Raw genomic sequence first — 141,395 nt, forward strand, 5'->3', positions numbered from 1 at the left:
GCCACCACGCCTGGTCTGGAGTTCTTTGTACTTTGTATTCACCTCTTTCATCAATTCTGGAAGTTTCTCAGCTGTTTCCTCTTTAATGCTTTTCTTCAATTCTATTTTCTTTGCCACCCGATTAGACTTTTAATTTTCTTTGGGTCTTATTTATTCAGCAAATATTTGTTGATCATGATTCCAGACACAAGTCTAGGCATTTGGAATATGTAAGCTCCCCATGCGGTTTACATTCTAGATTCTTTTATTTTTCACATTTTTATTTAGAGACAGGGCTTCACTCTGTTGCCCAGGCTGGAGTGAGGTGGCATGATCATAGCTCACTGCAACCTCCAATTCCTGGGCTCAAGCGATCCTCCAACCTCAGCTTCCAGAGTAGCTGGGTCTATAGACATGTGCCACCATGCCTGGCTAATTAAAAAACAAACAAACAAAAAAACACATTTGTTTATACAGATGGGATCTTGCTATGTTGCCCAGGCTGGTCTGTAACTCCTGTGCTCAAGTGATCCTCCCATCTCAGCTTCCCAAAGTGCTGGGATTACAGGTATGAGCCACTGTGCCCAGCCATCATGCCACCTTTTTTGCATAGCCCACACTAAATAAAGATCCTCACCATACCCAGGTTTCTTCTATCCATAATACTTACAGTTTTCAAATGTCTGAGATGTCATGTCTTCTAGATTTTCCTGGAAGAATATTTTCTTTTTCAAAAAAGGTCTTGTTCTGTCACCAAGGCTGGAGTGCAGTGATATGATCATAACTCACTGCAGCCTGCAATTCCTGGGCTCAAGTGATCCTCCTGCCTCAGCCTCTCTAATAGTAGGGACTACAAGTGCACAGCACCATGCCCAGCTAATGGTTTTATTTTTTGTAGAGATGGGGGTCTCACCATGTTGCACAGGCTGGTCTCAAACTCCTGGGCTCAAGTGATCCTCCCACTTCGACCTCTCAAAGCACTGAGATTACAGGCACGAGCCACCGCACCCACCCCTGGGATAATATTTCATTTTTATTTTTTTTTTTTATTTTTATTTTTTTTTTATTTTTATTTTTTTATTTTTTATTTTTATTTTTTTTTTTTTTTTTTATTTTTTTTTTTTTTTGAGGCGGAGTCTCGCTCTGTCGCCCGGACTGGAGTGCAGTGGCCAGATCTCAGCTCACTGCAAGCTCCGCCTCCCGGGTTTACGCCATTCTCCTGCCTCAGCCTCCCGAGTAGCTGGGACTACAGGCGCCCGCCACCTCGCCCGGCTAGTTTTTGTATTTTTAGTAGAGACGGGGTTTCACCGTGTTAGCCAGGATGGTCTCGATCTCCTGACCTCGTGATCCGCCCGTCTCGGCCTCCCAAAGTGCTGGGATTACAGGCTTGAGCCACCGCGCCCGGCCCGGGGGGGGATAATATTTCATAAGAGGGTGCTTTATCTGGGTATTTTTCACTGTGGAACCTCAAGCAGGGTCTGGGCCATCTTGTCATTTTCTTTTTTCTTTTTTTTGGAGACACAGTTTCACTCGGTCGCCCAGGCTGGAGTGCAGTGGCAAGAACTCAGCTCACTGCAACCTCGCCTCCCGAGTTCAAGTAATTCTTCTGCCTCAGCCTCCAGAGTAGCTGGGACTACAGATGCACACCACCACTCCCAGCTAATTTTTGTATTATTAGTAGAGACAGGGTTTCACCATGTTGGCCAGGCTGATCTCAAACTCCTGACCTCAAGTGATCCACCCGCCTCAGCTTCCCAAAGTGCTGGGATTACAGGTGTGAGCCACCGCGCCTGGCCTTTGGTGTTATTATTAACAAATAATAATTTTTCATACTGGTACACGTGAAATCATGGCAACTATCATAATGTACTTTTTTTTGTTTGTTTGTTTTTGGTTTTTTTTTAGACAGGGTCTAACTCTATTGCCCATGCTGGAGTGCAGTGATGAAATCATGGCTCACTGCAGCCTTTAACTCCTGGGCTCAAGCTCTCCTCTCATTTTGGCCTCCCAAAGTACTGGAATTACAGATGTGTGCCACCATACCTGGCTAGATTTTCCTTTCCTTCTTCCATCTCTCTCTCCCTCCCTCCCTCCCTCCCTCCTTCCTTTCCTCCCTCCCTCATTTTCCTTTTCTCTCTTTCTCTCTTCTTTCTCTCCTTCTCTCTTTCTTTTAGACAGGGTCTCACTCTTTTGCCTAGGTTGGACTGCAGTGGTATGATCACGGCTCACTGCAGCCTCAATCTCCTGCACTCAGGTGATCCTCCCATCTCAGCCTCCAAAGTAGCTGGGCACACACCGCAAGCATACACTACCACATCTGGCTCATATTTTTTGAGATGGAGTCTTGCGCCATCACCCAGGCTTGAGTGCAGTGGTGTGATCTCAGCTCACTGCAACCTCTGCCTCCTGGGTTCAAGTGACTGTCGTGCCTCAGCCTCCCAAGTAGCTGGGATTACAGGCACCCGTCACCATGCCCTGCTAATTTTAAAAAATATTTTTATAGAGAGACGAGGTTTCACCATGTTGCCCAGGCTGGTCTCAAACCCCTAAGCTCAAGTGATCTACCTGCCTCGCCCTCCCAAAGTACTGGGATTATAGGCATGAGCCATGGCCCCTGATCCGGCTAATTTTTAATATTTTGTAGAGATGAGGTCTCACCGTGTTGCCCAGACTGGTCTTGAACTCCTGAGTTCAAGCGATCCTCCTGCCTCAGCCTCACAAAGTGCTGGCATTACAGGCATGAGCCACCGTGCCCAGCCTTTTCTTCTTCTTTTTTTAAGTTTCCTTGTTAGTAGGCAAGGATAGACTTTGTTTTTTTTGTTTGTTTGTTGAGATGGAGTCTCGCTGTGTCGCCAAGCTGGAGTGCAGTGGCACGATCTCGAGTTACTGCAACCTCTGCCTCCTGGATTCAAGCAATTCTCCTGCCTCAGCCTCCTGAGTAGCTGGGACTACAGGCGCCTGCCACCATGCCCGGCTAATTTTTGTACTTTTAGTAGAGACGAGGTTTCACCATGTTGGCCAGGATGGCCTTGATCTCTTGACCTTGTGATCTGCCCGCCTCCGCCTCCCAAAGTGCTGGGATTACAGGCGTGAACCACTGCACCCGGCTTCTTTTTCAAAAAGTATCTTATGAGGTGAAGTGCACACAACGTTAATTTAATCATTTTGTAGAGGCACTAGTACATTCACAATGTCATACAGCTACCATCTCTACCATTTCCTTCCTTTTTGTTGTTTTTTACTGTTTCTTGTTCAGGTGAATTCCAAAACATTTTCATCACCCCATAGTCATTACGCAGTTCCTCCCCATTTTCCTTAGCCCTTGGCCTCTGGCAATCGGCAATCTGCCTGTGTCTCCATGGATTCATCTTTGTGGATATTTCACATAAGTGCAATCACACAGTACGTGACTGTTTGTGTCTCTCTGCTTTCACTTAACAGGATGCTTTGGAGGTATATCCACGTTGTAGCAAATGTCAGTGTTTCACTCCTTTTTTGAGATCAAGTCTTGCTCTGTGGCCCAGGCTGGTATGCAGTGGCACGATCTTGGCTCCCTGTAACCTCCGCCTCCTGGGTTCAAGCATTTCTCCTGCCTCAGCCTCCCGAGTGGCTGGGATTACAGATGCTTGCCACCATATCTGGTTAATTGTTTTGTATTTTTAGTAGAGATGGGGTTTCACCATGTTGGCCAGTCTCGAACTCTGACCTCAAGAGATCCACCCACCTCAGCCTCCCAAAGTGCTGGGATTACAGGTGTGAGCCACCGTGCCTGGCCGTTTCATGCCTTTTTATGGCCAACTAACCTTCCATTATATGGACAGACCACATTGGTTTATCCATTTGTCTGTTGATTGGACATTTGTCTTATTTCCACTTTTTGGCTATTGCAAATAATGCTGCTATTAACATGTGTGTACACGATTTTCTGTGGAAATGCTTTAATTTATCTTGAGTATATAATTAGGAGTAAAACTTCTGGGTCATATGGTAACTCTGTGTTTTAACATTTTGGGGCTGCGCATGGTGACTCATGCCTGTAATCCCAGCCCTTTGGGAAGGGTGAGGTGGGAGGATTGCTTGAGCCCAGGAATTTACAACCAGCCTGAGCAACATAGTGAGACCCTCGTCTCTAAAAAAAAGTTAAAAAAAGTCTCTTAAAAAAAAAAAAGTAAAAAAAACATACTTTGAGGAACTGGTGCGGTGGCTCATGCCTGTAATCCCAGCACTTTGGGAGGCCGAGGCGGGTGGATCACTTGAGGTCAGGAGTTCAAGACCAGCCTGGCCAACATGTCAAAACCCTGTCTCTACTAAAAATACAAAAATTAACTGGGTGTGGTGGCGCACATATGTAATCCCAACTACTCAGGAGGCCGAGGCAGGAGAATCACTTGAACCTGGGAGGCAGAGGTTGTGGTGAGCCAAGATTGCACCTCCAGCCTGTTGCCCAGGCTGTTTTGTTTTGTTTAAGATGGAGTCTTAAAAAACAAAAAATATATTTTGAAGAACTGCCAAACTTTTCTGAAGCAGCTGCCCCATTTTACATTCCCACCAGCAATACATGAGTTTCAATTTCTCTACATCCTTGTCAACACTTGCTACTGTCTTTTTAAAAGTTTTAGGCATCCTAGTAGGTGTGAAGTGGTATCTCTTTGTGGTTTTGATTTGCATTTCCCTAATGACTCATGTTGTTACGCATCTTTTCACATGTTATTGATCATTTGTACATCTTCTTTGGAGCAAGATGTTTTCGGATCCTTTGCCCATTTTGATTTTATTTTTTATTTTTAGAGTTGGAGTCTCACTCTGTGATCCGGGCTGAAGTGCAGCCTCATACTCCTGGGCTCAAGTGATCCTTCTGCCTCAGCTTCCCAACTAATTGGGACTACAGGTACATACCACTAGACCTGGGTAATTTATGTATTTATTTATTTTTATTATTTATGTGTTTATTTATTGAGATGTAGTCTTGCTCTCTCGCCTAGGCTGGAGTGCAGTGGCATGATCTTGGCTCATTGCAACCTCCACCTCCCAGGTTCAAGCGATTCTCCTGCCTCAGTCTCCCAAGTAGCTGGGATTACAGGTGCGCGCTACCACGCCTGGCTAATTTTTGTATTTTTAGTAGAGACAGGGGTTTCACCCTGTTGACCAGGCTGGTCTCGAAGTCCTGACCTCAGGTGATCCACCAGCCTCAGCCCTCCAAAGTGCTGGGATTACGGGCAGGAGCTACTGTGCCTGGCTTTTTTTTTTTTTTTTTTTTTTTTAAGAGACAACATTCTTGGTATGCTGCCTAGGCTGGTCTTGAACTCCTGGGTTCAAGTGATCCTCCCGCCTCGGCCTCCCAAAGTGCTGGGATCATAAGCATAAGCCACCTGGCCCAATGTTTGTTTTCTAGTTTGGGTCATTGTACTGCGGTTATGTGGGCTGTTAATGCCAGGGAGAGCTGGGAAAGAATGTATGGGAATGCCACTATTTTTTGCAATTATTCTGTAAGTCTAAAATGATCTCGAAATCAAAGAGTTAAAAAAGAGTTGGGCAAGCGCAATGGCTCATGCCTGTAATCCTAACACTTTGGGAGGCTGAGGTGAGACGGTTATTGGAGCCCAAGAGTTGGAGGTTGCAGTGAGCCATGATGGAGACTTTGCCTTTCAACCTTGGTGACAGAGGAAGGCCCTATCTCTAAAAAAACAAAAACAAAAACAAAACAAAACAAAACAACAACAACAAAAATGGCAGGTGCGGTGGCTCATGCCTATAACATCAGCACTTTGGGAGGCTGAGGCAGGCGGACCACTTGAGGTCAGGAGTTCGAGACCAGCCTGGCCAACATGATGAAACCTGGTCTCTACTAAAAATACAAAAATTAGCCGGGTGTGGTGGTGTATGCCTGTAGTCCCAGCTACTTGGGAGGCTGAGGCACGAGAACCTGGGAGGTAGAAGTTGAATTGAGCTGAGATCATGCCACTGCACTCCAGTCTGGGCAACAGAGTGAAACTCTTGTCTCTACAAGATAATAATAATAATAATAATAATAATAATAATTACACAAAACATATTTTGAGGAACTGACATGGTGGCTCACACCTGTAATCCCAGCACTTTGGGAGGCTGAGGCAGGTAGATCATTTGAGGTCAGGAGTTTGAGACCAACCTGGCCAACATGATGAAACCCCATCTCTACTAAAAATATAAAAATTAGCCAGGTGTGGTGGCATGCACCTGTAATCCCAGCTACTTGGGAGGCTGAGGCACGAGAATTGCTTGAACCTGAGTGGCGGAGGTTGAAGTGAGCAGAGATTATGCTGCTGCACTGCAGCCTGGGTGACAGAGCGAAACTCCATCTTGGGGGGGGAAAAAAAGATCCTCGTTCCATCTTCCAGGGAGGCAACCTCCACTTGAAAGCCTATTTGTTTTTTTTGTTTTTTGAGACAGAGTCTCGCTCTATTGGCAGGCTGGAGTGCAGTGGTGCAATCTCAGCTCACTGCAACCTCCACTTCCTGGATTCAAGCAGTTCTCCTGCCTCAGCCTCCCGAGTAGCTGGGACTACAGGCATGCGCCACCACACCCGGCTAATTTTTGTATTTTTATTAGAGACAGGGTTTCACCGTGTTAGCCTGGATGGTCTCGATCTCTTGACCTCATGATCCACCCGCCTGGGCCTCCCAAAGTGCTGGGATTACAGGGGTGAGCCACAGCGCCTGGCCTTGAAAGCCTATTTGAGGCCGGGCGCGGTGGCTCAAGCCTGTAATCCCAGCACTTTGGGAGGCCGAGACGGGCGGATCACGAGGTCAGGAGATCGAGACCATCCTGGCTAACACGGTGAAACCCCGTCTCTACTAAAAAATACAAAAAAACTAGCCGGGCGAGGTGGCGGGCGCCTGTAGTCCCAGCTACTCGGGAGGTTGAGGCAGGAGAATGGCGTAAACCCGGGAGGCGGAGCTTGCAGTGAGCTGAGATCCGGCCACTGCACTCCAGCCTGGGCGACAGAGCGAGACTCCGTCTCAAGAAAAAAAAAAAAAAAAAAAAAAAAAAAAAAGAAAGCCTATTTGACCACAAAGTTTGCAACACGTTGTGCTGTTGATCTGATCTCCAGAAAGCCTGCTGCAGGAACCAGAATTTGCCCACTGAGGCTGGAAACCTCATCGGACTCATCACAAGTGTGTGAGCGGATCCATTACTGTTTCTGTTGATTTTTTTTGCAGGCCTATTTATCCCTCCAGCAGGTTCAAATGTGAACCCAGGACCTGTCCTCTGCCTGTCCTTGCTAAGGTTCCTCTCCCGGGACAAGGACAGCCCCAGATGTCTTCAGCTCCAGCCTCCCTGAGGTCGTGCCTACCTGGGAAGCAATGAGCTGGCAGAGGGCAGGATCGGGGGCCATCTCCTGGCACCAGGGTGCCCAAGAATTGGGAGAGATCGGGAAGCCCAGGGTCCCCACGGAGAGGAGCAGACGAGACAACTGCAGGGGTCCTGGACCTGTCACAAGCTTTATTGTCCCGAGCACAGACTCGCCACACTTCAACAATTCCACTGTGGGGAGGGGAGGGGTGCAGGAAGAACCTGGGGAGGGGACATGGCTGAGCCACGCCCGGGCGGCCACACCAGGCAGGCTGAGAGGCCCACAGAGGCAGAAGCTCCCAGGGAAACCGCTTCTTGGACACCCATCACCAGGAGCCCACCTCCGGCGGCTCAGCTTCTCCCAGCGCTCGGCTAGGTGGACCTCTGGCTGTTAGTAGACTAATCGGTGCCCCTGCAGATGGGGCAGAGCTGCCTGATTTTGCTAGAAAGAGCTGTATTTGACCCTGGGTTAGGCCACTAAAGCATCGCTTCTAGACAGCTGTTAATAGAACTGCATGCGAGAGCTACCAAAAGCCAACAGGGACTGGGAGGTGGGCCGGGGGGACCGACTCTGACTCCCCGATAGGCTGCATTTGGGCAGGAACGTGAGCGCCACCTACCTGTAGCAGGTGGTACTCACGAGGGCAACCTGGGCCTTTCCTATGAATTGCACACGTGTCCTGTGCGTTTTGGGAAAGCCGGGACGGGGCATCGGGCTTCTCCTTCTGGTCCCCTGATGGGGGAGGCCTCACAGGAAAACACTCCCTGAGCTGCCGGAGGGTGGGGCAGGGCCCCCTGTGCTGATGCCGGGGTGCAAAGCTGTAAGCAACCTGTCAGTCCTCCAGCAGAGAGGTGGAGGCTGCAGGGCCAAGGCTGGCTTTTTCCACCACGCACAGGCCTGGGATAACTTAGCAGGGTTGAGGGGAAGACGGGTGGGGGGCAGTTAGATTTCTCTTACTCCCAGCCCCTGTTAGGAGATGGGGCTGGAGACGCTCTGTGCAGGTGCCTGGCAAGAGCAGGAAGGGATGTTCCATGTGGCACCCACACCCCGAATGCCTGGCTGTGTGTACTTGTGTGTGTATACAGCACCTCTAGGCTGTAGGAACATTTGCAGTATCTGTGGGCACGGTCCTGCCAGGCCTGGGTCTCAGTCCCAGAAACCAAGTATGTGTCTCTGTGTGGCCTGAGCGTGGTTCACAGCAAACGCCGCCACCCACTCAAACACCACCACCCACCCACACGGTCATCTGTGCACACGTGGTCCCTCTGAGTGCATGCGTGCGTGTGTGTGTGTGCACACGTGAACGTGGTATGCACATAAGGACCTGCTTAGATGCATCTGCAGGTGGGTGCAGATGTTTGCAACATCTGGTCAACCCCAGGGGAACCGTATTACTGACCTTTGACCTGCCTAGAGCCTCCACTCTGAGCTGCCTCTGCCCTGGGCTCTGAGTCTGGGTTTGCCCAAGGTCACGGTGGGAGGTGAGGAGAGGGGCTTCCAAACCTTCGTTAACACTGCATCTCTGGCCTTGGTGACATCTTCGGCCAGCAGCTTAGAGGTGTGTGTGTGTTGGTGTTGGTGGGCGGCGGGAGAAAGATCCTGTTCCCCTGCCCTCCGCCCCCGCCAACACCTTCAACCTGGGGGCCTTGCTGGGCAGGCAGGCTGGCTGAGGGGAACTGGTACCACTGTTTGAAGAAAGTTCAGAAGGTGGGGACAAGAAGCCCTGGGGACTGCCTTGGCCTGGAAGTGGCTTCGGAAAAGGGGCCCCCACTTGGCTCTTAAAGACTGGACGTTCCCCCTTGGTGCCTGCATGGACAAACTTAGCCCCACCCTGCTCCCCTCCCCCCCGCTGGCCCCTCTGGGGAGACCGGAGGGAGAACGGCCAGAAAGAGGACAGGGGCGCTAAGATGGTCCTAAGGGCAGCTCCTTCTGGACAGAGGGTCCTGGCCGGATACCCTCTGCCTGCACTGACAAAATCCAGAAGCTGCCGGGTGTCCAGGCCGAAGGTCCCCGGGTCAGGCCAGGGCTGTACCGTTCACACTCTCTGTGGAAGGCTGGGCTTGAGGAAGCGTCCTGGTCTGGCAGGGGATCAGGGTGGGGGATTGTCCGCGGCGGTGAGTACGTTATTGTTACACTGTTTTGTCTCCAAAGTGACAGTCCTGGCTCCTGCCTGGACGAGGTGCTGCTGGGCAGCCGCGCAAGGGGACTCTGGTGTGGACTGGACCACTCCACACGGTATCCCCTCAGGGTCAGTGCTTGTCCTAGAGAGAATAAAGAGCATCATCAGAAAGGGTCTCAGAGAGCCTGGAGGGCCAGGCAGTCAGAGCGGGGGTCAGGGAGGAAAGGAGGTGGGGCTGGGTGGGGGAGGAGGGAACACCAGCATAGAGGGAACTGTGCCCGCCAAGGCCCTGAGGCAGGAAGTGCCTCCCTGCTGTGTGTTTGGGGCTGAGTGAGACAGCAGGTGGGGTGGGAGGTGCTGATGGGAAGCTGAGGGGAAGAAGCAGGTTTTTTGTTTGTGTGTCTGTTTGTTTGTTTTGAGACAGAGTCTTGCTCTGTCACCAGGCTGGAGTGCAGTGGTGTGATCTCAGCTCGCTGCAACCTTCTACTCCCTGGTTCAAGCGATTATCCTGGTTCAAACCACTCTCTTGCTTTGGCCTCCTGAGTAGCTGGGGTAACAGGCATGTGCCACACCCAGCTAATTTTTGTATTTTTAGTAGAGACGGGGTTTCACCATGTTGGCCAGGAGAGTCTTGATCTCCTAACCTCGTGATCCACCCACCTCGGCCTCCCAAATTGCTGGGGTAGGCGTGAGCCACCGCACCCAGCCAGAAGCAGGTTTTACAAAGAGCCCTGAGTGCCTGTGCGGGGCTAGATCAGAGGAAATTAAACTGGAGACTCCAAGTCTCAGTTTTCACATCTTTCTTTCTTTTCTTTTCTTCTTTTTTTTTTTGAGAGACAGAGTCTTGCTCTGTTGCCCAGGCTGGAGTGCAGTGGCACAATCTCGGCTCACCACAACCTCCGCCTCCTGACTCAGCCTCCGAGTAGCTGGGACTACAGGCATGTGCCACCACACCCAGATGATTTTTTTTTTTTTTTTTTGTATTTTTAGTAGAGATGGGGTTTCGCTATGTTGGCCAGGCTGGTCTCGAACTCTTGACCTCAGGTGATTCGCCCGCCTTGGCCTCCCAAAGTGCTGGGATTATAGGCGTGAGCCACTGCGCCCGGCCAGTTTTCACATCTGTGAACTGGGATGACCCCATGTGCCTTGTAGGGTGACCGAGAAAACAAGGCCAGGAGGACAAAATCACACTGACTCCTCCAAGGCTGGCTCTGCCCACACAACCCTGCCTGTGTCTGGAGCTTGGCAGATTCTGTGGCTACGCTGATCCTGTTTCTAGTGAGCACCTGTGCTCCAGGGGTTCTGTTGTCAGAACTAGGTTCTCTCTCTCTTTCTGTGTTTTTCTTAGAGACAGGGTCTCACTTTATTACCAAGGCTGGAGTGCAGTGGCGCAATCCTAGCTCACTACAGCCTCAAACTCTTGGACTTGAGTGATCCTCCTGCCTTAGCCTCCTGAGTAGCTAAGGCTACAGGTGTGCGCCACCACACCCAGTTAATTTTTTTTTTTTTTTTTTTTTTTGAGACGGAGTCTCGCTCTGTCACCCAGGCTGGAGTGCAGTGGCCGGATCTCAGCTCACTGCAAGCTCCGCCTCCCGGGTTCACGCCATTCTCCTGCCTCAGCCTCCCTAGTAGCTGGGATTACAGGCGCCCGCCAGGTCGCCCGGCTAGTTTTTTGTATTTTTAGTAGAGACGGGGTTTCACCATGTTAGCCAGGATGGTCTTGATCTCCTGACCTCGTGATCCGCCCGTCTCGGCCTCCCATAGTGCTGGGATTACAGGCTTGAGCCACCGCGCCCGGCCTACCCAGTTAATTTTTAAAATTATTATTACTATTTTTTGGGACAGAGTTTTGTGCTTGTGGCTCAGGCTGGAGTGCAATGGTGCGATCTCGGCTGACTGCAAGCTCCACCTCCCACATTCAAGCGATTCTCCTGCCTCAGCTTCCCGTGTAGCTGGGATTACAGCTGTGTGCCACCCTACCGGGCTAATTTTGTATTCTCAGTAGAGATGGAGTTTCACCATACTGGCCAGGCTGGTCTCAAACTCCTGACCTCAAGTGATCCACTGGCCTTGGCCTCCCAAAGTGTTGGGATTATAGATGAGAGCCACTGTGCCTGGCCTTTTAATATATATATATATATATATATATATTTTTTTTTTTTTGGTAGAGAGAGGGTCTTGCTATGTTGTCCAGGCTGGTCTCAAACTCCTGGGCTCAAGTGATCCTCCTGGCTTGACCAGCCAAAGTGCTGGGGTTACAGGCGTGGGCCACTGCGCCCAACCTGTAACTTTTTTAAGATGGGAAGAAAACAAAAATCAAAAGAGCAGAGTGAATCCAGAATCAAGTTTGCCTGCAACAGCACCCTCCCTGAGTGACTCTACTGTAAAGCTTCCTGCAGAATGCATCTTTGTCTGTAGTGACGTTTCAAGGATTTTCTCCAGAGAGGTCTGCCTGCACGGGAGGGACCTGGGAGGGCTGAGGCGCCCCTCACCTCTTGTTTCTGGGCTTTGTCCTGCTGGTGGATGCCGTTTGCAGAACCGGAATTGCCAATGATCTGGAAGAGTCAGGGGAGACACTGAGCGAGGCAGCAGTTCCCGATTTGCTCACTAGATGGCGAGGTCTTCCTATGGGACCATCTCAGGCTCCAAATTCCAACCCCTTCAGCCTGGGGCTCCCAGCACCCCCAAAGACCAAGCCTCTAGGGGCAAGGCTGCCCCTTCTTAGTCTAAGCCCCTCAGGGCAAAGCCATGTGCTCCTTGAACTGCGGGTTCCAGAGGGCAGGGCTCCCTCCCCTTTCAGCCAGGGTTCCCGGGACAGAGCTGCCTCCCGCTTCAGACCGGGGCTCCCGGGACAGAGCTGCCTCCCCCTTCAGACCGGGGTTCCTGGGACAGAGCTGCCTCCCCCTTCAAACTGGCATTCCCAGGACAGGGCTGCCTACCTCCTCGGACTAGGGTTTTAAAGATAAGGCTGCCTCCCGCTTCAGACGGGGACTCCGAGGACACAGCCTGGTGGCTTGCCTCCTGGTGGGCCCTGCCGGCCGCGGCTCACCTGGGCCTTGTCAGGGCAGCTCCTCATGGCCTCCATCAGCTTCTCCACCTGCTGAGCCTGGTCCAGTGCGTTCCGCAGGGCATCCTCCGTGCTCATCAGCTGGTGCTGCAGCCGCAGGAGCTCAGGCGCCGAGGACGGGTCGATGAGGGAGTAGCGCCTCTGATCCGACAGGGATTTCTCTTTGTCCTGGAAGCGGCAGGAGAGTGGAAGGGTGCATGAGTGTGTGTGTGTGTGTATGCATGTGCACACACGTGTGTGTGTGTGTTGGTGGGGGTCTCGCCTCTAGGCAGGAAAGTCTTCCAGCCTCACTTTGTCTCTGGGTTCCAAGCCTGGGCATCACCCAGAGGATTCTCAGGGCTCTGTGAGGTGCTCCATTGTCTCCAAGTGGGGAACCCAGGACCCCCTCCCTCTGGTTTTTTTTTTTTTTTTTTTTTTTTTTTTTTTTGAGACAGAGTCTCGCTCTGTCGCCCAGGCTGGAGTGCAGTGGCGCAATCTCGGCTCACTGCAAGCTCCGCCTCCTGGGTTCACGCCATTCTCCTGCCTCAGCCTCCCAAGTAGCTGGGACTACAGGCGCCCACCACCACGCCCAGCTAATTTTTTCATATTTTTAGTAGAGGCGGGGTTTCACGGTGTTAGCCAGGATGGTCTAAGTCTCCTGACCTCGTGATCTGCCCGCCTCGGCCTCCCAAAGTGCTCGTATTACAGGCATGAGCCACCGTGCCCGGCCTTACCTTTAAAAAAAAAAAAAAAAAAAAAGACAGAGACTGGGCATGGTGGCTCACGCCTGTAATCCCAGCACTTTGGGAAGCTGAGGCGGGCAGATCACCTGAGGTCAGGAGTTCAAGACCAGCCTGGCCAACGTGGTGAAACCCCGTTTCTACTAAAAGTACAAAAATTAGCCGGGTGTGGTGGCTCACATCTGTAGTCCCAGCTACTCAGGAGGCTGAGGCAGGAGAATCACTTGAACCCGGGAAGTGGAGGTTGCAGTGGGCCGAGATCATGCCACTGCACTCCAGCCTGGGCGACAGAGTGAGACTCGGTCCCCACCTCTCCCCCCAGCCCCAAGAAAAAGACTGAGTCTCACTCTATTGTGCAGGCTGGAGTGCAATGGTGCAATCACAGCTCATTACAGCCTCCAATTCCTGGGCTCAAGTGATCCTCCCACCTCAGCCTCCCAAGTAGCTGATACTACAGAGCATGCCACCACACTTGGCTAATTTTAAAATTTTTTTTTGTAGAGATGGGGTCTTGTTATGAGGGCCAGGCTGGTCTTGAACTCCTGACCTCAAGCCATCCTCCCAACTTGGCCTCCCAAAGTGGTGGGATTATAGGCATGAGCCACCGTACCTGGCACCCTTCTTCTTACACCGCCCCCACCCAACTGTCTTATAAGGTTCCTCTTCTCCATAGTCACCTCCACCATGGCACCCAGAGCTGTACCTGCCCCAAGGCCTACCAGCCTCTCTCCTGCACAAACTCCATCCTTCAGCACTGCCCAGTCCTGTCTACTCTGACCCTCCAAACTTCCTCTCAACAGAACCTCCCTCCTGAAATCAAGAGGCTTCTACCCACCCACCAAGGTTTCCCAAGTTCTCCCGTGGACACAGTGCAGGGAGGTGACAAGACAAGAGGCTACTCTGGAGGCAGAGGCCGCCAGTTCCCAAGTAAACTTGACCAACCTGTGCCCCGTGGGCACGAGTGTGAGCTCAGCACTGCCCACTCCTACAAGGCTCTGGGGAAGCCCCTGGGGGGATTCAAGACTCCCCAGTCCGTGCCAACCCCAGGGGCTTATCTTCTGTTGAGCCACAGGGACCACAGAGGGCGCAGCCACCAAACCCCTGCTAGCCAGATAGGCCAGGACTTGAAGGCCGGCAGGACTCAGTGATTCCCCACAGCCACAGTCTGGGTGTGTGACCAGAGTGATGCTCTTTATCCCTGAACACTGAGGGCCAAGGGCCTGCTCCCGGATATGCGGGAGCTGAGGCCCTCCCTCCAGCCTGTGAACCATCCCCTTGCCCAGGGCTGGGCCCTGCTCTCCTTCCATCACCTCCGCAAGTGGCTGAGCCCAGTGGCTGGGCAGGAGGGTGGTGGGGGCTTCAGGGCAGCTTTCTCAGACAAGGGCCTGTCCTCCTGGACCCCACGCCCTCCATATTGTGACATTGACCAGGCACAGGCTTGTCCTGAGTGCTCATCACAGGAGGATGGATACGGATGGGATGGTTTATTCTTTTTTTTTTTTTTTTTTTTTTAAGACGAAGTCTCACTCTGTCACCCAGGCTGTAGTACGGTGGTGCAATCTCAGCTCACACCAACCTACGCCTCCTGGGTTCAAGTGATTCTCCTGCCCCAACCTCCCAAGTAGCTGGGATTACAGGCGCACACCACCATGCCTGGCTAATTTTTGTATTTTTAGTAGAGATGGGGTTTCACCACGTTGGCCAAGCTGTCTTGTACTCTTGACCTCAAGTGATCCACCTGCCTCAGCCTCCCAAAGTGCTGGGATTACAGGTGTGAGCCGCCAGGCCTGGCCAAGGGATGGGGATGGTCCTGTCCTATGCTACCAGCATCACCTGCCTACCCCAACCCCAGTCTCTGCAGACTCAGTGAAGTCAGGTTCCTATTCATAACAGAAAAGAAATCTCAGCCGGGCGTGGTGGCTCATGCCTGTAATCCCAGCACTTTGGGAGGCCGAGGCAGGTGGATCACAGGGTCAGGAGTTCGAGACCATCCTGCCTAACATGGTGAAACCCCGTCTCTTCTAAAAATACAAAAAAATTAGCCAGGCATGGTGGCAGGCGCCTGTAGTCCCAGCTACTCAGGAAGCTGAGGCAGGAGAATGGCATGAACCTGGGAGGTGGAACTTACAATGAGCTGAGATTGCGCCACTGCACTCCAGCCTGGGCGACAGAGCGAGACTCCATCTCAAAAAATAAATAAATAAATAAAATAAAATAAAGAAATCTCAGGCTCCCAGAATCCCAGGCCTGCTATAGACTTTCAAGTTCTCATCTCCTTCCTGAGACTGATGTGTGAAGCCTCACTGCAGGACCCTGAGCAAGGAACCACTGGCTTGTGGTTGATTACTCCTTTGCACAGGGAGCTCATTACCTGTATTGACTCATCCTGCCTCTGGATAGGTCAGATACGAAGTTTTCCTTTGCACTGTATCACACGGACTGCCACGTAGGCAGCCATGATGTCTGCAAAAGTGGCTAGCCAGGGTCCCTCCACCTGACTATGGTTCTAGAAGATTTCAAATCCTCACTGTCACTCAGCTGTCCCTGGGGTCATTCCAGGAGGTCTCCAGTCTCTACGGCCTGACAGCAAGGTTATCCCAGCCCCACCTGGACTAGTGCCCCTGCCCTTAGGCCACCCCTAGCCCACTTACCAGCCCGGTCAGCTTTTCACGCAGGCCCCGGATGTCATCCTTGAGTTTCTGCTCCTTGATCCGCCACTCAGCCTTGTGCACCTCGCGGCTCAGGTCCCTCTCCGGCCCCGGGGAGTGACGATTGGCCTCCAGCAGCAACACCCGCAGTTCATTCAGGCTCCTGGGGGTGAGACAGGCACAGAACCACTGCACTCAGCCCCGGCTCCTCCAGCTCCCACACTCTAGCAAGTTGCCAAGTGTCCAGGGGCTGACCAGCTACTATGGCATCTGTGCCACGAGGGGCCACAGTAGACACAATTCAACCAAGCCCAAGAGGGGCCAGGATTTGGGGTTGGAATAGTCCTGAGGACTTGATCTTTCCTAGAATACCGTTTAAAGTTGTTCTGGGGGGAGTGCAAAGCACGGTGGCTCATGTCTGTAATCCCAGTGCTTTGGGAGGCTGAGGTGGGCGGATCATTTGAGTTCAGGAGTTTGAGATAGCCTGGCCAACATGGTGAAACCCCATCTCTACTAAAAATACAAAAATTAGCCAGTCGTGGTGGTGGGAGCCTATAATCTCAGCTACTTGGGCAACTGAGGCAGGAGAATCACTTGAACCTGGGAGGTGGAGGTTGCAGTGAGCCAAGATCGTGCCATTGCACTCCAGCCTGGGCGACAGAGCAAGACTGTCTCAAAAAAATAAATAAACAATAATTTTTTTAAATAAAAGACAATATATTTGTTTAATTAAAACACACACACACACACACACACACACACACACACACAACCCCAAAACATTTACCCCATAAATCTCATGAGGCAAGACATTTTATCTTTGTTTTAAAAATAGAGACAGGGTCTTGCTATGTTTCCCAGGCTCGTCTCAAACTCCTGGCCTCAAGTGATCCTCCCACCTTAGCTTCCCAAAGTGCTGGGATTACAGGTATGAGCCACCATCCCTGGCCAGCAAGACATTTTAAATATCTGATGTCAAATAGGTTTTATTTCCCATGTCACCTCTTAATCAACTGACAGGAGCTACCTGGAGTACTATGATGAGAATGGTCCTGCAGCCACATTTGGGGTCTGCAGGAAATAGTGCAGTGATTGATTGGTAATGCCTGCCATGGGCACAGGCAGGAGCACACACACCCCTGTGCCCCAGCCTTTTCCCTTGCCTGCAACTACTACAGAGGGGAAAACTCCCTTACTAGGTGGCCACAGGTAGAGAACAGAGGAAATCTGCTGGCATGGCTCCCTTCCCCTTCCTCTTCCTTCCTGCTATGATGTATGATGTGATGGCTGGACCTTCAGCAGCCACCTTGCAACCATGAGGCAAGGAGCACTCCTAAAGTGTTGGCACTGAGATCTTAAGCTGCTGAACCAACTGCCAGTCACAGCTACCTCCAGATTTCTTGTTATGTAAGAAAAGGAAATCTCTACTAGTTTAATCTGCTGTTTGATGGATGTGACATCACTGTCAACAAAGCATTCCTAGCTGATCTCCCACCTCCATCCTAAGCACTGCAGGAGTGTAGAGAAGCCCACGGTGGCCTGTATCAATCAAGAAAGGCTTCAAGGAAGAGGTGACAATGTGCTAAGCCTTGAAGAATGGACTGGACTTAGCAAAATAACCAAAAAGAAGGTGTCTCTGGCCGGGCATGGTGGCTCATGCCTGTAATCCCAGCACTTTGGGAGGCTGAGGAGGACAGATCACCTGAGGTCAGGAGTTTGAGACCAGCCTGGCCAACATAGCAAAACCCCGTCTCTACTAAAAATACAAAAATTAGCTGGGTGTGGTAGTGCATGCCTATAATCCCAGCACTTTGGGAGGCCAAGGCGGGCAGATTACTTGAGGTTAGGAGTCAAGACCAGCCTGTCAACATGGTGAAACCCTGTCTCTACTAAACATACAAGCCGGGCGTGGTGGCGCATGCCTGTATGCCTGTAATTCCAGCTACTTGGGAGGCTGGGGCAGGAGAATTGCTTGAACCCAGGAGGCAGAGGTTGCATTGAGCTAAGATCATGCCACTGCACTCCAGTCTCAGTCACAGAGCAAGACTCCATCTCAAAAAAAAAAAAAAAAAAAAGAAGAAGAAGAAGAAGAAAAAAGAAGGTATCCCAGAAGGGAGGAATCTCATAACTGATGATAGCTGAAGGACGGAAGGAAACCGCTGACAGCAGGGAGATGGGCAAGAGTCCAGGCTCTGGGAAAGAGGAAATGTGGCTTCAGATGACAGGGAAAATTCATAGACAACGGATGAAGACCCAAAACTCCAAGAAGTTCTATCGGACTCAGCAGAGGGGCATCCTGCGGCTGAGACAGAGCAGAAAGTTTCCTCAGAGAAGGTGAGACCAGGCTGGGCACCAAGAATAACTTATCCACTTAGGATGGGAGACAGAGGAGGGAAGGCAGCCCTGGAACCCTGGTCAGGGGCCTGGCTGATTTGTTGCTACTGGAAAAGGCACAAGCGGCATCTGCAGAGGGCGGTGTTGTTCTGGAAAATTCGCAGATTGCCTCATCGCATCTGTTTCCCTCCTGGGCAGGGCTAGTTTCTAGAAAGGTGCTAGATTTGTAGCAAATGTAGCTAGAGCAACTCGTACTCTGTGTAGAAGGAAAGGAGATAGCGTTTCTTCTTTTACAAAAGGATGTCTGTGCTTCAAAGAGATTCCTTTAACTTGGGTTGAAGTGCAAATGCTGGGCCCGCGCAGTGGCTCACGCTTGTACTCCCAGCACTTTGGGAGGCAGAGGCAGGCAAATCATTAGAGGTTAGGAGTTGGAGACCAGCCTGGCCAACATAATGAAACCCTGTCCTTACTAAAAATTAGCCAGGCATGGTGGCAGGCGCCTGTAATCCCAGCTACTCGGGAGGCTGAGGCAGGAGAATCGCTTGAACCCAGAAGGTGGAGGTTGCAGTGACCTGAGATCACGCCACTGCACTCCAGCCTGGGTGACAAAGTAAGACTCCGCCTCAAAAGAAAAAAAAAAAGGAAATGCTTACAGGGGCTGGGGGACCCTGTCCAGGAATTGGGAGTAAGAAAAATAATGAAGGGAAAGTGGGGCCTCCCCAGGAGACTCACGGGGCCCACGACCATCAGAAGGGGGCAGGGGCTCCCAACTATGCTGGGGTGACTGCCATGCTGGAAGTCTGCCCTGTGTTGTCAGGTCTTGCCATTTATTATTTTTTTAATTTTATTTATTATTATGTATTTTTTTTCTTTTCTTTTTGAGATGGAGTCTCACTCTGTCACCCAAGCTAGAGTGCAGTGGCGCAATCTCGGCTCACTGCAAGCTCCGCCTCCCGGGTTTACGCCATTCTCCTGCCTCAGCCTCCCGAGTAGCTGGGACTATAGGCGCCCGCCACTATGCCCGGCTAGTTTTTTGCATTTTTAGTAGAGATGGGGTTTCACCGTGTTAGCCAGGATGGTCTCGATCTCCTGACCTTGTGATCCGCCCGCCTCGGCCTCCCAAAGTGCTGGGATTACAGGCATGAGCCACCGCACTCGGCCTTTTATTTACTACTTTTTGAGACAGGGTCTCACTCTGTCGCCCAGTCTGTGGTGTGATCATGGCTCACTGAGCCTCGACCTCCTGGGCCCAAGTAATTCTACTACTGCAGCCTCCTGAGTAGCTGGGACTACTGGCGTGTGCTCCATGCCCAGCTATTTTTCTTTTTTTTTTTGTAGAGATGGGGTCTTGCTATGTTGCCCAGGCTGGTCTTGAACTCCTGAGCTCCAGTGATCCTCCGGTCTCCGCCTCCCAAAGTGCTGGGATTTCAGGTGTGAGCCAACATGCCTGTCCAGATCTTCCCATTTTCTAAGGGAATGTGGAGAAATCTGGATTTTTTGTAACATCTGATTTTTATTTTATTCAATTAACTTTTTTTTTTTTTTTTTTTTGGAGACAGTCTCACTCTGTTGCCCAGGCTGGAGTGCAGTGGCACAGTCTCGACTCACTGCAACCTCCGCCTCCCAGGTTCAAGTGACTCTCCGGCATCAGCCTCCTGAGTAGCTGGGACTACAGGTGTGTACCATTATGCCTGGCTAACTTTTGTATTTTTAGTAGAGATTGGGGTTTCACCATGTTGACCAGGCTGGTCTCAAGCTCCTGAGCTCAAGTGATCTGCCCGCCTTGGCCTCCCAGAGTCCTAGGATTACAGGAGTGAAGCATGGCGCCCAGCCCCATCTTCTGATTTTTAAATGTTAGTCTAATTTCTTAAAGGCTCATAGGGACCACACAAACCATGTCCATAGACTGAATCTAGCTCATTGGATGCTAAAGTGTGGTCTGGGGAAATACCAGTGGATCCCTTAAGACCTTTTCAAGGGATCTATGGCTCAAAACTATTTTCATAATAATAATAAAGCTATTTTCATTACTTCTCTTCAGAGTACGATAGGTTTCTCCTGGGGCTAGTAGACATACTAACCATGATCTGAAAAGGATATTCAAATACTCCTTTCTTTTCTAACTACGTATCTATGTAAGGTCAGATTTTTAGAACATAGTTCAACCAAAAGAGCAAATTGCAAAGATGGAACATGGAAAAAGATGCAAGAATCTAGTTTCTCCTTTTAAGCCCAATATTTAAGGATTTTGCAAAAATTTAAAATAATGCCACTCTTCCCAGCAAATATTTTTTGTTTTGGAAAATAGTTACTTTTTTTTTTTTTTTTTGAGACAGAGTCTCACTCTGTCACCCAGGGTGGAATGCAATGGCACAATCTCGGCTCACTGCAAGCTCCGCCTCCCGGGTTCAAGCGATTCTCCTGACTCAGCCTCCTGAGTAGCTGGGATTACAGGCACACGCCACCATGCCTGGCTAATGTTTTGTATTTTTAGTAGAGACGGGGTTTTGCCATGTTGGGCAGGCTGGTCTTGAATTCCTGACTTCAGGTGATCTGCGCACCTCGACCTCCCAAAGTGCTGGGATTACAGGCATGAGCCACCCCGCCCTGGCCAGAAAATAGTTACTTTTTATCAAAAGCATGCTACTTATGTTACATGCAATTGGGTTATTATTTTATTTTTTGAGACAGGGTCTTACTGCCACCGCCCAGGCTGGAGTGCAGTAGCGAGACCTTGGCTCACTGCAGCCTTGACTTCCCACCTAAGGTGATCCTCCCACCTCAACCTCCTGAGTAGCTGGGATTACAGGTGTGTGCTACCATGCCCAGCTAAATTTTGTATTTTGGGTAGAGACGGGGTTTTACCAGGCTGGTCTCAAACTCCTTGGCTCAAGTGATCCCCCTGCCTCAGCCTTCTAAAGTGCTGGGATTACAGGAGTGAGCCACCATGCCCAGCCTGGCTTCTTATTTTAAGATGGATTCGTATCTTAAAATATTTCAGTCTTAATTCTAATGTGGTAAATATAGAAAAAACAAAAGGTCTTTGGGGATCCTCAATAATTTTTAGGAGTTTAAAGGGGTCCCTGAGACCAAACATTTTGGGAGGCATTAATCTTTTCTTTCTTTCTTTTTTTTAAGAGATAGGGTTTTGCTCTATGGCCCCAGCTGGAGTGCAGCGGTGCGACATAGCTCACTGCAGCCTGGAACTCCTGGGCTCAAGAGCTCATCCTGCCTCAGCTTCCCAAGTAGTTAGGACCATTGGTGCATACCACCAGGCTTGGCAAAAAACAAACAAACAAAAACAAAAGCTTTATTTTTTTGAGATGGAGTCTTGCTCTGTCACCCAGGCTGGAATGCAGTGGCACGATCTCAGCTCACTGCAGCCTCCTCCTCTTGGGTTCAAGGAATTCTCATGCCCCAGCCTCCCAAGTAGCTGGGACTACAGGCACACACCACTACACCCAGCTAATTTATGTATTTTTAGTAGAAACGGGGTTTCACCATTTTGGCCAGCCTGGTCTTAAACCCCTGACCTCAGGTGATCTGGCTGCCACGGCCTCCCAAAGTGCTGGGATTACAGGCATGAGCCACTGCACCCAGCTTAATTTTATTTATTTATTTATTTTTAGAGATGGGGTCTCACTATGTTGCCCAGGCTAGTCTTGAACTCCTGGGCTCAATCCTCCTGCCTCAGGCTCCCAAAGTGCTGGGATTACAGGCATGAGCCACTGTGCCTGGCCCTACTCTTTTCTGCATGCTCTGCTTGGAGAACCGTGTGGAGGCTTTGGAGACTTTGTCGGAGTTTAGAGGAGAACAGGGTGATTGCTGGTGATCAGCCACCTGGCCCACCAGCTCTGCCCCTCTCTGCCCCGAGATAACATGAGCTAATGTCAAGAAGTGGAGCAAAGGCCAGGGACACAGGGAGGACCCAGCCGGCCCCACGGTCGCCTCACCGCTCCTTCCGCAGCAGCTCCTGGCTGATGAGAACCAGTTGGCCCGAGGCATCGTGAGTCTTCCGGGACACGGTCTCCAGCTCCGCCTCCAGGCGCCGCTTCTCCTTCAGGAGGGCGTCCACCTTCTTCTCGCCCGACTTACACTTGCTCTCCAGTGCTGGGGTCAGCCGGCAGGGAAGGGAGGAAGAGGATTGGGAACACATGAGCTTCTGTCCCACCCAAGGGCAAAGCCCTGGGCAGGATGCTGATTCTCCCAGGGGATGAAGGTGACATATGCCACTGCATAGTTTTGAGGGTTTTTTTTTTAGAGATAGGGTCTTGCTCTGTCACCCAGACTGGAGTGCAGTGGCACAATCATAGCTCATTGCAGCCTCCAACTCCTGGGCTCAAGCCATCCTCCTGCCTCAGCCTCCGGAGTAGCTAGGACCACAGGAGTGCACCACCATACCCGGCAGAGTTTTTTGGAGACAAAGTCTCACTCTGTCACCCAGGCTGGAATGCAGTGGTGCAATCTTGGCTCACTACAACCTCCGTCTCCTGGGTTCAAGCAATTCTCCTGCCTCAACCTCCCAAGTAGCTGGGACTACAGCCATGCGCCACCACACCTGGCTAATTTTTGTATATTTATTAGAGATGGGGTTTCGCCATGTTGGCCAGGCTGGTCTTGAACCCCTGAGCTCAAAAAATCCACTGGACTCAGCCTCCCAAAGTGCTGGGATTACAGATGTGAGCCACGATGTCCGGTCAAATTTTTTTTTTTGAGATGGAATCTTGCTGTTGTCGGCCTGGAAGTGCAATGGCACCATCCTGGCTCACTGCAACCTCTGCCTCCCGGGTTCCAGCAATTATCCTGCCTCAGCAGGCACCCACTACCACGCCTGGTTAATTTTTTTTTTTTCTGACGGAGTCTCATTCTGCCACCAGGCTGGCATGCAGTGGCACAATCTCTACTTACTGCAACCCCTACCTCCCAGATTCAAGTGACTCTCCTGCCTCAGCCTCCTGAGTAGCTAGGATTACAGGCATGCGCCACCATGCTCAGCTAATTTTTTTTGTATTTTTAGTAGAGATGGGGTTTCACCATGTTGGCCAGGCTGGTCTCAAACTCCTGACTTAAGTGATCCACCCGCCTCGGCCTCCCAAAGTGTTGGGATTATAGACGTGAGCCACCATGCCCAGGCCCGGCCAAAATTTGTATGTTTTGTAGAAATGAGGCTTCACCATGTTTCATAGGCTGGTCTTCAACCCCTGGCCTCAAGCAATCCTCCCTCCTCGGCCTCCCAAAATGCTGGGATTATAGGCATGAGCACTGCGCATGGCCTCCACTGCATAATTTTAAAAGCACCATTGGTCTGAATTGTCCCTACAAGGCAGGTGGCAAGGGGCCTGAGAGAACAGGTACAATAAACAGATCAGTCCTCATCAAGCACAGCAGCCGCTTGGGCTCCTGGTGTGGGGAGCGGGATCACACGTGTGTTTACGCTGTTGCCTGGATGAGGAAAAGCTTCACCTTCACCATGACCTTGGAGGAGTCTGAGGTCCACTGACCTTTTTTGGGACCAATTCTGCCTTGTACTGGGGGATGGACAGAAGTGAGGGTGGCAACCATTTCCGAGAAGGGGGGCTGTCTCATGCCCACCACCACTGGCGTTCTGGTGAACAAGAAGCAGTGCCACGGCTGGGCGTGGTGGCTCACGCCTGTAATCCCAGCACTTTGGGAGGCCGAGGTGGGCGGATCACGAGGTCAGGAGATCGAGAACATCCTGGCTAACATGGTGAAATCTCGTCTCTACCAAAAACACAAAAAAATTAGCCGGGTGTGTTGGTGGGCGCCTGTAGTCCCAGCTACTCAGGAGGCTGAGACAGGAGAATGGCATGAACCTGGGAGGCGAGCTTGCAGTGAGCCTAGATTGCACACTGCACTCCAGCCTGGGTGACAGAGTGCGACCCTGTCTCAAAAACAAAAACCAAAAAAGAGAGAGAGAGAAACCAGAAAGTCTTCAGGATCAGCAAGAGGGAACCTGGGATAGAATTTCAGGGTGCAGAGAACACAGAGTGGGCTCTGGGGACAGAATCTGGTGGGGAGGCATTATAGGATGGACTGTGTGTGGGCCACTCACTGCTCCCCAGGTACATGTCTGTCTGGTGCAGGTGACCTGGCCCTAGCCCTTTTCTTTCTTTCTCTCTTTCCTTTCTTTCTTTCTTTGTTTTTTGAGGAGTCTCGCTCTGTTGTCCAGGCTGGAGTGCAGTGGTGCCATCTCAGCTCACTGGGAGCTCCACCTCCCGGGTTCAAGCGATTCTCCTGCCTCAGCCTCCCGAGTAGCTGGGATTACAGGTGTGAGCCACCACACCCGACTAATTTTTGTATTTTTAGTAGAGATGGGGTTTCACCATGTTGGCCAGGCTGGTCTTGAACTCCTGACCTCAGGTGATCTGCCCGCCTCAGCCTCCCAAAGTGCTGGGATTACAGGCATGAGCCACCACGCCCGGCCAGCCCTTTTCTTCTCAAAGCAGAGTCGGGGAGGGGACCCTGAGCCAGGCACTGACCCACTCCATGCTTAATTGGCAACTGAAGTGGCACGGCCCCAGTGAAAGCCCCCCGCATCTGCCCTGCGGGAGGGAGACTTACCACTTACTTGGGCCCTGAGCATCTCCATCTGGGAGGTCAAGGCTGTCACCTCTTTGTCCCTCTTGTTCAGCTTGTCCTGCAGGCCTAGGGGAGAGAGGAGAGAGAAGCATCAATGATCCTGGACCAAAGCAGCAGTGGGTAGGGCTGTGGCCCTCCCACTAGAAGCTCTGTGACGGGGTCACACTTGGCCTCCAGGGTCCAAGTTCTTCCTCACTCCAGCCATCTCGCTGGGTAACCCGCCCTGGAGAAGAGGACCTGACACTAGCCGGGCATGGTGGCTCATGCCTGTAATCCCAGCATTTTGGGAGGCTGAGGCCGGCAGATCACCTGAGGTCAGGGGTTCAAGACCAACATGGTAAAACCGCGTCTCTACTAAAAATACAAAAATTAGCTGGGCGTGGTGGCAGGTGCCTTTAATACCAGCTATTAGGGAGGCTGAGGCAGGAGAATCATTTGAATCCGGGAGGCAGAGGCTGTGGTGAGCCGAGATAGTGCCGTTGCACTCCAGCCTGGACAGAGCAAGACTTGGTCTCGAAAAGAAAAAAAAGAAAAAAATAAAGAGGCCAGGCACGGTGGCTCACGTCTGTAATCCCAGCACTTTGGGAGGCTGAGATCACCTGAGGTTGGGATTCAAGACCAGCCTGACCAACGTGGAGAAACCTTATCTCTACTAAAAATACAAAATTAGCCGGGCGTGGTGGCACATGCCTGTAATCCCAGCTACTTGGGAGGCTGGGGCAGGAGAATCGCTTGAACTTGGGAGGCAGAGGTTGCGGTGAGCCGAGATCACACCATTGCACTCCAGCCTGGACAACAAGAGCGAAACTCTGCCTTAAAAAAAAAAAAAAGAAGAAGAGGACCCGACACTATGGTCTTAGATAACCTGTCACAGCCTTAGTCCCCTCAAGTGAAAAACAGGAAGAACAATAACAGTGTCCTAGGTCACCAGTCATGTGTATTCAAGCCTGGGTGCTCCTCACGGCCATAAAGGACAGAATGGATGCCAAGCACCTGGAAACATCTCCACCTTCTGCAAGTTAATTTATAAAGGGAATGCAATACCACTAAAAATACCAACACGATTTTAACTTTTTTCTTTTTTTTGAGACAGGTTCTCATTCTGTTGCTCAGGCTAGAGTGGAGTGATGCAATCACAGCTCACTGTAGCCTCAACCCCCTGGGTTCAAGTGATCCTCCTGCCTCAGCCTCCTGAGTAGCTGGGACCACAGGCATGTGCCACCACATCTGGCTTTTTATTCTTACTTTTTTATTTTTTTATTTATTTATTTATTTATTTATTTATTTTATTTTTTTTTTTTTTGAGGCGGAGTCTCGTTCTGTCGCCCGGTCTGGAGTGCAGTGGCCAGATCTCAGCTCACTGCAAGCTCCGCCTCCCGGGTTTACGCCATTCTCCTGCCTCAGCCTCCCGAGTAGCTGGGACTACAGGCGCCCGCCACCTCGCCCGGCTAGTTTTTGTATTTTTAGTAGAGACGGGGTTTCACCATGTTAGCCAGGATGGTCTCGATCTCCTGACCTCGTGATCCGCCCGTCTCGGCCTCCCAAAGTGCTGGGATTACAGGCTTGAGCCACCGCGCCCGGCCTTACTTTTTTATTTTTTATTTTTTTGGAGACAGAGTCTCACTCTCCACCCAGGCTGGAGTGCAGTGACGCCGTCTCGGCTCACTGCAACCTCCACCACTCAGGTTCAAGAAATTCTCCTGCCTCAGCCTCCTGAGTAGCTGGGATTACAGGCATGCATCACCACACCTGGCTAACTTTTTTTGTGTGTGTATTTTTAGTAAAGACAGGGTTTCACCATGTCCTCCAGGCTGGACATGAACTTTTGACCTCAAGTGATCCGCCCACCTCGGCCTCCCAAAGTGCTGGGATTATAGGCGTGAGTCACCGTGCCCGGCCTAATTGTTTATTTTTTGAAGAGACAAGGTCTCACTATGTTTCCCAGGCTGGGGCTGGTGTTGAACTCCTAGGCTCAAGTGATCCTCCTGCCTCAGCCTCCTGAAGTCCTGGGATTACAGTGTGAGCTACTGCGCCCAGCCTGATTTTAAATTTTGGTGGAACTAGATGTGCCGATTCTAAGTCACTTGTTAAAATGAGCAAGAACACCCAAAAGAATTTGGCAGTTTCTCAAAAATTTAAACATGGAATTACCATATGAGGCCAGGTGCGGTGGCTCATGCCTGTTATCCCAGCACTTTGGGAGGCCGAGGCAGGTGGATTGCTTGAGGCCAGGAGTTCAAGACCAGTCTGGCCAATATGGCGAAACCCATCTCTACTAAAAATACAAAAATTAGCCAGGAGTGGTGGCACGCACCTGTAATCCCAGCTACTCGGGAGACTGAGGCAGGAGAATTGCTTGAACCTGGGAGGCAGAGGTTGCAGTGAGCTGAGATTGCGCCACCGCACTCCAGCCTGGGTGACAGAGTGAGACTCCGTCTCAAGAAAAAAAAGAAATCTCATATGACCTAGCATTCTACTCTCCTAGGTATATACCCCAAAGCACTGAAAACAGGCACTTAACAAATACATGCACACCTATGTTCTTAGCAGCATTGTTCACAATAGCTAAAGGGTAGAAACAACCCAAATGCCCATCAACTGAGGAATGGATCAACAAAATGTGGTATGTCCATACAATGGAATATCATTTGGTCACAAAAAAGAATGAGGTTCTTTTTCGTTTTGTTTTGTTTTGTCATTGTTGTTGGTTTGTTGTTGTTGTTGTTGTTTTGAGATGGAGTTTCGTTCTTGTTGCCGAGGCTGAAGTAGAGTGGCACGATCTCGGCTCACCGCAACCTCCGCCTCCCAGGTTCAAGCGATTCTCCTGCCTCAGCCTCCCTAGTAGCTGGGATTACACGCATGTGCCACCACACCCGGCTAATTTTGTATTTTTAGTAGAGATGGGGTTTCTCCATGTTGGTCAGGCTGGTCTCAAACTCCCGACCCCAGGTAATCCACCCACCTCGGCCTCCCAAAGTGCTGGAATTACAGGTGTGAGTCACCGCGTCTGGCATTGTTGTTGTTTTTTGAGATGGAGTCTCACTCTGTCACCCAGGCAGGAGTGCAGTGGTGCGATTTCGGCTCACTGCAACCTCTGCCTCCCAGGTTCAAGTGATTCTCTCTGCCTCAGCCTCCTGCGTAGCTGGGACTACAGGTGCGCACCACCATGTCCAGATAATTTTTGTATTTTTAGTAGAGACGGGGTTTCACGATGTTGACCGGGCTGGTCTCAAACTCCTGATATGAAATGTTCCAAACAGATAAATCCACAGAGATAGAAAGTAAATTAGTGGTTGTGATGGGCTAGGGAGAGAGAAGGATGGCGAAGCACTGCTAATGGGTGTGGGTTCTCCTTTTGGGGTGATGAGAATGTTTGTTTTTTCTTTATTTCTTTTTCTTTTCTTTTGTAGAGATGGGGTTTCTCAATGTTGTCCAGGCTGGTCTTTAACTCCTGACTTCAAGCAATTCTCCTGCCCGGGCCTCCCAAAGTGCTGGGATTACAGGTGTGAGCCACTGCATCCAGGCCATGAGAATGGTTTGGAAACCAGATAGAAGTGCTGGGTGTAGTACATTGTTGACTGTGCTAAATGCCATTGAAGTGTTTGCTTTAAAATGGCTGATTGTATGCTGTGTTAATTTTTTTTTTTTTGAGACGGAGTCTCGCTCTGTCGCCCAGGCTGGAGTGCAGTGGCCAGATGTCAGCTCACTGCAAGCTCCGCCTCCCGGATTTACGCCATTCTCCTGCCTCAGCCTCCCGAGTAGCTGGGACTACAGGCGCCCGCCACCTCGCCCGGCTAGTTTTTTGTATTTTTCAGTAGAGATGGGGTTTCACCGTGTTAGCCAGGATGGCCTCGATCTCCTGACCTCGTGATCCGCCCGTCTCGGCCTCCCAAAGTGCTGGGATTACAGGCTTGAGCCACTGCGCCTGGCCAATTTTTTTCATTTGTTAATTTTATAACAAACCTGCACATGTCTATTTTATGTTAATTTCAGCTTAATTTTTAAACAATAGCCAAGAGAATTTTGATAAAGCAGAGAAGAACAAGCCATGCCAGAAATTACCACATAGACAAAGCTTGACTAATTAAAACATTATAGAATTGGCACATAAAGAGAATAACAAGTCATTGGAATAGAACAGAAGTCCAGAAATAGAGTCAATTATATAAGTGAATTTAAAGACAATAAGGTTAGTAATTACAATCAATGAGGGTTGGGGGGAGAAAATGACCATTTTCGAAAACAGCGTTGGGATAAGTGGGTATTTCTTTGGGAAAAAATAAAAATGCATCCTTATTTCACACCTTATATAAGGATGAATTATAGATGGATCAGAGATTTCAGCATAGAAAATAGGACAAAAAAGTACCAGAATAAAGCACTGGATACATTTTTAAAACTAAAAAAGAATTGATTTTTTTTTTTTTTTTTTTTTTTTGTGACAGGGTCTCACTCTGTCGCTCAGCATGATCATAGCTCACTGCAGCCTCCACTTCCTGGGCTCAAGTGATCCTCCCGCCTCACCTTCGCAAGTACCTGGGACTATAGCTGCATGCCACCATACCTGGCTAATATTTTTGGGGGGTATTTTTTGTAGAGACAGAGTCTCAATGTTGCCCAGACTGGTCTTGAACTCCTGGGTTCAAGCAATTCTCCTACCTCAGCCTCCCAAAGTGCTGGGATTACAAGTGTGAGCCACCGTACCTGGCCTGATTTTTAAAATATCTGCACAGCCAACACCACCATAACAAAAAAGTCAAAAAGCAAACAACAAAGCGGGGGGGGGGAGTGTTTGCAATGCCATACATAAAGAGCTTCTAAAAATCAGCAAAAAGATCAATAACCCAATCAGAAAAAATGGTCAAAAGACACAAATAGAAATGCAAATAGAAGCCAGGTGTGGTGGCTCATGCCTGTAATCCCAGCACTTTGGGAGGCCGAGGCAGGCAGATCATGAGGTCAAGAGTATGAGACCAGCCTGGCCAACATAGTGAAATTCTGTCTCTACTAAAAAAAAAAAAAAAAAAAAAAAAAAAAAAATTAGCAGGGCATGGTGGCAAGCGCCTGTAGTCCCAGCTACTTGGGAGGCTGAGGCAGGAGAATCACTTGAACCTGGGAGGTGGAGGTTGTGGTGAGCAGAGATCGCATCGCTGCACTCCAGCCTGGGTAACAGAGTGAGACTCCATCTTAAAAAAAAAATGCAAATAGAAATACCTCTTAAGTTCATCCATGTAAAAGAAAGGTGAGTTGAAGTTACATCAGATAGCACCTTTTACGTTTCAGATTGGCAAAGATCACAAAGTCTGATCAAACATTTTGTTGATGGAGTTTGAGGGGAAACAGGCTTTCAACCACAGCTGGTGGGAGTTAAAATTGGTTGAGCCCAATGGAAGTCAAAGTAATTTACTACAGTGGTGTTTGTAATTGACCAAGGCTGGAAACAATCTACCATCTTTGTAATTGACCAAGACTGGAAACAATCTGTGATGGTTACCGGAAACCAGCTAAATACACAATGGTACCTCCACACAATGGAATATTCTGTACCCTGTAAAAGAATGTACTACTGATAAGGAACCGTCTCCAAGATACATTGTTAAGTGGAATAAATCAAGGAGCTGAAAGAATGGAAGGTATGGTACCATTTGTGTTACTTGGTTGCTTGTACCTGCATAAAATATTTTTGGAAAGGGGATATAAAGAAGCTAACACTGCACCTTCAGGGAGGGAAGAATAGAGAACAGAGAATACTTTGCCATATGCCCTTTGAACCATTTGAAGTTTAGACCTGTTTTTAAAGTTTAAACCGGCTGGGCATGGTGGCTCATGCCTGTAATCCCAGCACTTTGGGAGGCCAAGGCGGGCGGATCATGAGGTCAGGAGATCGAGACCACCCTGGTCAACATGGTGAAACCCTGTCTCTACTAAAAATACAAAAATAAGCCGGGCATGGTGGTGCATGCCTGTAATCCCAGCTACTCGGGAGACTGAGACAGGAGAATCTCTTGAACCAGGTAGTTGGAGGTTGCAGTGAGCTGAGATTGCACCACTGCACTCCAGCCTGGCGACAGAGTGAAACTCCATCTAAAATAAATAAATAAATAGATAAAAATAAAGTATAAACTAACTAAATAAATAAAAATAAAGTATAAATCAAACAAATAATAAGATTTGATGATTCATTAAGGTTAATATTCCATTAAATGTTTAAAAAAAACAAAAACAAAAAAGACAGCAACTTGGGAGGCTGATGCAATGCCTATCCGTCTGTAAACTGGCCTCCTCCCTTGCAGGAGTACATAGCTCACTGCACACAGGAGTTGACTCTTACCAAATGGCAGATGATGCAAACCAAAATGTGACCCAGCAGGAAGGCAGAGCCAGCCAGCCTCTTCCCAGAGCCCAGAGTCCCGCCCGGCCCAGCGGCCACTCACCCTCCACAGTTTCCTTCGTCCTGATCGTCTCCTCTGAAATGTCATTCGACTCAATCATCTGCAAAAAGAGCCCCTGTAAGGGGGATGCTTGCCTCTGCCCCTTGGCCCCAGCCCCAGCCAGTACAGCAAGCACACCTGCAGTTTGCACGCCCTACCCCTACAAAGAGGGACCTCAGTGACGGACTCAGGGACTTGCTGCAGTTGCAGAGAGTGCAGACGTCCTCAGTCTGACCTCCCTGACAACAGAGGACCCCCATTCTGCACTCAGCTCCGCTGACGGCTGCTCGTGCAGCTTATACATGAATACCTCCTACCCTTGCTTTGTTGAAAATGTTTATTATATTAAACAGATGGCTCCTGCCCTGCGACGCCTACAGAAATTTGTCCTGGGAATTCGTTTCTCTGTCTCCAAGAGACAAGACTTCTGGACTCAGTTTCTCATCCATCAAACAAACATTGGCTGCTTTGGGTTAGTGTGTGCACAGTGTGCTTGGGGCCGCCTCCTGGAGGGACTTCATTAAATGCTAGCTTCTTTCTCTCTAACATTTCTTTTTAATAATAAACTCAGAGGCCAAAGAAGAAAAGACCGATTAAAAAAAAAATCAGCCTGGCACACATCACTATGACAAAAGTCGAAACACAACCAATAGGCTCCCTGCCACTCTTGGCAGGAGTTTCCAGTCTCCTGCCCAGGCTGGCTGTCCTCTGAGCCAGCCAGAGTCTGGCACTGCAGATCAGGGCAGCACAGAGCTGAGTAGGCAGTCACCTCCATCATCCTGCCCCTCATACTTCTGTTCATACATCCCAAGTCCTATTTGAGTCTCAATTAGTTGTAATGAACTAAGCCCCTTGGATCATAATTTATATATGATGCAGTAATGAGGCACACACTAATTTTTTTTTTTTTTTTTTTTTTTTTTTGAGATGGAGTCTCACCCTGATGTCCAGGCTAGAGTGCAGTGGCTCAATCTCGGCTCACTGCAACCTTCGCTTCCCGGGTTCAAGCAATTCTCCTGCCTCAGCCTCCCGAGTAGCTGGGATTACAGGCGCCCGCCACCACGCCCAGCTAATTTTTGTGTTTTTTAAAAATTTTATTATTATTTTTCGAGAAGGAGTCTCACTCTGTCGCCCAGGCTGTAGTGCAGTGGTGTGATCTCGGCTCACTGCAACTTCTGCCTCCTGGATTCTGAAGTGATTCTCCTGCCTCAGCCTCCTGAGTAGCTGAGACTACAGGCACCCGCCACCTCGCCCGGCTAATTTTTGTATTTTTAGTAGAGACGGGGTTTCACTATGTTGGCCATGTTGGTCTCAAACTCCTGACCTCGTGATCTGCCCGCCTCGGGCTCCCAAAGTGCTGGGATCACAGGCGTGAGCCACCGTGCCCGGCCACTAAAATAATTTTTTAAATTCCCATATTTACTACATGAGACCAAAAATCCAGTTGTCCTTAGACCTAAACCTCTGAACGTGGGGACATATGCATTTAGACTGAAGCCCAGTGTGTATAGAAAATCAACAGATGGGCTTTCCTTTTTTCCAGACGGAGTCTCCCTCTGTTGCCCAGGCCGGAGTGCAGTGGCACGATCTCGGCTCACTGCAACCTCCACCTCCTGGGTTCAAGCCATCCTGGTGCCTCAGCCTCCCGAGTAGCTGGGATTACAGGTGTGAGCCACCGCACCTGGCCAATAGATGGGCTTTCTGAGGTCACTACTACTCCTTGGCCTAAGGGCACCTGTGAGTGAAGGGCAGTGACAGGGGGAGGCGTCCTCAGGTCTCTGTCCCCCCATGCTCTGTGGAATCACAGCAGCCTCAAAGCTCTCTGCTCAGGGAATTCAGTTCCTGAGTTGCAGGCTGTTTCTGCCTGCCCTGAGCAGCTCATCAGGCCATGTGCACATAAGCTAATTTGGGTTTCTTCCTTTCCTTTTGGGTTTCTTCCTTTCCTTTCAGCCCAGGATCCTGGGAGAGCAATTGCTTAAAAAAAAAAAAAAAAAAAAAAAAAAAAAATCCCCCCCTGGGAGAAGGGGCAGGAAGGCTGTTGCAAATGGACCTCAAGGCATGATGCAGAAAGATTTCCTTTTAGACAAAAAGCACCCTGGAATCAGAAGTCCTGAGAACTTACTGCCCACATGCTACATTCTGGGTTTTTTTGTTTGTTTCTTTTCTTTTTTTTGGAGACGGAATCTCGCTTTGTCACCCAGGCTGGAGTGCAGTGGCCGGATCTCAGCTCACTGCAAGCTCCGCCTCCCGGGTTTATGCCATTCTCCTGCCTCAGCCTCCCGAGTAGCTGAGACTACAGGCACCCGCCACCTCGCCCGGCTAGTTTTTTTGTATTTTTTAGTAGAGACGGGGTTTCACTGTGTTAGCCAGGATGGTCTCGATCTCCTGACCTCATGATTCCCCCGTCTTGGCCTCCCAAAGTGCTGGGATTACAGGCTTGAGCCACCGTGCCCAGCTGGAGTGCAGTGGTACAATCATAGCTCACTGCAGCCTCAAACCCCTAGGCTCAAGTAATCCACTTGCCTCAGCCTCCAGTGTAGCTGGGGACTACAGGTACACTACCACTGTACTTGGCTAATTTTTTATTTTTGTAGAGATGAGGTATAACTATGTTTTCCAGGCTGGTCTCCTGGCCTGAAGCAATCCTCCTGCCTCATCCTCTTGAAATGCTGGGATTATAGGTGTGAGCCACCACACCCGGCCCTAAATTCTGGTTTGACTATACATGAAGGTGGCCAGGTGCGGAACCTCCTCCCTGTAATCCCAGCACTTTGGGAGGCAAAGGGGGCAGATGGCTTGAGCCCAGGAGTTCGAGACCAGCCTGGGCAACATGGTGAAACCCCATCTCTACAAAAACTATAAAAATTAGCCGGGTATGGTGGGGCACACCTGTGGTCCCAGTGACTTGGAAGGCTGAAGTGGGAGGCTCACTCAAACCTGGGAGGTTGAGACTGCAGTGAGCCATGATCATGCCACTGCACTGCAGCCTGGGAGACAGAGCAAGACCCTATCTCAAAAACAAAACCAGAAAAAGCCAGGGATGGTGGCTTACGCCTGTAATCCTAGCACTTTGGGAGGCTGAGGAGGGTGGATCACCTGAAGTCAGGAGTTTGAGATCAACCTGGACTACATGGCGAAACCCTGCCTCTACTAAAAATATAAAAATTATCTGGGCGTGGTGGTGCACACCTGTAATCGCAGCTACTTGGGAGGCTGAGACAGGAGAATTGCTTGAACCTGGGAGGCGGAGGTTGCAGTGAGCCGAGATCACACCGTTGCACTCCAGCCTGGGCAACAAGAGTGAAACTCTATCTCAAAAATAAAAATAATGTACGTGAGGGAACTGGAAACTCAACAATCCCTGAGTACAATTTGCATGCAGGCAAGAGTCTGCTGCTAGCCATCCCTCCTACGAATTAATTCCTGTCGTCTTGGGTACCCTCTGTCAGCCCCACAGGCAGTGGGGTTGGAGATCTCTGCCACTGAGAGTGAGAGGCTGGGGATCTGGGAAAGTCTTGGTTTGCTCACCTGTGAAATGCAGCCAGTATCAATCTAAGGGTGTTAAGGTGAAATGGAGTCACACAGGGCCTGCATAAGACGTGGTACCCAGAGCCACTCAAAAGGCCCTTCCTGGCCCTGGTGGAGTGGGCACAGCCCACCTGGGTGCTGACCTCCTCAGAGGGGCTGGGAGGATGGGCTCAGCTGAAGGAAGAAGGGGTAGATGCTTAAGGAATTTCTAGATTTGGAGCAAAATTGACATTGGTGACAGCGACCTCTTTAGGGCCACCCCCTCTAGCCTTCCAGACCCCACTCTGGGAACTCCCACATTCTGGGGAAGTACTTGTTGGCACCGTTGCTAAAGTCTCGTTAGGACTGGCAGAAAGGGGGCTGCCACTGCTTCCCCAGGTGAGCTTCTGAGTTGGAGATGGGGGGATGGGCAGAGTTTCCCTTCAGGTCTGTGCCAGCCCCAGGGCACAGGGTCTGAGGTCCCGGGTCCCAGGAGTCCTGCACCCTAAGACATGTGTGGGTAAATCAAAGCCCGTTCTCTGCACCGAGGTCCCATCTCTCCAGGCCTGCTCTGTGGGGGGGACGCAGCCAGGTCAGCTCAGACCAGCTTCAGTTCTCCCTGGTCACCGGGGCATGCTGCCCCTCTAACAGAGGGCCAAGGAGCTCCTTGGCCAGGTGACCCCTTCCTTGACTGCCCCAGGCATGCTCTCAGGGACAAGGGAAATGGCTTCCTGGGCTATATAACAGAAGTCAGCAAACGCCCAAGCCCTCCCCAGCCCGATCCTCCCGCCCCAGCAGGACAGGCAGGTGCCTACGTGGGTGTGCTGGGAGGAGCACAGGGCCTCCACAGCCTGGAGTCTGTTCTCAGCCACCAGGAGCTTCTCCCGCAATCTCTCGGCCTCCTGTTTGCTCTGGGCTTCTGCCCGCTGCAGCCGCTCATAGTCCAGCATCTTCTTCTCGGCCAGCGAGATCTGCTCCTTGAGGAACTCAATGGCCTGCGCCTGGCCCCGGTACTCCACGTCCAGCTTTTCCAGCTCGTGCACGCGCAGCTCGGCATCCCGGCGCTGGTCCTGGGCCTCCTGCAGCTCCAGCCGGTGCTGGCTGGCTTCCACCTCCAGCTGGGCCCGCCAGTGCCGCTGCAGCCCGGCCAGCTCCTCCTGGGCCTCCTGCAGCTTCTCCCGCAGGGCCTCCTTCTCCTTCACGTGCACGGCGGTCTCCAGGTCATGCTTGGCCTGCAAGTTACCCAGCTCCAGCTGGTGCTCCATCTTGATGCCTTCCATCACCGCCTTCAGCTCCCCGATCTCCTTCTGCTGGGCGCCTGGGCCCGAGTTCAGGGTGGCTTTGAGGTCCTCCAGGGACTTCTGGTGGTCCGAGGCCAGCGAGTCCAGTTTGGATTTCCAGTTGTCCATGAGCCCCATGTTCTCGCTGGTGGCCTGCTGAACCTTGTCCTTCAGGCCTGCCACCTCCTGTGCATACTTCTCATTGGCCGCGCGGAGCTTGTCCACCTCCACCTGGTAGGCCTTCAGGGCCTTCTCGTATTTATCCCGCAGCACCCCACTCTCCCTCTGGTGCTCCTTGCTGGCCGAGAGCAGGCGCTCCCGCAGCCGCAGGGTCTCCGCCGCGTCGGGGTGGTCCGGAGGCGGGGGGCCCGAGTGCAACAGGCACTGCTGGAGCTCCTCGATCTCACCGCGGCGCAGGGTGAGCTCCTCCTCCAGCTGCAGCACCCGGGACTTCTCGGCCACTGTGGTCAGCTGCGGGGAGAGAAGGAGGCAGGGATCAGCGGGTTGGCTGGCTGGAAGGCGAGGAGGGCACAATGGTGGGGGTCGGGGGGCCTCCACTAGAGGACACCAGCCCCAGCAGGTGGTCATGGGAAGGGAAAGGCGCCCACTCCCTCCTGAGTCTGGGCTGGACATAGAGGCCCTGCCCATCACAGCATCCAGAAAGATTCCCCTGGCTGTACCCCAAAGATTCAGAGCCAACTGTCGCCACTCCTCTACCTAGGTGGCTTGCACAAATTGGTGGTTAAAAGAAACCACCTACTTGAGGGTACAGTTTTTTTTTTTTTTTTTTTTTTTGAGTCTTGCTCTGTCACACAGGCTGGAATGCAGTGGTGTGATCTCAGCTCACTGTAACCTCCACTTTCCAGGTTCAAGTGATTCTCCTGCCTCAGCCTCCCGAGTAGCTGGGACTACAGGCACTCACCACCATGCGCCTGGGGAATTATTGTATTTTTTGGTATAGACGGCGTGTCACCCTTTTGCCTACGCTGGTCTCAAACTAGCCTCAAGTGATCCACCTGCCTTGGGCTCCCAAAGTGTTGGGATAATAGGTGTGAGCCACAGCGCCCAACCTTTTTTTTTTTTTTTTTTTTGAGACGGAGTCTTGCTCTGTCGCCCAGGCTGGAGTACAGTGGCTGCATCTCAGCTCACTGCAAGCTCCGCCTCCTGGGTTTACGCCATTCTCCTGCCTCAGCCTCCCGAGTAGCTGGGACTACAGGCGCCCGCCACCATGCCCGGCTAGTTTTTTTTTTTAAGTAGAGACGGGGTTTCACCGTGTTAGCCAGGATGGTCTCGATCTCCTGACCTCGTGATCCGCCTGTCTCGGCCTCCCAAAGTGCTGGGATTACAGGCTTGAGCCACCGTGCCCGGCCTTTTTTTTTTTTTTTTTTAAAGAGACAGGGGTCTAGCTATGTTGCCCAAGCTGGAGTGCAGCCACACAATAATAGCTCACTGCACCCTCAAATTCCTGGGCTCAAGCAATCTTCCTGCCTTAGCCTCAAGAGCAGCTGGGACTCTATGGGCATGAGCCACCATGCCCAACTGAGTTAGTGCTTTGTATTTTTATTAAGAATTTTTTTTATTGTTGTTAACGTTAAGAGCAGAGGCCAAAGTGAATTTTGCATTATCCTGCCCTAAGAAGGTCCCCAGCCAGGGGGCTGGCTGGAGGCAGTGGCCAAGAAGGGTCCAGTTTAATGCTTAAAGCAGAACAAGGTGCTCCCAGACCCATCTTTCAGCAAAAAACTCTTAGAGGCTCCATTCTCCAAAAAACCACCTTGATCATGTTGATGGTCATAGATAAGAAAATGAGATATTTTCAAGCTTTAAATCTATTACAAGCTTTAAACATTTTATTTCCTAAGGTATCCTTTAGTTCAATAAACCTATTTTTGTTTTGTTTTTCGGTTTTTGTTTTTTTTGAGATGGAGTCTCACTCTCTTGCCCAGGCTGGAGTGCAGTGGCGCGATCTCGGCTCACTAAAACCTCCACCTCCCTGGTTCAAATGATTCTCCTGTTTCAGCCTCTCAAGTAGCTGGGACTACAGGTGTGCACCACCCCGCCCAGTTAATTTTTGTATTTTTAATAGAAACGGGGTGTCACCATGTTGGTCAGGCTGGTCTTGAACTCCTGACCTCAGATGACCTCAGGTGATTCACCCACTTTGGCCTCCCAAAGCTCTGGGATTACAGGTGAGCCACCACGCCCAGCCGTTTGTGTGTTTTCATCAGATTGAACCCCAGTTCAAGATGCATTTGGAGGGCTCCTGCCCATCCACGGTGACTGGGTCAGTTTGTGCGTTCAGTCTTCATGCACATGAGTGTGTACTGTACAAGCACATGGTCACTGAGCAATGGCCAGTGTGTGCAAATGGACACTGTGTGTCTCCGGACACCTGCACACATGCAAACAACCACTTGTGCACTGAGGCCAACGTGCAGAAACTGACCACTGCTCCTTCCACGCTACATACTGTTTACGGGGTGCTTTTCCAGTAATCACTTGCTGCCTGTTTTAACTTCCTCTCAGGGGGACTGCTCGGGGGCCGGCCGGCTGTGAATGCCTGCAGAGTGCCGGGTCTCAGGCGTGCATGGTAAGCCTGGAGGGGACTGCGGGGCCTGGAGCAGGGACTCAGAACCACGCCCTAGGACTCTGGAAGCCTCACCCACATGCAGAGCTGTTCCATGGCTCCGGAACCCATCACAGCCCCATTCCCTGGGGACACCTCCGCTCCCCCAAAAGTCCCACCACTTCCTCAGCCCCAGGTCCTTCAGCCCAGCCCCTCCTGCCCCCATGTTTCAGGCTCTCTGGGCGAGAGAATCCGGGAAGAGATTTGTAGTTCCTGACCTCTTTCCTCTCCCCAGCCTCCTCAGCTGGGGAGACAGGAGGCATGGATCAGTGGTTTCTGGGTCTGCCTCCGTAGGGGTGGGACATTCCCAAGGGTCCCAACACTTTGTCGTGGCAATGCATCAGGGCGGGGGGATTGGGGGGTCTCACAGGATGTTCTCAGCTGCTAGGGCCATGAGCTAGGGAGCCAAGTCCCAAAAAACAAAGACCACCCCCGCCCCCCCAATTCCACCCCAATAAGCAACACTGAACCGGGGAACATATGCACATTTCTTTTTGTTTTGCTTTGTTTTTGAGGCGGAGTCTTGCTCTGTCACCCAGGCTGGAGTGCAGTGGCACGATCTCAGCTCACTGCAACCTCCACCTCCTGGGTTCAAGCGATTCTCCTGCCTCAGCCTCCCAAGTAGCTGGGATCATGGGCATGAGCCACCACGCCCAGCTAATTTTTGTATTTTTAGTAGAGATGGGGTTTCACCATGTTGGCCAGTCTGGTCTCGAATTCCTGACCTCAGGTGATCCACCCTCCTTGGCCTCCCAAAGTGCTGGGATTACAGGCGTGAACCACCGCGCCCGGCCACATAAGCACATTTCTAAATCTTGACTTCCCTCCTCCAAGGGGATGCAAAAAAAAAAAAAAAAAAAAAAAAGATGATAGCAGCTAAAGAAAGAGAGTCAATAATGAAACAGAGAAGCCAGAGAGGGCATCAAAGGGCAAGGTGGCTGGCGGGCCAGGCGGGTGCGGTGGCGCGGTGGTGCGGTTACCCTGTTGTCCGCTAATTCTCGGAGCAGCCGCTCGGCCTGCGCCTTCTCCAGTAGCAGGCTCTGTTCCAGCTCCCCAATGCGCGCGTGCTCCAGCTGCGTCTGGGTCTGGTCCACCCAGGGTGGACACGGTAGGGCGTGGGGGGCGGGGACGCAGGGAGGGGGGCACAGGGAAGAAGAAGCCGGAGAGAGAGAGAAAGAAAGAGAGAGAGAGAGAGAGAGGAGGCGTCATCTTCCGTGAACAAGGTGAGGAGAGTAGATTCATGAGCCAGAATTGCTCAGGGAAAGAGAGAGTCTGGGGAGGCGAGGGGCGTGGGGCCTGATGCCCACCCCTTGCTGTGTCCCGGCTGGGTCAGTGCAGGGCGGGGGGTGGGCTGCAGCCATCCTCCCTCGCCGGCCCCTACTTGGGGTAGCAATGGGCACCTCGCTTCTTTTCTGTCACCCCTCCACCCCCAACTACCAGCCCTTGACCTTGAAGGTCCTCTTCAAGGACCCGCTCCTTGAGAGGGGCCCATCCTGTTCCTGTTCCCCTGCAGGCTGTCACTGGTTGTAGGCAAAGCATCCTGCACACAGGAGACCCCCAGGATGAGAAATAAATAAAGGACCCTGGGATTCCCGCTCGACATCCCCCCAGGACTGTGCTAAAAGTACAAGAACCCATAACACGAAAGATGTTTCCAAAATGTACCCGACCCCTCGCGATTCTCTTGGCCCCAGCCTCCTTGGTGGAGGCTGGGCTGTGCCTCCCACCACCGGGCCCCATTGGTGCCCACCCCCCCCCCCAGACCCCACAGAGGACGCCTGGTCTCCATAAATCACAAGGGCACTTTTGTTCCAGCTCGACAATATCCGCTTCATCTGCTGACAAAGGCCAGCATTCTCAGGGTGTCAAGACTGGCTTTTGCATTTCACATAACAGATCTTGGAAGGGAAGCTGGGGAGGGTGAGGACATTTGGAGTGGTTTGGAAACCCAAGTTTATCTTAGGGAGAAGCCAGAGGGTCCTCTTTATACTCCAGGAGAGAAGGGGTTAAAGCAGCTACAGGGCAGTTCTGAAGGGGTGGGGCTTAGCGAAACAGCATCCAGGTGTGAAACCTGTAATAAAACCCCGGAAGCTTGTTCATTGGTGAAGGTGTAAATGGACATCACCTGATTAGAAATACTCCTGCAATTCATTAAGAGACATTGAGATGATTATGTCCTTTGGCCTATTTTATTTCTTGAATTTTCCTTAAGGAACAACAAAAAAAAGGTTCTCTCTCTCCTCTCCTCTCTCCTTCCGTTTCTCTCTCTCCCCTCTCCTTCCCACTTTCTCTTCTTTCTCCCCACCCCATCCCCGTCTCTCTCCCTCCTTCTTTCTTTATCCCTCTCTCCCACCCTCTCTCTTTCCATTCCCCTCCCTGTCTCTCTCCTTCCCTCGTTTTCTCCCCCTCCCCTTCTCTTTTCCCCCCTCACTCTCCCTTCCTCTCTCCCCTCTCTGTCTCCCTCCCTCTCTCTTTCTCTCCTCTCCCTCCCTCCCGCGCCTCTCCCGCCTCCCTCCTGGCAGCACGTTCCAGTGCCAAGAAGAAGTCAGCCTGTCTCTTCCAGAAAATCACAAGCTCCATCCCAGCCACCCCATCCCTGTCGGTGGGCACAACAGCCCTGCCTGGAACCCTCATAGATGGTGCATGATCCTACACACTGAACCAGTAGCCCGCACAGGCAAGAAAAAGCCTCTAGCTTCCCAGTTTCAAGGGCAACTTCATTTGGTCCCACTCCAAAGGACTCCTCCTCTCACTTTCTTTGTTTTTTTTTTTTTTTGTTGAGACAGAGTTTCCCTCTTTCACCCAGGCTGGAATGCAGTGGTGCAATCGTGGCTCACTGCAACCTCCACCTACCAGGTTCAAGTGATTCTCCAGCCTCAGCCTCCCAAGTAGCTGGGATTGCAGGTGCCTACCATCATGCCCAGCTAATTTTTGTATTTTTGAGTAGAGATGGGGTTTCACCATGTTGGCTGATCTCGAACCCCTGACCTCAGGTGATCTGCCCGCCTCAGCCTCCCAAAGTGCTGGGATTACAGATGTGAGTCACCACGCCTGGCCCCTCAAAGGGTTTATATTCTGGGGGTGGAGGGGGATGCAAACCATAAAAGAATAGTGAAGATCATTGCAGATTGTGATGTGCACTATGAACAGAGCACTGGGGAGAGAGTAACTGGAATGAAGGTGAAATAGAGGAAACATGTAATTTATAGTGAGTCCTGAAGGACAAGAAGGACTCCTTGTACAAGGCAGGCGCCAGAGGAAGAGGCACAAGTGTTTCAGGCAGGGGAACTAGCGTGTACAAAAGCTCAGAGGCAAGACACAACTTCTGGTGTTCCAGAAACAGAAAAGCCTGGTGTATGATAACTTAGGGGCAGGGGTGTGAGACAGGGCTGGGACAAGGTGGCGGGGTGGGGGGGTGGAGGGGTTTGGGCCCTGGGGGTCTTCTCTGCTTCTCTGGCCCACTCTACAGAGCCCAGATGATATCTAATGTCGCAGTGCTAGGTGTGTCAGCAGGAAAGGGGCAGGATCTGATTTACATTGTTATTTTTAAATTAGTTTTTCTTTTTTTTTTTGAGGCAGAGTCTCGCTCTGTCACCCAGGCTGGAGTGCAGTGGTAGAAGCCTGCCTCAGCAACCTCAGCCTCCTGGGTTCAAGCGATTCTCCTGCCTCAGCCTCCCGAGTAGCTGGAATTACAGGTGAGTGCCACCAAGCCCAGCTAATTTTTGTATTTTTAGTAGAGATGGGGTTTCGCCATGTTAGCCAGGCTGGTTTGGAGTTCCTGACCTCGAATGATCTGCCCACGTTGGCTTCCCAAAGTGCTGGGATTACAGGCGTGAGCCACCACACCCAGCCATATTTTTTAACTTTTTATTTATTTATTTTTAGAGATGGGGTCTTGCTCTGTCACCCAGGCTGGAGTGCAGTGGCGCCATCATAGCTCACTGTAGCCTCAACCTCCTGGACTCAAAGGATCCTCCTGCCTCAGCCTCCCAAGTAGCTGGGACTACAGGCATGTGCTACCATGCCTGGTGAATTTTTTATTTTATTTATTTTGTTTCTTTGTTTCTACTTGTTTTTGAGACAGAGTCTCACTCTGTTGCCCAGGCTGGAGTGCAGTGGCATGATCTTGGTTCACTGCAACCTCCGCCTCCTGGGCTCAAGTGATTCTCCTGTCTCAGCTTCCTGAGTAGCTGGGATTACTGGTGCCCACCACCACGCCCAGCTAATTCTTATATTTTTAGTAGAGACAGGGTTTCACCATGTTGGCCAGGCTGGTCTGAATCTCCTGACCTCAAGTGATCCACCTGCCTTGGCCTCCCAAAGTGCTGGGATGATAGGCGTGAGCCACCGCACCCAGTCAGAATACTTTAATTTTTGTGGAGATGGGGTCTCACTATGCTGCCCAGACTGGTCTCTAAATCCTGGCCTCAAGTAACCCTCCCACCTCTACCTCCCAAGTATTGGGATTGCAGGTGTGAGCCACCGCACCCGGTCTGATTTACATTTTTTTTTTTTTTTTTTTTTTTTTTTTTGAGGCGGAGTCTTGCTCTGTCGCCCAGGCTGGAGTGCAGTGGCGCGATCTCCGCTCACTGCAAGCTCCGCCTCCTGGGTTCACGCCATTCTCCTGCCTCAGCCTCCCAAGTAGCTGGGACTACAGGCGCCCGCCACCTCGCCCGGCTAGTTTTTTGTATTTTTAGTAGAGACGGGGTTTCACCGTGTTCGCCAGGATGGTCTTGATCTCCTGACCTTGTGATCCGCCCGTCTCGGCCTCCCAAAGTGCTGGGATTACAGGCTTGAGCCACCGCGCCCGGCCTGATTTACATTTTTAAAACATTTGGCCATATGACGTGTGGGATGTGGGAGGGGGCCCTGGGTCAGGGCATGCCTGAAATAAGACTGGCGGTGAGTTGGTAACTGTTGAAGCTGAGTGATGGGTAAATGAAAGGTCATTATACTGTCTTCTCTATTTTTGTATAGGCTTAAAAATTTCCAACATTAAAAATGAAACAGATATTAAAAAAAAAGATTAGATTCAGTGTGGAGAATGGACTTTGGAGGAACAGAAGACTAAGGAGAGGGCTATCTATGGCATGGTGCTGGGGCCTGGCTCAGGGAGGCAGCTGTGGGGATGTGCGTCATTTTGGAGACAAGGTCAAAAGGAATTTTTTGTTTTCTACTTTTTAAATTTTTTAACTTTTATTTTTTTTTTTTATTTATTTATTTTTGAGACGAGTCTTGCACTGTCGCCCAGGCTGGAGTGCAATGACGCAATCTCAGCTCACTGCAAGCTCCGCCTCCCAGGTTCAAGCAATTCTCCTATCTCAAGCCTCCTGGGTAGCTGGGATTACAGGCACCCACCACCACGCCCGGCTAATTTTTTGTATTTTTAGTAGAGATGGAGTTTCACTATGTTGGTCAGGCTGGTCTCAAACTCCTGACCTCATGATCCGCCCGCCTCGGCCTCCCAAAGTGCTGCGATTACAGACGTGAGCCACCACGCCCAGCCTTTATTTTTTGAGACAAGCTCTTGCTCTTGCTTTGTTGCCCGGGCTGGAGTGCAGTGGTGTGATCACAGCTCACTGCAGCCTCAGCTGTCCGGGCTCAAGCGATCCTCCCACCTCAGCCTCCCAAGTAGCTGGGACCATAGGCATGCATTACCATACCTGGATAATTTTTCCATTGTTGGTAGAGACAAGGTTTCCCTATGTTGACCAGGCTGGTCTCAAACTCCTGGGCTTAATCAATTCTCCCGCCCTGGCTTCCCAAAGTGCTTGGATACAAGCATGTGCCACCATGCCTGCCTTATTTTTTTATATTTTTTGTAGAAACAGGGGCTTGCTATATTGCCCAGGCTGATCTAAAACTCCTGGGCTCAAGCAGTCTTCCTGTATCAGGCTCCCAAAGCACTGGGATTACAGGTGTGAGCCACCGTGCCCAGCCAACTGTGTGGATTTGGGGGCCAATTCCTGAGATGGGAACTGTAAGGGGGGTGGTGTTAGGGGAGGCCTGGATAGATGTGGTTAGGACATGTTCCATTTGGGCTGCAGTCCTGGGTTGAATAGTGTCCTCTTAAATTTCATGCCCACTCAGAACCTCAGGATGTGACCTTAGCCAGGCATGGTGGTTCACACCTATAATCCCAGAATTTTGAGAGGCTAGGGTGGGAGGATTGCTTGAGCTCAGAAGTTTGAGACCAGCCTGGGCAATATAGCGAGATCCCATCTCTATAAAAATCAAACAAAATAAAGAATGAATGTGACCTTGTTTGGAATAGGGTCTTGCACATGTAGTTAGTTAAAATGAGGTCATATTGGATTAGGATTGGATTAGAGTGGGCCCTAAATCCAGTGACTGCTGTCTCCATAAGATGGTGAAGTGAAATGCCACAAAGGGAAGGTGGCAAAGTGACAGGAGGCAGGGACTGGCCTGATGCAGTTATACAGGCCAAAGAACACCAAGAGCTGCTGGCAATCCTACTGGAAGCTAGATTGGAATAGATTCTCCAACACTGATTTCAGACTTATTTTTTTTTTCTTTTTTTGAGAAGGAGTCTCACTCTGCTGTCCAGGCTGAAGTGCAGTGGTGCAATCTTGGCTCACCGTAACCTCCGCCTCCCGAGTTCAAGTGATTCCCCTGCCTCAGTCTCCAGAGTAGCTGGGATTACAGGCACCCACCACCATGCCCAACTAATTTTGTATTTTTAGTAGAGACAGTGTTTCACCACATTGGCCAGGCTGGTCTAGAACTCCTGACCTCAAGTGGTCCGCCCGCTTTGGCCTCCCAAAGTATTGAGATTACAGGCATGAGCCACCGCGCCCAGCCTTGATTTTAGACTTCTGGCTTTCAGAACTTCGAGGGCATATGTTTGTATTGTTTTAAGCCACACATTTGCGGCCGTGCGTTACTGCAGCCCCAGGAAATTGATACAGGTGCTTACTTCTTCCTCAATTGGGTGGAGATGTCAAGTGGGCATGGTAGAGGGAGCTTGGGGAAGACTGTGGGACTCATAGGGACTCATCCAGGGCATAGAGGCCACAGTCTGGAAGCTCTCAGGGCGAGTGTGGACAAGGGGTGAAGGGCCTGGGACTGAGCTCTTGGATGGGCCAGTGTTCAGAGAACAGGAAGGAGGAGAAGCCAGCAGAAGAGGCAGGGGAGTTGGAATGGGGGCGTCTCATTGTGCAGCTGGGGGAGTGTGGACAGGAGGGAAGACCATGAGCCTGATAAACTCCTGAAGAGTTCTGCAATAAAGGTAGGCAGAGAGGTGGGGTGATAAAGCTGGAGCGGACCAGGAGGTCAAGGAGGGGCTCTGGTTTTTATTTCTGACTTTTAAGATGGGTGGGGGCCAGATGTGATGGCTCATGCATGTAATCCCAGCCCTTTGGGAGGCCGAGGCAGGAGAATTGCTTGAACCTAGGAGTTTGAGACCCACTTGGGCAACATAGTGAGACCCCGCCTCTACAAAAAACAAACAAACAAAAAATAGCCGGGTGTGGGGGCACACGCCTGTAGTCCCAGCTACTTGAGAGGCTGAGGCAAAGCCTCACTTGAGCCCAGGAAGTGGAGGCTTCAGTGAGCCCAGATCGTGCCACTGTACTCCAGCCTGGGCAACACAGTGAGATCCTGTGTCCAAAAATAAAAGGGTGAGGATGATGAAGGGATGAGTGGGACTTTGGTCATTTTGCCTTCTGGTTGCCATGAATATGATCACAATTCAGTTTGGTACAATAAAAAGTCGAGTGAGGATTCTGCAACCCTTTGGACTGAATTAGCTGTCTGTCACTGTCTGTCCCGCCTTCTGCCTCTCCCAGCCAGGGCCGATTGGATCCGGGGTGGACCCCTATCCAGAGCCAGCCAGCCCATTGGATACCACTGGGACCAATCAGAGCCTCTCTCGATGACAGCTGGTAGGTAGTGGGCGGGGCTGGGAGAAGAGCAAGCTGGGAGACACAGTGGGAAACAGACAGGAGCCTGACCCCAGACACAGATGGGAGGGAGGCCCCGAGCAAGGGGCACATGGATGGGCTTAGCTCCTGATGCTGCTTCTGGCTCCAGTCCCCTAAACGGCCTGCCCTGCTGTGACCTTTCCTACAGCCCTTCAGTAAGCCCCCATGGTGACTGCAGCTGGCACAGGGGGTCTCTGTTCCTGGCAAACAGAGGTGCTTTTCCCGGAACCCCATCCAACCCCTGCAGGAGAGCATCTGCCAATGGAAAAGTCAGCCAGGAGCAACCACATGGCCTGCCCCTTGGCTAAGAGGGAAACTTAATCAGAACATGCCGAGCTGGGCTGAGGCTCTGACGCCTGGTTGTGCCCCAACATCCTTTTTTTTTTTTTTTTTTTTTTTTTTGACAGTCTCACACACACACACAAAAAGCAAAACAAAACAAAACAAAAAACAAAAAAACAAAAAAAGCACAGGTGCAATCATAGCTCACTGGAGCCTCCATCTCCCAGACTCAAGCGATCCTCTAGCCTCAGCCTCCCCAAGTAGCTGGGACCACAGGTGCACATGACCAAGCTCGGCTAACTTTTTAAATTTTTTGTAGAGATGTGGTCTTGCTACGTTGCCCAGGCTGGTCTTGAACTCCTGGGCTCAAGTGATCCTCTACCTTGGCCTCCTGAAGTGCTGGGATTATAGGTGTGAGCCACCATGCCCAGCTCCATTGGTCTCTGAGCCTCAGTTTTCCTACCTACAAATTCTGTGACTCAGCAAACTACTTTCAGCCAAAATTTTACCTGGAATCCAAGATGAACGAAGGGGCACCTTCAGGGCTACTGCCTAAGAAGAAGGGACAAGGGACCTCAGCCACTCTATCCTGGGGCCCAGCCCTCCATCTGCCCTGCCCTGGGTTCATCCTGCCCACCCCATCCAGCTGCTGACACGGGGAGCACAGCTTCCCTGGGGGGGCTCCTGGGGCTGAGCTACTCACACCTCAGACACTAGACCTTTGATCATTCCCCATTTTCCCCCAACCAGCCCCTTCCCCCAGGGTCCTGGAGTTGCCGCTGGACCTCACGACCATCTGCCCTAGCAGGGGCCAGGGACTGGTGCAGAGAGTGCCCAGGGAAGGAGCCTCTGACTGTTACCTCCAGGTCTCCCTTGGTGATGGACTCCTCCTCCACGCGGAACTGCAGATCCTCCACCTTCCTGCAGGGGAGGGAAAGAGGTAGCTGACCCGTCTTTGCCCAGAGCAACAGGATTCACCGAGTGAGCAACAGCAGAGAAGAGGCGAGGCCATCAGAATGGCCCAGAGTCCAGAGGCAAGCCCATCAAAATGGCCCACAGTCCTGGAAAGCTCTAGACCTCCCAACCTGCTGTCCTGCACTCTAGGAAGAACCACAAATAACTCCAGAATGGGAGTGTTTAAGGCAACACCCTTCCTCCTCAGGGTGGGGGGAAATAAAATAAAGGACAGGGTGGCCCGGGGATGTGAGTGACAACACTGTTTTCTTTCCTTTCTTCCTTCCTCCCCTTCCCCTTCCCCTCCCTTCCTCCCTTCCTCCCTCCCTCCCTCCCTCCCTCCCTCCCTCCCTCCCTTCCTCCCTTCCTCCCTCCCTCCCTCCCTCCCTTCCTTCCTTCCCTCCCTCCCTCCCTCCCTCCCTTTCTCTCTCTCTCTGTCTTTCTTTTTGACAGAGTCTCCCTCTGTTGCCCAGGTTGGAGTGCAGTGGCATGATCTCGGCTCACTGAAGCCTTTGCCTCCCGGGTTCAAGCGATTCTCCTGCCTCAGCTTCCCAAGTAGCTGGGATTACAGGCATGCGCCACTGGGCATGCAACCTCAATACAAAATTTTTGTATTTTTAGTAGAGACGGGGTTTTGCCATGTTGGCCAGACTGGTCTCGAACTCCTGGCCTCAACTGATCCGCCCACTTCAGCCTCCCAAAGTGCTGGGATTACAGGCGTGAGCCTCCACGCCCAGGTGACAACACTGTTTTCATCACTGCGGGGAACAGACACCCACCACAAGGAACAACCTGTGGGGAGGAAGGAAAGGAGAGGGGGAAAGTGGGCTTCCTTTGCTGTTGACCCCGTTCCCATCACAGGCCTCAAAATTGGGGGCCAGAGGCCCAATCCCCACTCCCAGGACTGCCCCTGGATGTGGAATGTCCAGGCATTCAGGGCTGCCCTCAGGGAGACACACTCAGCCACACACCTGTCAAGACAGCACAGGGGAGAGACACAGGTCCACTCCACCTTACAGCCACACATAGGAGCTCAAAGCTGGGCCAGGCATGGTGGCTCACGCCCATAATCCCAGAACTTTGGGAGGCCGAGGCAGGCGGATCACCTGAGGTCGGGAGTTTGAGACCAGCCTGACCAACATGGAGAAACTCTGTCTCTACTAAACATACAAAATTAGCTGGGCATGGTGGCGCATGCCTGTAATCGCAGCTACTCAGGAGGTTGAGGCAGGAGAATCGCTTGAACACAACAGACAGAGGTTGCGATGAGCCAAGATTGCACCATTGCACTCCAGCCTGGGCAACAAGAGCGAAACTCTGTCTCAGAAAAAAAAAAACAAAACAAAACTCAAAGCTGCTCTTCCTAGGGCTTCCTAACAGCTCTCAGCATAGCAATGAGGAATGAGGCCCAGAGAGGGCAAGTGACCTGCCCAAGGCCACACAGCAAGCGCAGGACAATACAGAGACTTCCACCCAGGCCCCTTCTGAACACAACTCCATGATGCCTTCAAGATCTGTGTTTGTGGCTGAGCACAGTGGCTCGTGCCTGTAATCCCAGCACTTTGGGAGGCCGAGGCAGGCGGATCACTTGAGTCCAGGAGTTCAAGACCAACCTGGGCAACATGGTGTAACCCCATCTTTACTAAAAATATACAAATTAGCCAGGCATGGTGGCGTGAGCCTGTAATCCCAGCTATTCAGGAGGCTGAGGCAGGAGGAGAATTGCTTGAACCCGGAAGTGGAGGTTGCAGTGAGCCAAGATCACACCACTGTACTCCAGCCTGGGTGACAGAGCAAGACTCCATCTTAAAAAAAAAAAAAAGAAAAAAAAGATCAGTGTTTGTTTGTTGGCGTCAGGCACGTTGCCATGGGAACCAGATGTGTGGGCCCCTACGGCTGTCTCAGGCAGATATAAATACACCCTCATCTCCCTGAATCCGACAGTATCAACAGCTTATGGAGCACAGGTGCTAGCTGAAAGCTCACAGAACAGACCCAAGTAGGGGTGCTGGGGATGGGGCTGGCTGCTGCCTGGGGACAGGGGAGGGAGATGTAGGTATCTGGGCATCATCTAGGAGGTAAAGAGGATCCTGGGCCAAGGCAAACCTCTGTCCACTGTCAGCTTTGTGTCCTACGAGGAGGTGACCCAGGACCGAGTCGGCCAGAGCCCCTGCCGCCTGGTGTCTTTGGTTGGAGGGCTGCAAGGGAGATGGGTCCCGCTTGTGCCTTTTTTTTTTTTTTTTTTTTGAGGCAGAGTCTCGCTCTGTCACCCAGCTGGACTGTAGTGGTGCTATCTCAGCTCACTGCAACCTCCACCTCCGGGGTTCAAGTGATTCTCCTGCCTCTGCCTCCCGAGTAGCTGGGATTACAGGCGCCCACCACCACGCCTGGCTAATTTTCGTGTTTTTAGTAGAGATGGGGTTTCACCATGTTGTTCAGGCCGGTCTCAAACTCCTGACCTCAGGTGATCCGCCTGCCTTGGCCTCCCAAAGTGCTGAGATTACAGGTGTGAGCCATTGCACCTGGCCAGTTGTGGCACTGAAAGCGATGACACCAGCGAAGCATGCAGCACAGGGCTGACACCTGGACACAGGGCGTTTCAGGAGTCCCTTGGCTGCTGTTTCTCTTAGCCTCAGCTTCCTGGTGTGTAAAATGGGAATGGATACAAAAAATTAGCTGTGCATGATGGCGTGTGCCTATAGTCCTAGCTACCTGGGAGGCTGAGGTGGGAGGATTGCATGAGTCCGGGAAATTGAGGCTGCATTGGGCCATGGCCAAGCTACTGCACTCCAGCCTGAGTGACAGAGCAAGACTGTGCTGTTTTCTCAAAAGAGAAAAATAAAGGAGGCCGGGCACAGTGGCTCACGGCTGTAATCCCAGCACTTTGGGAGGCTGAGGCGGGTGGATCACTCGAGGTCAGGAGTTCGAGACCAGCCTGGCCAATATGGTGAAACCCCGTCTCTACTAAAAATACAAAAATAAGCCGGCATGGTGGCACACGCCTGTAATCCCAGCTACTCAGGAGGCTGAGGCAGGAGAATCACTTGAACCTGGGAGGTGGAGATTGCAGTGAGCCGAGATCGCAGCACTGCACTCCAGCCTGGGCAACAAGAGCAAGACTCCATCTAAAAGAAAGAAGGGAGGGAAGGAAGAAAGGGAGGGAGGGAGGGAGGGAGGGAGGGAGGGAGGGAGGAAGGAAGGAAGGAAGGAAGGAAGGAAGGAAGGAAGGAAGGAAGGAAGGAAGGAAGGAAGGAAGGAAGGAAGGAAGGAAGGAAGGAAGGAAGGAAAGAAGGAAACAAAAAACAAAAAAACCCAAAAACAAAAACAGAAATGGAGTCCCGGGATAGGAGCTGTGAGTTCCACCCACGGTCTCAGCCCTGGGTTGGGGAGGGGCGCACTGTGTGAACAGTGGAGAGGTGGGACATTTAACCTTCTTCCCGGAGCATGGCTCCCCAGGGACACCTGGTGTGATAACCAACCTCCCTTCCACCGCTGCCAGCTATTATCTTCTCAATATTCTGCTGGAGAGTGCAGGAACAATGAACTCTATGCAATGAACAAATGTGGTGTTCCAAGGCCGGGCGCAACAGTTCATGCCTGCACTTTGGGAGGCCGAGGAGGGTGGAGAGCCTGAGGTCAGGAGTTCGAGACCAGCCTGGCCAACGTGCCCAAACCCCATCTCTACAACAAATATAAAAATTAACCAGGTGTGGTGGGGGACGCCTGTGGTCCCAGCTACCCAGGAAGCTGAGATGGGAGGATCGCTTGAACCCAGGAGGTCAAGGCTGCAGTGAGCTGTGATCGTGGCTCTATACTCCAGCCTGGTGAGACCGTTTCAAAAAAAGTTTAAATATGTGGTTTCCCTCTGTGCCTGGCACCGTGCTGGGTGCTTTACTCCAGTTATATGAAGAGTTCTTCCAACGGCCTGCAGAAGACAGGACCAGTACCTCACTTTACAGATGGGAAGACTGAGGCCCAAGAGCTCATGTCACCAGTCCAGGGTGATGCAGCCAGGCGGTGGCAGGGGCAGGACTGGAACCTGGGTCTGCAGTTCCCAAACCTGCCCTCTTCCTTGTCCTCCTTAAGGGGGATCAGGGAGAATGTCCTCCCAGGGTGAGGGTGGGCCAGCACGTACCTCCTCTCCTCCTCCAGCTGGTTGGACAGGTCCACCTTCTCTTTCCGCACGCTCTCCACCAGCAACCGGGCTCGCTGCAGCTTTTCCTCGGCTTCTGCAACATACTGAGCCCCCGAGGAAGGCCAAATCAGGGTCAGCATGCTCCGGGGTGTGGGGTCCACGTTGGGAGTGTAGTGGGAGAGAGGCAAGGAGCCGGGCCTGGAACCCCAGTCACCCCGACTTCCCTGCTGGCACCTGCCGGGCATGCACAGTGGGCCTAGGTGTGAAGGAAGGGACCCAGCAGGAAAAAGAGAGGCAGAGGCAAGACCCTCAGGCCCACCTGCCCTCTGTACCTGCAACCCCCCCACAACCCACAAGAGCCTAAGACCTGTTATCTTGCAAATCTGTTGTCTTGTCTGTGCCCCATCAAAGCACAGCCATGAACTTGGCCTTATTAATCCTGGCATCCAAGGAGGGGCAGGCCAGACCCCAGATGGGGACAGAGGCCCAGGAGGGAGCTCCCCCACGGGAGACAAAGATCAGAGAAAAAACCAGACACGAGCCAGCGGCAGCCCCAAGACCTGGGGCAGAGTCACTTCCCTGAAATACAACCCTAGAATCTGCTCAAAAGACAGTCATACATTAAAAAATATATTTACTGCAGTGGTATGTAGAAAGAGTGAAAAATTGGCTGAGTGCGGTGGCTCACGCCTGTAATCCTAGTATTTTGGGAGGCCGAGGCGGGCAGATCACTTGAGGCCTGGAGTTCAAGACCAGCCTGGCCAACATGGTGAAACCCCGTCTCTACTAAAAATGCAAAAATTAGATTAGCTGGGCCCGGTGGCACACACCTGTAGTCCCAGTTACTAAGGAGCTGAGGCAGGAGAATTGCTTGAATCCAGGAGGTGGAGGGTGCAGTGAGCTGAGATTGCGTTACTGCACTCCAGCCTGGGCGACAGAGTGAGACTCTGTCTCAAAAAAAGTGAAAAATTGGAAATAATCTAAACAGCAGGGGAGTAGTCACATCAGATGTTATTAAGGACAAAGCTTGTGATGGACGGCAATGCAGACATCAAGATGGGGAAGAGGTGGGACATGTGGCTCATGCCTGTAAAAACTGCATTGCTTTGCAAGACCAAGGTGGGAGAGTCACCTGAGGTCAGGAGTTTCAGACAAGACTGGGCAACATAGCAAGACCCCATCTCCACAAAAAAATACAAAACTTAGCTGGGCATGGTGGCACTTGCCTGTAATCCCAGCTACTCAAGAAGCTGAGGCAGGAGAATCGCTTGAACCGAGGAGGTGGGGGTTGCAGGGAGCTGAGACTGCACCACTACATACCAGCCTGGGCAACACAGCGAGACTCCGTCAAAAAAAGAAAACGAAAGAAAGAAAGAAAATAAATAATAAAAAAGCAGGATATACAAGCTTGTAGCCAGATTCTGAAAGTAGGTGTACGTATCCTTATACATAGGCAGAAAAGACTGGAAGGAAATTCACCAGGTCACTGAGGCTTCTGTGGAAAGCGGGGGATGGGTACTGCTAGTGTTATCTTCATATTTCTCTGCACCCACCCCATCCAAGGTCTCCGCTCTGAGTGGGTGAGACTCTATGAGACTGGCTGGAGAAGCTCCACCCCTAGCCCCACCTGCCACTCACCTGCTCATGCTGTGCCTTGAGCAGGGCGATCTCCTTCTCTACCTCGCAGATGTGGCTCGTGGCCTTGGCCACCTCGGCCCGTTCCAGGTCTCGTTCAGCCAGCAGCTGCTCAATGTGCTGCTGCTTCTCCTTCAGTGCCTCCTGCAAGGCTGTGGTGCCCGAGATCTTGCGGGCGTAGCGTGAAGAGGTCTCCGTGAGCTGCAGGAAGGTGTGTGTGCAGGGGTGTCTCAGGGATCTGAAGCACTGTGGGGCAGGCTTGCTCTGTCCAGCCTAACCTACAGCAACGCAGCAGGTGGGGGGCCCAAGTGCCTTGACTCCCAGGGTCCTGCTCTTCCTCTGCCAGTACTCTGACATCCTGGCCCCTGCAGACTCACCCAGCGGGGAATCCTGATGTTTGAGATTCAGGAAATTCCCCATCTCAGGAGAGTCAGCTCCTGATAGCCAGAGCCTCTGACTTCCTCACTTTGGCCACCTCCAACCAAAGTGGAACAAGAGGACAAGAGGAACCTCCAACCCTAGACTGGGTTTGGACAGAATGCCCTCTGCCCATAGCCACCGAGCAGCCTCCTCTTTTCCCTTCATCCAGGGTTCAATGCCAACCTTTCTGAACCCCTTGCCCTGCATCTGTATAACCCTCCTTAACATCCAGAGAAAGGCTTAGGCTTCCAATAAATCAGTTATATAAAAATGACAATAAATATAAATGGCTCAATTTTCCCTATTGAAAGATACGCACTTTCTACTTTGTACAAAAATCCCAAACTGGAACTAGAGTAAGTCAGGAGCAGATCAGAACACCTGGATCTCTGTACATCCTCACCCCTCCCAAACACACACCAGAGAATCCCCTTCTGCAGCCCCACCCTCACCAGGCCACTGCGGCTGGGCCGACCCCCCACGGAGGAGGCCACAGAGCTGACGGAGCTGATGGAGGAACTGCTGGGACTGTGGGTCAGTGCTGACACACCCATGGCCATACGCTTGGTCTTCTTGGCTTTGGCTGGGCTGGTAGATGGGAAGCCGATACGGATCACCTTGTGGATGGGTGCGAAGAGACCAAACTTGGGTGGGCACTGGAAGTACCTGTGGAAGCAGGAGAGATCCATGCTGCTGTCACAGCCGCAAAGCCTGGAGCCTCCCCTGCCTCTTCTGCCTCTTCAGAGCCCGGCAGAAAAAGAGAAAGACACCTCCTTGGGGTCCATGTGGAAAGACACTCCAAGGTGGAAATCTTCCAGGTGGATAGATAGGACTCTCAGAAAAAGGATAGAGGTGAGTAGGGTCTGAGAGTCTCTGCAGCTGTGAACAGCCAACGAGGATACTCTTGGAAGTAGGAAATAATTACTGGGACCCACTTTGTGCCAGTCTTTTTAAATGAATGCTCATCTCCATCCTCCAAAGTTCTCTACATTCACAAATGAGAAAATTTAGGCTCAGAGAGGTTAAATAACTTGCCCACAGTCACACAGCTGGCTACATAGCAAAGCTGAGACTGGTCCTCCAGTCTGCTGGGCTCCAAAGCCCAGTAAGCTTGGCTCCCACGACTGTTCAGAGACCCCAGCCACAGCTGTAGCCCCACTCTCAGGCTACCCTCAGACCACTCCCAGAATGAAGGAATCCCATCAGTTCTCTGCCCACAAAGTCCTTGTATGGAGAAGCAAAAGCTTGAAAGAGAAACCTTGGGGTGGGGTGGGGTGGGGACTGCTGTCCAATCCACCCCTGAATTCTGAAAGCAAAAGTGAGTCAAGAGAAACATTCATCTTGCAAACAGGAAGGCAAAGCATTGTTATGGAAACCCCGGATTACCATCTTCTCTCAAGACCTCTCTGGTCACGGATTCCACACTGGACCATGAGAATTGGGCCCAACCAGTTTTTTTCTTTCTTTCGAGACAGGGTCTGGCTCTGTCACCCAGGCTGGAGTGCAGCGGTGCGATCATAGCTCACTGCAGCCTCAGCCTCCTGGATTCATGCAATCCTCCCACCTCAGCCTCCCAGGTAGCTGAAACCACAGGCGTGTGCCACCATGCCCAGCTAATTTTTGTATCTTTTGTAGAGATGGGGTTTTGCTATGTTGTCCAGGCTAGTCTTTAACTGCTGGCTTCAAGTGATCCAGCCTCAGCCTCCCAAAGTGCTGGGATTACAGATGTGAGTCACCATGCCTGGCCCCCATTCAGCTTCTGATTCACCTTACAACTGCCACCTTATTCTGCCTTTTCCCACCTCCAGGTCTTTGTTCATACTGTGCTCTCAGCCCCTACTTAGCATAATCCCTCTCAAACCTCTTCCAAAAGGAAACCCTACCTTCTTTCAAGGCCTGGCCCAAGCCTGGCTCTTCCCCTGTGCCATGGTGACCACTCCTGCTCAGAGCAGTCACAGCCTCATCTCAACCACAGAATCCAGTCCAGGGACTGCACAGGGACTCAGGTAGCCTCACCTTAGTCCACACCTGTGACAGACATGGTCCACTTACCACATCACTCCTCCACCCACCATGAGCCCAGACACAGCCTTAGATCCTCCTAACCCAGCAATGCCAGCAGTCAACTCATTTTCATCAGAGATGGTATGAGACCTGGAACCCATCTGTGAGGCCTGCCTTTGGCCATATAGCGTTGGGCACTGTTTGATTATTTCATGTGTCATTCAGGGGACCCCAATGCCAGATGGCAGGGACTGCTGCCTCGCCTTTTTTTTTTTTTTTTTTTTGACAGTCTTGCTCTGTTGCCCAGGCTGGAATGCAGTGGCGTGATCTCAGCTTACTGCAAACTCTGCCTCCCGGGTTCCAACAATTCTCATGCCTCAGCCTCCCAAGTAGCTGGGACTATAGGTGCACGCCACCAAGCCTGGCTAATTTTTTTGAGACAGAGTCTCGCTCTGTCACCCAGGCTGGAGTGCAGTGGTGTGATTGTGGCTTACTGCAACCTACTCCTCTCCCATTCAAGCGATTCTCATGCCTCAGCCACCCAAGTAGCTGGGATTACAGGTGTGTGCCACCACACCCAGCTAATTTTTTGTATTTTTAGTAGAGACAGGGTTTCGCCATGTTGGCCAGGCTGGTCTCGAATACCTGAGCTCAAGTGATCCACCTGTCTCGGCCTCCCAAAGGGCTAGGATTACAGGCATGACCCACCACGCCTGGCCTCCCTCTCCTTTTTGAGGGCTCCCACCCCACTTAGCCATGAGTGACATGAAGAAGAGAACACGGGGACAGATACTCTTGGCGCTTGCCTGTGACTGTGTGACCTTGAACAATGACCTCTCTGGCCTCCATACTCTCATCTGTAAAATGGGATGATAATCCCACTATCCAGCTTAGTGGGCTGTTGGGAAAGAGGGAAGGGGAAAGGACTTATATTATGGTGTCTGACACTACATGCTGGACACTAACTTCCTCCAATGTCCCATCTCCATCCCTTGCACCCACTCTGGGGAGAGGAACCCCCTCCCATACTCCCTAGAAGCCCACCATACCTGGTGCCCGCCACCGCCCCATCATTCTTCCCAAGGGGCTCGTCCAGCTCCACGCCACACCACTCGCCCTTGGCAAAGTCTGTCTCCCCCACGTACCGCACCACGCCAGTCTTCGTCCCGCCGACCTGTCAGCACACAGGGAGACTCAGGTCTAGAGGATGCAGTGGCACAGGCAGAGACAGCAGGGGCAACCAGCCCAGGCTTATCCCATCCATCCCTTCCAGCATGCAGAGGACACGGGAGCCAGGAATGGGGAGGGAGAGACACCCAAGGATGATTGAGAGGGAGACAGGTTAACCAGTGCCTCCCAGGGCTGACCCAGGCAAGAGCATAGGCTTTGCAGACAGACACACACACCTGCATTCAAACTCTATCACTTAGAAGCTGTGTGTGCCTAGGCAGGTTATCTAACCTCTCTGAGCCTCAGCATCTTCATCTGTAAAAGGGTTTTCGGGGCTGGCTGTGGTGGCTCACGCCTGTAATCCCAGCACTTTGGGAGGCCAAGGTGGGCAGATCACCTGAGGTCAGGAGTTCAAGACCAGCCTGGCCAACATGGTGAAACCCTGTCTCTACTAAAAATACAAAAATTAGCCAGGCCTGGTGGTGGGCACCTATAATCCCAGCTACTTGGGAGGCTGAGGCAGGAGAATCGCTTGAACCTGGGTGGCGGAGGTTGTGGTGAGCCGAGACTGCGCCAGTGCACTCCACCTGGGCAACAGAGCGAGACTCTGCCTCAAATAAAATAAAATAAAAAGGTTTTCATGAGAATTAAGCACTGTATATACAGTGTCTAGCATATACTAGAGTTTCAATAAATGGTAACCCTAAAAGCAGTTTCTCTTTTTCTTTCCTTCTTTTTTCTTTGAGATAGGATCTTGCTCTGTTGCCCAGGCCGGAGTGCGGTGGTACAATTATAGCTCACTGCAGCCTCAAACTTTTGGGCTTAAGCAATCCTCCCACCTCAGCCTCCTGAGTAGCTGAGGACTATAGGTGTGTGCCACCATACCCAGCTAAAATTTTAAAAAATTTTTTGTAGACACAGGATCTTCCTACGTTGCCCAGGCTGGTCTCAAATTCCTGGCCTCAAGCGATCCTCCTGCCACAGCCTCTAGAGTAGCTGGGACAATAGGTATGTGCCATTATACCCAACTAAGTTTTAAAAAATTTTTTGTAGACACAGGGTCTTGATATGTTGCCCGAACTGGTCTCAAACTTCAGGCTTCAAGCAATCCTCCCGCCTCAGCCTCCCAAATGGCTAAAAGGCTGGGATTTATAGGTGTGAATCACCACACCAGGTCCATATCTAAATTTTTTTTTTTTTTGAGACAGCGTTGATTCTCCTGCCTCAGCCTCCTGAGTAGCTGGGACTACAGGTACACGCCACCACGCCCAGCTGATTTTTGTATTCCATATCTAAATTTTGATCTGACTCCAGGTTTGCAGTACTATGATGAAGTAGATAGTACTCATAGATGAGGATGATGTATTGCAGTTACTTTTCCTTTCCAGAAAAAATTTTTTTCCCTGTAAATAACTATCTTTGATGATTGTCTGCCTAGTGGTTTTTGTTTGTTTGTTTTTTAAGATAGAGTCTCACTCTGTCACCCAGGCTGGAGTGCAGTGGCACGATCCCGGCTCATTGCAACCTCCGCCTGCCGGGTTCAAGTGATTCTCCTGCCTCAGCCTCCTGATTAGCTGAGACTACAGGCATGTGCCACCATGCCCAGCTAATTTTTTAGTATTTTATGTAAAGATGGGGTTTCACCATGTTGGCCAGGCTGGTCTCAAACTCCTGACCTCAAGTGATTCACCTGCCTTGGCCTCCCAAAGTGCTGGGATTACAGGCGTGAGCCACCGCACCTGGCCTGTCTGCCTAGTTTTAATAGTCTCAACACTAATTCAACCCCAACTCTTTCAATAGTCTAAATCTGCCAAGATGCTCAGAGGCATTGGGAATTCTATCAAATTCTTTCTGAAGATGTCTCTCCCGGAGCCATGGGACCCACTCCGGGTTGGGCTGGCTGCTGGCCTCTCTGGAGTGTGGCCACTGGCCTGGAGTCTCCTGTCACTGTGACCTTCACAACCGCTTCACCTCTGTCCTGGGCTTGATCCTGTTTTCTGGATTCCCTGCCTCTTCTTTCTTGGTTTACTACTTATTTTATTTTGTTTTGTTTATTTATTTTGAGACGGAGTCTCGCTCTGTTGCCCAGGCTGGAGTGCAATGGCATGACCTCGGCTCACTGAAACCTCTGCCTCCCGGGTTCAAGCAATTCTCCAGCCTTAGCCTCCAGAATAGCTGGGATTACAGGCATTTGTCACCATGCCCAGCTAATTTTTGTATTTTTAGTAGAGACGGGGTTTCGCCATGTTGGCCAGGCTGGTCTTGCACTTCTGACCTCAGGTGATCTGCCCACCTTGGCCTCCCAAAGTGCTGGGATTAAGGTGTGAGCCACCACGTCCGGCCAGTTTGCTACTTATTTTAGTAGAGAACATCTTCCCACAGCTTTCTAAGAAAAGGTGCATGAGGAGGTACATTTTTGAGCTTTCTATATCTGAAAATGTTTTATTCCTTATTCTTTTTTGTTTTTTTTGAGACTGGAATGCAGTGGCATGATCTCAGCTCACCACAACCTTGGCCTCCTGGGCACGTGATTCTCCCACTTCAGCCTCCCATGTAGCTGGGACTACAGGCACAGGCCACCATGCCTGGCTTTTTTTTTTTTTTTTTTTTTTTTTTTTGTAGAGATGGGGTTTCTTCACGTTGCCCAGGCTGGTCTCAAACTCCTGGGCTCAAGCAATCCAGTTGCCTCAGCCTCCCAAAGTGCTTGTCTCAGATTACAGGCGTGAGCCACCGTGCCTGGCCAAAATATTTTATTCTACCTCATTCTTTTCTTTTCTCCTTCCCTCCTTTCTTTCTTTCTCTTTCTTTCTCTTTCTTTCTCTTTCTTTCTCTTTCTTTCTTTCTTTCTTTCTTTCTTTTTTTTTTTTTCTTTCTCTCTCTCTCTCTCTTTCTTTGACAGGCTCTCGCTTTGTCACCCATGCTGGAGTGCAGTGGTGCAATCATGGCTCACTGCAACCTGGAACTCCTGGGTTCAAGTGATCCTCCCGCCTTGGCCTCCCAAGTAACTGAGATTAGAGCACACACCACGAGACCTAGCTAATTTTTAACATTTTCTGGTAGAGATGAGGTCTCACAATGTTGCCCAGCCTGGTCTTGAACTCTTGGCCTCAAACAGTCTTCCTTCCTCAGCCTCCCAGAGTGCTGGAATTATAGGCATGACCCACTGTGCCTGGCTCACTCTTTCTTTCTTTTTTTTTTCTTTTATGGAGGTGTAAGTTCACATAATGTAAAATTTACCTTTTTTTTTTTTTTTTTTTTGAGACGGAGTCTCGCTCTGTCGCCCAGGCTGGAGTGCAGTGGCCGGATCTCAGCTCACTGCAAGCTCCGCCTCCCGGGTTCACGCCATTCTCCTGCCTCAGCCTCCCGAGTAGCTGGGACTACAGGCGCCCGCCACCTCGCCCGGCTAGTTTTTTGTACTTTTTAGTAGAGACGGGGTTTCACCGTGTTAGCCAGGATGGTCTTGATCTCCTGACCTCGTGATCCGCCCGCCTCGGCCTCCCAAAGTGCTGGGATTACAGGCTTGAGCCACCGCGCCCGGCCTTTTTTTTTTTTTTTGAGACAGAGTCTTGCTCTGTCACCCAGGCTGGAGTGCAGTGGCCGGATCTCAGCTCACTGCAAGCTCCGCCTCCCGGGCTTACGCCATTCTCCTGCCTCAGCCTCCCGAGTAGCTGGGACTACAGGGGCCTGCCACCATGCCCAGCTAGTTTTCTGTATTTTTTTAGTAGAGATGGGGTTTCACCGTGTTAGCCAGGCTGGTCTCAAACTCCTGACCTTGTGATACACCCACCTTGGCCTCCCAAAGTGCTGGGATTACAGGTGTGAGCCCCCGCCCCCGGCCTGTTTCCTTTCTGTTCTAGTTCCTGAAATATTTTCTTAACTTTATCTTTTAACACTTCCGTGCAGTTTCTTATTTCTGTGACATTTTTCATTCCCCAGAGCTTTTTGTTCACTGAATATTTATACATACATGAATATTCATGAGCATGAATATTCATACTCACATATTCAATGGCAGTTTTGTTCATATTTGATGCCTGTATCACCTTGTCTTATTTCTCAGAGGACCAGCTGTTTTCTCCAGAGAAGTTTCCTGTAATCTTCACTGTGGAGGGAGTAGGTGTGGCCGCCAGGGATCGGGGAGCCACGTAGGGGTAGGGGGCACTTAGAATACACGTTTGGCCGGGCGCGGTGACTCACGCCTGTAATCCTAACACTTTGGGTGGCTGAGGTGGGCAGATCATGAGGTTAGGAGATCGAGACCATCCTGGCTAACATGGTGAAACCCCATCTCTACTAAACATACAAAAAATTAGCCAGGCGTGGTGGGCACCTGTAATCCCAGCTACTCGGGAGGCTGAGGCAGGAGAATGGTGTGAACCCGGGAGGTGTAGCTTGCAGTGAGTGGAAATTGCGCCACTGCACTCCAGCCTGGATGACAGAGCAAGACTCCGTCCCAAAAAAAAAAAAATTACACATGTTCACTTCATCCTCCTTTTTCAGTCCCTCCTGCCTGGGATCCCTCTACCCAATAATTGTCTGTGATCCTCTCAGGGGGACCAAGTGCCCATACCAGACATCAGCTAGAGGAACAGTAACCAGGCAACGTAGGAATAGGGACGGGGTGGGGGATCTAAGGTGTTTTTGTTTTTGTTTTTAGAGGTAGGGTCTCCTTCTGTCACCCAGGCTGGAGTGCAGTGCTGCATTCATGGCTCACTGCAGCCTCAAACTTCTGGGCTCAAACGGTCCTCCCTCCTCAGCCTCCTAAGTAGTTGGGACTGCAGGCATGCGATGCCACACTTGACTAATTTTGTTTTTTAGTGTTTTAGAGACAGGGTCTCACTCTGTTGCCCAGGCTGGTCTGGAACTGCTGGGCTCAAGCAATCCTCCCACTTCAGCCTCCCAAAGTGCCTGGATTACAAGTGTGAGCCACTGTGCATGGCCAGTCTTCTTCTTCTTCTTCTTTTTTTTTTTTTTTTGAGACAGTCTCACTCTGTTTCCCAGGCTGGAGTGCAGCAGTGTGATCTCAGTTCACTGCAACCTCTGCCTCCCGGGTTCAAGCGATTGTCCTGACTCAGCCACCCAAGGAGCTTGGATTACAGGCGCCCGCCACCACACCCGGCTAACTTTTGTATTTTTAGTAGAGATGGAGTTTCACCATGTTGGCCAGGCCGGTCTCGAATTCCCGGCCTCAAGTGATTAGCCCACCTTGGCCTCTCAATGTCCTGGGATTATAGGTGTGAGCCACTGTGCCCAGCTGAATCTAAAGACTTTTAAACCAATTCTGTTCCCGGCCCCAGTGGCAGCCTCATTTCCAGAGGCCAATATGTGGCCAGTTACTGAACATCCAGGGTTTCTCGATGGACACTGATTGCTTCTCCTCTTCCCCCGCCACTAGCTCTTTTTTAAAAAATTTCTCTTCATAGCTGGGTGTGGTGGCTCACACCTGTAATCCCAACACTTTGGGAGACCAAGGCAGGAGAATTACTTGAGTCCAGGAGTTCAAGACCAGCCTGGGCAACACAGCAAGACCCCATCTCTACAAAAAATTAAGAAACTAGCTGGGTGTGGTGGCACACGCTTGTAGTCCTGACTACTCAGGAGGCTGAGTTAGGAGGATCGCTGGAACCCAGGAGTTGGAGGGTGCGGTGAGCTAGGATCATGCCACCGCACTCCAGCCTGGACAACACAGCAAGAAGCCATCTCAGAAAAAGAAAAACCCCAAACTTCTCTTCAGTGTTGTTCTAGTGCAAATTCAGGAGGGATTGAAAATAAATGTGTATATTGATTTACCATGTTTATCTGAACCAAAATATTTTTTCTTCCCCCCCTTTCTTTTTTTCTTGAGACAGAGTCTTATTCTTATTGCCCAGGCTGGAGTGCAATGGCAGGATCCCAGTTCACTGCAACCTCCGCCTCCTGGGTTCAAGTGATTCTCCTGCCTCAGCCTCCTGAGTAGCTGGGATTACAGGCACCTGCCACCACGCCTGGCTAATTTTTGTACTTTTAGCAGAGACGGGGTTTCCCCATGTTGGCCAATCTGGTCTCGAACCCCTGACCTCAGGTGATCGACCCACTTCAGCCTCCCAAAATGCTGGGATTATAGGTGTGAGTCACCGTGCCTGGCCTATGACTTTATAAAATGTTAATTTCATTTTACTGCTGGACTCACTGTAATACCAGCACTTTGGGAGGCTGAGGTGGGTGGATCACTGAGGCCAGGAGTTCAAGACCATCCTGGCAACATGAAGAAACTCTGTCTCACTAAAAAATACAAAAATTAGCCAGGTGGGTGATGCACGCTTGTAATCCTAGCTACTTGGGAGGCTGAGGCATGAGAATCGCTTGAACCTGGGAGGTAGAGGTTGCAGTGAGTCGAGATCGCGCCACTGCACTCCACTCTGGGCGACAGAGCCAGACTCTGTCTAAAAAAAAAATTGAATAAATAAAATGTTAATTTCTCTTGATACCACAAGTATGCCTCAAGTGTGCCTAAGTAAATCCAGCTCCCCAATTAAAACTAGCTCCTGTCCCACCATCTCCTAGGGCCAACTACGTGCGCCTGGCACATGCAAGACAAGAATTCCAAATCTGATATTTCCATGAGACGGGCACTGTAACCACATTAATGGAAGAAGAGACTGAAGTTCAGAGTAGTCAGGGAGTGAAAGGCAGGTGGATCTCTTCTTACTACACTCTGTGGCCTTCTCAATCTCAGCTGGGCTCGATTCCAGACTGGACCCCACCTTCCTTTGTCTCCTTCTTGGGTAGGGCTCTGGTGTCTCTGCCACTGAGGCCTGTCTGTGAGTCTAGGTTGGTTCTCTCTGGTCTCCGGCCTTCAGGTGGGGTTGCTTTCTCAGCCCCTCCTCTCTGGCACCAGGTCTCTGCCACTCTGTCTACACAATGAGTCTTGGATCTTGCTTCTCTGTAATTCCAACCTGGAATGTCCTTTCTCTTCCCTAGCCTAAATCATAAACTAGGCTGGGCTCAGTGGCTCATGCCTGTAATCCCAGCACTCTGGGAGGCTGAGGCAGGAGGATTGCTTGAGGCTGGGAATTTGAGGCCAGCCTGAGGAACATAGCGAGACCCCCATCTCTACAAAAAATAAAAAACATTAAAAAATTAGGCAGGTATGGTGGTGCATGTCTGTAGTCCCAGATTCTCAGGAGGCTGAGGCAGGAGGATCACTTGAGCCTAAGAGTTTGAGGCTGCAGTGAGCTATGACTGCACCACTGCACTCCATCCTGGGTGACAGAGCGAGACCTTGTCTCAAAAAAAAAAGTGCTAGGCACAGTGTCCAGTGTGAGGTATGTACCTAGAAAGCAATGTTTCAACCATAGGATGCAATCTACTTAAAGATTGAGAAGTCAAGGTCAAAGTAGCCCAGCTGCTGCCAACCCTGCAGACAGGCCAGGGCTTAGCAGACACTTCTAGACCAGTGGCAGTGTCCACCTTGTGCCCCTCTCTTGTACACCACACCCTGAGATGGTCAGAAGCTCCCATACCCTGCAGGGAGAGCAGGTACAGGGGGAATGCCAGACAGGATCAAACTGGCGTCAAACCTGCTGCTCCCCAATCCAGGGAGCAATCTGGGCTGGTTGGTAACTCCCAGAGCCTCCACTTCCCGCCCCAGCAGAGTCACAGGCCCATGCCCAGGGCACTCCCACGATATTAGTCAGACTGTGCACAGCCATAGCTCCTTGCAGACTATGATGCATTCTCACATCCACCAGTTCTTTCTCTCCTTTTTTTTTTTTTTTTTTTTTTTGAGACAGTGTCTCACTCTGTTGCCCTGGCTGGAGTGCAGTGGTCTGATCATGGCTCACTGCAGGCTTGACTCCCTGAGCTCAAGTGATCTTCCCATCTCAGCCTCCCTAGTAGCTGGGAGCATACGCATGCGCTGCCATGCCTGGCTTTTTTTTTTTGTATTTTTGTATTTTTAGTAGAGACAAGGTCTTGCTACATTGCCCAGGCTGGTTTCCAACTCCTGACCTTGACTGATCTGCCTGTCTTGGCCTCCCAAACTGCTGAGATTACAGGCGTGAGCCACCATGCCGGGCTGCCATCAGCTCTCTTAACCCTCCCCAAAAAAGCATAGAACAAAACAAGAGTGCTGGGCCATGGCCATTTTGCTGAACGGACACATGGCAAGTGAATGAATGAATGAATGAGGATGAGGCTCTATAAGTGACTTGTACAATATCACAGACCCAGGCCTGATTTCCCTGCTGTGCCCACCCTCAGCAGGTGCCCTCAGACCCCGGAGATCCTGAAGGACAGGTCAGGAAGACTAAGCCATTTGCCAGGTCCTGTTGGTTGGGTTTGGCTTTCCTGGGAACCACAGGAGGAAGAGCAGAGTGACAGTCCCAAAACAAGTTCTTTGGACAGGATGGTGCAGGGGGCCAGGAGTCCAGCCTCCTTCCTGGGCACTGCCATTCCTGCTCCAGTCTGTTTTTGTTTGTTTGTTTGTTTGTTTTGAGATGGAGTCTTGTTGTGTTGCCCAGGCTGGAGTGCAGCTGCACCCTCTCGGCTTACTGCAACCTCCGCCTCCCAAGTTCAAGCGATTCTCCTGCCTCAACCTCCTGAGTAGCTGGGATTACAGATGCCGTCACCATGTATTTTTTAGTAGAGATGGGGTTTCACCATGTTGCCCAGGCTAGTCTCAAACTCCTGACCTCAGGTGATCTGCCTACCTTGGCCTCCCAAAGTGCTGGGATTACAGGTGTGAGCCACTGCACCCGGCGGCCCCTGCTCCACTCTTGCCCCCTCCGATCCCATCCCCACCAAGCAGCAGGTGCGATGTCCTTAACCCAGGAATCCGTCACGTGGCTGCAGCTTCCACAGCTACCTTGACTCTTACAGCAAAGACCCAGCTCCATCCCAGAGCCCTGGCCCTGTGGGGTCACCCAGGTCAGCCTCTGGGGTGTGAGCTTTCCCTGGCTTCCCCCACTGCCCACTCAGCCTCCCTGCTCTTTTCAGTTTGTTTTTTCTTTTCTAGTCTCGCTCTGTCACCCAGGCTGGAGTGCAGTGGCACTATCTCGGCTCACTGCAATCTCCACCTCCCAGGTTCAAGTGATTCTCCTGCCTCCGCCTCTCGAGTAGCTCGGACTACAGGCTCCCACCACCACACCCAGCTAGTTTTTGTATTTTTAGTAGAGATGGGGTTTCACCGTATTGGTGAGGATGGTCTCAAACTCCTGACCTCAGGTGATCTACCTGCCTCAGCCTCCCAAAGTGCTGGGATTACAGGTGTGAACCACCGCGCCGGGCCTCTTCTCACAGTTTCTCTAGTCTCTCAGCCCACGGGTCTCTGCCTGGCACGATGCTCTGGCCCCACATCACTAGGCCAATGCCAGGCCATTCCCTAAGTTCTGCCCTCACACCATTCCTCAGGGGAGCCTCTCCACCAGGCCAGGCTCTGAGAGCACCACAGCACACTTGGCAGACTAATATCTGTGATCACTGGCCTCATGGTCTGTCTCCTGTAAGCTGGAGATGACTGGAGGGCAGGGACCATATCTAGCCACGCTCACCACCAGGTCACCCAGGAGAAGTTCTGTCCAGGGGAACCACGCTAGCAAAGGCGTGGTGCCAGGTGTGGTGGCATGGGCCTGTAGTCCCAGCTTCTTGGGAGGCTGAGGCAGGAGGATTGCTTGAGTCCAAGTTTGAGGCTGCTGTGAGCTACGACTGCACCACTGCACCCCATCCTGGGCAACAGAACAAGACCCTGTTTCAAAAAAAAGCAGAGCTCTCACCCTGGCCAGGGCAGAGAGGGACACAGCTCAGTGGGCAGGCACTTGTCACTTGTCACTTCAGACAAGTTATTAAACTTTCCTGAGGCTGGGCGCGGTGACTCACTCCTGTAATCCCACCACTTTGGGAGGCTGAGATGGGCAGGTCAAGAGATCAAGACCATCCTGGCCAACATGGTGAAACCCCACCTCTACTAAAAATATAAAAAATTAGCTGGGCATGGTGGCATGTGCCTGTAGTCGCAGCTACTCGGGAGGCTGAGGCAGGACGATTGCTTGAACCTAGGAGGCAGAGGTTGCAGTGAGCCGAGATCGCGCCACTGCGCTCCAGCCTGGCAACAGAGCGAGGCTAGAAAACAAAACAAACAAAACAAAACAAAAAAACAAAACCTCCCTGAGCCTCAGTTTCCCCATCCATAAAGTGAGGATGATAAAACCACATCATAGCACTGGCTTGAGGATTCAACCCACGGGTGTAAACATCTCTCATTCCCCTGCCCACAACCCCAAAGGCTCTTTCCAGAAACCTCCAGGAGAAACCTTTGCCAGGTTCTCAGAGCAAGGAGGGAGGACCCTAGGCAGTAATACCCTTTGGGGGTCCCTGCTCTGGGTCCCCAAACCCTCTGCCCTTCTCCACTCAGCTTTGGAGCTCCAAGCCTGTGCTCCCCACCTTGGGTTGCAATGACCTCCCACCTTCCCCCAGGAAGCCTTGCAGAATGGACACAGGGACCCCTGCCCCACTGACAGCTCCTCACACCCCAGGCCCAGAAGGCCCCATCAGGGACTTCCCTGTACCCTGTGAGTCTCTTCCCAATGCTGTGGTCCCAGACGTAGGGTTAGCCCAAGGCCACCACAGCCTGGTTGGATAGCAAGACACAGCCCTGTCCCGTCCACCTGACCACCACCAACCCAGGTCACTGCTGTATTCATACTCTAGAAGACTTGGGGGTCACTGACCCCTTTCCAACCTGGCCCTAACAGCTGGGACTAGTGGAGAAGAGGGGCCCCTGGCAGGAAGCTGTCAGCTCCAACGACCCAATTCTCTCAACTTCAACAACACTGATCACTCGGGTTGTAGCTGATAAGGTGTCTGCACCTCCTGGCCCTGGGCGAGGGGTTACTATCATTATCATTATTATTGTTTTTTTTGAGACTGAGTCTCATTCTGTCACCCAGGCTGGAGTGCAGTGGTGTGATCTCAGCTCACTGCAATCTCTCCCTCCTGGGTTCAAGTGATTCTCCTGCCTCAGCTTCCCAAGTAGCTGGGACTACAGGTGCATGCCATCACAGCTAACTAATGTTTGTATTTTTAGTAGAGGTGGTGTTTCGTCATGTTGGCCAGGCTGGTCTCAAAATCCTGACCTCAGGTGATCTGCCCGCCTTGGTCTCCCAAAGTGCTGGGATTACAGGCGTGAGCCACTATGCCCGGCCTTATTATTATTATTATTGAAACAGGGGGCCGGGCGCGGTGGCTCAAGCCTGTAATCCCAGCACTTTGGGAGGCCGAGATGGGCGGATCATGAGGTCAGGAGATCGAGACCATCCTGGCTAACACGGTGAAACCCCGTCTCTACTAAAAATACAAAAAAAAAAAATTAGCCGGGCGAGGTGGCGGGTGCCTGTGGTCCCAGCTACTCGGGAGGCTGAGGCAGGAGAATGGCGTGAACCCGGGAGGCGGAGGTTGCAGTGAGCTGAGATCCGGCCACTGCACTCCAGCCTGGCCGACAGAGCAAGACTCCGTCTCAAAAAAAAAAAAAAAAAAAAAAAAAAAGAAACAGGGTCTGGCTCTGTCACCCAGACTAGAGTGCAGTGGCACTACCTTGGTTCACTGCAACCTCTAACTCCCAGGATCAAGCCATCCTCCCACCACAGCCTCCTGAGTAGCTGGGAGTACAGGGCCAAGCACCATGTCCGGCTAATATTTTTTGTATTTTTTTGTAGAGACGGGGTCTCACTATGTTGCCCACGCTGGTCTTGAACTCCTGGGCTCAAGTGATCCTCCCACCTCAGCCTCCCAAAGTGCTGGGATTACAAGCATGAACTACTGTGCCTGGCCAGGACCAGGGGTCTTGAGAACATCCAGTTCCCAGCCTTTTCCAGTACATGCCTGGCACGTGCATGCAGATGAGTTGGATCAGTAGATGACATCAATAATGGCCAAAAGCTATGCGGTACGTAGTATTAGGCACTGTCTAAAATGAGTGATACATTTTAATGCATCTCCAACTATGACTGAAGTATGATTAAAATTCCCATTTTGGTTGGGCATGGTGGCTCACACCTGTAATCCTAGCACTTTGGGAGGCCAAGGCGGGTGGATCACCTGAGGTTGGGAGTTCAAGACCAGCCTGGCCAACATGGTGAAACCCCGTCTCTACTAAAAAATTAGCTAGGCATAGTGGCTCATGCCTGTAATCCCAGCTACTTGAGAGGCTGAGGCAGGAGAATCGCTTGAACCCGGGAGGTGGAGGTTGCAGCGGGCTGAAATCACACCACTGCACTCCAGGCTGGGTGACAAGAGCAAAACTCCATCTCAAAAAAAAAAAAAAAAAATCCCATTTTACCGATAGAAAGAGTGAGGCCCAGAAAGTTTAAGACACTTGCCCAGGGTCACACAGCAACAGTCTCCTGTCTTGTCACTCTGTATGGTCCTGATGAGGAATGGGTGTCCCAGGTTGGACCGTGTCCGAGACCCCTTTGAGTCCCCACCCTGCCCAGCCAGGGGGGTCCAGCTCGGCCAAGTGAGGCGGAGCAGGGGAGGGAAGGGAGGCTGGGCTGAGAGCCCAGTACTGCCCGCACTCACCAGCACACGGTCTCCCAGGCGCAGGTCCTTGTCGCCCCGCTTCACAGAGCCGCTGTCCGAGAGGTTGGAGCCCGACTCGTTGCCCGTCTTCACGGAGCTGTTGAGGACGCTCTCCCGCAGGGGGATGACGCGGCTGGTCAGCGGGGGTGTGGCCGTGCCCGAATGCAATGACAGGTTCTGGGCAGTCAGTGACTCCACGGAGTGGGCATCACTCCCCGAGCCCTCGGCCGTGGGCTGCCGGGTCAGCTTGGAGGGCCGCGTGAAGATACCCTGGAGGGCCGGGCACTCGAAGTAGCGCACGCCACCCACCGCGCCATCGTTCTTGCCCACCGGGTCGTCCAGGACCACGCCGGCCCACTGGCCCGGTGCGAACTGCGTCTCGCCCAGGTACTGCACCACGCCTGGCTTCACGCCATTCACCCACACCCGCTCGCCCACCACAAAGTCCCCCAGGAAGTCATCCCCCACTTCCGCCGCCTTGGGGCCCGGCTTCTCGGGGGCGGCAGCTGCGGCCGGGGAGGAGGAGGGTCCGGATGACTGCTTGTGCAGGGGGGAGCCTGCAGAGAAGGAGAGGGAGAGGGAAAGAGGTGGCTGTTAGGGCTGGCGTGGAACTGGCCGCTGGATGGCCCCAGGTGCACAGAGTCTAGGGTTGGGAGGTGGCTGATTTGTATTTTTGAGTAGAGATGGGGTTTCACCATGTCAGCCAGGCTGGTCTCAAACTCCTGACCTCAAGTAATCCGCCTGCCTTGGCTTCCCAAAGTGCTGGGATTATAGGCGTGAGGCACCACACCTAACCCTTATTTATTTGTTTTTTGAGACAGGGTCTTGCTCTGTCACCTAGACTAGAGTGCATTGGCGAGATCATGGCTCGCTGCAGCCTTGACTTCCTGGGCTCCAGCGATGCTCCCACCTCAGCCTCCTGAGTAGCTGAAATCACAGACACCTGCCACTACACTGGGCTAATTTTTGTATTTTTTGTAGAGATCAGGTCTTGTCATGGAAACTGAGGCAGGAATGGTTGGCTGTGTGGTCTTGGGCAGGTCCTCCTCAGGTCTCCCCCTACTCTTCCAGCCCTCCAGAACGTCCCCAGGAAAGTATGCCCTCAGAAGCAATGTTTAGGCTGGGCGCAGTGGCTCACGCCTGTAATCCCAGCACTTTGGGAGGCCGAGGCAGGCAGATCGCCTGAGATCTGGAGTTCCAGACCAGCCTGACCAATATGGTGAAACCCCATCTCTACTAAAAATAAAATAATTAGCGGGGTGTGGTGGCGGGCACCTGTAATCCCAGCTACTCAGGAGGCTGAGGTGGGAGGATCGCTTGAACCTGGGAGGTGGAGGTTGCAGTGAGCTGAAATCATACCACTGCACTCCAGCCTGGGGGAAAGAGAAAAGACTTCATCTCAAAAACAAAAACAAAAACAAAAAAACAAAGCAAAACAAACACAGAAGCAATGGCTTTCACTTCTCAAGGAAACTGTAAGTCCCGGGCCAGGGATGAACCCATTCTCAAGGATTATAAGCCACCTCCCCACTGGGTGGGCTCAGGCCCTCAGCTGTTGACCTGAGACTCCCTGTGGCCCCTATGTGTGACTCAGGTGTTGTGCAAGTGGTCCCTGAGACCCCCATCCTCGCCCTCAGACAGTTACAGGGCACACAGAAGACTCCCAGCCTATTTCCTAATAGGGGGACACAGCCACAGACTTCTTGCATAAAGATGTCCCCTTCTGTCTCTCTTGGGACAGGAAAGAAAACCCTCCTAACTCTCTCCCGGGCGCCCCCCCTCCCCTCCCCTCCCCAAGCTGCAGCCCAGCCTAAGGCCTCAGGGTCCACAGACCCAGGAAGGTGGAAAGGTGGCTAGGTTCGGTGGCTCATGCCTGTAATCCCAGCATTTTGGGAGGCTGAGGCAGGCGTATCACCTGAAGTCAGGAGCTCAGGACCAGCCTGGCCAACATGGTGAAACTCCGTCTCTACTGAAAACACAAAAAAATTAGCGGAATGTAGTGGTGGGTGCCTATAATCCCAGCTACTCAGGAGGCTGAGACAGGAGAATCGCCTGAACCCGGGAGGCAGAGGTTGCAGTGAGCTGAGACAGCACCACTGACTCCAGTCTGGGTGACAAAGCAAGATTCCATCTCAAAAACACAAACAAACAAAAAAACAACCATAGTAATCACAGGCTTGCATGAGGCTCCGTGCTAAGAGCTTAAGATATGATAGCTCATCTGATCCCCAACTGCCCCCATTTCACAGATGAGAAAACTGAGGCTCAGAGATACAAGGTGCTTCACCTGAGCTCCCAGACAATAGGCAGCAGAGCTGATTTAGTTTGGCTGTGTCCCCACCCAAATCTCATCTTGAATTGAAGCTTCCATAATTCCCACATGTTTTGGGAGGTACACAGTGGGAGCTGAATGAATCATGGGGGTGGTTTTCCTCATACTGGTGTCCTGGTAGTGAATAAGTCTTACAAGATCTGGTGATTTTATAAGAGGTTTCCCCTTCTGCTTGGCTCTCATTCTCTCTTGTCTGCTGCCATGTAAGACGTGCCTTTTGCTTTCTGCCACTATTGTGAGTCCTCCCTGGCCATATGGAACTGTGAATCCATTAAACTTCTTTTCCTTTATAAATTACCCAGTCTCATGCCAAGCACAGTGGCTCATGCCTATAATTCCAGCACTTTGGGAGGCCGAGGTGGGCAGACCACTTGAGGTCAGGAGTTTGAGACCAGCCTGGCCAACATGGGGAAACCCCATCTCTACTGAAAATACAAAAATTAGCAGGCAGTGGTGGCATATGCCTGTAGTCCCAGCTACTTGGGAGGCTGAGGCAGGAGAATGGCTTGAACCCAGGAGGCAGAGGTTACAGTGAGCAGAGATGGCACCACTGCACTCCAGCCTGGGTGATAGAGCAAGACCCTATCTCAAGAAAAGAAATGAAAAGAAGGCCGGGTGCGGTGGCTCAAGCCTGTAATCCCAGCACTTTGGGAGGCCGAGACGGGTGGATCACGAGGTCAGGAGATCGAGACTATCCTGGCTAACATGGTGAAACCCCGTCTCTACTAAAAAATACAAAAAAAAAAAAAACTAGCCGGGCGAGGTGGCGGGCGCCTGTAGTCCCAGCTACTCGGGAGGCTGAGGCAGGAGAATAGCGTGAACCCGGGAGGCAGAGCTTGCAATGAGCTGAGATCTGGCCACTGCACTCCAGCCCAGGCGACAGAGTGAGACTCTGTCTCAAAAAAAAAAAAAAAAAAAAAGAAATGAAAAGAAAAGAGAAAGAAAATAAAATAATCCAGGCACAGTGGTTTACAACTGTAATCCCAGCACTTTGGGAGGTCAAGGCAGGCGGATCACTTGAGTCCAGGAGTTCAAGACCAGCCTGGGCAACATAGCAAGACTCCTATCTCTTAAAAATAAATGAATTAATTAAATAAGCTGGGTGCAGTGGTACAGCCTCTAATCCCAGCTACTTGGAAAGCTGAGACAGGAGGATGACTTGAGCCCAGGAGGTCAAGACCAGTGTGGGCAACATAGCAAGACCCTGTCTCTATAAAAAACAAATGTAATATATAACAAAATAAAATAATTAAAATAGCAGCTACATTTATGAAGTGCCAACTGCATGTTCCTCAATGGACAGGGCACTTTTTTTTTTTTTTTGAAACGGAGTCTCACTCTGTTGCCCAGGCTAGAGTACACTGGCGCAATCTCAGCTCACTCCAACCTCTGCACCCCGAGTTCAAGTGATTCTCCTGCCTCAGCCTCTCAAGTAGCTGGGATTACAGGTATGCGCCACCATGCCAGGTTATTCATTATAAGAACACATCATATTTTTACCTTGCAGATTTGGAAACAGGGTAAGGTCATCCAGGCCGAGTAGGACACCCACCTGGCTTCAGAACCCTCCCTCTTTTGTTGTTTTGAGACAGAGTCTCATTCTGTTGCCCAGGCGGGAGTCCCCAGGTTGGAGTACAATGGCGCAATCTCTGATCACCGCAACCTTCCCGTCTCAGGTTCAAGAAATTCTCATTCCTCAGCCTCCTGTGTAGCCAGGATTATAGGTGTGCGCCAGCACGCCCGGTTATTTATTTATTTATTTATTTATTTATTTATTTATTTATTTATTTGTATTTTATTGGAAATAGGGTTTTGCCATGTTGGCAGGCTGGTCTCAAACTCCTGGACTCAAGCGATCCTCCTGCCTTGGCCTCCCACAGTGCTGGGATTATAGGCATGAACCACCACGCCGGGCCAGAACCATTCGTCTTGACCACACGCACAGTGGGTGCCTGGCAGGTGCCAGCTCCTACCCCATATCCATTTCTAGGGCACTTTCCTATGCAGAGAGCTCTGTGACCTCTGCTAACTGAACAGAACCGCTGTAGCCCAGCTAAGGTCTGTTTCTACCTGCCCTCCGTGCTTAGAGCCCAGAGAAGCGTCCCCAGGTCGAAAGGTGACCCAGCATGGCTATTCTTGGTGAGAAGCTGCCTGCTCAGCTGTCCTTGTCCCCAGCTGTCCCGGCCCAGGCGGACCCTCAGGTAATCTCTCCCCGACTCCCTCCCCTCCCAGGGGTCACAGGCCCAGGGTCCAGCTGTTTCAACAGCTGCAAAAATCCAAGCCACGAGCCCATGGCAACTGCACGTGGTACTTCGCTTCATTCTTTCTCTCAGTAGTGGGACCCTCAGCTGCCCCCGAATCACAGGGACAAAACCCTCATCAAATTCCATGCATGCTGAGACATTTTCAGTTTCCTGCAGTTGGGAAACCATGGGAAATTCCCTGTCTCTCCAGGGAGTCATCAGTGACACACTGGCTTGGCCAGGACAAGCCAAGTCTGTGCCTTCCCAGATGGGTGCCTCACTTTCCTCATGACATAACAAAGGACTAGGTCAGAAATAGCTAAGGTCTTTCCCAGCACTGACATTCTCCATGTCCTAAGACTCCTCCCAGAGGAGCCGATGTATATACAATGGAGTTTTTGAAACCCGGTTAACAGGTGCTTCCTCGGTCCATAACCTCACAGGCCAGTCAAAGGCAAGCTGTTTGGGAGGTCCCTATGGGCACAGCCTGGGCCTCACTGCCCTCTAAGTTCCCCAGCAAACCCCCATGAAGGCAAAGAGCCGCTACAGACTTCCAGCTGGGCCCAGCAACACAGACTTAAACCTCACATGAGGCTGGGCGCCATGGCTCACGCCTGTAATCCCAGCACTTTGGGAGGTTGAGACAGGAGGATCACTTGAGGCCAGGAGTTTGAGACCAGCCTGGGTAACACGGTGAGACCCTGTCTCTACAAAAAATACAAAAATTAGCCAGACATGGTGGCTCACTCCTGTAGTCCCAGCTACTTGGGAGGCTGAGGCAGGAGGATTGCTTGAGCCCAGGGAGTGGAAGCTTCGGTGAGCCATGATCGTACCACTGCACTCCAGCCTGGGAGACAGAGTGAGGCCTCATCTCTAAAATAATTAAAATAGGCCAGGCACGGTGGCTCATGCCTGTAATCCTATCACTTTGGTCACTTTGGGAGGCCAAGGTGGGTGGATTACTTGAGGTCGGGAGTTCAAGAGCAGCCTGGCCAACACGGTGAAACCCGTCTCTACTAAAAATACCATAATTTGCTGGGTGTGGTGGTAGGTGTCTATGATTCAAGCTACTTGGGAGGCTGAGGCAGGAGAATAGCTTGAACCCGGGAGGTGGAGGTTTCAGTGAGCCGAGATCGTGCCACTGCACTCCAGCCTGGGCGACAGAGTGAGACTGTCTCAAAAAAAAAAAAAAAAAAAATTTAAATTAACCTCCTCCATGCAGTTGATTTATTCCCTAGATAGAGATTCCTGCCCAGACAAGAGCCACAGAGGAATTTACCGCAAGTTTCAAGTTCAACGCATGACAAGGGCCTAAGGACATGGCGCAGGTGGCTGCAGCTGGTGGTGTGGTCCTGCAGCTGGTGGGGATAACCAGGGCGCCCAGATGACGCATTCTCCCCTCCGCCTGCAAGGACGCAGGTCCTGCCCTGCCTGAGGATGGGGGAACTGGCCTTCTCCATACCTGCTCAATCTTATCAGGAGGGAGCCCACTTCCTGAGGACCTACTAGGTGCCAGACCCTGTGTCAGACCCTGTGGACAACAGGCATGGCCAAACAGGGCCTGGCAAGGGGATGGAGTGGGGGTGCCAGCAGCTACAATTCGGCCTCCCAAAGTGCTGGGACTACAGGTGTGAGCCATGGTGCCCAGCCAGCAATCTAGTATGTTTTAAAAGAAAAACTAAAATAAGGAATGCGCTCTTTAGCCTATTTCCCAAGGAAATAATTTAGAAAGGAAAAAACTGACTCACTATCTTGACCTTCACAAAAATAAAAAACTGAATCTAAGTGCCTCCAAACCGAGGAGCAGTTACATAAATGATGGTCACGTCATTCAGATTATTAAGCAACCTTTAAAACATTATTTGTCCAGGTTATGTGGGACAGTGTTTATGATGTGATTCTTGGTGACATAGCAGAGTTCAAGAGCTTCCCCACATCCAGCACAGGGCACGGTGGCCTGGGGGTGGGGGAAGAGGAATACGGAACAACAAAATATGAATCAGTTAAGAAACACCGGCTGGGCATTGTGGCTCACACCTGTAATCCCAGCACTTTGGGAGGCCAAGGCAGGCGGATCACCTGAGGTCAGGAGTTCGAGACCAGCCTGGCCAACATGGCGAAACCCCGACTTTACTAAAAATACAAAAATTAGCAAGGCATGGTGGCACATGCCTATAATCCCAGCTACTCGGAAGGCTGAGGAAGGAGAATTGCTTGAACCCGGGAGGTGGAGGTTGCAGTGAGCCAAGATTGTGCCACTGCACTCCAGCCTGGGTGATGGGAGCAAGACGCCATCTCAAAAAAAAAAAAAGAAAAGAAAAGAAACACCAAGAGGAAGCTAGGCACGGTGGCTCAAGCTGTAGTCCCAGCTACTCAGGAGGCTGAGGCAGGAGGATCGCTTGAGGCCAGGAGTTCAAGACCAGCCTGGGCAACATAGAGAGATCTCATCTCTACAAAAAAGTAAAAATAATAGAAAATAAAAAATAGCCAGGTGCAGTGGCTCACATCTGTAATTGCAGTACTTTGGGAGGCCAAGGCAGGCAGATGGCTTGAGGTCAGGAGTTCGAGACCAGCCTGGCCAACATGGTGAAACCCTGTCTCCACTAAAAACACAAAAATTAGTCAGTGCGGTGGCGCACACTTATAATCCCAGTCACTCGGGAGGCAAGGCAGGAGAATTGCTTGAACCCAGGCGGTGGAGGTTGCAGTGAGCTGAGATCGTGCCATTGCACTCCAGCCTGGGTCACAGAGCAAGACTCTGTCTCAAACAATAAATAAATAAATAAATAAATAAATAAATAAATAAATAAATAAAATAACCGAGAGGGACCTTGCGGGGACCGACAGACAACGTTGACATGTCATGAAGTGAGATGTGTGATGAACTCAGCCCCCTGCCCCAATGGTTTGGTGGCAGATAAAAAAGCATCCTCTGCTAGGACCTGGTCCCTCCCTAAATGTTCCACAGAACATAGCTTCACAGTGTGTTCCTAGGTATTATGAAAACAAACGCCGGGCGCGGTGGCTCAAGCCTGTAATCCCACCAGCACTTTGGGAGGCCGAGACGAGCGGATCACGAGTTCAGGAGATCGAGACCATCCTGGCTAACACGGTGAAACCCCGTCTCTACTAAAAATACAAAAAACTAGCCGGGCGAGGTGGCGGCGCCTGTAGTCCCAGCTACTCGGGAGGCTGAGGCAGGAGAATGGCGTGAACCCGGGAGGCGGAGCTTGCAGTGAGCTGAGATCTGGCCACTGCACTCCAGCCTGGGTGACAGAGCGAGACTCCGTCTCAAAAAAAAAAAAAAAAAAAAAAAGAAAACAAACAACGATTTAACCTCCAAGTTCAAATAAGCTTGAGAAACAGCAACTTCAACAAAGTGAAGGCTACTTGCCTGCAGGACTTTTCAGAGCCTTTGATGTGCCAGTGAGCAGCACTGTGACCGCAAAGGAGGGGCTATAATAAGGTGACCACATGATTTAACATTCAAACCCGGGTGCTTCTGGGAGTGAGAGGTGCTCTTAATATAGCATCACGCTGGTCGGGTGCGGTGGCTCATGTCTGTTATCCCAGCACTCTGGGAGGCCGAGGTGGGAGGATCACTTGAGCTCAGGAGGCAACAAAATAAAACAATAATGGCCCGGCGCGGTGGCTCACGCCTGTAATCCCAACACTTTGGGAGGCTGAGGTGGGCACATCACGAGGTTAGGAGATCGAGACCATTGAGACCATCCTGGCTAAAATGGTGAAACCTCGTTTCTACTAAAAAAAAAATACAAAAAAAAATTAGCCGGGTGATGGTGGGTGCCTGTAGTCCCAGCTACTCGGGAGGCTGAGACAGGAGAATGGCGGGAACCCGGGAGGCAGAGCTTGCAGTGAGCCAAGATCGCGCCACTGTACTCCAGCCTGGGCGACAGAGTGAGACTCTATCTCAAAAATAGTAATAATAATAATAATAATAATAAAGACAAAAATTAGCAGGGCATAGTGGTGCGCACAGGTAGTCCCAGCTACTTGTGAGGCTGAGAGAGGAGTTGGAGGCTGCAGTGAGCCATGATCGCACCACTGCACTCCAGCCTGGGTGACAGAGTGAGACCCTCTCAAAAGAAATAAAAGAAAAGAAAAAAGGCATTATACCAACACCACAGGCATCAAGCAGGCTGTTTCAGGCAAAGCTCCGTCCTTCTGCCTTGAGTATAGCTCTTTACTCTTGGGATCACCTAAGGAAGTCCTCCTGCCCGTCCACAGCAACTCCACACCCCCTCATCTGCAGCCACCTCAAGGGGCCCATTGCGTCTCTCTCCCTCCCAACCCCATGGGGCTCTGTTCCCCCTTGGTTTGCATAACCTGCCTCCCAGGCTAACCAGGGTGCGTGTCTGCATACCCCCAGAACATCAGCCCCAGGAGGTGGACTCACACCAACTCCCCTCTCATTCCCTGGAACCCCTGGGCTGAAATGCAGACGGGCCACACACCTGACTCCCGCTTCCTGCTGGCTGCAAAGGAACATGCATCAATGCCCTGAAAATCTCAAATGGCTTTCTCTCCTGAGCCCCCTCTTCTTCCAGAAGGTGTTCAAAGGCAGAGGTTACGAGGGAAGGAATGGGGTCTCCATAGCATTCCTTGAGGGAGCCACTTTCCCTCCAGCAGCCCCCGCATTGGGTCCACCCCAACCTACTTCCACCCCTCAGTCCATGCCTCCTCCAGGGAGGACTGAGTCTATATCCCCCAGCCCACCCTGACCTGGGAGGGGTCCATCTGAAGCTCACCTCTCTCCCGTGGTCACCCCAGGCCCAGCCTCTGCAGCATCCAGCCCTAAAGAAGGGATCCTCCCTCCACCAGCCCACACCGTCCTGAATCCCAGGCTCTACTTGGCATTCTTCCTGAACCAAATGGAACTCCAAACCCCGCTTCTGGGCCCCCTCCTCCCAAACCAGGAGAGCAGAGTCCCTGCCCAGCAGAGGAGGCTGGGGAACCCAGGGCAAGAGCGACCTGGGTGGCTTACCCTGGAAAGAACAGAGCCAGCTCCCCATGGAGAAGCCCGTGGCCAGGCCACCGGGCAGGCAGGCAGGTGCTGGCAGCCGAGCCCCCGCCCCATCAGATCGATCCTGGACCACGTCAGGGGCATTAGAAGGCAGCCCTGCCCCCACCCCCACCAGCCACAGAAGAGCGGGTTTGGCTTCCTCGTCCCGATGCCATTAAAAAAAGTTTAGGATGTGGTCAGTGGAGAGCTGAGAAGCTGCCCTTGAAGGGACGAATTTGCTCAACATCTCAGACAAGTCACTTAAAATGGGGACAATCCTACCTGCTCTCTTGGGGCTGGGGAGGCTCCTAGAAATGTACAGAAAGGAAAGAGAAAGGCACCATCCTCTGTGGGGGGTGGGGGCCCCAACTCAGGCATTTCAGGCTGGTGCCAAGGTCTGGAACACACACGGGGTACAGGGACATTGAGCTCAGTGAGCTAGAACCACAAGGCTGACCGGTCAAGTGGCTCACGCCTGTAATCCCAGCATTTTGGGAGGCCGAGGCGGGTGGATCACTTGAGGTCAGGAGTTCGAGACCAGCCTGGCCAAGATGGTGAAACCCCAACTCTACTAAAAATACAAAAATTAGCCGAGTGTGGTGGCACATGCCTGTAACCCCAGCTACTTGGGAGGCTGAGGCGGAAGAATTGCTTGAACTTGGGAAGTGGAGGTTGCGGTGAGCTGAGATTGTACCACTGTACTCCAGCCTGGGCAACAGAGCGAGACTCTGTCTCAAAAAACAAAACAAACTTTGAAGAACTGCCAGACTTTCCTGAAGCAGCTGTACCATTTTACATTCCCACCAGCAATACACGAGAGTTTCTTGAACCCAGGAGGTGGAGGTTGCAGTGAGCTGAGAAAGCACTGCTGCACTCCAGCCTGGGTGACAGAGTGAAACTCCATCTCAAAAACAAAAATAGGCCAGGCATGGTGGCTCATGTTTGTAGTCCCAGCACTTTGGGAGGCCGAGGCGGGCAGATCACAAGGTAAGGAGTTCAAGACCAGCCTCACCAATATGGTGAAACACCATCTCTACTAAAAAATACAAAAATTAACCAAGCATGGTGGTGCGTGCCTGTAATCACAGCTACTCAGGAGGATGAAGCAGGCGAATTGCTGGAACCCGGGAGGCGGAGGTTGCAGTGAGCCGAGGTTGCGCCACTGCACTCCAGCCTGGGCGACAGAGCAAGACTCTGTCTCAAAAAAAAAAAAAAAAAAATGCTCTGGGCCCAGTCCTGTGTGCGTCCTGGAGGGGCAGCTGAGGATAGCATATGGGAGGTGGGCCTTGCCTCACATAGCCCAGCTCCCTGTCTGAGGGTGGGTGACCCTCACACACACTTGTCCTCAATCTCCAGGATCTCCAGCATGAGGAAAGTCCACAGGTACGTTAGGGGACAGTTGTGACCAACCTAATGGGAACAGGTAGCTCCTCCTCCATCCACATGTCCGGAGCATGAGCCAAGTGTGTGGGGCTGGGACTGGATTCGGTCCCCCAGGCACCCCACCCCTGGGGAGGCAGCAGGAGCTCAGTCTGACATGAGTCTCAGCTCTCGCCCTGTAACCTGGGCAATGCAGCTGAGACTCCAAGCCTCAGTGGGCTCATCTTTATTTTTATTTTATTTTATTTTATTTGAGACAGAGTCTTCCTTTGTTGCCCAGGCTGGAGTGCAATGGCATGATCTCGGCTCACTTCAATCTCCGCCTTCCAGGTTCAAGCCATTCTCCTGCCTCAGCCTCCCAGGTAGCTGGGATTACAGACGTGCGCCACCACACCCGGCTAAGTTTTATTATTTTTAGTAGAGACGAGGTTTCACCATGTTGGCCAGGCTGGTCTCGAACTCCTGACCTCAAGTGATCTGCCCTCCTCAGCCTCCCAAAGTGCTGGGATTACAGGCATGAGCCACCATACCCAGCCAATGGTCTCATCTTTAAAATGAAGATAGTGGCACACGGTTGGCCCCTGTATTCATCAGTCCCACCAGTCCTCACCTAGGACCCAGGTCACTGCAGCCCAGCACCCCACATTTTTTTTTTTTTTGAGAAGTCTCACTCTGTTGCCCAGGCTAAAGTACAATGGCGTGATCTAAGCTCACTGCAACTTCCTCCTCCCTGGTTCAAGCAGTTCTCCTGCCTCAGCCTCCCTAGTAGCTGGGATTATAGGTGTGCGCCACTGTGCCCAGCTAATTTTTGTATTTTTAGTAGAGACGAGCATTCACCATGTTGGCCAGGCTGGTCTTGAACTCCTGACCTCAAGTGATCCACCCATGTCGGCCTCTCAAAGTGCTGGGATTACAGGCGTGAACCACCATGCCAGGCCCTCAGGGCCTCTGCAGTCTCTGTTCCCTCTGCTTAGATGCTTTTCCCTGAATGGCAGCCGGAGCGACTCCTGCTTACCACTTGAATCCTTGCTCCGGTGTCACCCGACCGCCCTGTCTGCAGCAGCCTCCAGGTGTGCTCGATCACACCTGCCCTGGCTGTCCCTCGCCATGCTGCTCCACCCAGGACTTTGCCCCCAGGTGGATCCCAAACCGCCCTCCTGCCCACTTGCTCTGACCACCTCTCACTTGTAGCCCTGCACCACCTCCTAGTGTGAGAGACCCACTCAAAGGTCCCTCTCAAATGCTGCTCCCTGTGTGGCACAGCTCTGAGGACACAGGCCCTCCCCTCTCTACTGGGTGGGCAGCAAGGGAGCCGGTCCAGACCCCGTCCCTTGGCCAGATCCTCTGCTGGAGGCTGAGCTCATGTTTTGGGAGACAGCCACAGCCCTGTTCCCAGAGCAGACTCCAGTGTGCTCCCCTCCCCACAAACCACCGCCAGGCCCCGGCCTCTGCCACACGCCTCTATCACACGCATCTCGAGCTGCCCACTGCCCAGGGTCCTAGCCTCTGATGGGTGTGGCCACCTCCAGCCCCTTGGAGAACAGATAGTCAGTTGCATGGGTGGGTGAGGGAGCCCGATGGGCCAACAGGACTGGGGGGACTATCCTTTCCTGGCTCTTCCACCTGTCACTCTTCCCAGAGGCTTTTTTTTTTTTTTTCTCGAGATCCTGGAACAGGAACAAAAGCAGCCCCGGGCAGCAGAATTCTCCCTTTCTCTCTGCTAAGGTTTGGTTGCCTCAGCCAACTTGGTTTTGCTCCAGGTTGGCCACCTCCTTCCCCCAGCCTGGGAGTCTGGTTCTGCCTTGCAAAGGCAGCAGCCAGGGTGCAGTTGGGGGAGGGGACACCATCAAGCCCAGCCATAGCCTCTGCTGCCACCATCTCCAAGGTCAGGTACAAGGTGTGGCTCCCCAGTCAGTTGGGGATTCTCGGAGGGACACTTTCTCCCTCTGGGACAGCTTTGAGGGTGGAGACCCCAGGTAGTCCTCGTCCCCATCCCCAGACCACTGGGCAATGTGACCAGGAAACAGGTGGCATGCCACACACCACACTACAGTCCGTTCCCTCCAGGGAACCATTCAAATGACAGCAAGTGATATTGCAGTAGCACAGGGAGGTGCTTCCCGTAGTATGCAATAAGACGAGAAAAAGTAGAATGCACGACTTAGCTGTTTAAAACAACAATTTGTGGCCGGGCACGGGGGCTCACACCTGTAATCCCAGCACTTTGGGAGGCCGAGGCAGGAGGATCACCTGAGGCCAGGAGTTTGAGACCAGCCTGACCAACATGGCGAAACTCTGTCTCTACTAAAAATACAAAATTAGCCAGGCATGGTGGCAGGTGCCTGTAATCCCAGCTACTTGGGAGGCTGAGGCAGGAGAATCGCTTGAAACCAGGGGGCAGAGGTTGCAGAGATCGTGCCACTGCATTCCAGCCTGGGCGAAAGAGCGAGATTCCATCTCAAAAAATTTAAAAAAAAAATAAATAAAACAACAACTTGTGTAATAGGAAAAAAGACTGGAAGGAAATAGAGTCATGTATCACTTACTGACGGGGATACCATCTGAGAAATGCATCATTAGGCGATCTTTTTGGCCTGTGAACATCAGAGAGTGTACTGACACAAACCTATATGGTCTAGCCCACGGATCCTAGGCTACAAACCTGTTGAGCATGTTACAGTACTCAACGCTGAAGGCAATTGTAACACAAGGGGAAGTGTTTGTACATCCGAACATAAGATATCTAGGCCGGGGCCAGGCGCGGTGGCTCACGCCTGTAATCCCAGCACTTTGGGAGGCCAAGGCGGGCAGATCACCTGAGGTCAGGAGTTGGAGACCAATCTGACCAACATGGTGAAACCCTGTCTCTACTAAAAATACAAAATGAGCCGGGTGTGGTGGTGAGCACCTGTAATCCCAGCTATTCGGGAGGCTGAGGCAGGAGAGTGGCTTGAACCAGGGAGTCGAAGGTTACAGTGAGCCAAGATCGCGCCAATGCACTTCAGCCTGGCGACAGAGTGAGACTCCATCTCAAAAAAACAAACAAAAACAACAACAACAACAAAGATAAACAATGGGTCAGGTGTAGTGGCTCACGCCTGTAATTCCAAAATTTTGGGAGGTCAAGGTGGGAGGATGGATTGCTTGAGGCCAGGAGGTGGATCCTGGGCAATATAACGAGATCCTGTCTCCCGTCTCTTTGTTTTTTGAGAAAGAGTCTCATTCTGTTGCCCAGGCTGGAGTGCAGTGGTGTGGTCTCTGCTCACTGTAACCTCTGCCTCTCAGGTAGCTGGGATTACAGGCGTCCACCACCAGGCCAGGCTTATTTTTTGTATCTTTAGTAGAGATGGGGTTTCACTATGTTGCCCAGGCTGGTCTTGAACTCCTGACCTCAGGTGATCCACCTGCCTTGGCCTCCCAAAGGGCTGGGATTACAGGCGTCCGCCACCATGCCAAGCTAAGTTTTTGTATTTTTAGTAGAGATGGGGTTTTGCTATGTTGCACAGGCTGGTCTTGAACTCCTGACCTCAGGTGATCCGCCTGCCCTGGCCTCCCAAAGGTCTGGGATTGCAGGCGTGAGTGCCTGGCCAAGATCCTGTCTCTTAAAAAGAAGAAGATAAAAAAATGGAGGCCAGGCGTAGTGGCTCACGCCTGTAATCCCAGCACTTTAGGAGGCCGAGGCCAGTGGATCACTTGAGGTCAGGAGTTTGAAACCAGCCTTGCCAACATGGTGAAACCCCGTCTCTACTAAAAATGCAAAAATTGGCTGGTGTTGTGGCACACGCCTGTAGTCCCAGCTACTCAGGAGGCTGAGGCAGGAGAATCGCTCGAACCCAGGAGGTAGAGGTTGCAGTGAGCCAAGATTGCGCCACTGCACTCCAGCCTGAGTGACAGAGCGAGACTCCATCTCAAATAATAATAGATAAATAAATAAATAAAATAAAGTAATTGCGCTGCAACATGACAATGGCTAAAACTCAGGAACTGCCAATGTTGGCAACAGGAGATGCTCAGCTCTGCTAGAATCCTATGGGACCACAATAAACATGGCCCATCCTTAACGGAATCCTGGTTAGGCTGTGCAGTGATGAGGTTAAGTGGTAAGGGGGAGGGGAGAAGTTTAAAGGATAATGGACGTTTTTTTCTTTTATCACTTTCAAATTTTCCTGTAATGAGATGATGGATGAGTGAAAGGAAAAGAAATTAATCTTTAATGAGTTTTCTACCTGTAGGCACTCCGTGTTCATTAACTCATTTGATCCCGTTAGGGAGATGCTATTATCCCATTTGTGGCTCAGAGAGGTGAGGCCACTCTCCCAGGGTCACACAGCAGGAGCAGGACTAGGAGGGGCATGAGAGCTGGATCACAGCCAGAATTTATGCCTCTCTAAATCAGGGAGGAACAAAGGGGAAAGTACCCAGAAGGTTCAATAAGACTCTCTCGCCGCATGCCATACCCCAGCCCCAGGGTTGGGCCAGGCGGGTGCCCTTCTCCAGCCATTAGACTACATAGCCCCACTCCTCACTGGACCAAGCTCAGCCCACTGGGTGCCTTCGCCCATGCCCTTTCCCCACTGCTTGCAGGTCCTTCCTCCTCCTCTTCTTCTCATTTTCAAACTCCACCCACTGCCCTGCCCCCATCCTCAAGGCTGAGCTCATTCAAGCTTCTTCCAGGAAGTCTTCCCTGATTGCCCACTCATGGTAATGAGCCCTCTCCACCCCCAGATAACCACAGCTTCCTCACTGGTATCCCCATCTCGCTCTTAACCCTACAACCCGTTCTCTGCACAGTGGCCCAAGGGTTGTTAACAAGGTCCCATCACTCTTCCATTGGTGTCCTCCAGCCATTCCCACCATCCTTTTTTTGTTTTTTGAGTCAGGGTCTCGCTCGGTCACCCAGGTTGGAGTGCAGTAGTGTGATCAAAACTCACGACAGCCTTGACCTCCTGGGCTCAAGTGGATCTCCTACTTCAGGCTGCCAAGTAACTGGGACCACAGGTATGCGCCACCGTGCCTAATTTTTTTTCAGTGGAGACGAGGTCTTGCTGTGTTGCTCAGGTTGGACTCAAACTCTACTGCTCAAGCGATCCTCCTGCCTCAGCCTCCCAAAGTGCTGGGATTACAGGCTTGAGTCACCGTGTCTGGCCCCCACTGCTCTTTTTCCTTTTTCTTTTTTTGAGATGGAGTCTCACTCTGTCGCCCAGCCTGGAGTGCAGTGGCACAATCTCAGTTCACTGCAACCTCCGCCTCCCAGGTTCAAGCGACTCTGCCTCAGCCTCCCGAGTAGCTGGGATTACAGGTAATTTTTGTATTTTTAGTAGAGACAGGGTTTCATCATGTTGGCCAGGCTGGTCTCCTAACCTCAAGTGATCCTCCCGCCTCAGCCTCCCAAAGAGCTGGGATTACAGGCTTGAGTCACTGTGCCCAACCTCCACCACTCGTAAAACAAACCCAAACCCTGTGTCCTTCAGGTCTGCCCCTGCTGCCCTCCCTAACCTCTTTTCACACTCTCCATCCAGACTTTTCTTATTTCTCTCTCTCTCTTTTTTTTTTTAGGGTCTCACTCTGTCACTCAGGCTGGAGTGCAGTGGTGTGATCATGGCTCACTATAGCCTCCAAACCCTGGGCTCAAGTGATCCTCCCGCCTCAGCCTCCCGAGTACTTGGGACTACAGGCACACACTACCATGCCTGGCTAATTTAAACATTTTTTTTTTTTTTTGGTAGAGATGGGGTCTCACTATGTTCCTCAGGCTGGTCTGGAACTCCTAGGCTCAAGTGATCCTCTGGCCTCAGCCTCCCAAAGTGCTGGGATTACAGGCATGAGCCACTATGCTGCCTATTTTATTTTATTTTATTTATTTATTTTATTTTATTTTTTTTTTGACAGAGTCTTGTCCTGTTGCCCAAGCTGGAGTACAGTGACATGATCTCGGCTCACTGTAGCCTCTGCCTCCTGAGTCCAACCGATTCTCATGCCCCGACCTCCTATGTAGCTGAGATTACAGGCATGAGCCACCACATCCAGCTAATTTTTGTATTTTTAGTAGAGACGGGGTTTCACCATGTTGGCCAGGCTGGTCTCGAAATCCTGGCATAGGTGATCTGCCAGCCTTGACCTCCCAAAGTCCTGGGATTACAGGAATGAGCCACCGTCCCCGGCCTTTTTCTTTCTTAACAAACCAAATTCATTCCAGCCTTAGGGCCTTTGCATCACCCATTCCCTCCACGTGGAACACCTCTTCCCCACCCTACCTCATCCCCCGAATTTTCTCTTGTCTGGCTTCTCATTGCTGGAGAGGATTTGCCATCCTGGAGGCAGAGCCTGGGCCTTCACAAGGCTGCACTGGGCAGGCCCTTCCCATAGGCTTCTGCCCACAGGCCTCATGCTGCAGCTTCCTCACCCTTTCACGCTGTCCATTTGGCTCTGCCAGAGACCCGGTCCTGCCAACTGCCCATGACTTTGGCTCAAACCTTCCTTGACCCCCTTCCCGAGGACCCAGATTGCCCAGTCTGGCCCCGGCTGTGTTTGTCTCTCCAAACTTTGTGCCAATCAGATGAGATGGGCAGTGACCTATCCTGCTGGCTGGAGTGTCATCAAAGCCAGGCTTTGTGCACAAAGATGCTCATCACAGCATCATTTATCAAAGTGATAAGTAAGAAACAATCATCATTTTTTTTTTAAACGGAGTTTCACTCTTGTAGCCCAGGCTGGAGTGCAGTGGTGTGATCTCGGCTCACTGCAACTTCCTCCTCTTGGGTTCAAGCAATTTTCCTGCCTCAGCCTCCAGAGTAGCTGGGACTACAGGTGCCCACTACCACACTCGGTTAATTTTTGTATTTTTAGTAGAGACGGGGTTTCACCATGCTGGCCAGGCTGGTCTTGAACTCCTGACCTAAAATGATCCTCCCACCTCAGCCTCCCTAATTGCTGAGATTACAGGCATGAGCCTCCATGCCCGGCTCAATCACAATTTTTTAAACTGCAGAGAATGGGTAAGAAATTGCTGCTAGTTCCTTCCATCATACTCATCTTGGTTTAAACCCTCCCGTAGCTCTCATTATTAGGATGAAAATGAAACTCCCCGCACACCTCCAAGTCACCCAGGACCACCTGCATAGCAGCAGACTGCCCCAGCCACACCCACGCTCTCTCCCTCTTCTGTACTCACGACGCTCCTTTCTGCCTCTGAGCCTTTGCATGTGCTGTTCCCTCTACTTGGAATACCCTTCCCTTTTTTTTTAATTTTTGAGGCGGAATTTCGCTCTGTTGCCCAGGCTGGAGTACAATGGCGTGATCTCAGCTCAATGCAACCTCTGCCTCCCGGAGTCAAGTGATTCTCCTGTCTCAGCCTCCTGAGTAGCTGGGATTACAGGCACCTGCCACCACGCCTGGCTAATTTTTGTATTTTTAGTAGAGATGGGGTTTCACCAAGTTGGCCAGGCTGGTCTCAAACTCCTGACTTCCAGTGATCCGCACATCTTGGCCTCCCAAAGTGCTGGGATGACAGGCGTGAGCCACCGTACCCGGCCCTTTTCCTCTTCAGCTACTGAATCAGCTATTCACCCTCCAGACCTCAGCTCCCCTCCCTAGGGAAGCCTCTACCAACCTCAGACCCCATTACGGGAGCTCACGACACTCAGCATCTCCCATCAGATTGGTCACAGAGTGGCCTGTGCTCCTGGGGCTCTTCCAGAAGAACGCTCATCCCATGTAGCCAGTCCCCTCATCCCCGATCCTTGACGCCACATACCTTCCTTGGAGCCAGTGGTCGCCGCCGCCGAGGATGAAGCGGACCCAGTGGATGTCCGGCCCATGGGGCTGGAGTGCTTCCCCCCACGGCCGGGGGGCTTCAGGCCGCTGGGCTTCTGCATGGCGGTGCCACTGGGCAGGTGGTCAAGGGTGAGTGCTGGTCACATCCTCTCTGCCATCTTCATTCACCTGCGGGCAGAGACAGGAGCGATCACATCATCACTTCCCAATGGCCCCCAGACCCGCAAGGGCCAGTGAGCACCACACATCCCTCCTGAGGTGGGCTGGACGAGGCAACACCCGATTTAACCTATCAGCTCACTGCTCCCGTTGCCGCACAGGCACAGGCCATATTCCCGCTCTCGGACTCACCATCCCAGCACGCGCCCCCTCTACTGCAGGGGCAGGACAAACACACAGAGAGGCTTATGCCTTCCCCTCTTATGTCCTGGTGTGGGGTTACCTGCCTCAACTCTATACCAGGCCGCCATCTAGCCAGGACCTCTGCCTGCCTTTCCACCATGAAGGCTTTGTGTCTTTATTTATTTTTGGTTGCAGAAATTTATTACAAGTGAAAGATATTTCATCCTCTATCCCACGAGCATGCATCAAGCTGTTTGCAACAAAGACCACTTTTAGACCAGGTACAGTGGCCTGTCAATCCAGCACTCTGGGAGGCTGAGGCTGGTGGATCGCTCGAGCCCAGGAGCTCGAGGCTGCGGTGAGCTCCAGTGCACTCCAGCCTGGGCGACAGTGTGAAACCTTTTCAAAGTGTGAGCTGCACGCTGACTATGGTCATTAAAAGCCCTAAAAGGGGCCAGGCGCAGTGGCTCACGCCTGTAATCCCAGCACTTTAGGAGGCTGAGGTGAGTGGATCACTTGAGGTCAGGAGTTCAAGACCAGCCAGACCAACATGGTGAAACCCCGTGTGTACTAAAAATACAAAAATTAGCCAGGCTGGGTAGCACACGCCTATAGTCCCAGGTACTTGGGAGGGTGAAGCACGAGAATCACTTGAACCCGGGAGGCAGCGGTTGCAGTGAGCCGGGGTCGCGCCACTGCACTCCAGCCTGGACAACAGAACGAGACTCTAGTCTCAAAAGAAAAAAAAAAAAAAAGCCCTAAGAGGGCTGAGAGCAGTGGCTCACACCTGTAATCCTAACACTTTGGGAGGCCAAGGTAGGAGGATTGCTTGAGGCCAGGAGTTTGAAACCAGCCTTGGTAGTATAGCAAGACTTTATCTCTAGAGAAAAATAAAAAATAAAAAATTAGCCAGGCATGGTGGCACATGCCTGTAGTCCCAGCTACTTGTGAGGCAGAGACGGGAAGATCGGTTGAGCCTGGGAGGCAGAGGCTGCAATAAGCCATGATGGCACCACTGCACTCCAGCCTGGGTGACAGAGCAAGACTCTGTCTCAAAAAAAAAAAAAAAAAAAAAGCAGTCATAAAATAGAACAGGATGATGTCCTTTGCAGGGACATGGATGGAGTTGGAAGCCATCATCCTCAGCAAACTAACGCAAGAACAGAAAACCAAACACCGCATGCTCTCACTTATAAGTGGGAGGTGGACAATGAGAACACATGGACACAGAGAGGGGAGCAACACACACTGGGGCCTGTTGAAGGGCAGGGTGAGGGGAGGGAGAGCATCAGGAAAAATAGCTAATGCATGCTGAGTTTAATACCTAGGTGATGGATTAATAGGTGCAGCAAACCACCATGGCACACATTTACCTATGTACACATCCTGCACATGTACCCCGGAACCTAAATTTTTTTTTTTGAAACGAAGTCTCGCTCTTGTTCCCCAGGCTGGAGTGTGATGGCGCGATCTCAGCTTGCTGCAACCTCCGCCTCCTGGGTTCAAACAATTATCCTGCCTCAGCCTCCTGAGTAGATGGGAATACAGGCGCCTGTCATCACACCCGGCTAATTTTTGTATGTTTAGTAAAGACGGGGTTTTGCCATGTTGACCAGGCTGGTCTAGAACTCCTGACCCCAGGTGATCCACCCGCCTTGGACTCCCAAAGTGCTGGGATTACAGGAGTGAGCCACTGTGCCCGGCCGGAAATTAAAATTAAAAAAAAAGAAAAAAAAAAAGCCCAGGCGCAGTGGCTCATGCCTACAATCCCAGCACTTTGAGAGGCCAAGGTGGGCCTCAGCCTCCCAAAGTGCTGGGATTACAGGTGTGAGCCACCATGCCTGGCCAGCTTTGTGTTACTATGATGAAGCAGAGAAGAGCTTATAGGACAAAAGGGACTCTGGAGAGGAGCAAAGCCTCCAGGCATGACACTATCTGTTTAGGGGATTGGGGGCAGCAAGATGGGACTGGCTGCAGGGGGCTGGAGAGGTGGACAAGCCCCCCACCTCCAGGCCTCTTCCCCACTATCCTATACTCACAAACTTTAATGCACCCAATGTTTCCGGAAGGCTCACCATGAGCCAGGCCCCATCCCTGCCCCAGAGCTGTAAGTAGGACTTGGCCTCTGCCCTGGGGAGCACCATCCAATGGGGAGAGGAAATTCAGAGCACCATAGTCAGATGGAGGATTCCAGGCAAAAGCGTCCTCATGTCTGGACCTCGGAAACAGGAAATCTCTGATACAGGAGATGCCCTTGTCTGTCCAGCCATATTTGCAGTCGCAGATTTTGAAGAAACCTTTTCTCCATTAATTTTGTTGTTATTATTATTTTTAGAGACAGGGTTTTACTCTGTTGCCCAGGCTGGAGTGCAGCATCACGATCTCAGCTCACTGCAACCTCTGCCTCCTGGGTTCAAGCGATTCTCCGGCCTCAGTCCCCCAAGTAGCTGGGACTACAGGTATCCACCACCATGCCTGGCTAATTTTTGTATTTTTTGTAGAGACGAGGTTTCACCTTGTTGGCCAGGCTGGTCTCGAATTCCTGACCTCTAGTGATCCTCTCACCTCTGCCTCCCACAATGCAGGGATTATAGCCGTGAGCCACTGTACCCAGTCTCTTTTCCCCGGTTTCTTTTTTTTTTTTTTTTTTGAGACAGAGTCATTTTGACACCCAGGCTGGAGTGCGGTTGCACGATCTTGGCTCACTGCAACCTCCATCTCCTGGGTCCAAGCAATTATTTTGCCTCAGCCCCTGAGTAGGTCAGACTACAGGCGCCCGCCACCAGGCCCAGCTAATTTTTGTATTTTAGTAGAGAGGCGGTTTCTGCCATCTTGGCCAGACTGGTCTCAAACTGCTGACCTCAGGCAATCCTCCCCTTGGTTTCCCAAAGTGCTGGGATCACAGGCATGAGCCACCGCTCCTGGTCTACATTTTCCCCATCCTTGACTCATATGACTTAAGTGGGTTGACCTCATTCCCACTCCTAGAAGGGATGTATAACACAGGCCTGGCCATCAGGCAAGATCATGTGAGGCGTCCCAGAGCCTGGGCTGTGGCTGAAACCTTCAGGAAGAATTCTCCCTGCTCTGGGGCTGCCTGGGTGTAGGATACAAGCCAGAAGCTGCAGGGGCCATTCTGGTCACCGCATGGGAGAGCCTGCCAGGGAACAGTGCCAACAGAGACAGCAGAGCTGAGTCCCCAGGAGGGCCTGGATCCAGCTGAGCCTGAAGCTGGCCACTCGAGCTCTTCTTTTTTTTTTTTTTAGACGGAGTATTGCTCTGTCGCCCAGGCTGGAGTGCAGTGGTGCGATTTCAGCTCACTGCAAGCTCCGCCTCCTGGGTTCGTGCCATTCTCCTGCCTCAGCTTCCCGAGTAGCTGAGATTACAGGCACCCGCCACCACGCCCGGCTAATTTTTTGTATTTTTAGTAGAGACGGGGATTCACTGTGTTAGCCAGGATGGTCTTGATCTCCTGACCTCATGAACTGCCCCCCTCCCCAGCCTCCCAAAGTGCTGGGATTACAGGCTTGAGCCACGGTGCCTAGCTGAGCTCTTCGTTTACATCAACCAACAAATCTCACAATTGTTTTTTTTCTCTCTCTCTCTCTTTTTTTTTAGACAGGGTCTTACTCTGTTGCCCAGGCTGGAGTGCAGTGATACGATTTCAGCTCACTACAGCCTCAACCTCCCAGGCACCCGAGTAGCTGGGACCACAGGTGCATGCTACCAACCCCCCAGCTATGTTTACAAGCTTTTTGTAGAGACAGGGTCTTACTATGTTGCCCAGGCTGGTCTGAAACTCTGGGGGTCAAGCAATCCTCCCACCTCAGCCTCCCAAAGTGCTGGGATTACAGGCATGTGCCACTGCGCCTGGCCTTTTTTTTTTCCTAAACCTATTTGAGGGACAATGTCATTTGCATTTCCAAAAAAGTTCTGATGAATACAGATGCCAACCCACAATGCTCACGGCAGGAATGTGTGTGTGTTCTCAGGACATCCGATGAGTCAGCAACGTTACTACCTGTCCTGGCACATCCGAGTGAAGGATTGCCTCCTCCCTCGGCCTGGCAGCTGTAAGAGCAGAGGAAAGCGAGCTGCCCCCAGGCACACAGCAGTGGAGCTGACACGCCCTGGTGTGCCCATGAGAGCACTGGGCATGCCTGCCAGCCCTGGCCCTCAGGACCTGCTAAATCCGACATTCCCAATGCCCTTGGTGCCCCGGGAATTCTGGGGACCGGGAGTTGATCATGCTGGGGTATAAGGCTGTTCCCTTGGTCCCCAGAACCTGGCCCTCCTGGTGGTTTGTTCAATGAGGGAGCCAACTTTGGGCACAGCTCTCTGAGAGCTTGGTTAGGCTGGGTCAGCATCTCCAACGCCAGCAAAGGTGAGTGGGGGCAGTCTCTGGTGACAGTAAATGTCCCACCTTGTGGGTGACCAAATGAACCTCCTGCTCCTGTGGCTCAGTTGGGGGACCCTCTCACCTAGGAATTCCAGATGCAGAGAAGAGAGAGCATTGCTGGAACTCAAATGAGGTTCAAGGAACTCCTTCCCCCTCCTGACACCCCGCCCAGGGCCTCTTCTCTGCCCAAAAACCCTCCCACAGAGAAAACAGCTATAAATCGTATCTAATAACAGACTTTCATTCTTTCATTTATTTATTTATTTATTTTTGGAGACAGAGTCTTGCTCTGTTACCCACGTGGTACAATCTCGGCTCACTGCAACCTCCACCTCGCAGGTTCAAGCGATTCTCCTGTTTCAGTCTCCCAAGTAGCTGGGACTACAAGTGTCCCATTGCCATCACATTGGCTAATTTTTGTATTTTTAGTAGAGATGGAGTTTCACCATGTTGGCCAGGCTGGTCTTGAACTCCTGATCTCAAATAAATGATCCACCTGCCTCGGCCTCCCAAAGTGCTGAGATTACAGGTGTGAACCATCACACCTGGCCCATACTTGCATTTTTTTTTTTCCTTTTCTTTTTTTTTTTCATTTTTTATTTTTGAGATGAGGTCTTGCTCTATCGCCCAGGCTGGAGTGCAGTGACACGATCATAGCTCACTGCAGCCTCCAAATTTTGGGCTCAAGCAATCCTCCTGTCTCAGCCTCCTGGGTAGCTAGGACTACAGGTGCACCCTACCATGCCTGGCTAATTGTTTTTCATTTTTTTGTAGAGACTGGGTCTAGTCACGTTGTCAAGGCTGGTCAAACTCCTGGGCTCAAGCAATCCTCCTGCCTCTGCCTCTGGAAGTGCTAGGATTACAGGCATGAGCCACCACGCCCAGCCAGGGCTGGTATTCAGGAAACATAATGAACTCTGCAACTCACTGAGAAGGCAACAACCCAATTAAAAATGGGTGAAAGGTTTGAATACACATTTCACCAAAGAAGATATACAAAGAGCCCATACGCACATGCAAAGATGACTAACATTATTACTCATCCAGGCAATGCAGATCAAAACCACAAGAGATGCCACTTCCCACCAAAGGGAATGGCTAAAAATTTTTAAAGCTGACAATACCAAGGGCTGATGAGGATGCAGAACAACTGCAATGCTCGTAGTATTGGTGGAAATAAAAAATGGTACAATCACTTTGGAAAACAGTTGGGCAGTTTCTTAAAGATAAAAATAGTGGCAGAGTGCAGCGGCTCACGCCTGTAATCCCAGCACTTTGGGAGGCCGAGGTGGGCAGATCACGAGGTCAGGAGTTCGAGACCATCCTAGCTAACACGATGAAACTCCGTCTCTACTAAAAATACAAAAAATTAGCCAGGCGTGGTGGCAGGCGGCTGCGGTCCCAGCTACTTGGGAGGCTGAGGCAGGAGGACGGCATGAACCCAGGAGGCAGAGCTTGCAGTGAGCCAAGATCACGCCACTGCACTCCAGCACTCCAGCCTGGGCAACAGAGGGAGACTCCATCTCAAAAAAAAGTAAAAATAGGAGCTTGAGGTAGGCGGATAACTTGAGCCTAGGAGTTGGAGACCAGCCTGGGCAACATGGCGAAAACCCATCTCTACCAAAAATCCAAAAACAATTAGCAGGACATGGTGGCACATGCCTGTAATCCCAACTACTTGGGAGGCTGAGACATAATAATCGCTTGAACCCATAAGGCAGAGATTTCAGTGAGCCAAGATTGTGCCGCTGCACTCTAGCCTGGATGACAAAGTGAGACCTTGTCTCAAAAAAAAAAGAAAGTTAAAAATATACCTCCCATATAACCCAACCACCCAAGAGAAGCAAAAACATGTGTCCATAGAAAGTTTTATAAGCAAGTGTTCATACCAGCTTTACTCATAACAGCACCAAAGTAAAATCTCCATCAACCAGTGCATCTACAAACAAAAGTAGAGCAGCTGTTTTTTATTTTATTTTTATTTTTCAGACAGGGTCTCACTCTGTCACCCAGGCTGAGTGTAGTGGTGCAATCATGGCTCACTACAGACTGGAAACTCCTGGATTCAAGTGATCCTCCCACCTCAGCTTCCTGGGTAGCTAGTACCAAAGGCGAATGCCACCATGCCCAGCTAACTTTTAATTTTTTTTGCAGATGGAGTCTCACTATGTTGCCGAAGCTAGTCCTGGACTCAAAGGATCCTCCTGCCTCAGTCTACCAAAGTGCTGGGATTATAGGAGTGAGCTGCCATGACCAGTCTTCATTTTTATTTTAGAACAGAGACAGGTCTCTGTCACCCAGGCTGGAGTGTGGTGGCGTGATCATGGCTCACTGCAGCCTCAACTTCCTGGGCTCAAGCAATCCTCCCACCTCAGCCTCCCCAGTAGCTGGGACTACAGGCATGCGCCATCACGCCCGGCTAAATTTTTTTTTTTTTTTTTTTTTTTTTTTTTTTTTTTTGTAGAGACAGGGTCTCACTACATTGCCCAAGCTGGTCTTGAATTCCTGGACTCAAGCAATTCCCCCCACCTCAGCCTCCCAAAGTGCTGGGATTAAAGGTGTGAGCCATGATGCCTGGCCCAAAGTGGTATTATCTATATAATAGAATATTTCTCAGCAATAAAGAACTACTGATGTGTGCAACATCAGTAGTTGTTGATGAATGCTTTTGTTTTTTTCTTTTTTGAGACAGAGCCTCGCTCTGTTGCCCAGGCTAGAGTGCAATGGCACGATCTTGGTTCACTGGAACCTCCACCTCCTGGGTTCAAGTGATTCTCCTGCCTCGGTCTCCAGAGTAGCTGGGATTACAGGTGCCCGCCACCACACCCAGCTAATTTTTTGTATTTTTAATAGAGACAGGGTTTCACTATGTTGGCCAGGCTGGCCTCAGACTCCTGACATCAGGTGATTCACCTGCCACAGCCTCCGAAAGTGCTAGGATTACAGGTGTAAGCCAGCACGCCAGGCCGGATGAATGTTTAAAACATTTTGCTAAGTAGAAGAAACTAGACACGAAGGACTCCATATTGTATGAGTTCGTTCATATGCAGTTTCAAAATTGTACACACAGGATGCAGATCAGTGGTTGCCTGGGCCTGGAAACACAGACTGGCTGCAAATGGGCACAGAGAACTTTCTGGTGGTAGAAATGTCCTAAAACTGGGGTGTGGTGATAGTTGCACAACTCTGCGTTTATACTAGAAGTAATCAAACTATACACTTAAGTTTTAGTAGAGACGGGGTTTCACCATGTTGGCCAGCTTGGTCTCGAACTCCTGACCTCAGGTGATCCACCCACCTCGGTCTCCCAAAGTGCTGGGATTACAGGTGTGAGCCACTATGCCTGGCCCAAACCATACACTTAAGATGGGAGAGGCAGGGCATAGTGGCTTATGCCTGTAATCCCAGCACTTTGGGAGGCAGAAGTGGGTGAATTGCTGGAGCTCAGGAGTTTGAGACCAGCCCAGGCAACATGGCAAAAATCTATCTCTACAAAATAATACAAAATTTAGCCGGGTGTGGTGGTGCGCGCCTGTAGTCCCAGCTACTGGGGAGGCTAAGGTGGGAGGATTGCTTCAGCCTGGGAGGTTGAGGCTGCAGTGAGCTGTGATCACACCACCGCACTCCAGCCTGGGAGACAGAGTGAGACCCTGTCTCTAAAAAAGTTAAAAAATTTTTTTAAAAAGGGCTGGGCGTGGTGGCTCACGCCTGTAATCTCAGCACTTTGGGAGGCCGAGGCAGACAGATCACAGGAGGTCAGGAGTTTGAGACCAGCCTGGCCAACGTGGTGAAACCCCGTCTCTACTAAAAATACAAAAAGTAGCTGGGCGTGGTGGTGGCACATGCCTGTAGTTCCAGCTACTTGGGAGGTTGAGGCAGGAGAATCGCTTGAATCCGGGAGGCAGAGGTTGCAGTGAGCCGAGATCACACCACTGCGCTCCAGCCTGGGCAACAGGAGCGAGACTCCATCTCAAAAATAAATAAATAAAAATAAATAAATAAACAAACTAGATCATGAATGAATGAATGATACTGACCTAAGAGGTGAGAAGTCCAGGACACCATTCTCACCTCCTTAGGACGTAGCACTCAGGTCTGAGTGGCTCGTGGTGATCAGCCTAGCTCATCACACAGCCGGTCTGGCCTCCCCACCAGCCAGCATCCCCTCTGAGGCAGAGACCAGGCATAAGAACCCTGTCCCTGGCACTGGAGGCTCCTGCAGATGACCCTGCAGGTCCTTACCACCCGCCTGACATTGTCCTACCTCCCAGAGGCCGCCTGTGCCTTTTCTCCCACCTGTTTCACTTCATCTATTTGCATTACCTACTGACACCCAGCCTGATGCCACCTCCTCCAGGAAGTCTCCCAGGACCTCAGGATCACATGTGGGGCCCAGGAAGAGAGAGTATGCTGTTCTTGTGTATCTTCATCATGCCACCCGGGAGCTCACAGGTAACTTCAGGCAGGGCCATAGTCTCTCCTCTCTGGGAACCCACCCTGGGCCATGGTGCCTGGCACAGAGCCATGATCTGGAATTCCCACGAGAGCAAACCTACAGCGGCCCAGAGGACAAAGGCCTTCCAGGCCACAAATCCCCAGACACACTCCTCCCAGGGAACGCTCCCATAATTGCCCTCTGGCCCTCCCGAACCCCCCAGCAGCCTCTAGTATGAAGAACCTACCGTTGCCAGGCGCGGTGGCTCATGCCCGTAATCCCAGCACTTTGGGAGGCTGAGGCGGGCGGATCATGAGGTCAGGCGTTTGAGACCAGCCTGGCCAACATAGTGAAACCCCATCTCTACTAAAAATACAAAAAAAAAAATTAGCCAGACATGGTGGTGGGGACCTTTAGTCCCAGCTACTCAGGAGGCTGAGGCAGGAGAATCGCTTGAACCCAGGAGGCAGAGGTTGTGGTAAGCCGAGATGGTGCCATTGCACTCCAGCCTGGGCGACAGATCGAGACTCTGTCTCAAAAAAAAAACAAAAAAACAAAAAAAAACATGAACCTACTGTCTACCAGGCATTGCACGAATGTGGTCTCATGTCCTCAGCCCCTGGACAAGGCAGAGGTCCTGTGACAGGTGGAGCTTCCTGAGTGCAGAGAAGTTCAGGGACTCAAAGTCACACACTGCTAAGTGACTGTCCTGGAATCAGACCTGGGTCTGGCCCTTCCCTACCTCCCATCCTGCCCAGCCCAGCCCTGGAATAACATTTGTGAGGCCCCTGGCCTCCGGGGACAGCGTCCGCCTGCCACGGCTCACAAAGGAAACCAAAGAGCTGGCAGGAGAGGAGAACCAAGGCAGCATTCAGTCAGGCCCAGTCACCCTCGCTGTGGGAGGGGGAGAAGGGTGCAGAGGGGGAGCAGCCCCCCTGTCCCCCAGGAGTACCCGGAAGGGGAGAGGGGAGAATGGTGAACAGGAAGAGGGGGGAGGCCACCTGCCCTCGTGTGACTCAGCTGTGCTGGTGGGACAGAGGAATAGAGAGGGATTCTTGGAAAACGCTGGGACTTGATGATAAATTGGCCTCTGGCCACACTCAGCCAGTGTGGGAGGTGGGGAAGCCTGGCGCAGTCCCAGCTCCAAACCCCAAACTTACCCCGAGTGGCTGTGAGCCCTTGGCCCAGAGAGAGCCTCAGTCTCATTACCTGTAAAATGGGGTACAAGTATCACCACCACCTCCTGGGAATGAGGCAGAGAAGACACCCCAGGAGTGTGCCCGGCTGCTCAGGAAGGGGACTGTCACTACTCTCTGGAGGCCCTGGTGCACAGGATGGACAGGCGAGGGCGGGGTGGTATTCAGACCAACAGTCCCCCTTTTGTGCCACCCTCCTCTGCCGTTTCCCGGAGACAAGCCCCGGCTGCATTTCATGGCTTCCATTTCAGCTGTCCAGGGGTGGCGGGCTGCAGCCTCGGAACTCTCTGCCAATCAGGGCCCTGGCAGAGAAGGACGGGTGCCAAATAGAGCAGTGGAAAGCCCGTTTCAGTTTGGCGGGCCAGCCTCGTCCTGGGGCGAGGGAGGTGGGAGCCAGGAAGTGGGCACGCCTGCAGAGACCCCGGACGTGGCTCACTCCCGGAGGGGCAGGTGCTTGGCAGGGACGCTCCTGCTGGCTGGGGTGGGTCATATCCAGCCTTCACCAGAGCCCACTCTCTCCAGGGCCCTCAGGGGTCCCGGCAGCTGGGGTACTCATGCCCACACTTCCTGAGGTGTAACCCACAGTCCCCACAATCAGGCTCCAGAGGTAGGCTCAGCACAGTCCCTACCCACATGCCACAAGCCCTAAGGCAGCAGGCACAACAGCACCTCTCGGAGGAGCAAGGGCCCCGTAACCTGGAGCCTGGGCAGAGAACACCTGTGGGGCAGAGGATCTGGGATCTGGCAAGGGAAACTGACCACACTCTGCCAGGTCCACCCAATGCCCAAGAATCTGGTCGGGCTGGAATGCAGGGGGGCATCTAGAGAGTGTAAGAGACAGGCAGGCTCTCCCTGACGTGCCCCAGCAATCAGGCTGAGGGGATGAGGGGCCACAGAAAGACTCCAAGCCAGGGGTCCCCCACGATCAGACAAGCACGCCAGCAAGACCACTCTGGGAGCTGAGGATGATGGTGAACTGCCAGCGGGGGCGGTGAGGTTGGGGTGCAGGGAGAGAGGCCCGCTGGGGGCTGCTGAGATGGAAGCGGATCCCCAAAATGTGGCCGGGCATGGTGGCTCATGTCTGTAATCCCGGCACTTTGGGAGGCCAAGATGGGAGGATCACCTGAGGTCAGGAGTTCAAGAGCAGCCTGGCTAACATGGCGAAACCCCATCTCTACTAAAAATGGAAAGATTAGCCGGGTGTGGTGGTGGGCGCCTGTAATCCCAGCTACTTGGGAGACTGAGGCAGGAGAATCACTTGGACCCAAGAGGCAGAGGTTGCAGTGAGCTGAGATGGTGCCATTGCCTGAGCACCAGCCTGGGCAACATAGTGAGATTCCATCTCAAAAACAAACAAAATGTGGCCTGATCTGGGACAGAGAGGGAACACTGCGAGGGAGGTGGGGGGAAGTAGGGGCTGCAGCAGAGAACTGCAGCCACAGGGCACCAATCTGAGGGCACCCAACAATAGGTGGGCAGGAATGGGACCAGCCTTTGCGGGGGAGGCCAGGCTGCACAACCCACCAGCTGAGAGACAGCCACTGGACCTCCCCAGGAAAAGGCAAACCCAAGATGCCCCATCTGATGGGCAAGTCAAAAGGCCTGGCGATGCCAAGTGTTGGAGGGGGGCAGAGCAGTGGGTGGGTAGGTGCAGATGGCAGAGCCCCTGGTCTGCACAGGGGATGTGAATGTACACTGGAGGGACGAGTGGTACCCTGGAGGGCCCTCCCTGGCAACTGGCCTGCCTGCCCTGGAGGCACCTACAGGATGAACTCCATTGTAAGAGCAGGGAGGGGTGGTTTGGTGGTGGGAGGGGACTGGGGTGGAGTAACTGGGGACTTTATTTATTTATTTATGCATTTATTTATTTTTGGAGACAGGGTATCCCTCTGTCACCCAGGCTGGAGTGCAGTGACGCAATCATAGCTCATTGCAGTCTCGAACTACTGGACTCAAGTGATCCTCCCTCCTTAGCCTCCCAAGTAGTTGGGACCACAGGTGTATGCCACCATAATTTTTGTAGAGACAGGATCTCACTGTGTTGCGCAGGCTGGTCTCGAACTCCTGGCTTCAAGCGATCCTCTTGGCTCAGCCTCCCAGAGTGTTGGGATTACAGGCATCAGCCACCATGCCCAGCCTTTGTTATATTTCTAAGGTTTGTTTCCTAGCCCTATGGGATGCACATGGATGTTCAATGTATACTGTCTATTCCTCTGAATATCTAACAGATTTCTTAATCTTTTTTTCTTTTTTTTTTGAGTCAGCGTCTCCCTCTGTCGTCCAGGTTGGAGTGCAATGGCGTGATCTCAGCTCACTGCAACCTCCACCTCGTGGGTTCAAGCGATTCTCCTGCCTCAGCCCCCCGAGTACCTGGGATTACAGGCACCTGACATCATGCCCAGATAATTTTTATATTTTTGTAGAGATGGGGTTTCACCATGTTGGCCAGGCTGGTCTTGAACTCCTGACCTCAGGTGATCCGCCTGCTTTGGCCTCCCAAAGTGCTGGGATTACAGGCGTGAGCCACTGTGCCCGGCTTCTTAATCATTTTTTTAAAGAAAAATAAAGATAGGCTAGGTATGATGGCTCACGCCTGCAATCCTAGCACTCTGGGATGCCAAGGCAAGAGGATCACTTTGAGGCCAGGAGTTCGAGACCAGCCTGGACAACACAGTGAGACCTCACCTCCTAAAAAATTAAAATTAAAAAAAAAAAAAAAATTAGCCAGGCATGGTGACAAACACCTGTAGTCCCAGCTACTTAGGAGGCTAAGGTGGGAGGATCGCTCAAGCCCAGAAGTTTGAGGCTGCAGTGAGCTGTGAGCTGTGATTGTCCCACTGAATCCCAGCCTGGGCCACAGAGCAAGACCCTTTTTCTTTTTTTTTTTTTTTTTTTTTTTTTTTTTTTTTTTTTTTTTGAGAAGGAGTCTCACTCTGTCACCCAGGCTGGAGTGCAGTGGCCAGATCTCAGCTCACTGCAAACTCCGCCTCCCGGGTTTACGCCATTCTCCTGCCTCAGCCTCCCGAGTAGCTGGGACTACAGGCGCCCGCCACCTTGCCCGGCTAGTTTTTTGTATTTTTTTAGTAGAGACGGGGTTTCACCGTGTTAGCCAGGATAGTCTCGATCTCCTGACCTCGTGATCCGCCCGCCTCGGCCTCCCAAAGTGCTGGGATTACAGGCTTGAGCCACCGCGCCCGGCCAAGACCCTTTTTCTTTTTAGACCGAGTCTCATTCTCTCACCCATGCTGGAGTGCAGTGGCATAATCTCGCCTCACTGCAACCTCTGCCTCCCGGGTTCAAGTGATTCTAGTGCCTCAGCGTCCCAAGTAGCTGAGGCTACAGGAGTGTGCCACCACACCTGGCTAATTTTTGTATTTTTAGTAGAGACAGGGTTTCACCATGTTGGCCAGGTTGTTCTCGAACTCCTGACCTCAGGTGATCCACCCGCCTTTACCTCCTAAGTGGTGTAATTACAGGCGTGAGCCACCGCACCTGGCCTAAGACCCCATTTATAAAAAAAAAAAAAAAAAAAAAAAAAAAAAAGATAAGAGACACAAGGGGAGGGAGAAGGAAACATTATCTCCACTGCGCACCCACCAAGAAGCAAGCCCCCAACAGAGAGGACCCCAAATGCTGACTGCCAGGCCAGGCTTTCTGAGCCAATGGTGAGCCCTGCTCTGAGCATGAAGGGGGCTCCCCAAGTCCTGCCCTACAAGCACCCCAATGCCCACACATGCACTAGAATGCCAGTCCCACCCCAATCCTGCACCATGCAGAATCCAATGGGGGGTCCTGGGTGTGACACCACTCCAGGCTGGCACCTCACCTGATCCACGGGCCCCACTGCCTGTCTATCCCACAAGGCTTTGTTTGCATTTACCCAAGGCTCAGGGAATCCCAGAAGCTTGACTTAGGTCACCCAGTGGTGAAGCTAGAGTCTCCACATCCTCCCTGCCCAGGGCAAGCAGAGGGCAGGGCTGGACGGCCCCTTCCCTGTGAGTCTTGCCGGCTCTCAGGCGGAAGCCAAAGCTCTGAGCTTTATATACACTATCCCTCGGGTCTGGGAGAGCCGATGGGAGGGTGCCCGGCTGTCTGTGCCGCTGTCTCCACCCATACTTGGTCAGCCTTCTCCCACTTGCTCTGCCAGGCCCGTGGGGAGCTGCAGCCCGAGCTGTGCAGGCAACACTCACACAGTTGCTGGCCAGCAGTGGGGGTACTGAGGGAGCCCCAAGAAGAATGGGGTGGGGATAAATCCTGAGGTGCCCTGAGAGCACCCATTGGCCTGGTGGCCATCCAGATAGTGGGGACAGCTGAGAGCCAGCATGGGGATGGAGCCTTGCCCCAGCATCACAGCAGATCTGGGGCCAGAACCCAGGCTCCACAAGCCCATGTGGCTTCAAACAGGAGGGAAGGAGATGAAACTGACAAGATCACAGTGGATAGTGAGGACCAGGTTTACACAGCGCAGGGCTCGGCGCTCCTGGGCTGAGCAGGGCAAGACAGACCCAGGCCAAGTGCCCCAGTCAAACCCCAACTTCTCTGGCACCTGCAGCTGGGAGACAAGCAAGGGTTGAGTCTAAAAGCCCGGGTTCTGGTCCCACACACTACCATTCTCACTATGTCCGAGCTCAGGGCTGCGGTTCCTCAGTTGTAGAGGAGGCATCTTCTGGTCAGGGGCGGTGGCTCACACCTGTAAGCCCAGCACTTTGGGAGGCTGAGGTGTGCAGATCACCCAAGGTCAGGAGTTTGAGACCAGCTGACCAATATGGTGAAACCCCATCTCTACAAAAATACAAAAATTAATCGGGCATGGTGGTGGGCACCTGTAATCCCAGCTACTTGGGAGGCTGAGGCAGGAGAATCGCTTGAACCAGGGAGGCGGAGGTTGCAGTGAGCCGATATCATGCCATTGCACTCCAGCCTGGGTGACAGAGTAAGACTCTGTTTCTAAAAAATAAAAAAAAGTTAAAAATAAAGGAGGCATCTTCCTTGCCCTGCCAACAGCCTGGGGACCACAGGGCTCTGGGAACGCCCAGCCTGTCTGTCGTATAAGAGCTGGACACACACAGAGTTAGCATGCTCAGAACCACCAGCCACAAAAAAAGGTTCAACACCGAAAATAACCCACACATCCATCACCATTAGAATGAGTCAATAAGGCCAGGTATGGTGGCTCACGCCTATAATCCCAGCACTTTGGGAGGTCAAGGAGGGTGGATCACTTGAGGCCAGCAGTTCGAGACCAGCCTGGCCAACATGGTGAAACCCCATCTCTACTAAAAATACAAAAATTAGCCTGGCTTGGTGGCAGGCACCTGTAATCCTAGCTATTTGGGAGGCTGAGGCAGGAGGATCACTTGAACCCACGAGGTAGAGGCTGCAGTGAGCTGAGATCACGCCAGTGCACTCCAGTCTTAGCAACAGAGCAAGACTCTGTCTCAAAAAAAAAAAAAAAACCGGGCGCAGTGGCTCATGCCTGTAATCCCAGCACTTTGGGAGGCCGAGGTGGGCGGATCACCTGAGGTCAGGAGTTTCAGACCAGCCTGGCTAACATTGTGAAACCCCGTCTCTACCAAAAATACAAAAAAAAAAAAAAAAAAAAAAAAAATTAGCCAGGCATTGTCATGGGTGCCTGTAATCCCAGCTACTCGGGAGGCTGAGGCAGGAGAATTGCTTGAATGCTGGAGGTGGAGGTTGCAGTGAGCCGAGATCATGCTACTGCACTTCAGCCTGGAGATAAGAGCGAGACTCTGTCTCAATAATAATAATAATAATAAAAGTAAACAAGCTGTGGTTTGCTCACATAGTAGAACAACATACAGCAATGAGAATGAATGAATGCCAACTGCATGCAATGATATGTAAGAACCTCGCAATTACAATCTTGAGTGAAAGAAGTCGGACATAAAAACAGTGCATACAAAAGAAGACATACAAGCGGCCAAGAACCGTATAAAAAATGCTCAGCATCACGGATCATCAGAACATGCAAATTAAAATCACAATGAGATACCATCTTACGCCAGTCAGACTGGCTATTATTCAAAAGCCTGAAAACAATGCATGTTGGAGAGGATGTGGAGAAAAGGGAACGCTTATACACGGCTGGTAAGAATGCAAATTAGTACCTTTATGGGAAACGGTGCAGAGATTTCTCAAAGAACTGAACATAGAATGGGGCTTCCATCCAGCAATCCTACTAATTGCCATCTACCCAAAGGAATATGATTCATTCTATCCAAAGGATACCTGCACTGGTATGTTGATCACAGCACAGTTCACAAGAGCAAAGATATGGAATCAACATATGTGTCCGTCAGGGGAGGACTGGATAGAGAAAATGTGGTATATGTCTACCACGGAATACCACTCAGCCATCAAAAAGAATGAAATCATGTCTGTTTCAGCAACATGGATGGAACTGGGAGCCATTATCCCTAGCGAAACAACTCAGAAAATCAAATACCACATGATGGCACTTACAAGTGGGAGCTAAACAATGGGTATACATGAAAATACAGAGGTGAGTAATAGACGCCGGAGACTACGAAAGGTGGGAAGAGGCCAGGCGCGGAAGCTCATGCCTGTAATCACAGCACTTTGGGAGGCCAAGGTGGGCGAATCATTTGAGGTCAGGAGTTTGAGACCAGCCTGACCAACATGGAGAAACACCGTCTCTACTAAAAATACAAATTAGCCGGGCATGGTGGTGCATGCCTATAATCTAGGTACTTGGGAGGCTGAGGCAGGAGAATCGCTTGAACTTGGGAGGTGGAGGATGCGGTGAGCTGAGATCGCGCCATTGCACTCCAGCCTGGGTGACAAGAGCAAAACTCTGCCTCCAAAAAAAAAAGAAGAAGAAGAAGAAGAAGGGCCTCAAGTCAGCACCCCAGGGTGCTCTCTCACTCCTACACCTTCTCCTGCAGGCAAGGGTTGGGGAAGAGGCTGAGCCCACTGAGGTTCAGGCCTGGTCCCTGAGTGGCATAAGCCACCCCAGCCAGAGGGGACGGGGTGCAAACCAGGGTCCACTCCAGGGTGTGGTGTCTTGGAGAAAAGACGAACCCAGCAGGCCATGAGCAAACTATGCCCCTGAGGGGCAGCCCAGCACACTACAAGGGGCAGGAAGGGTGGAGGAGGAACAGAACTAATTTGGTGGCCCAGGGGTGAGGACAGTCACTAATTAGCCTTCAAGGCAGGGTCTTTACTATTTATTTATTTATTTATTTTTGCGACAGGGTCTTGCTGTGCTGCCCAGGCTGGAATGCAGTGGCATGATCACAGCTCACTGCAGCCTCAAACTCCTGGGGGTCAAGCAATCCTCCCACCTCAGCCTCCTGAGTAGCTGGGATTACAGACACTGCACCTGGCTAATTTTTGTATTTTTTATAGAGACAGGGTTTTGCCAAGATGCCCAGGCTGGTCTCCAACTCTGGGGCTCCAGTGATTATCCTGCCTCGGCCTCCCAAAGTGTTGGGATTACAGGTGTGAGCCACCGTGCCTGGCCTCAACATTGGTTCTTTTCTTTTGCTGCTTCCAGAAAGGGAACCGCATGTTAGTCATCAAATTCTAGCTGAAAGCCACAGACACCCTCCCACACTCATATCCACTAGGTCACATGTCCAGGCCTTCGCACGTGCCATGCTGGGTTCCTAGAATGCCCTACCTCTCACTGGTTGCAACTTTTTTATTTAAACATTTTTTAAAAAATAGAGACAGGCTGGGCACAGTGGCTCACGCCTGTAATCCCAGCACTTTGGGAAGCCAAAGCTGGCGGTGGCAATCACCTGAGGTCAGGAGTTCGAGACCAGCCTGGCCAACATGGTGAAACCCCATTTCTACTAAAAATACAAAAAATTACCCGGGTGTGGTGGCACATGCCCGTAATCCCAGCTACTCAGGAGGCTGAGGCAGGAGAATCGCTTGAACCCAGGAGGCAGAGGCTGCAGTGAGCTGAGATTGCGCCAGTGCACTCCATCCTGGGCAGCAGAGTGAAATTGCGTCTCAAACAAAACAAAACAAAATCAAAAATAAAATAAAATAAAATAAAAATAGAGATGGGGCCAGGTGCGGTGGCTCATGCCTGTAATCCCAACGCTTTCGGAGGCCGAGGCGGGTGGATCACCTGAGATCAGGAGTTCAAGATCAGCATGGCAAAACCCTGTCTCTACTAAAAATACCAAAAAAAAAAAAAAAAAAAAAAAAAAAGCTGAGTGTGGTGGCAGGCACCTGTAATCCCAGCTAATGGAGAGGCTGAGGCACAAGAATTGCTTGAACCCAGGAGGTGGAGGTCACAGTGAGCTGAAATCACGCTACTGCACTCCAGCCTGGGCGAGAGAGTGAAACTGTGTCTCAAAATAAATGAATAAATAAAAATAAGAGACGGGGACTCACGACATTGCCCAGGCTGGTCTCGAACTCCTAGGCTCAAGCGATCCTCCTGCCTCGGCCTCCCAAACCGCTGAGATTGCAGGTGTGAACACTGCACCAGCCCGTGGGTGCAGCTTTAGGAAGGCAAGATCTTTCCGTATCTTGTTCATTGCTGGGCTCTCGGTACCTGGGACAGCACCCAGCCCATACAGGAGCTCAAAAATATATGTTTAGTGAATATATGAATGCATTAAAATGCCCTCCTCTGGATTGCTTGAGCCCTGGAGGTGGAGGTTGGAGTGAGCTGAGATGGCACAACTGCACTCTAGCCTGGGCGACAGAGTGAGACTCCATCTCAAAAAAAAGAAAAAAATGCCCTCCTCTGCTACTCTCGTCCTCCCCACATCGAGCTGGATTCTTACAGTGTCTTGTTCACACCTCATGGCCACATTCACCAGCCTGCTCAGAGCCATCTCTGGGAAGGACAGAGAAAAGCAGATCAACATTCCGACTGACAGGTTGTGCTGGAAAGGCTGGTCCCCCAAGCACACAAGGCATGGAGTGTTCCCAGGGGTAGGTCCCACAAACAAAGGAACAGGCAGTAAGCTCCCTATCACTGGAGGGGTTCAAGTAGACAGAGGCTGGGGCTTCCTCTCAAAGCGGGGGCCCTGCTTTTGTTTTCTTTTTTTGAGATGGAGTCTCGCTCTGTCCCCCAGGCTGGAGTGCAGTGGCGCAATCTCGGCTCACTGCAAGCTCCGCCTCCCGGGTAAACGCCATTCTCCTGCCTCATCCTCCTGAGTAGCTGGGACTACAGGCGCCCACCACCGCACCCGGATAATTTTTTGTATTTTTAGTAGAGACGGGGTTTCACCATGGTCTCGATATCCTGACCTTGTGATCCACCGGCCTCGGCCTCCCAAAGTGCTGGGATTACAGGCGTGAGCCACCGCGCCCGGCCTTGTTTTCTTATTCAGTTGGGTTTTTTTTTGAGACAGGGTCTTACTCTGTCGCCCAGGCTGGAGGGTGGTGGCACAACCATGGCTCACTGCAACCTCAACTTCCCAGGCTCAAGCAATTCTCCTGCCTCAGCTCCTCCCACCCCAGTGGCACTACAGGCAGGCGCCACTACGTCCAGTTATTTTTTTCTTATTTTTTTGCAGACATGGGCCCTTGCTAGGTTGCCCAGACTGGTCTCAAGCCCCTGAGTTCAAGCAATCCTCCCGCCTTGGCCTCCCAAAGTGCTAGGATTACAGGTGTGAGCCACCACACCCAGCCGGTTCCTGCTCTTGTTGGTACAGCTGCTCTCAGAGGCTGTCCTGAGCTCGCACTAGGATTCTGTAGCTGTACAGATGCATCTCTTCCCCCGTACCCCAGACCCAAGCTGACTGAGGACACAGACTCCAAGAAGAAGGGACGGAGCAGCAAGCCAGGAGCCCAGATACCTGCGTCAGAGAGGCAACCCGCAGCTGATCAGCCAGTAACGCGGGACGATGGTGTCCATAAGGGAACAAATGCTGGTCTTAGGGACTGTATTAGTCTGCTACGGCTGTCATTACAAAGGATCACAGACTAGGTGGCTTAAACAACAGAGATGTAGGGTTCACAGCTATGGAGGCTGAAAGAGTCCAAGGTCAAGGTGTCAGCAGGGTTGGTTTCTTTTGCTTTTTTTTTTTTTTTTTTTCTGAGACAAAGTCTCACTCAGACTTTTTTTTTTTTTTTTCTTTCTGAGACAGGGTTTCACTCTGTCGTCCAGGCTGGAGTGCAGTGACACGATCTCGGCTCACTGCAAGCTCCGCTTCCCAGGTTCAAGCAATTCTCCTGCCTCAGCCTCCCGGGTAGCTGCGACTACAGGTGCACGCCACTACACCTGGCTAATTTTTTATCTTTTTAGTAGAAACGGGGTTTTGCCATATTGACCAAGCTGGTCTTGAACTCCTGACCTCGTGATCTGCCCTCCTCGGCCTCCTAAAGTGCTGGGATTACAGGCATGAGCCACCGTGCCTGGCCCTTTTTTTTTTTTTTTTTTCTTTTTTTTCAGACAGAGTCTTGCTCTGTTGCTCAGGCTGGAGTGCAACGTGGCAATCTCAGTTTACTGCAGCCTCCGTCTCCCAGGTTCAAGAGATTCTCCTGCCTCAGCCTCCCGAGTATCTAGGATTACAGGTGTGCGCCACTACACCTGGCTAATTTTTGTATTTTTAGTAGAGACGGGGTTTCACCATGTTGGCCAGGCTGGTCTTGAACTCCTGACCTCGTGATCTGCCCACCTCAGCCTCCCAAAGTGCTGGGATTACAGGCATGAACCATGGCACTGGGCACAGCAGGGTTGTTTTTTTCGGAGGCCTCTCTCCTTGGCGTGGCGATGGCTGTCTTTTCCCTGGGTCCTCATGTGGTCTTCCCTCTGAACATGCCTGTGTCCAGATGTCCTTTACTTACAAGGACAGTGATCATATTGGATGAGGACACCAGTCATATTGGATGAGGGCCCAAATGACCTCCTTTGAACTTGATTACCTCTATAAAAACTTTTTTTTCTCTTCTTTTTTTCTGAGACAGGGTTTCACTCTGTCATCCAGGCTGGAGTGCAGTGGCACGATCATAGCTCACTGCAGACTCAAATTCCTGGGTTCAAGAGATCCTCCTGCCTCAGTATCCTAAGTAGCTGAGACCACACCCAGCTACTTTTTTTAATTTTCTGTAGAGATGAGGTCTGGCTCTGTTGCCCAGGCTGGTCTCAAACTCCTAGGCTCAAGCAATTCTCCCTCCTTGGCCTCCCAAAGTGCTGGGATTACAGGCATGAGCCCTGATTCCTGGCCTAATTTTCTCATTTACTTTTAATCAGGTTAGACTGCATTTATCATTGTAAATCACCTCAAATCCTTTCTGGAATCAAACCAGGAACACACAAGCCCCTTTCAGACGTCTTCCAACTCCTCCTCTGTGGTCCCTGGCTCCAAAGAAGCTGAATGTGAGCAAAGTAAAGAAATGAATTGGCTGGGCGCGGGGGCTCACACCTGTAATCCCAGCACTTTGGGAGGCCAAGGTGCATGGATCACGAGGTCAGGAGTTGGAGACCAGCCTGGCCAACACGGTGAAACCCATCTCTACTAAAAATACAAAAAATTAGGTGGGCGTGGTGGCAGGCACCTGTAATCCCAGCTACTCGGGAGGCTGAGGTGGGAGAATTGCTTGAACCCAGGAGGCGGAGGTTGCAGTGAGCCGAGATCGCACCATTGCACTCCAGCCTGGGCGACAGTGCAAGACTCCATCTCAAGAAAGGAAGGAAGGAAGGAAAGAAAGAAAGAAACAAGGAGGGAGGGGGGGAGGGAGGGGGGAGGGGGGGAGGGAGGGAGGGAGGGAGGAAGGAAGGAAGGAAGGAAGGAAGGAAGGAAGGAAGGAAGGAAGGAAGGAAGGAAGGAAGGAAGGAAGGAAATGAATGGGTTTGTACAGGGAACAGCCTACATTACATAAGGGAACAGCCTAGCAGAAACAGAAAGGTACAAGGTGGCAAAAAACCCAGATGCCCAACATTACTTCTCCCCGCCGCCAGTATAACTCCCCCAACTTCACACTCATCGTGGGAGAATGGTGGGTTCTTCACTGAGCCCCCAGCCAGACACTCTACTCCCTGCTGCTCCATTCTCAACTTTTCTTCCTTTGCCCCCATCATGAATGCCCTCCTTAACTGCCTCAAGCCCACCTACCCTTCAAAACTCAGCCCCAGCTGGGTGCAGTGGCTCACACCTATAATCCTAGCACTTTGGGACGCCAAGGTGGGAGGATCCCTTGATCTCAGGGGTGTGAGACCACCCTGGGCAACACGGTGAAACCCTGTCTACAGAAAAATATAAAAATTAGCTGGGCATGGTGACACACGCCTGTAGTCACAGCTACTGGAGAGGCTAAGGTGGGAAGACGGCTTGAGCCTGGGAGGTTGAAGTTGCAGTGAGCCGAGATCACGCCACTGTACTCCAGCCTGGCTGACAGAGAGCCAGGCCCTGTCTCAAAACAAACCAAAACAAAACCTAGCCCCAGTTCTATTCCTCCAGGAAGCCCTCCAGACTACCCCACCCAACACACCAGAGCCCAGCCTCCCAGCATAACCTTCAGGGCAATATGCAACCGTTGCCCAGCCAACAGCTCCACTAGGCATCAAAGTGTCTGGCCTTGAAATGTTTCTGGAAAGGGCTGGTATTGTTTACATTGTCAGGAAGCAGGGCGGATGTCTTCCCAATTTAGTAAAAGCTTCTGGAAGCTCAATGCCGCACACTGTGGGGTGGGCAGGGGCTGGAGCACCCCCAAAAGGAGCTGGGCCAGAATCAGCCAGATTTAGCTGCAGGCAAGGGCAGACCAGCTTGAGACCTCAGGGTGCTGGGGGCGACATTGAAAAACCAGGCCCTTCTCCTGGTGAGCCGGAAATTCCACCCTCTCATCCCAAGGGGCGGAAAAGGCAAAGGAGGGAAATGAATCGGGAGCGGGTGTCGCTCAGGGCTCAGGCTAGAGTGGAAGGTATGATCCCAGCCATGGAGCAAGAAACACTCCGTCAAGACAGAAGCCGTTAAGCAGAGAAGGTCCTAAATTCAGGCCTCGTTAATAAAAGCCATCTGGCCTGTTTTGCCTTCTACTCAGAAGGGAAACGTTTCATTAACATTTTGAAGCACTTTCCTCTGCAAACACAAGTTTTGTATTACTGGTTCTGTTGTGACTAGCCTTGAAGCCCAGTGAGAAGAGCCAGGGTAGGAGGCTCAAAAGCTCGGGTCTGGCCGGGCACGGTGGCTCACGCCTATAATCCCAGCACTTTGGGAGGCCAAGGCGGGCAGATCACTTGAGGTCAGGAGATCGAGACCAGCCTGGCCAAAATGGTGAAACCCGGTCTCTACTAAAAATACAAAAATTAGCCAGGCGTGGTGGAGCGTGCCTATAATCCCAGCTACTCAGGAGGCTGAGGCAGGAGAATCACTTGAACCCGGAAGGCAGAGGTTGCGGTGAGCCGAGATCGCACCACTGCACTCCAGCCTGGGCAACAAGAGCGAAACTCCGTCTCAAAAATAAAAAAAAAAAAAAAGCTCCAGTCCTACACTGCCAGTCAGACCTACATCTCCAGGTCCTAAAAGGAGAGAGCCTCCTCCTGTCCCAGGGCAGGGCTAGGGGAAGCCAGTGGCAGGCAGCCCAGGCCATCGCACCTGTCCTCTCCTCCCCACACTGGCCTGATCAGTGCACTCTGGTTTCTTTCAACAAATCACGCTGCAACTGATCAGTCCCACATCCGGTGGCACAATGGCTAAATGACCATGGATCTGCCTCCTCCATCAGCTCATGAGCTCCCTGAATGCCCACCTTCGCCGGTCCTCACCTAGCTACACAACTTTCATCATCAATGCAGCCAACCAACTATCCCACCTGTGCCAGCCCCGTTTTCAACCCCCACTCCCAGAGACCACATGGCCTGGCCCCCACCAGCCGAACAGAGGCGGGTGGGCTTCCATATCCAGGCTGGACTAATCAGTGTCTCTCTGCACCCCAAGATGAAGGAGACCCCCACTGGGAGGTCCCGGGGACTCAGGCTACAGCCTCGTTCAACACAGCCACGCTCACAACCCAAGGAGACGGAGCCTGTAGGGGAAAGGAGAAGGAGACAGGACGGATGTGCTGAGAGAGGCCGAGAAAATGAAACCGCAGTCCACAGAGAGGAAAGCCAGAGGAGGAGCTGCCTGCCAGCTTCCAGGGTCCCGGGGGGCCAGGTCGCCTGCAATTGTTTGCTGCACAAGTTCTCTGTTCTCTACTCTTAAGTCCCTTTTCACCTAACCTAATTGAAGGAGGTTCCTGTTCCCTGCAACAAAATAATTCCAAAGGTATGGGATCGGAGGGCACTCCCACACCGCCCTCAAAGCCAGCCCTGCTCCTCAAACCATGCCTACTCCTCGCAGTTTATTAAAGGGGCCACAGCAGCCTTAAGTGAGGCAAGTCTGGGTGTGCCCAGCCTGGGAGCATGGGGAGAGCTGCAGTGGAAAGATACAACCAACTGGGGGCGGACCCTAAAAGGTAGATAGCGTATTTGGACTTTGCACCTGAGCAAAAGGGGTGGGTGTCTGAGAAGGCAGGATCGTAATTGTTCAGGGACATGAACCTGAAGAGGGTGGGTAGAGTGGTGTGGCTGAAGGAGGCATGCCTCCCAGGCATACAGTAGGTGCTTAGCAAATGTATCAAGGGCAGACACAGCCACCTCTTTGCACCAGGATATTCTTATCTGTAAAATGTAAGCAGCCTTATCAAAATATCCACAAATGAAGGAATGAATTTAAAGAGCTCAGAACCAGGCCGGGTGTGGTGGCTCAGGCCTGTAATCCCAGCACTTTGGGAGGCCAAGGTGGGCGGATCACTTGAGGTCAGGAGTTCCAGACCAGCTTGGCCAACACGGTGAAACCCCACCTCTACTAAAACTACAAAAACTTAGCCAGTCTTGGTGGCGTGGGCCTGTAGTCCCAGCTACTCGGGAGGCTGAGGCAGGAGAATTGCTTGATTCCGGGAGGTGGAGGTTGCAGTGAGCTGAGGTCGCACCACTATATTCCAGCCTGGGCAACAGAGCAAGATTCCATCTCAGAAAAGCTCAGAACCATTCTCCACAAAGTAAGCACTTAATATATACTTTTTTTTTTTTTTAACCTGCACAAAATCTGAAGTACTCACAAGAACCAATGGGCAGGGAATTACAGGGTCACAAACGCAGCTTCCCTCCCCTGGATATGGAAGTGGAGGTAGAGCAGATGGCATCAAGAGGGTAGAACTGGCTGGGCGCGGTGGCTCACGCCTGTAATACCAGCACTTTGGGAGCCTGAGGCAGGTGGATCACCTGAGGTCAGGAGTTCAAGACCAGCCTGGCCAACATGGTGAAACCCTGTCTCTACTAAAACTACAAAAAAATTAGCCAGACGTGATGGCGCATGCCTGTAATCCCAGCTACTTGGGAGGCTGAGGCAGGAGAATCGCTTGAACCCAGGAGGCAGAGGTTGCAGTGAGCCGAGATCGTGCCATTGCACTCCAGCCTGGGCAACAAGAGCAAAACTCCATTTCAAAAAAAAAAAAAAAAAGACGGCAGGACCAACTGTCAGGGTGGCAGGGCCAGGAAGGGAGGCCAAGAGGGAACTGGAGGACCACACGTGGGCAGGCCTGCCAGGTGGGGAGCAGGGACAGCTGGAGCTGTGGGGAGATGGCCTTTCCATCACCAAGGGAGGCAGGACCAGGGAGAAGGCTGCAGTGAGGCAGAGAACAGCAGGACCCGGGTCAGGGCTAACCAGCAAGGCTGCTCGAAGAAGGACAAACAGCCTGGAGTGGACATGAGCCTCCTCTCCCTGAAACGTGTGTGAGTAGAGGCTGGGAAGCCACTCTACAGCAGCAACAACACTCACAGGACATCTACTCTGTCACAGGGCACACAGTTCTCCTAACAACCCTAAAAGCCAGATACCATAAGGATCCCAATTTTACAGATGAGGATGTCCAGGCAGAGAGAGACACAATGTGCGAGGTTACATAGCTAGGGAGTGGCAGAGCTGGGATTTGAACACGGGCTGTTAAGCTCCAGCATCTGAACTCTTCGCCGCCAAGGTAGACAGCAGATGCTGGAAAGCGACTAGTGCTCCTTGGAGTAAATTCCCCCTGCTGGGATTTCGGGCTCTGAGTGCAGAATTCCAGGCACCACCTTCCCAGCCTGCAAGGTGCCGGTGCTGAGGGCTGGAGTTTGCAGGTGCACACAGGTGAGTGTGGAGCAGGCTCCTCCCAGGCACCTCTACCTGCCTCTTCTGCCTTTGGAGCCCCTCTCCATCTCCACCCCCTCCACCTGTCCTGAAGCCAGAACCCCATCATTCCCTGGCAAGGCACTGCAGACAGGAACGCACCCTGTCCTCAACCGCAGGTCTAAGTCCCCTAAATCCTAAGCTGTTTCTCTAACCCAATAGCCTCCTTTTCTGACTCCAAGCCCTTTTCCATGCTATTTCTCCTGCACGAAACCCCCTTCAAGCATCCTGGCAGCAAACTTCTGCATGATGCTCTATGAAGCTTCCTGGTCTGCCCCATCCTCCAGGGGATCCCCTCTATGTCCCCAGCTTCCCCACTAATGCACTCATCAAACCCCGGGGCTGCATTTTTTGGGGGCACCGAGGCTGCTGTCCTGTGTATCAGCCAGCCCCTAGAAGTTCCGGGTCAGGTAACAACAGCTGAATGAATGAAGGGCTTATTGTTTACATTTACAACTGATGGGGAAGAGGCTTCTGGAGCACACACGTGGTGCTCCCTGCACTCTCCTCCTCCTCTTCTGCCCACAGCCCTAGGCCACCCCACCCACCTCCCTCAGGCATCCTGCAAGAGTGAGGGCAGCCCCCCTCATCCCAGACCCCCACTTCTCATCCAGAAGAGACAGGAAGGGTCTCAGACATTGAGGGACACACTGTTGGATGGGTGATTTCCCCCCAAGATGCTCCCTCTGCCCGTCCTTCCCAGGGTGGGGCTGGGCCCTGCGTGGCAGTGCCCAGTGGGCACCAGCTCGGCCCAAGCTCCGCCTGAAAGGTCCAAACGGGCGGGCACTGGAGGCTCAGCCAAGCATCCTCCGCGGCCGCCGCCCCTCCCCGGGAGGAGGGCAGAAAATCTGCTGCCTCACCAGCCACCAGCGCCAGCTTGGGGGGGCACCCCCTGAGGAAAGCCGCCCGCTTCAGTCTCCTCCTATCCCTCCTCAGCCATGCACTTCAACCAAGTTTCGCAAAGGGCATCGGCCAGGCGACCCCATAGGGTGCAGCAGGGAGGAGTGGTGGGCAGTCCCTGTTCTCCCAGGCCCCAGGTTTGGAGATGGGGGCTGCATGGCCGCGCCCACCAGGCTGTGCTCCCCAGGCTCTGTGAGCCCAGAGAGCCCTGCGGCGCGTCCAGCCGTCTTGCTCTGCCCTTGGAAGTGGGGACGGGCTTCCGCCCCAACAGACGGCCCAAACCCTCGTCCGTGGGTGGGGACCCTGATGAGGCTGGTGATGCCTTCAACAGGGGGACCCGCAGCCCGGGAATAGCCCCCAACCCTGGCACCCCAAGCAGCGCCCCCTCCTCTCCTGCAAGCAACGGGGAAGTTGGAGCACACCCCAGCCAGCTCCCGCCCACGCCCACCGGCCGGCCTCGAACCCTCCCGCCCCTGCCCACGCCCCGACAATGCCTACCGGCCGGCAGCCCCGCTTTCGGCCAGGCCGCCGCCCCCCATATCTCTCCGTCCTTTGTTGCCAGCGCGACACCCTCCCTCGGCCCCTCGGGCGGCCCCTACCTTGGTCCCTCCAGCATCAGGCTAAGCGGCGGGAGGCCCGGAGAGCCCCGGCCTCCTCTTCTCGGGCCCGGGTGCGCTGGAGGGCGAGGATGCTGCGGCCCCTCCCTGCGCGGCGCTGCCCACCGGCTGCACCCCCTCCTGGCGCCGGGGATCCCCGCGATCGGTGCTCGGGGCCCGGGTCTCGCGCCCCGTCTCCGGGGAGGCAGGAGGCGTGCACCGAGGCCGCCCGGCAGCAGCCTGCGCGCCCCGCGGCCGAGCCGAGCCGAGCTCCCGCGGAGCCAGCGGAGCCAGCGGAGCCAGCGGCCCGGCTCCGGGAGGAAACAAAAGGGGCCGGCGCTGGGGCGGGCGCGGGAGGGCGGGGCCTGGGGCGGGCGGGGAGGGAGGGGCGGGTCAGGCGCCCGCTGGCGGCCTCGCGGTTCTCAGGCCTCAGTGCCGCGCGGAAAGCAGGCGGGCGGGCGGAAAACGAGGCTCAACCTCTTCCACCTCACCCCGCTCCATCTCTTTTCCTTCTCAGGCCGCAGGTGTCATTGGTGGGGCGTCCGGGGTACGCCCACATCTACCTCCGCGCTGGGCACCTGGTGGTGCTTACATCGCGTTTGGTGAAACACATCCTCCAGCCATGCTATGCTTGCAAAGATGTCTCGGGTCATTGGGATGGACCGCAGCTTGGAAAGGTGAGATGCTGTTGACACTGGACAGAAAGGGCTGAGGAGGGGGCAGTGCTGCTGGGGCGAAAACTTCAGGTCTGTATTGGGGCCAGCGTGGGTGGGGATCTTTGGCATAGGATCTCATGGTTATCAAGGATCTCATAGTCTGGGAGGTGGCTCACGCCTGTAATCCCAGCACTTTGGGAAGCCAAGGCGTGGAGATCGCCTGAGGCCAGGAGTCCGAGAACAACCTGGGCAACGTAACATAGTGAGACCTCCGTCTCTCCAAAAATACAAAAATTAGCTGGGCGCGTGCATGTGGTCCCAGCTACTGGGGCGGCTGAGGTGGGAGGATCGCTGGAGCCCAGAAGGTCGAGGCTGCAGTGAGTCATGATCAAGCCACTGCCTTTCAGCCTGGGCGACAGAGCGAGACTCCGTCCCAAAAGGAAAAAAAAAAAAAAAAAAAAAAAAAAAAAGGATCTCATGGTGATCGGCTCCCAAGATACAAATGAACCCTCTCGGCCGGGCGCGGTGGCTCAAGCCTGTAATCCCAGCACTTTGGGAGGCCGAGACGGGCGGATCACGAGGTCAGGAGATCGAGACCATCCTGGCTAACACGGTGAAACCCCGTCTCTACTAAAAAAATACAAAAAACTAGCCGGGCGAGGTGGCGGGCGCCTGTAGTCCCAGTTACTCGGGAGGCTGAGGCAGGAGAATGGCGTAAACCCGGGAGGCGGAGCTTTGCAGTGAGCTGAGATCCGGCCACTGCACTCCAGCCCGGGCGACAGAGCGAGACTCCGTCTCAAAAAAAAAAAAAAAAAAAAACAAATGAACCCTCTCCAGGACAGGATGCCTCTACTGCTATTTCAGAGGAGTTGAGACAGCTGCCACGTCCCCTCCTGCATGGAGAGGCAGATACCAAGTTTCAGCTCAGAAACTAAGCAGTGACCAAACCCTGACGCCTGTCCGTGCCCAGGCTGCGGTTGGCTTCTGTGGCTTGGTTTCCCTCTGTCCCCTCTTGATAAGCTAGCCTGGATGCCTTTGACCTAGCTGGCCGTTCTATTAGTCCCGCCCTGCCCCCTTTCTCTGTTTGACAAATCATACTTCCGCTTCAAAGCAGAGCTTAAATGTCCCTGTTTTTCCCTTGAGTGCAGGAATGTGGGTGTTGGGGGAGGTTGTGGTCGGTATGGTGAGACCACTGTTCTGCGGGAGAGAGGTGCCACATATGGTCTTGTTCCTATCCCCTAAGGGACCCTCTTGGCAGAGGGTAGACATCCAGTAATATTTGTTGAATGAATGCATGAACCTGCTAAGTTAACATTACCACCCCTCAACTGTCTTGGTATCTATAATCTTTGAGAAATGAGTGAACCTTTTTTTAGAGAAGGAGTCTCACTCTGTCAGCCAGGCTGGAGTGCAGTGGTGCGATCATAGCTCACTGCAGCCTCAAATTCCCAGGCTCAAACGATCCTCTTGCCTCAGCCTCCAGAGTAGCTGGGACTACAGGCATGCACCACCATGCCCAGGTATTTTTTTTTTATTTTTTGTAGAGATGGGGTCTCATTATGTTGTCCAGGTTGATCTTAAACTCTTGGCTTCAGATGATCTTCCCACCTCGGCCTCCCAAAGTGCTGGGATTACAGCTGTGAGCCACCATGCCTGGCCTAAACATTTTGACCACAGTTTCCCCAACTGTAAGTTGGGAAGAGTGCTTCTTTTTTTTTTTTTTTTTGAGACAGAATCTTACTCTGTCGCCCAGGCTGGAATGCAGTGGCATGATCTTGGCTCACTGCAACCTCCATCTACTGGGTTTATACCATTCTCCTGCCTCAGCCTCCCGAGTAGCTGGGACTACAGGTGCCTGCCACCATGCCCGGCTAATTTTTTTTTTTTTTTTTTTTTTTTTTTTTGGTATTTTTAGTAGAGATGGGATGTCACCGTGTTAGCCAGAATGGCCTCGATCTCCTAACCTTGTGATCCGCCTGCCTCAGACTCCCAAAGTGCTGGGATTACGGACATGAGCCACCGCACCCAGCTGGGAAGAGTGTTTCAATGCAGTTCAGCGAACACTCAATGCTGTAATGATGGAGGCTGGGCATGGGGTCAGCCCTGAGGGGGTGCCCAGTTGGTGTGGACAGCCAGACTTGGAGACTAAGAAGGGAGGAGGTTCAAAGTGAGCTCCAGGAAGACTTGGCTTCTGTAGGAGGTATGAACCCATAGGGAGGGAGGGGACTCAGGGTGGAGAGGGTGGTGTTCAGGGAACAGCTAATTGTTCCTCGTGGCTGGGATGCATGACCTGTATATTAACAGTTATAACCGAGCCAGGCACGGTGACTCACACCTGTAATCCCAGCACTTTGGGAGGCTGAGGCGGGCGGATAACCTGAGGTCAGGAGTTCGAGAGCAGCCTGGCCAACATGGTGAAACCCCATCTCTACAGAAGATGCAAAAATTAGCTGGATATGATGGTGCATGCCTGTAATCCTGGCTACTCGGGAGGGTGAGGCTTGAGAATGGCTTGAATCCGAAAGTCGAAGTTTGCAGTGAGCTGAGATCATACCACTGTACTCCAGCTTGGGCAACAGAGTGAATAAAATAAAATAAAATAAAATAAAATAAGTAGGGATTTGCCAAGGTGACGTGGGTCCTGCTGGGATGTTGCTGAGCTCACCTGAGCTCACCTGCCCCTGCCCAGCAGATCTAGCCTCCCACGTGTGCCTCAGGAGGTAGGCAGGGGCCCCCAACCTTCACAGGCACCCCCTCCCTCACTGATGGCCCCCAGTATTATTCAGAGCAACAGCCTGTGGCCAACAGACCTTACCTGGCTGCTGGTGGGTGGAGCTTCAAAGGGCAGCTCACCTGAGAGGGACACCTTTTGTCCTTGCTCCAGGTGAGAGAAGACAGGCTTCTGCCTTGTTAAAGTTTGCATTTGGGGGGCTGGACGCGGTGGTTCACGCACTTTGGGAGGCCAAGGTGGGTGGATCATGAGGTCAGGAGTTCGAGACCAGCCTGGCAAACATGGTGAAACCCCATCTGTACTAAAAATACAAAAATTAGCCAGGCATGTTGGTGGGCACCTGTAATGCCTCCTACTCGGGAGGCTGTGGCAGGAGAATTGCTTGAACCCGGGAGGCGGAGGTTGCAGTGAGCCCAGATTGTGCCACTGCACTCTAGCCTGGGTGACAAACTGAGACTCCATCTCAAAAAAAAAAAAAAAAAAAGTTTGTATTTGGGTGTTTCTACTTCTTCTAGTAGCTGAATCTGATGCTGTCTGATGTGAGGGTTGGGGTCCTGGCCTTGGCCCCTGCCCTAGACCCAGGACCCAGTGATGGCCGGGGATCCGAAGGGGGTGTTCTCCCAGCTGACCTCTCACCCAGGCCTTTTGTCTCCACTGAAACTGCTGATTTGGTCATTTTCTTGCTGATGCCGGCTGTGACCAGCAGCCTCAGGAGAGGATTTTTGATGGGAAGAGGGAGCTGGGAATACTTTTTGAGCCAGAGCTGCATTCTCTGAGGCCTGCAATGGGCCAGCCATGGGAGAGGCCTGGGCTGCTTTCTCTATATAGGCCAGGTGGCTATCTCTCTGGTATACTACTGATTTATTTGTTTGTTTATTATTTTACTTTTTGGGAATAGAGACAGAGGCTTTCTATGTTGCCCAGGCTGGTCTGGAACTCCTGGCCTCAAGTGATCCTCCCACCTCGGCCTCCCAAAGCGCTGGGATTACAGGCTCCAGGCACTACGCCTGGCCTATTTTTATTTTTTTGTTTTTCGTTTTAGAATCCACAAGACAGCCACAGGATGGGATATTTTTGCAGTGCCTGAACTGCTGTTTAGAAGGCATTTGTTATAATGTGGAGAAACATTTATGTATTTAAGTCCACCGGAAAAACACACTTCATAAAACTGTGAGTATGGAGCCGAGCTCAGTGGCTCATGCCTGTCATCCCAGCGAGTGGGGAGGCTGAGGTGGGAGGATCGCTTGAGCCCAGGAGTTGGAGGCTGTAGTGAGCTATGATCGTGCCATTGCACTCCAGCCTGGGCAACAGAGCAAGATCCCATCTTTATTTCACCTTTTTAAAAAATTGTAGGCCAGTTGTGCTGGCTCACACCTGTAATCCCAGCACTTTGGGAGGCCAAGGCAGGAGGATTGCCTGAGTCCCGGAGTTCGAGACCAGCCTGGGCAACATGATGAAACCCCGTCTCTACTAAAAATACAAAAAGTTAGCTAGGCATGGTGACACACGTCCGTAATCCCAGCTACTCAGGAGACTGATGCAGGAGAATCACTTGAACCCACGAGGTGGAGGTTGTAGTGAGCCAAGATCACACCACTGCACTCCAGCCTCGGTGAAAAAGTGAAACCTTGTCTCAAAAAAACTGGTAACTGTGGTGGGTTTGGGTGGGGGGAGTCCGTGGGATTTTTTTCTTCCCTTTTCTGTATTTTCCTGCAACAGGCATGTGCTGCTTTGGGGACTAATAAAAGAAACTTAAACCCAAACCGCTTCTGTTGAAATGATTGGATGTTGCTGTAGCCTTTCCGCCTAGCAGAGCAGAGGCAGCCCAGGACGGCAGGTGGCACAGGCTGGGAATGGCGTCACCATGGAGATACCAGCTAAGGCCATCACACTGGTGGCCATAGCCTTACTTTCAACTGCATGGACTTTGCCTGTATCCAGTTCTCCCCGCCTTGGTGTATATGGGTCTTGGAGGAAGCCCTGGTACCTCCCTGCAGGTTGGCACAGTGCTAGTGGAAACAGCCCAGTGGTAAAGGAAGGCTATAGTAGCTCTCTGCTGCTCGGTGATAGGGGGACTTCCCCTCTTTGGGGGTTTCCAAGATGCATGGGGGCTTTTTCTATGCAGCCTACCCGGATTTCCCAAAGGAAGATAACAAGGCCTCCCCTGCTGGGTGAAGGAAAGTTGACATGGCGCCGGGTGTGGTGGCTCACGCCTATAATCCTAGTACTTTGGGAGGCCAAGGCAGGCAGATCACCTGAGGTCGGGAGTTCGAGACCAACCTGACCAACATGGAGAAACCCCGTCTCTACTAAAAATATAAACTTAGCCTGGCGTGGTGGCGCATGCCTGTAATCCCAGGTACTCGGAAGGCTGAGGCAGGTGAATCGCTTGAACCCAGGAGGCAGAGGTTGCAGTGAGCCGAGATCACATCATTGCACTCCAGCCTGGGCAACAAGAGAGAAACTCTGTCTCAAAACAAAAACAAAAATAAAAAAACTTTGCATGTATTGTGGTGATAAATGAAGACCACCCCAAAGAGAACAAGCAAAGCCTGCTTATTCAGACCTTGCTATTGTAAGAGAAGTGGACCAGCAAAGGCCAGCAAAAATTTTAAAAAGCTTTATTTATGCTTTGATATAGGGTCTTGCTGTGTTGTCCAGGCTGGTCTTGAACTCCTGGGCTAAAGCAATCCTCCATGCCTCAGCCTCCCAAGTAGCTGGGATTACAAGCACGCACCACTGCTCCTCATTTATGGAAAACTTTTTTTTTTTTTTTTTGAGACAGAGTCTTGCTCTGTCGCCCAGGCTGGAGTGCAGTGGCCAGATCTCAGCTCACTGCAAGCTCCGCCCCCGGGGTTTACGCCATTCTCCTGCCTCAGCCTCCGGAGTAGCTGGGACTACAGGCACCCGCCACCTCGCCTGGCTCGTTTTTTGTATTTTTTAGTAGAGACGGGGTTTCACCGTGTTAGCCAGGATGGTCTCGATCTCCTGACCTCGTGATCCGCCCGTCTCGGCTTTCCAAAGTGCTGGGATTACAGGTTTGAGCCACCGCGCCCTGGCCACTTTTTTTGTTTTTAATAAATTTCTTGCCGGGCGCGGTGGCTCAAGCCTGTAATCCAAGCACTTTGGGAGGCCGAGACGGGCGGATCACAAGGTCAGGAGATCAAGACCATCCTGGCTAACCCGGTGAAACCCCGTCTCTACTAAAAATACAAAAAACTAGCCGGGCGAGGTGGCGTGCGCCTGTAGTCCCAGCTACTCCGGAGGCTGAGGCAGGAGAATGGCGTAAACCCGGGAGGCGGAGCTTGCAGTGAGCTGAGATCCGGCCACTGCACTCCAGCCTGGGCGACAGAGCAAGACTCCGTCTCAAAAAAAAAAAAAAAAAAAAATTTCTTTTATTTGTACTTTTTTTTTTTTTTTTTTTTTTGAGACATGGTCTATCACCCAGGCTGGAGTCCAGTGACGCTATCATAGCTCACTGCAGCCTCCAACTAATGGGGTCAAGCGATTCTCCTGCCTCAGCCTCCCAAGTAGCTGGGACTACAGACACTCACAATCATGCCTGGCTAATTTTTGTATTTTTAGTAGAGACACGGTTTTCCCATGTTGGCTAGGCTAGTCTCCAACTCCTGACCTCAAGTGATCCACCCAACTCAGCCTCCCAAAGTGCTGGGATTACAGGTGTGAGCCACTGAGCCCGGCCTAGAGTCAGTTGTTTTTGTTGTTGTTGTTTTAAGAAAGGGTCGCCGGGCGCGGTGGCTCAAGCCTGTAATCCCAGCACTTTGGGAGGCCGAGACGGGCGGATCACGAGGTCAGGAGATTGAGACCATCCTGGCTAACACGGTGAAACCCCGTCTCTACTAAAAAATACAAAAAACTAGCCGGGCGAGGTGGCAGGCGCCTGTAGTCCCAGCTACTGGGGAGGCTGAGGCAGGAGAATGGCGTGAACCCGGGAGGCGGAGCTTGCAGTGAGCTGAGATCCGGCCACTGCACTCCAGCCCGGGCGACAGAGCGAGACTCCATCTCAAAAAAAAAAAAAAAAATTAAAAAAAAAGAAAGGGTCTGCCAGGCGCGGTGGTTTACGCTTATAATCCCAGCACTTTGGGAGGCCAAGGCAGACAGATCACGAGGTCAGGAGTTTAAGACAGCCTGACCAACATGGTGAAACCCTATCTCTACTAAATATACAAAAATTAGCCTGGTGTGGTGGCACATGCCTGTAATCCCAGCTATTCAAGAGGCTGAGGCAGGAGAATCGCTAGAACCCGGGAGGTGGAGTTTGCAGTGAGCCGAGATCGCACCACTGCTCTCCAGCCTGGGGGACAGAGTGAAGATTCCATCTCAAAAAAAAAGAAGGGGTCTCAGTCTCTCTCCCAGGCTGGAGTGCAGTGGTGCGATCACAGCTCACAGACTTCTGGCCTCAAGCAGTCCTCCTGCCTCAGCCTCCCGAGTAGCTGGGACCACAGGCGAGTGCCACCACGCCTGGCTAATTTTTTGTTTTATTTTTTGTAGGGATGGGGACCTATGTTGCCCAGGCTGGCCTCAGCGTCCTGCTGTCAAGCTATCCTCCCACCTCAGCCTCCCAAAGCACTGGGATTATAGGCATGAGCCACCATGCCAGGCCAACTCAGTGTTTTAACCACTGTACTCCCTGCTGGTCACGTGAAGCAGTGGCTGTGAGCAAGCATTGATAGGGACACCTGGGATATCACCCTGTGACTCATGTATGCAGCAGAAGCCGGAGGCTGAGGCCTGATCACGTGGGTATCTTCCCGCTGGGTAACCCCTGAACCAGCTTTTTCAAACAACGGCCTTGAGAGTGGGAGAATGTAGAAGGAAGAGGCCACCCCTCTGCTGTGTACAGCGCCCACATTCACTAAGTGACAGGGGACTTTGTAGAGATGAGGGTTTTGTTTTTTGTTTTTTTTTTTTTTTTTTTTACGGAATCAAGGCTGCAATGAGCTCTGATTACACCGCTGCACTCCAGACTAGGCAACAGACAGGGACCCTGTCTCAAAAAAAAAAAAAAAAGAAAGAAAGAAAAAGAGAGAGAGAAGAAGGAGGAGGCTGGGTGCACTGGCTCACACCTGTAATCCCAACACTTTGTTCGTTTGAGAGGGAGTCTCACTCTGGGATCTCTGCTCACTGCACCCTCCGCCTCCTGGGTTCAAGTGATTCTCCTGCCTCAGCCTAGCAAGGAGCTGGGATTACAGGCACGTGCCACCACGCCTGGCTAATTTGTGTATTTTTAGTAGAGACAGGGTTTCCCCATGTTGGCCACGCTGGTCTCGAACTCCTGACTTCAGATGATCTGCCTGCCTCAGCCTCCCAAAGTACTAGGATTACAGGCATGAGCCACTGCGCCCGGCCAGGGAGACTTTGTTTAAGGACCTTGCATGCTGCTGGTGTGGCTCCCGCTGGGATGGACATCACAGCTCCCCTGAAGCCTCAGGTGCTCATGGCCTCCACTCACCCTGGGGTCACTTCCTCCCTGGGTTCCAGGCTGGGCCACACACTCCCAGCTTCCTCCTGCCAGGGGAAGTCTCTAAAAGGTGCTGGCTAAGGGCCCCTCTGGAGTCCATCAGTTTCCAGCCTCAAGGCCGTCCTCTACAGCTGCTATTCCGCACTTAGCCCCACAGTCCCTGAGTCCTGTGGTTGCACATCTATGCGTTATGTCACCCGGTCCAAGGCAGTGACACACCCTGAAGCTTGTTTATTCTGAGTTTCCAGGAGCCGTCTGCCGGGGACACTGCCCTGGGCCAGGCTGGACTCTTTCTCCCCTGATTCCTGTAGGACTGCTCCCAGACGCCTCTGCAAGACCACACTTTCTCTCCCAGGCCAGGTCTAAGTGGGCATCTCTTCTGGGTTCTTTTGCATCCTTCTGATACTTTTTTTTTTTTTTTTTGAGATGGAGTCCCGCTCTGTCACCCAGGCTGGAGTGCAGTGGCACAGTCTGGACTCGCTGCAACTTCCGCCTCCTGGGTTCAAGTGATTCTCCTGCCTCAGCCTCCTGAGTAGCTGGAATTACAGGTGCCCGCCACCACACCTAGCTAATTTGTGTGTTTTTGGTAGAGACGGGGTTTCGCCATGCTGGCCAGGCTGGTCTCAAACTGCTGACCTCAGGTGATCCAACCGCCTTCGGCCTCCCAAAGTGCTGGGATTATAGGTGTGAGCCATTACACCTGGCCTGGGCCACAAACATTTGTGTGTTTGTTCATTTGTTTGGTTGTTTTTTTGAGATGGAGTTTCATTCTTGTCGCCCAGGCTGGAGTGCAATGGTGCAATCTTGGCTCACCGCAACCTCCGCTTCCCAGGTTCAAGCAATTCTCCTGCCTCAGCCTCCCGAGTAGCTGGGATTACAGGCATGCGCCACCACGCCCGATTAATTTTGTATTTTTAGTAGAGATGGGGTTTCTCCCTGTTGGTCAGGCTGGTCTCAAACTCCCGACCTCAGGTGATCCGCCTGCCTCGGCCTCTCAAAGTGCTGGGATTACAGGTGTGAGCCACCGCGCCTGGCCTGGGCCACAGACATTTAATTCTTTAAGTGTGGGGCTTTACGGGCAGCTTCCTGGAGGAGGCGACAGCCTAGGTGTGCCTTGAAGGATGGATGTGGCAGGCAGAGGGTGACGGTGGGAAGAACCGTGAAGAGCTCAAGCGGCCAAGGAATGGGGACTGAGATGAGGGCAGAGGAGTGGCAGGACTCAGTCAGGGAGGGCCTTGTATGGCTGGGCTGTAAAACTGGGCTTTTTCCTAAGGGCAGTAGGGAGCCCTGGAGGGTTCTAGGCAGGGGAGAGACGAATTTTAGACCTCAAGCCTGGTTCGCTAGGCCATGTGGGGACTGCAAGGTGACAGATGGGAGGAAACGGTCTGGACCTTAGGTGTGAGCTGAGAAAAACCAAGTCATTAAGAACGGGATCCCTACACTCTGGGTTTCCATCTCCTCCCAGCAACCCAAGGGACTCCAGCCCCTGATGCCTCTGACGCTGGGACGAGGGTTTTGCTGCCTGCAGTTGAGGTGCAAGGCGGACCTCAGCTGTCTGCCTCCGAAAGCTCCCAGTGTCCTGGCAGGGGGTAATTAGCCAAGCCTCACAGGGCCAGGGACAAGGACATGCTTGTTTTTCCAAGCCTGCTGTCCCACTGTGAAAATCAACATTGTTTTGTGTCCTTAAAGGGATATTAGGCTGGGTGGGTGGCTCACACCTGTAATCCCAGCACTTTGGGAGGCCAAGGAGGGCAGATCACCTGAGGTCAGGAGTTTGAGACCAGCCTGGCCAACATGGTGAAACCCCGTCTTTACTAAAAATATAAAAATTCCCTGGGTGTGGTGGCGGGCGCCTGTAGTCCCAGCTACTCAGGGAGGCTGAGGCAGGAGAATGGTGTGAACCTGGGAGGCGGAGCTTGCAGTGAGCTGAGATCGTACCACTGTACTCCAGCCTTGGTGACAGAGAGAGACTCCGCCTCAAAATAAATAAATAAATAAATAAATAATAAAAAATAAATTACCTGGGCGTGGTGGCTGGTGCCTGCAATCCCAGCTACTCAGGAGGCTAAGGCAGGAGAATTGCTTGAACCCGGGAGGTGGAGGCTGCAGTGAGCCAAGATCGCAGCATTGCACTCCAGCCTGGGCAACAAGAGCGAAACTCCAGTTCAAAAAAAAAAAAAAAAGAGGGGGGGACACCTGTCAGGTAGTGCAGGGCAGAGGGACTGTTTCTGTACAAAGCATTTCACCCTCGCCTTTTCTTGCTGATCGGGCAAGAAGAAGAAGACGCCACGATCTTAGTCCAGAGCGGTCAGTTCTGATAAAAGATTTAGCAAGGGCCAGGCACAATGGCTCACACCTGTAATCCCAGCACTTTGGGAGGCTGAGGCAGGAGGATCACTTGAGCCCAGGAGCTCAAGACCAGCCTGGGCAACATAGCAAGATCCCATGTCTACAAAAAAATTAGAAAATTAGCTGGGTCTGGTGGTGTCCACCTGCAGTCCCAGCTACTCAGGAGGCTGAGGCAGGAGGATTGCTTGAGCCAGGCGGTTGAGGCTACAGTAAGCCATGATTATGCCACTGTACTTCAGCCTGGATGACAGAGCAAGACCTCATCTCAAAAAAAAAAAAAAGGTTTAGCAAGGAGGAGGAAATGGCCAAAATGAAGTTTTTGTGTCTTTGGCAGGAGGATGTCTGTGAATGTCATCAGTGAGCTGGTGCCTGTCCCCCTCTACCCTGGAGCTGAAGGCAGCTTCTACATAAACCCTCCTGGGGCCTGCTCCGTGACTCAGTTTCCCCATCATGTGCTGCTGCTTTTTTTTTTTTTTTTTTGAGACGGAGTCTCACTCTGTCACCCAGGCTGGAGTGCAGTGGCACGATCTTGGCTCACTGCAAGCTCTGCCTCCCAGGTTCACGCCATTCTCCCGCTTCAGTCTCCCAAGTAGCTGGAACTACAGTCACCCGCCACCACGCCCAGCCAATTTTTTGTATTTTTTTAGTAGAGACGGGATTTCACCGTATTAGCCAGGATAGTCTCGATCTCCTGACCTCGTGATCCACCTGCCTTGGCCTCCCACAGTGCTGGGATTACAGGCGTGAGCCACCGCGCCCAACCGTGCTGCTGCTGTTTTTTTTTTTCTCTTTTGTTAAGGCTTCCCCTCCACCCTCCCTGCAGGGTCACTGGACTGGTACCCCGTGCAGGGAAGTACACCAGTGTGTGGCCTCGGACCTCACAGTCCTTTCTGCTCACTCATTGACCTGTTTGCAACTCTGGACTCAAAACTGACATTGCAAACTGAGGTTCCCAGAGTAATTCTAACCCTTTGGGAATCGCCCCACCCCTAGACCGTGAGCACGCCAAAGGCATGGTCCATCAGTCCAGGTCACCCTTGTATGCCACTGGATGCATGAAGGAATGTTGACCAGCCTACCTAAGGTCCTGCGTCTGCTCCCAGTAGCCTGATGCCGGGACCTCAAATTGCAGGCTGAGAAGAGAACATAGGAGATGAGCCTTTTATAAGGCTAACCAGAGGGTCAGAAGAAGACTTGGGCTTCAGCCGGGTGCGGTGACTCACGCCTGTAATCCCAGTACTTTGGAAAGTTGAGGTGAGAGGATCACTCGAGGCCAGGAGTTTGAGATCAGCCTAGGCAACACAGTGAAACCCCATCTCTAAAAAGTTAAAAAATCAGCCGAGTGTGATGGTGCATGCCTGTAGTACCAGCTATGCAGGAGGCTGAGGTGGGAGGATTGCTTGAGCCCAGGAGTTCAAGGCTGCAATGAGCTATGATCACACTCCAGACTAGGCAGCAGAGAGAGACCCTGTCTCAAAAAAAAAAAAAAGAGAGAAGAGGAGGCTGAGTGCAGTGGCTCACACCTGTAATCCTAACACTTTGTTTGTTTATTTGCTTGTTTGTTTGAGAGGGAGTCTCACTCTGTCGCCCAGGCTCGAGTTCAATGGCAGGATCTCAGCTCACTGCAACCCCTGTCTCTCAGGTTCAAGCGATTCTCCTGCCTCAGCCTCCCAAGTAGCTGGGATTACAGGCACCCGCCACCATGCCCAGCTAATTTTTGTATTTTTAGTAGGGACGGGGTTTCACCATGTTAGCCAGGCTGGTCTTAAACTGCTGACCTGCCCACCTCGGCCTCTCAAAGTGCTGAGATTACTGAGCTACTGCACCCGGCCTTGTGATTCCAACACTTTGAGAGGCCAACGTGGGAGGACTACTTGAGGCCAGAAGCTTGAAACCAGCCTGGGCAACATAGTGAGACCCCGTTTCTACAAAAATAAACAAATTAGTCAGGCATGGTGGTGCACGCCTATAGTCCCAGCCACTCAGCAGACTGAGGCTAGAGGATTGGTTGAGTTCAAGACTGCAGTGAACCATGACTGTGCCACTACAACAGAGGGAGACCCTGTCTCGGTAGAAAGAAAGGAAAGAAAGAAAGAGAGAGAGAGAGAGAGAGGGAGGGAGGGAGGGAGGGAGGGAGGGAGGGAGGGAAGGAAGGAAGGAAGGAAGGAAAGAAGGAAAGGAAAGGAAAAAGGAAGGAAGGAAGGGAAAGAAAGAGAGAGAAAGGAAGAGAGAGGAAGGAAGAGAGAGAGAGAAAGGAAGGAAGAAGGAAGGAAAGAAGGAAGGAAGGAAGGAAGGAAGGAAGGAAGGAAGGAAGGAAGGAAGGAAGGAAGGAAGGGGGAGGAAACATCAAGAATTTGCATGCACAGAGGAAGGCCATATGAGGACAGAGCAAGAAGGCAGCCGCCTGCAAGCCAAGGAAAGAGGCCTCAGGAGCAACCAACCCCGCCAACACCTTGACCTTGGACTTCCAGCCTCCAGAACTGTGAGAAAATAACTTTCTGTGGTTTGATCCACTCAGCCTGTGGTATTTTACTATGGCAGCCCAAGCTGACTCATGCACCAGGAATTTCCACGGGACTGTGTCACACTTGCAAACGTCATCTGTGACTATGCTGGTGGGAGGACAGCAGATCTGGGGACCGGGCTCTGCAGCCTTCCCAAATGCAGCTTCCTGCGATTCCATTCTTCCACTTTGGCAGTAGAATGAGTCAGTGGAAGATTTGCAAACACGGAGCTAAAGGAAGATCTGGAAAGGAGGAGATGCACTGGGGAACGTGAAGGGCATTTGGAGCCCTGCCCCGTCCTTTCCCAGGCCCCTGGAGCCCATCCAGCTGACCACAGGCACTGCTGAAATCCACCAGAGCAATAGAAAAATTAGCCAGGTGCAGTGGTGCTTGCTGTAAACCCAGCTTCTTGGGAGGCTGAGGCACAAGAATCACTTGAACCCAGGAGGTGGAGGTTGCAGTGAGCCAAGATCACACCACTGCACTCCAGCCTGGGCGACAGAGTAAGACCCTGTCTTAAAAAGAAAAAAAAAAAAAAGGCTGGGCACAGGTGGCTCAAACCTGTAATCCCAGCAGTTTGAGACAAAGGTGGGTGGATTACCTGAGGTCAGGAGTTTGAGACCAGCCTGGCCAATATGGTGAAACCCCATCTCTACCAAAAATACAAGAATTAGCCAGGCATGTTGGCACACGCCTGTAATCCCACCTACTTGGGAGCCTGAGGCAGGAGAATGGCTTTTAGGTTGGGAGGTGGAGGCTGCAGCGAGCCAAGATCGTGCCACTGCACTCCAGCCTTGGTGACAGGGGGTCTGTCTTTAAAGAAGAAAAAAAAAAGGTGCCCAACAGTATCTAGCACAGCAACTCCTCCACTGCATCGAGGCTGCCTGCCTGCCCACACTCGGCTGCAAGCTGCTGTCTCTCCAAGTTTCTTGTTGGCCTGAGGCCCAGAGAAGAAAGCCGGTGTGTCGTGAGTCCCCTCTCCCCACTGACATTCCTGACAACAACTCCCCATCAGGAAGGGAGTATTGGGGCTGGAGACTGGTCATCCCTCTGGCCCCTTTGCCCTGGGTTTGGGATTCGCACCCAGGAGACCCATGGAAACACTGAGACCCCAGTCACAGCAGAGGCTCCAGGTCGGTGAAGGGGGCGGGGAGGTCTCCAAGCCAGGGTATGGGTGGGGTTGGGGGTCTGTAGGTCAGGGTGGGGGTGTGGTGGGGTCTCTAAGCCAGAGTATGGGTGGGGTGGGGGGTCTCTAGGTAAGGGTGGGGTGGGGTGAGGTCTCTAAACCAGGGTACAGATGGGGTGTTGAGGGGTCTCTAGGTCAGAGTGGGGTTGGGTGGGGTCTCTAAACCAGGGTACAGATGGGGGGTTGAGTGGTTTCTTGTTCAGGGTGGAGTGGGCTGGAGGTCTCTAAGTCAGGGTGGAGTAGGGTGGGGTCTAGTCCTGGGTTCTGTCCCCAACTCCTCTGGGTGACTTCTCTACAGGTTTCTTACCCAACCATCCTGGTCCTTGGTTTGGAAGATGAGGCGGGGGAGGTGTACGTGCATGGTAAATTGCGCTTGGTTTAGATTACAAAATAACGTGCATATGAAGTGGTTCTACGATGTATAGGCATGACTTCAGGATAAGAAAATACACATCTATGTGAAGGACGCCTGGCTTAAAAAGTAGAACTTTCCAAGTACCTTCGAATCCCCTAGTTCCCCTCTCCATTCCCTTCCCCTCCCTAAACATACCTGCTTAACTGAATTTTGGTTTTCTTTCCTTTGCTTTTCTTTCTTTTTTTATTTTATTTTTATTTATTTATTTTTTTGAGACAGAGTCTTGCTCTGTCGCCCAGGCTGGAATACAATGGCATGATCTCGGCTCACTGCAACCTCCGTCTCTCGGGTTCAAGCAATTCTCCTGCCTCAGCCTCCCGAGTAGCTGGGACTACAGGCGTGTGCCACCACACCCAGCTAATTTTTGTATTTTTAGTAGAGATGGGGTTTCACCATGTTGGCCAGGCTGGTTTTGAACTGCAGACCTCGTGATCCACCCGCCTCAGCCTCCCAAATAGCTGGGACTATAGGCAAGAGCTACCACGCCCAGCGGCTGCTTTTTTTTTTTTTTTTTTTTTCTGTTAAAATTAAGTTTGTTCACTTTACAAAGTGATCCTTCACTTTGCAAAGTAATTTCAGAAGAGTGGTAAATAAGCTGTCGTTATGCATTTAAAATACAGATTTATTTTTAATCCGAGTTTTCAGGGAAAGTAACTTAGAGTGAGACATACTTGCTTTAAATAACAAATCTATAAATGACACAAATCAGTATGTTAGGATGCTAGAGGACCCTGCAACATTTGGATTCAATTTCTTCATTTTAAGAAACAGGGTACTAAAGGTTATCTCTGGCAATCTGGAGATGCCGGGAACCCAACACAGGTCCCCTGGAGATGGAAAGGGAAACAGAGGCAGTAAAGGAAGCCCCTCTACTCAGGTGGGCTTCTTGGACCAAAACAGCTGCATGTCTGGATGTGGTGGGCTGTGAAATGATCCCTGCCTTGCTGGGTGGCAGGGGTGGAGGTGGCAGCCAACTCAGCTTGGGACCTGTCTCCAAGGACCAGCTGTGCCCCTGGGCCCTGGCCTCCTGCACCTTTGGGTCCCACCAGTGAGCCTGGCTCTGCAGGTCATCTACTCTGGGCGTGCCCTCCTTGGCCCTGGTCTTCTTCCCTGCATGTGCCCTGCTGACAGCCAACCACAGTGCCCCCTGCAGGCAGGTGCATGTTCCTGCAAACACAACCCAAGCTTTTCTTCCAAAGTCATATTCCAGCCTTCTTAAAAGTGTGGGTTTGGGCTAGGCACGGTGGATCACAAGGTCAGGAAATCAAGACCATCCTGGCCAACATGGTGAAACCCCGTCTCTACTAAAATACAAAAAAAAGAAAAAAGAAAAATTAGCCTGGTGTGGTGGCGCCAGCCTGTAGTCCCAGCTACTAGGGAGGCTGAGGCAGGGGAATCGCTTGAACCCGGGAGGCAGAGTTTGCAGTGAGCCGAGATCGCGCCACTGCACTCCAGCCTGGGCGACAGAGCGAGACTTCGTCTCAAAACAACAACAACAACAACAACCAAAACAAAACTGTGGGCCGGTCGCCGTGGCTCACACTTGTACTCCCAGCACTTTGGGAGGCCGAGGAGGGCAGATCACGGGGTCAGGAAATCCAGACCATCCTGGCTAACACAGTGAAACCCCGTCTCTACTAAAAATACAAAAAAAGGCCGGGCGCGGTGGCTCAAGCCTGTAATCCCAGCACTTTGGGAGGCCGAGACGGGCAGATCACGAGGTCAGGAGATCGAGACCATCCTGGCTAACACGGTGAAACCCCGTCTCTACTAAAAAATACAAAAAACTAGCCGGGCGAGGTGGCGGGCGCCTGTAGTCCCAGCTACTCGGGAGGCTGAGGCAGGAGAATGGCGTAAACCCGGGAGGCGGAGCTTGCAGTGAGCTGAGATCCGGCCACTGCACTCCAGCCCTGGCGACAGAGCGAGACTCCGTCTCAAAAAACATACAAAAAAAAAATACAAAAAACAGGCCGGGCGCGGTGGCTCAAGCCTGTAATCCCAGCACTTTGGGAGGCCGAGACGGGCGGATCACGAGGTCAGGAGATGGAGACCATCCTGGCTAACACGGTGAAACCCCGTCTCTACTAAAAACTACAAAAAACTAGCCGGGCGACGTGGCGGCGCCTGTAGTCCCAGCTACCCGGGAGGCTGAGGACAGGAGAATGGCCTGAACCCGGGAGGCGGAGCTTGCAGTGAGCTGAGATCCGGCCACAGCACTCCAGCCTGGGTGACAGAGCGAGACTCCGTCTCAAAAAAAAAAAAAAACAAACAAACAAACAAAAAAAAACATTAGCCAGGCGTGGTGGCGGGCGCCTGTAGTCCCAGCTACTCGGGAGGCTGACGCAGGAGAATGGCGTGAACCTGGGAGGCGGAGCTTGCAGTGAGCCGAGATCGCACCACTGCACTCCAGTCTGGGCGACAGAGCCAGACTCCGTCTCAAAAAAAAAAAAAAAAAAAAAAAAAAAAAAAAAAACTGTGGATTTGGGGTCGGTCGAGTGCCGTGGCTCACGCCTGTAATCCCAGCACTTTGGGAGGCCAAGGGAGGCAGATCACTTGAGGTCAGGTGTTTGAGACTAGCCTGGCCAACATGGTGAAACCCTGTGTACTAAAAATACAAAAATTAGCCGGGCAAGGTGGCATACGCCTTGTAATCCCAGCTACTCAGGAGGCTGAGGCAGGAGAATCACTTGGTTGAGGTTGCAGTGACCACTGCACTTACTCTGAGCAACAGAGGGAGATTCTGTCTGAAACAAACAAAAGAAGAATCCATGAATCTTGTTTCCCCAGGAAACCCTCTCCCATGGCTGCAGCTGGTTCTCAGGAATACTCCTTCCTTCTCCTACCCACCGTCCAACCAGGCTGAGGCCACAGATACTTGGAACTCCTCATCCCTGTCCCTACTTTTTTTTGCCTCAAGTAAGAAATCAGGTGACACATCAGACCCAGGTCCCAGGAAACTCCCTGGGAAATCAGACACAGGCAGCCCAAAGGTGTTTTTTTTTGTTTTTTGTTTTTTTGTTTTTTCTTTTTTTTTGAAAGGGAGTCTCACTCTGTCTCCCAGGCTGGAGTGCAGTGGCGCCATGCCAGCTCACTGCAACCTCCGCCTTCCTGTTCAAGCGATTCTCCTGCCTCAGACTTCCAAGTAGCTGGTACTGCACGTGCACGCCACCATGCCTGGCTAATTTTTTGTATTTTTAATAAAGATGGGGTTTCACCGTGTTAGCCAGGATGGTCTCCACCTCCTGACCTCATGATCCGCCCACCTCCGCCTCTCAAAGTCCTGGGATTACAGGTGTGAGCCACTGTGCCTGGCCCCAAGGGTGTTTTTTTAAAGGCAGAGGATATGGGATGGGGTGGTGCAGCCTCACTTAGAATCCTCATCCTCGGCCGGGCGCGGTGGCTCAAGCCTGTAATCCCAGCACTTTGAGAGGCCGAGACGGGCGGATCATGAGGTCAGGAGATCGAGACCATCCTGGCTAACACGGTGAAACCCCGTCTCTACTAAAAAATACAAAAAACTAGCCGGGCGAGGTGGCAGGCGCTTGTAGTCCCAGCTACTCGGGAGGCTGAGGCAGGAGAATGGCGTGAACCCGGGAGGCGGAGCTTGCAGTGAGCTGAGATCCGGCCACTGCACTCCAGCCTGGGCGACAGAGCGAGACTCCGTCTCAAAAAAAAAAAAAAAAAAAAGAATCCTCATCCTCAAGGTCAAAAAAAATAAGAAAAAAAAAAAATTGAGTTAGGTCTGGGTGTGGTGGCTCACGCCTATAATCCCAACACTTTGGGAGGCAGAGGCAGGTGGATCACCTGAGGTCAGGAGTTCGAGACCAGCCTGGCCAACATGGTGAAACCTCGTCTCTACTAAAACTATAAAAATTAGCTGGGTGTAGTGGCGTGTGCCTGTAATCCCAGCTACTCAGGAGACTGAGGCAGGAGAATGGCTTGAACCCAGGAAGGAGAGGTTGCAGTGAGCCGAAATCATGCCATTGCACTCCAGTCTGACCTACAGAGTGAGACTCCATCTTAAAAAATGAAATAAAATAAAATAAAGCAAAATCCAATTCCACTGGAAACCAGAAAAAGGAAGAAAAAAAAAGATTATTGGAAAAAAATGTAGAATCTTGGTCCTGTGTCCAGGCATCATGGCTCATGCCTATCCCAGGGCTTTGTGAGACCAAGGCTGGAGCATCACTTGAAGCCAGGAGTTTGAGACCATCCAGGGCAACATAGCAAGACCCCCATCTCTACAAAAACCGTTTTTTGGTTTTTTTTTTTAGACGAAATTTTGCTCTTGTTGGCCAGGCTGGAGTGAAATGGCATGGTCTTGGCTCACTGCAACCTCTACCTCCTGGGTTCAAGCAATTATCCTGCCTCAGCCTCCCTAGTAGCTGGGATTACAGGCACCAACCACCACGTCCAGCTAATTTTGTATTTTTAGTGGAGATGAAGCTTCACCATGTTGGCCAGACTGGTGCCAAATTCCCGACCTCAGGTGATCCGCCTGCCTCAGCCTCCCAAAATACTGGGATTACAGGCGTGAGCCACCGTGCCTGGTCGAGATCTCCTTTTTTTATAGGGCTCCTCTCACAGTGCCTGGCTCGCTGAAAGTTTGCAGTAGAGTACAGGGATGGTTACTCACACAGAGCAAGGATTGCCACTGTATTTGTTTGTACCAGAGGCTGGAGTGGAGGTTAGGAAACCACAGGGCATTCCTAGTGTCTAACCAGCCAGGGCCAGGCAGACTTTCCATCCTTCCTTTGGTGCAAACGCCCCGGCAGTTGACTCATTCCCCAAACCTGAGGTCTGCGGCCCCATCCCCCAGCCACACCACTTCCCCATTAGCATGGTGGCCCCTCTGGTCTCTGCCGTTCTAGCTTCCTGTCCATGCCTCCTGGTTCAGCCCAGATGTGGCCACGGTCCATCCTTCACTCCCCTAGGAGGACAGATCTGGCTCAGGGCTGTCAGCAGTCTTGAATCCCTCTCGTCTCTCCTCTCTCCTCTGAAGCCAGGGTAAAGCACATACCACACAGCCTGGCCCACAGCAGGACTGATTCTAGTACATTCCCAGATGGTCTATGTCAGCTGGGAATGCTTGACTTCCTGTTTTGTTTTCCATCAGCAATCCTAAACCAGAACTTTCTTTCCCATAAGAACGATTTCTTTTTTTTTTTTTTTTTTTTTGAGACGGAGTCTCGCTCTGTCGCCCGGGCTGGAGTGCAGTGGCCGGATCTCCGCTCACTGCAAACTCCGCCTCCCGGGTTCATGCCATTCTCCTGCCTCAGCCTCCCGAGTAGCTGGGACTACAGGCGCCCGCCACCTCGCCCGGCTAGCTTTTTGTATTTTTTAGTAGAGACGGGGTTTCACCGTGTTAGCCAGGATGGTCTCGATCTCCTGGCCTCGTGATCCGCCCGTCTCGGCCTCCCGAAGTGCTGGGATTACAGGCTTGAGCCACCGCGCCCGGCCAAGAACGATTTCTTCAGGTTGCTGACACGGTGACATCACTTTGAAAAGGAGGGAATTTTGGAGCACTTTTTACTTAGATTAGAATTTAAAATGATGCCAGGCAGGGTGGCTCACGCCTGTAATCCCAGGACTTAGGGAAGCCAAGATGGGTGGATCATTTGAGGTCAGGAGTTCGAGACGAGCCTGGCCAACATAGTGAAAACCCTTCTCTACCGAAAATACAAAAATCAGCAGGATTTGGTGGTGGGCGCCTGTAATCCCTGCTACTTGGGAGGCTAAGGCAGGAGAATCACTTGAACCCAGGAGGCAGAGGTTGCAGTGAGCCGAGATCATACCACTGCACTCCAGCCTGGGTGACAGCGTGAGACTCCATCTCAATTAAAAGAAAAAAAATTAAATTAAATTAAAGCCAGTCCAGGAAGCAGTGGAGGTTAGAAGTCCTGGCCTGATGGTTCAAATCCCTCCCGAGGCACTTGCTGGCTTCCTGGTTTGAGGCAAATCTCTTCCGGCTTCACTCCACTTTTCTCATCTATAAAAATAGGACTAAGTCAGGTGCAGTGGTGCGAGCCTCTAGTCCCAGCTACTCAGGAGGCTGAGGTGAGAGGATGGCTTGAGTCCAGGAGTTCAAGGCTGCAGTGAGCTATGATCGTGCTACCGCAGTCCAGCCAGGGCAACAGAAGGAGACTCTGTCTCGAAAATAAATAAATAGACTGAGTGCAGTGGCTCATGCCTGTAATCCCAGCACTTTGGGAGGCCGAGGCAGGAGGATCACATGAGCCCAGAAGTTCAGGACCAGCCTGTGCAACATAGTGGGATTACAGGCAGGAGTCACCATGCCCGGCCAATTTTTTAAAATACAGAAATTCACACCCACAGGCCAGGTGCAGTGGCTCATGCCTGTAATCCCAGTACTTACGGGGGCTGAGGTGGGTGGATAGCTTGAGGTCAGGAGTTCAAGACCAGCCTGGCAAACATGGTGAAACCCTGTCTCTACTAAAAATACAAAAATTAGCCGGGTATGGTGTTGCTCACCTGTAATCCCAGCTACTCAGGAGGCTGAGGCAGGAGAATTGCTTGAACCTGGAAGGCAGAGGTTGCAGTGAGCCGAGATTGCACCACTGCACTCCAGTCTGGGTGATAAAGTGAGACTCCATCTCAAATAAATGAATGAATAAATAAATAAATGAAATAAATAAATGAAATAATAAAATGAGGACATTGGACAAGGTTATCTCTAAACAGCACACTCTGGCTTAACTTTGACAACATTTCAGGATAAGTGAGTTTCTCAGAAAACAGACCTATAAATAAAGCTCAGTAGTTTCCATCCAGGACTCCCAGATAGCAGTGTAGAAAAAGGACTCCGTCTTAACACAAAAAATAAAAAGTCAAAAAGTTAGCCAGGCATGATGGTGCATGCATGTAGTCCTAGATACTTGAGAGACTGAGGTGGGAGGAGGGAGGATCTTTTGAGTCCAGGAGTTTGAGGCTCCAGTGAGCTGTGATCACGACACTGCACTCCAGCCTGAGTGACAAAGCCGGACCCTGTCTCAAAAAATAAAATAAAATAAAATAAAATAAAATAAAATAAAATAAAATAAAATAAAATAAAATAAAATAAAATAAAAGGGTGTGAGGCGGGATGCAGGCATGGTGGCTCGCCCCTGTAATCCTCTAATCCCAGCACTTTGGGAGGTGGAGACGGGCAGATCACCTGAGGTCAGAAATTCGAGACCAATCTGGCCAACATGGTGAAACCCTGTCTCTACTAAAAATATTTTAAAAATTAGCTGGGTGTGGTGGTGGGCACCTGTAATCCCAGCTACTCCGGAGGCTGAGGCAGGAGAATCGCTTGAGCCCGGGAGACGGAGGTTGCAGTGAGCCGAGACCGGGTCATTGCACTCTAGCCAGGGCAACAGGAACGAAACTTGAAAAAAAAAAAAAAAAAAAAAAAAGAGGGCCGGGCGCAGTGGCTCCTGCCTGTAATCCCAGCACTTTGGGAGGCTAAGGCGGGCGGATCACGAGGCCAGGAGATCGAGACCATTCTTGCTAACACGGTGAAACCCCGTCTCTACAAAAAATACAAAAAATTAGCCGGGCGTGGTGGCGGGCGCCTGTAGTCCCAGCTACTCGGGGGGCTGAGGCAGGAGAATGGTGTGAAACCAGGAGGCGGAGGTTGCAGTGAGCCGAGATCGCCCCACCGCACTGCAGCCTGGGCGACAGAGCGAGACTCGGTCTCAAAAAAAAAAAAGAGAAGAGAAGAGAAGAGAATAAAGGAGAAGAGAAAAAGAAGAAAGGAGAAGAAGGGAAAAGCAAAGTCTCCCTGCCAAGTCACCTTGAAAGGCCAATTAAAATTTCCTCCAAATACCACGCGGGAGGCGACAGCAACCGAAACATTAAACGGCTTCTGGTTCTTAGCAGCTGTCGGGGGTTTCTTTCCTTCATGGCTCGGCCTAGAAACTCATATTTTATTCATGAAAACGGAGGCCCTGGGAGGCCTGGGCATAAACAGGATGTAAATATTTGCGGGTGGTGGCGGTGGAGAGGTGGTATTTGGGCAGGAGCTGGCTAAAGTAGGGACATACAGGACAATGCTTACCTGGGGACCCGCCTACCTCCGTGCCTGCTATAGGCTGGGGTGGGGGCATATGCTGGCTGTGCCGCTGGTGGGCTATGAGTGGGACTCCAGTGCCCTTGAAGTGAGTCAGGGGATATTGATTGCTTAACCTTCCCGGTGCATTCCATTTTCCCAATCATTGGGGTCCTTTTTTTTTTTTTTCTGACAGAGTCTGGACTCTGTCGCCCAGGCTGGAGTGCAGTGGCTTACTGCAACTTCTGCCTCCGGGGTTGAAGTGATTCTCCTGCTTCAGCCTCCCAAGTAGCGCCCACCATCACGCCTGACTTGTGGCCGGCCTGCCCGCCCACCCTCCCTCCCTCCCTCCCTCCCTCCCTCCCTCCCTCCTTCCTTCCTTCCTTCCTTCCTTCCTTCCTTCCTTCCTTCCTTCCTTCTTTCCTTTTTTTAAGACAGGGTTGGCCGGGCGCGGTGGCTCAAGCCTGTAATCCCAGCACTTTGGGAGGCCGAGACGGGCGGATCACGAGGTCAGGAGTTCGAGATCATCCTGGCTAACACGGTGAAACCCCGTCTCTACTAAAAAATACAAAAAGCTAGCCGGGCGAGGTGGCTGGCACCTGTAGTCCCAGCTACTCGGGAGGCTGAGGCAGGAGAATGGTGTAAACCCGGGAGGCGGAGCTTGCAGTGAGCTGAGATCCGGCCACTGCACTCCAGCCTGGGCGACAGAGCGAGACTCCGTTTCAAAAAAAAAAAAAAAAAAAAAAAAAGACAGGGTTTCACTCTGTCAACCAGGTTGGAGTCCAGAGGCAGGATCTCGGCTCACTGCAACCTCCGCCTCCCGGGTTTAAGTGATTCTCCTGCCTCAGCCTCCCAAGTAGTTGGGATTACAGGCGCCCACCACCATGCCCGGCTAATTTTTGTATTTTTAGTAGAGATGAGGTTTCCCCATGTTGGTCAGGCTGGTCTCAAACTCCTGATCTCAGGTGATTCACCTGCCTCAGCCTCTCAAAGTGCTGGGATTACAGGCGTCAGCCGCCGCACCTGGCCTTATTTCTTGATGGTATCTCTTCCCACCCTCTCACCCCACAGCCTACGCAGTGCATCCCTGCACCTAGGATAGTCCCTGGAGCATAAGTTGTAGTCTTGGTTGGAATCTCAAAGATTCAGAATTTTCCTTCTTTTTTTTTTGAACTGCTTAAACCTCCCCATCCCAGGTTCAAGCGGTTCTCCTGCCTCATCCTCCTAAGTAGCTGGGATTACAGGTGCCTGCCACCATGCCCAGCTGATTTTTGTGTTTTTAGTGAGTGACAGGGGTTTCACCATATTGGTCAGGCTGGTCTTGAACTCCTGACCTTGTGATCTGCCCACCTTGGCCTCCCAAAGTGTTTGGATTACAGGCGTGAGCCACCGTGCCTGGCCTTTTGTTTGTTTGTTTGTTGGAGACAGGGCCTTGCTGGGTCACCCAGGCTGGAGTGCAGTGGTACAATCAGAGCTCATTGCAACCTCTAGCTCCTGGGCTCAAGCAATCC

General features: G+C 51.9%; 1 protein-coding gene and 1 long non-coding RNA gene across 4 annotated transcripts; one reads left to right on the forward strand and one right to left on the reverse strand.

Moving 5' to 3' along the window:
* Window positions 1-7,433: 7,433 nt before the first annotated feature.
* Window positions 7,434-116,842, reverse strand: CLIP2 (CAP-Gly domain containing linker protein 2). 3 transcript variants are annotated; one of them, XR_004058073.1, is made up of 17 exons: window positions 116,515-116,819; window positions 88,467-88,654; window positions 69,736-70,292; window positions 57,063-57,187; window positions 54,462-54,675; window positions 53,593-53,790; window positions 51,955-52,058; window positions 47,726-47,786; window positions 39,621-39,725; window positions 35,553-36,488; window positions 31,234-31,291; window positions 24,789-24,865; window positions 22,153-22,309; window positions 15,869-16,028; window positions 12,481-12,666; window positions 11,924-11,986; window positions 7,434-9,573 (listed from the first exon to the last, which is right to left on the reverse strand). XR_004058073.1 is itself a non-coding variant. In XM_030933075.1 (17 exons), exons 2-17 carry the CDS (start codon window positions 88,585-88,587, stop codon window positions 9,562-9,564), a joined length of 3,141 nt encoding a protein of 1,046 aa, XP_030788935.1. In that variant the 5' UTR covers window positions 88,588-88,654; window positions 116,515-116,842; the 3' UTR covers window positions 7,434-9,561. The 3 variants fall into 3 exon arrangements, 2 of the variants coding, with proteins under 2 accessions (XP_030788935.1, XP_030788936.1); XM_030933075.1 differs by having other exon boundaries at window positions 24,782-24,865; window positions 116,515-116,842; XM_030933076.1 differs by lacking the exon at window positions 39,621-39,725 and having other exon boundaries at window positions 7,447-9,573; window positions 24,782-24,865; window positions 116,515-116,842.
* A 2,338-nt stretch (window positions 116,843-119,180) lies between these two features.
* Window positions 119,181-121,296, forward strand: LOC115898154. The gene is made up of 3 exons (XR_004057871.1): window positions 119,181-119,367; window positions 120,941-121,068; window positions 121,252-121,296. It is a non-coding gene; the product is annotated as an uncharacterized LOC115898154 (long non-coding RNA).
* Window positions 121,297-141,395: the final 20,099 nt, after the last annotated feature.

This window comes from Rhinopithecus roxellana, chromosome 6 (genome assembly GCF_007565055.1).
Source record: "Rhinopithecus roxellana isolate Shanxi Qingling chromosome 6, ASM756505v1, whole genome shotgun sequence".
NCBI classification, from domain to species: Eukaryota; Metazoa; Chordata; class Mammalia; order Primates; family Cercopithecidae; genus Rhinopithecus; species Rhinopithecus roxellana.

What these genes read in the sequence shown, in the direction of transcription:
- CLIP2 (XM_030933075.1), bottom strand. Translation starts at nt 88,587, where the DNA reads ATGCAGAAGCCCAGCGGCCTGAAGCCCCCCGGCCGTGGGGGGAAGCAC. An exon ending in GACGAAGGAAACTGTGGAGG is followed by an intron (nt 24,866 to 31,233) that starts GTGAGTGGCCGC and finishes TCTCTCCCCTAG; the next exon opens with GCCTGCAGGACAAGCTGAAC. An exon ending in GTGAAAAGCTGACCGGGCTG is followed by an intron (nt 12,667 to 15,868) that starts GTAAGTGGGCTA and finishes TGCCGCTTCCAG; the next exon opens with GACAAAGAGAAATCCCTGTC.